This window comes from Triturus cristatus, chromosome 4_2, assembly GCF_964204655.1.
Source record: "Triturus cristatus chromosome 4_2, aTriCri1.1, whole genome shotgun sequence".
Taxonomy (NCBI): domain Eukaryota; kingdom Metazoa; phylum Chordata; class Amphibia; order Caudata; family Salamandridae; genus Triturus; species Triturus cristatus.
In genome coordinates, this window is record NC_140586.1 from 638007792 (window position 1) to 638151970 (window position 144179).

The 144179-nt window shown below is 45.1% G+C and overlaps 1 protein-coding gene across 1 annotated transcript; it reads left to right on the plus strand.

The window, feature by feature from the left end:
• Nucleotides 1-8030: 8030 nt before the first annotated feature.
• SLC35D1 (solute carrier family 35 member D1) lies at nt 8031-120269 on the plus strand. Its single transcript, XM_085602329.1, has 12 exons — nt 8031-8266; nt 27484-27517; nt 27672-27758; nt 30432-30499; nt 32528-32599; nt 33360-33428; nt 53012-53114; nt 55120-55212; nt 64817-64884; nt 67623-67701; nt 116002-116084; nt 117169-120269. Exons 1-12 carry the CDS (start codon nt 8040-8042, stop codon nt 117263-117265), a joined length of 1080 nt encoding a protein of 359 aa, XP_085458455.1. The 5' UTR covers nt 8031-8039; the 3' UTR covers nt 117266-120269.
• Nucleotides 120270-144179: the final 23910 nt, after the last annotated feature.

The following is a 144179-nucleotide window of genomic DNA, read 5'->3' on the forward strand; positions in this document are numbered from 1 at the left end:
CAGCTGTAAATAATCTGTGCTACCATTGTTCTGTGTAAGATTGAAGGACTGGTCATCTTTGCCTTTTTATGTGCTGTCAGTTTATTGGTTTGTAATTGTCTAAATGTCTAAGAGCACAGGAATTAATGTTTTGTTTAATCTGTCTATTTGAGTGTTCTTTCCTGTTTTGACATGATTTAAATGTTGAATGTGTATGTCAAAAAATGAACAAATTGTCAAGGTGTAATAAAAACACCAAACTACTTTTAGTTGTCAAGGTGGTTTTTGCATATATGGCATAAATTTGAGTTACGCACCCAAACACCCTGTTATGGAACCAAAAGTTGGCATCCCCTGGTGGTTTGTGCCGTAGTGCTCGGCCATCGGGTATCTCATGTCCCCATTTATGATAGCCCTTCGGTGCTCTTCAATCCGCAGTTTCAGGCCACAGGCATTTAATGTCATCAATGTACCTCCCCCACGAGACTATGTGTTCAGTCCAGGGGGCGGCACATCTGTTTCAGGCATGCTCCCTCTCATACCACCCCATGAAGACGCAAGCACAAGAGTGAGCAAACCTGGAGCCCATGGCAGTACCCCTCTTCTGGCGGTACCAGGTACCATTGTGGAGGAAGTAGTTCCTGGTGAAGACCAGCTCCATCATTTCCATGATCAAATTGTTATGCTCATAACAATCGCCCCTTCTTTGTCTAAGTAGAATCTAGAAGCCAGAAGTCCAAATGTATGCTGTATGCAGGTGTACAGGCTTGTTACGTCCAGTGTCACAAACATTAGTTCCTCAGACAAAGTCAGGTCTTTGAACTTGGAATGTATGTCTTTGCTATCTTTAATGTATGATGGTAAGGCATGTACATGTTTTTGCAGTTTAATGTCAATGAACTCAGAACGTTTCACTGTTGGTGAGCCCACCCCAGACATGATAGGTCTACTCGGTGGAAAATCCCCTTTCTTGTGCACCTCGGGGAGGATGTAGATGCACGGAAATCTGGGATTGTCCACCGTAAGGTACCTATACTCCTGGTCATTCAGCAAACACACATCCTTCTACTCTGTTAGTTTAAGATTGATGACAGACGCCAATTCCCCAATGGGATTGGCACCGATCCTCTCATAGCAGTGGTCATCACTAAGTTGTCGCTCTATTTCCCCAACATAGTCTGATGTATTCATTACCATGACGTTGCCGCCCTTGTCCGCCTCCCTTATCACAATTTCCTTACCGCATCGCAACCTTGTTACTGCCCTCTTTTCCCCTGGTGTGACGTTGTGCTGTGGTTTGTGTTTGAATCTGCTAGATGTTTCCATTTTGTACAGTTCCTCACTGACTCAGTGAAAAGGTCGATGTTGCGGTGGTATGTGGAGGGGGTGAATTTACACTTGGGTCGCAGACCACTGCTCACTGTCAGATTTTCACTTTTATTCATTTCGTCCATGAGTGATTGCATATCCACTTCCTCCCCATCCACATCGAGAGCAGACATTGTAAGTTTCTAACATCGGCTATGGTGTGCTCAATAGGCCTGACATTATTACTAGACATAGTTGTAGGCGGTAATTTATCACTGAAAAAATCCTTTAATTTCAATGATCTGGCAAATTTAAAGAGATCCACATGTATATTGACCAATTCACCATCCTGGGTATGGCAAAAGCTCAGACCCTTACACAGTAAACTCTTCTCATCAGGGTCAAGTATTCTACTCGAAAGAGTTATGATTTTCAAATCAGTGCTACCTGCCATTCCTGCCTGCAGTGCATGGTCATCTAAATTGGACATTATCTCTGCTTGTTCTTGGACCTTACTGACCTCCTCAGGGTGTCCTCGGCACTTTCCTCTGTACCTCGCTTTTGTCCTACGACCCCCTTCCTTGTTTTTTTGGCGCTTTCTTTCCTTGTTTTCCACTGATCCTTAATTTCGCCAATTCTCTCTGGAAAGCTGTTGTTCCTTCCCCTAAAAGGTACTCACCAGTGGCGTTGCTAGAAGTCACGCTGCTTTTAGAGGATATTGAGATACTGCTGGCTGATCTGGTTTCCTCACTCTCCTCCCTCACCCTCTTTCTGTCCTCATTGCCTGTAATGTTATCAAATCGTTTTGAGAATGTGTATATCCGCTCCTCTCTATAGTCCCTATCGTCGCATTTCATTTTACGCATCTTTTTTTCTTTCAGATAGTTCTGATGCCCCTCAATGACTTTCTTAAGTATATCATAGTTTTTGTCAATTAAGGCTTTATTATCAATGGCCTCGATCTCCTTCTCTACTATCTCAATTTCTGATAGGAGTTTCGCCCCTTTCTTAATGGCATGTCTGATTAATATCTGCATCATCGCTAGAGATGCCCCCTCGAGATTCTTCTCCCATTCTTTAAGGAGGTCGTCACTAAGATCCTCAAAGGTCGGAAATATATGAATGCGTAACCCCATTGGTGTTTTCTTGTTGTCACACCATCCCACCAGCGGGCTAACTCCTGTTTTTTCAGACGCTCCAGTCTCAGGAACAGTGCGGGTAAGCCCGTTGTGCCCTGAGCACTATGTCCTGGCGATGGTATGGCTGCATTTTTACCAAAAAGTATCTGTGCCATCTCTTCCCTGCCGAGGTATGGCTGCTGGTAAATCCCCAGGCGCAGACGGATTGACGGTGGCTTTCTACTTAGAATTTCAGAAGCTGCTGATTCCACACCTCAAAATGTTGTACGAGGAAATGTCGGAGGCAGGAGTAATGCCCGCCTCCCTACGGGAGGCAGTGATCGTGATGTTGCTAAAGGCAGGCATGCTGCCCACTCACTGCTCCTCGCATAGGCCATTGTCCTTACTGAATGATGATGCTAAAATCTACGCCAAACTCCTGGCAAACAGGCTGGAAGTATTGTTGCTAGGCATTATTCGGCCAGAACAGGAGGGATTCGTAAATGGCCGGAATCTAACACAAAACCTGAGAATGCTATTTGGCGTAGTACAGACACTAAACCCGGAGGTCAGAGTGGCCACAGTGTTGCTTGATGCGGAAAAGGCCTTCGACTCCGTGGAGTGGTGATTTATGTTTGCAGTCCTGCGCAGGATAGGGTTGGGAGAGGTATTCCTATGTTTGGTCTCAGTTTTATACACATCGCCCACTGCCAGAGTAAGAATCACGAAGGCAGTCTCCAATACATTTAACATCACACAAGGCACAAGACAGGAAAGCCCTCTGTCCCCGCTCCTGTACGCGATTGTGGCTGAACCGTTAGCGTACGCAATTCGTGAATATCATGCTCACAGGGGGCTGGGGTTCCCAGGGTACACTCTGAAAATGTCCTCATACACTGACGATACCCTGCTGTATATTCGCAATCCAGATGTGAACCTCTCCCCTATATTGCGAGAGGTGGTCCAATGTAGGGGGCACTCAGGGCTGCGTTTTAATTGGGACAGATCCATCATATTCCCCCTCATCCCATCACCAAACCGGCGGTACTGGAGCTCCCTTTGCGCTGGACCACGGGCTCAGTGAGATATCTGGGCATAAGGGTGCGCACGGACCCAGAGGTGTTTATGCATGAAAACTGCGGAACAGCAGTAGAGAAGTTGTCAGATGATGTGGACAGGTGGATTAGGCTCCCACTGTCGCTGATGGGGCGGATGGCCCTGATGAAAATGGTCGTCCTGCCAAGATTTATATTTTTATTCCAAAACATTCTGATCTCATTGCCATGCACATTCTTCAAGCAGTTATACACACAGCTCATTAGATGAGCATGGGCGGGGAAGCAGCCCCGAATACGATGGGACTCACTCACCTTACCGTACGAATTAGGCGGGTTGGGAGCCCCAGACCTACAAAAATATTATAGGGCAGTGCAAAGCAATTTTGCACATAATTGGATACACGGCCCACACGAAACTCCCCACCTGTACCTAGAGAGAAATGCCGGCGACCTGCTCACTCTACCCCAGACACTATTTCAATCACCATCTAGACAACAAGTGTTTGACTTGTTAGCCACTACGACAAAGGCATGGCAAGCATTACATATGGAGGCAGGGGCCTTTATGTATGCACCAGAGATCCCCTTGCACTGGTGTTGGTGGTTTCCGTTGGGATAGGATGGAGGAGCGAGGCAGGCCGTACACATGATGGGAATCTGGAAGATGTGGGATTTTTTTCAAAGACGGAGTGGTTTGCAGCTGGGAGGCACTTCATAGACAGGAGTCACAGCTGTCAGGAATAGCCAGGTTCCACTTCCTCAGAGCCCGACATACCTGGTAAGCCCTCTTGGGGGACGACATGATAGAGCCGCAGGCTATGGGTGCCCTAACCACACTCATTAAAGTGAGCACACCCTCCAAGTTGATCACTAGGTTTTTATTCCAGTGTGCAAGAAACCTGTTAGGTGGGAGTACTGAAAGTCAGATTGGACTTGCAAAGGGATTTAGGTACTCCACTGAGCGACAAAGAATGGCAATACTGTTGTGCTTGCACCAAAACTCTCTCACTAAACGGGAGGCATTGACTTATCCATTACAAATTTCTACACAGAGCCTACTACACACCGGAAAGGCAGTACAGATATGGGTTGAAAGTGAATTCCAAGTGCAAGGAAGCAGGCTTTTGGCATCTGGCTTGGCAGTGCCCCGGGATACAGTCATTCTGGTGCACAATATTTCAAGAGCTAGTAATCATCATAAGTGTGGGTTTGGAGCCAGACCCTAAGATGGCATTGTCGGGATAGAATCTAAGTGTGGAAAAAGCTGTACGCCCCTAGATAGCCATAGGTCTTCTTTTGGCCAAATGACGTGGGGCAATGAGATGGGCCGGAGGCCCTCTGCTGACAATAAAGCAGTGGCACACAGACATGCTTTACTGCAACACACAAACAGATGCATATAATGAGCTACTCCCACCAGTAGTCCAAGAGCTGTTGGGGTCCCTATCAAACATATCGCCTCAGGAAAGACACGAACACAGGATCCAACGAACCTGCAGGAAACCACATTGATGTGGAATAGGGTGGAATGGGCTGACTGAGAGCATGAGAGTTGTGGTAGTACCGCTGGAATAGGTATGCGGCATGCTCATGCAAAATGTAAAAGGCCAAAATGGGACTGTTGTTATCCAGTTCACGAGTAATAGTGTCAGTTCTTGACATCATGATGGAAATGTATATGTTCCAGGAGGGAATTATTTTTCTATGTTACCGTGACAAATAATAGATTGAAAGACGTATCATGTATTGTTGTGCCCGGTCACGATGTATCTGTCTTTAGCTCATTTGATCAATAAAACCTTTAAAAAAACTTTTTTAAAGTGAGCGAAAGAACGATGTTGGATTCAACCCAAATCTGTGAATGGAGGTGAGGGTCTGAAAAGTGTCTGTGCTCCATCCATCATCTCCTTGTGTTTGCTTGGTTCACCCTAAGTTGGCAGATAAATTCCCAGACGTGGGTTTGCTCACTTTGCCACTGGATTAAAGCTAGCCTTGCTGATATGGGGTGTTACCCCGAAACCGGTCCCAGGATGCTTGTTTCCGGTTCAGAGAAGACCAGGCTTGGCAGTGCGGGCGGGACTGTTACCATGAGGTACAGGGTCGAGACTGATTTGCATATAGCTGGTTCTAAACTGAGGTGGCAAAGTGAGCCAAAGAACGATGATGGATTCAACCCAGATCTGTGACTGGGGGCGAGGGTCTGAAAAGTGTCAGTGCTCTGTCCATCATCTCCTTGTGTTTGCTTTGTTCGCCCTGAGTGGGCAGAGTATTCCCAGACTTGGGTCCCTTGCTCACTTTGCCCCTGGATTCAAGCCAGCCTGACTGATATGGGGTGTTACCCCCGAAACGTTCCCAGGATGCTTGTATCCGGTTCAGGGAAGACCTGGCTTGGCAGTTCAGGCTGGACTGTTCCCATGAGGCACAGGGTCAAGACTGATATGCATATAGCTGGGTCTGAACTGAAGTGGCAAAGTGAGTTAAAGAACGATGATGGATTCAACCCAGATCTGTGACTGGGGGTGAGGGTCTGAAAAGTGTCAGCGCTCCGTACATCATCTCCTTGTGTTTGCTTTGTTCGCCCCAAGTTAGCAGGGTATGCTTCGTCCATCATCTCCTTGTGTTTGCTTTGTTCGCCTTAAGTTGGCAGGGTATTCCCAGACATGGGTCCCTTGCTCACTTTGCCACTGGATTCAAGCTAGCCTGGCTGATGAGGGGTGTTACCCCGAAACGGGTCGCAGGATGCTTGTTTCCGGTTCAGGGAAGAACTGGGTTAGCAGTTCGGTCTGGACTGTTCCCATGAGGCACAGGGTCAAGACTGATTTGCATATAACTGGGTCTGAACTAAGGTGGCAAAGTGAGCTAAAGAACGATGATGGATTCAACCCAGATCTGTGACTGGGGGTGAGGATCTGAAGAGTGTCAGCGCTTCTTCCATCATCTCCTTGTGTTTCCTTTGTTTGCCCTAAGTTGGCAGGGTATTCCTAGGCGTGTGTTCCTTGCTTACTCTGCCACTGGATTCAAGCTAGCCTGGCTGATGAGGGGTGTTGCCCCAAAACCGGTCTGTAAAAAATTACGGTCTCAGGATGCTTGTTTCCGGTCCAGGGAAGACCTGGCTTGGCATTCGGGCTGGACTGTTCCCAAGAGGCACAGGGTCAAGACTGAATTTCATATGTCTGCGTCTGACCCGAGGTGGCAAAGTGAGCTAAAGAATAATAATAGATTCAACCCATATCTGTGACTGGGGGTGATTGTCTGAAAAGTGTCAGCGCTCCACCCATCATCTCCTTGTGTTTCCTATTTAAAATCAATGCCAGTAAAAACCATGAAAATCAACAAAGTGAGTTGTTTTGACTTTTTAAAATAAACTTAAAACAAGAATATATCACTTCCAAAGTATTTTCATGCTATCGAAAATATTCCTAAAGTATTATTATAGTAAACTGTGGCAGAATACACAAATTCATATTCAAATAATAGCTCCTGCACGCTCCAGAATGTCAAAACATAAACAATGTTCGGTATTTTTTTCTTTCAAAAAAAGGTGGCCACACATGCAATCAACACCATAAACATGCAAGCGATGGTACTAACCTCTGAACGGAAAGGCAGCCTGAGAAATTCCTACAGTGCAGTAATAATATAAAGTACTATAGCAATGTTAATGACATACGTCAACAAAACGTTAAATATAGTAGTTTGCCGAGAACGTTCAAAATAAGCTCTTCTAAACGCAGTTCAAAACAATCCACCTCAAAACATAACAAACGGGTGGACGGACAAGCACACAAGGACCACCGTTCTGTCTGTGCAGCCTTAGCACATCCCATTTAGGGTAGAACCTAGGAGGTGCTTTTTTCTAAGTTTACAATTAATTCATAGACGAAATCACGTTTACTGGCAGGAGATAACCAACCTAAACCCATATGACATCCAAGACAGAAGGTGCACAATGGCTAACTACTGTAAACCCAGACACACCTGGTCAATAAACTGATAACAACAACAATGGAAGTTAGAAAGTTGCAAATTACATGAAGCGATCCTCTTAGACAGCCGTCCTTGTCTGCGGCACAAACTCACTAATAATTAACTCTTTCTTGCCTCAATATCAGCAGATGAAACCGGTCGTACGTACATGCCTTTTTAAAAAAACAAATGAACATTTAGATATTTCAAAATTACAAAGCAAAATACACATTTTAAAAGTAGCTCATATGCGTTAAACACTACAATATATCCCACTTCTTACGTGGCCTTTAATTATTCTTGTATAAAGGCAAGACATATCATGATATATTGTTAACAATTGGTAATTGAAAACAAATAAACTGCATATTTTCTAAAGCACGAAAATAGCTGAATCCTTCTCAAGCGACTGGGAAATGCGACTTTGGCTTAGTTATTGTATTGCATCCCAATGTAGCCGACTTAAAGTATCCAGCTGAAAATGTTTCCTTCGAGAGATGGCCGATACATACATACATCGTAAAGTGAACGCGGATTGGGGTGGACTGCAGCCTGCTGAGCTTGAACTGCGTGGCACCCTCCCTCTCTCCTCCCACAGCAGTCCTTGCGCATGCGCGACTCTCAGTGCATTCCTGAGGCCATGGCGGAAGTTCGCAGACGTCAGCATGAGCTGGTTAAAGGCGAAGACGCCGCCAAATCCTCTGCATACAGGGATGAGGGTTTGGGGATGGCGGCCGAAACGGTAACCTTATTTCTGAAGCTCTTCGCAGCCGCGTTCTACGGCATTAGTTCTTTCCTGATCGTTGTGGTGAACAAGAGCGTGCTGACCAGCTACAGGTGAGGCTCGCGCCAGGGATGTTGCACAACAGTAGGAGTGCAGCCAGGCAGTACTGCACTTTGAGCTCCTATTGGGAAAGTTGAGCGCCTGCACCAATAGAGCATCATGTGTTGCTTGTCTGGAAGCATGCCATTCTGCAACCCGAGCATCACTGCCTACAGCACAGTGCCATTCCTTGTTCTAGGGCTACGATGACTGACCAGCTCTGGGAGCTCCTATACCTCAGCTGATGAAGTAGAGTGACGCCCAGGGCATAACTCCGGGGAATAGAATTCTTTTAGCTCACTGATTCCGATCCAGCCTGTCTGCTCGCGTTAGAATTATGTGCATGGCTCTTGCAGTAACTAAACACAATGTCATTTTTATTGTTGACAAAAGTAGGTTTTTGCATTTCAATTACAACTGTACTCCGGCCAGTGAGAGATTACAACGTGATGTTTATTAGTGTTTTAGGCACTTTTACAAAAGTTTTCTTTATGTATGCCTCTTTTCTTTGCAGACGTTTCCATAAATAGCCCTTTTCAGCTGAACGTATAATGCAGTCGTACATTTTTCTCCGTTTTCAGCTGACTTAATGAAGCATTTTTAGATGCACTGTATGTATTTTCTGAGAATAATTAATGGTTTCTGTGAGCATTCTGAGTCTTTTGGGGCTAAACTTCTACCTTCCTTTGCCGTCTACTGTATCCCGTAACCCACAAATTTAAATACGCTATTATTTTGAAACTCATCTTTAACTCTCAATTAATTTGTAAATTCACCCGTAGTCTTTGGCACAGATTAAACAAAAGTTATCTTGTAACAATGAATGCTCCCACTTGTTGCACGGAATGTTGGATTTCTCGTTTCTCTTGTACCGTATCTGTGTTTTGGAAGTTAACCACCTCGTTTAGCATAGAAACAGATGGTTAGTTTACTTGACGAGGAGCATGGAATGCTTTCAAGCCTAGTAAGCAGAGACTCTTCATTTCTATGTAATTTTTAAGTGTGTGCGCCACGGAAAATTTCAGCTGGTTTTGGCCACCGTCAGTGGCATCTCTAGATGTGATTCTTATTTATGGGGCAAAGAAGGGGGAACAGCCAAGTGGTGAGGTCAGCAACAACTGGCAATCGTGAATTTTGTTTGCACGTGTGTAATAAATATATTTCTTCTCACACCAACAAAAGCACGTGTTGTAATTTAAACTTTTTAAGCAGACTATGAATTAAAACTTACTGAGCTATGTGGAAGGGGTAGTGGTCTTCAGAATGGCTTGGTCACCACACCATTTTTTTCTGCAGTCTCTCGATCAGACACCTGGCTCTTTTTCTTCAGACATCTTTCTCAATCCCTCCATCTTCATATCTCACAATTGACCTCTCTCCCCTTTAGCACTCTTTACTCTTTTCACTCTCTCCTGCACATATGTCCTTGCAGCTCCTTCCCCATGCACAACTTACCCACTCAACTGTATGTACTGCTATTTCACGTTTACTGTCAGTATTTCGACAAATGCATACATTATTCACACACTTTCGTATAGAATCACATTTACAATTGGCACAAATGATTATTGTGCTCTGCAGAGGTGCCAAGAATGGATGAGAAGTTACGTTGAACCCCTTTATGACCCTCTGACGTCACTGTGAGAAATTCACACTGAGAACTCGCACAAACTTCTAGAAACAACTCTTTTTACAGTGTACAACTCTTTTTACAGTGTACTATACTCGAAAAACATGTTACATGAAAATCCTACAGAAAGGAATCCTGGAAAAATCAAATACTCTTAAGACAATTCAAGAGAAAGTAAAATGCAAACGGGAAGAACATCGCTTTACCCAGGTTGAGAGGACAGTGTGCGATTTTGTGTACCAAAGCTGTCGCTCAGTGGTGTGGCACAAGGGCATTGAGGGCAGGGTATTTACAGAAGGGGCACTGTCCCCAGATCCACCCACCCCTCCCAGTGTGTAGCCAATAGACACAGTCATTATTTATAAAGATGGGTGTTACTCACAGAAAACTATTTAGTATTTGCTGGAAAGTAGTGAAGATGCTTCACACCTATTTGTGGCAGACTTTTTTTTTTCCATCCAATTTGTCATCCCAAGTGAGACGGGTATGCCCAAACGTGGGTCCCGTGCTCTCCATGCGACTGGAGTCAAGCTATCCTGGCTGATGAGGAGTGAAACCCCCAAACCAGTCCTAAGATGCTTGTTTCCACTTCAGGGAGGACCTGGCCTGGCCGTTCGGGCTGGACTGTTCCCATTGGGCGCAGGGTCAACACTGATTTGCATATGGCTGGGTTCAAACTGGTATGGCATGGGGAGTAAAAAATAAACTGGATTTAAGCCCAGATCACTGTTCTGAGGTGAATGCATGACATTGTTCTGCATTCTATCCATCAATTGTTCTTTTTGTATTTGTCACCCCGAGTGGGACGGAAATGCCCAGGCGTGGGTCCCGTGCTTTCCTTGTAAGCTATACCGGCTGATGAGGGGTGAAACCCAGAAACCCTTCCTAGGATGCTTGTTTCCAGTCCATGGAGGACCTGGCCTGGCAGTTCGGGCTGGACTGTTCTCATTGGGTGCAGGGTCAAGACTTATTTGCATATGGCTGGGTTCAAACTGGAATGGCACGGGGAGCAAAAAAACGATGGATTTAGGCCCAAATCTCTGTACTGGGGTGAATTTATAACATTGTTCTGCATTCTGCCCATCAACTGTTCTTTTTGCATCATACTTCTTTTTCAGAGCAGAGATGCAGAACATTGGGCTGAGAAGATACCAAAACTGCCCCTCTCTGCTTTCAGTAGCAAATTAAATATTTGGGACTGGGGTCCACACCTAGAAATCGACACAACTGCAGGTGTATGAAGGGAAGAAGCTTATGAGCAACACTAGGTAGCGGGTGTGTGTATGTATGTGTGTGTGTGTATATATATATATATATGTGTGTGTGTGTGTGTGTGTGTGTGTGTGTGTGTGTGTATATATATATATATATATATATATATATATATATATATGTATATATCTACTGGCGGTCGCCAGTAGATAGTTATAGTTACAACCTAGTTCCCATAGGAAATCTCAAAATTCTATTTTGAATAACTTTGGCGCCGGTTGACGAATCCTCGCGAAATTTTCAAAACTAATGGGGCGCTCCGTTCAGCTCCTACCCTGAAAGTCTCGGGGTACTTCGTCAAGCGGGGACCGAGAAAAAAGGGGGGGGTCCCAAAACGCGTTTTCCCCATGCATTTTTCCATAGGACCTTTAAACACAGCTACAGCCAGAACGGCTGAACAGAATTACTTTACATTTGGCAAAGAGGTAGTCCTCAGGTCAGGCATGTGCCTTTTGCATATATGGTGTAAATCCGTTCAGTAGTTCCTGAGAAGATCAAAAGTAAAATCATATACATATCTGGGCGGAGCCTAACCACACATCTCATTGTGAGATCTGATTGGCTGTCAGCACTTCATCCAAGAAGTGTTGGCAGCCATCTTGGGACCAATATACATGATAGCACCTCATTAAAAAGCATTGCAGTTAATAGAAGGTTTTAAGACTTTAGTTACATTATAAATCATTTGTTGATGGTACCATACTCATTTTAGGAATTGTAGTATGTTCTAAGGTGATTTTACCATGTGAAAAAGCCTTCTGCTGGGATATCATGAATCATGTTTGAGAGAACTATTTTCACATGCTTTTCCCACAGAGGTTTGGAAGGTGATCTATAAGCTAAACTGAGAGCATATTTTCTGTAAATTCACATTATCTTTCTCAGTCATGTGAGAATGAAGTCTGACATTCTCAGTAAAACATGTACATCCAACAAGGGCAGAGACTGTCAGTTGATTCCTTTGTGTTCTACTGCAGCTTCCCAGAGTGTTCCAAAGAACAACTAGAGCGCTAACAGTCTTACTTATGACATAGGTATGGCACACCTGCAGCCATCTTGATTGGAATAAAGTGGTAACATTTAAAACATTTAATTTGCAAAGGAACAAAATGAGGGGGTTCATTTTGCCATAGAAATTATGACTAGTGCTGCAGAAAGAAAACTTAGGGCACATTTTGACTTCTCAAATCCTCTTCTATTTCATTAAAAAGTTCTGACATGCAGACTGAAACATGCACTTTGAATACCAGCAGCAGACTTCCCTGGTGAGCAGTAGCTTTACTACAGTGATCTAATGAGGAACTAGAGTGCTACCATTCAGAATTTATGGCAAATGTGTCACATCTGAATGCCTTCTTGATGGAACCAAAGTAAACAAGCATTGAAAATGCAATAGGTCTCGCCCTCGTTTAAGTTAAAGCAATTCTGTTTGTAATTAGGTGGCTTTTTAGCTTTGCTTTTATTAGTGTTTTTCAAAATTTCATGTAAATAACATGCATATCTGTATATGTATGCATGCATTTATATTTGTATTTATATAGATATGCAGATTATATATATATATATATATATGTATTTATATACATATATACATACATATATATAAAATGCATATATGTGCATATGTGTGCGTGTAGAGAGAGGGAGAGGTAGAGGTAGAGAGTAGAGGATGAGTAATAGAGAGTAGAGAGAGAGAGTAGTAGAAAGAGTAGTAGAGAGTAGCAGAGAGTGAGTAGCAGAGAGTGAGTAGCAGAGAGTGAGTAGTAGAGAGTGAGTAGTAGAGAGAGTAGTAGAGAGTGAGTAGTAGGGAGTGAGTAGTAGGGAGTGAGTAGTAGGGAGTGAGTAGTAGGGAGTGAGTAGTAGGGAGTGAGTAGTAGGGAGTGAAGTAGAGTGAGTAGTAGTAGAGGAGTAGTAGAGAGTGATTAGTAGAGAGTGATTAGTAGAGAGTGATTAGTAGAGAGTGATTAGTAGAGAGTGATTAGTAGAGAGTGATTAGTAGAGAGTGATTAGTAGAGAGTGATTAGTAGAGAGTGATTAGTAGAGAGTAGTGGAGAGTGTGTAGTAGAGTGTGTAGTAGAGAGTGTGTAGTAGAGAGTGTGTAGTAGAGAGTGTGTAGTAGAGAGTGTGTAGTAGAGAGTGTGTAGTAGAGAGTGTGTAGTAGGAGAGTGTGTAGTAGTAGAGTGTGTAGTAGTAGAGTGTGTAGTAGTAGAGTGTGTAGTAGAGAGTGAAGTAGTAGAGAGTGAAGTAGAGTGAGTAGTAGAGTGAGTAGTAGAGTGAAGTAGAGTGAGTAGTAGAAAGTGAGTAGTTTAATTTAAAAGGAACACAATGAGGAGGTTCATTTTGCCATAGAAATTATGATTAGTGAGGAAAAAAGAAAAATGAGGGCACATTTTGAGTGACTTATCAAATCCTCTTCTATTTCATTAAAAAATTCTGACATGCAGACTGAAACATGCACTTTCAATACCACCAGCAGACTTCCCTGGTGAGCAGTAGCTTTACTACAGTGATCTAATGAGCAACTAGAGTGCTACCATTCAGAATTTATGGAAAATGTGGGACACATCTGAATGCCTTCTTGATGGAATCAAAGTAAACAAGCATTGAAAATGCAATAGGTCTCGCCCTCGTTTGTTAAAGCAATTCTGTTTGTAATTAGGTGGCTTTTTAGCTTTGCCTGTATTAGAGTTTTTCAAACTTTCATGTACATACCATGCATGCATATATGTATATGTTTGCATGAATTTATATTTATATAGATATGCAGATTATATTTATATGTTTATATATTCACTGAAAAAACCATAGGTTTCACACACGTTATAGTTACAAATTAGCATTTAAAAAACCTTGCAAATTCACTTAAAAAACCATAGGTTTCACACATGTTATAGTTAGCTGGACATTTCACTCGTGAAAAACCATTGAAATTCCCCCGTTATAGTTAGTGCAGGCAACTATAACTCACGCGACCGCAATCCTCTGCTGATGACGTCAGATATTACATCACTGTATTTAGACACTTATTTACCCATGTCTTCTTCCATTAATCTTTAGCTATACATATATTACAAATATTTATTTCTCATAAAGACACATATGTCATCAGTGATGTAATATCTGACGTCATCAGCAGAGGATTGCGGTCGCGTGAGTTATAGTTGCCTGCACTAACTATAACGGGGGAATTTCATTGGTTTTTTACGAGTGAAATGTCCAGCTAACTATAACATGTGTGAAACCTATGGTTTTTTAAGTGAATATATATATATATATATATATTATTTATTGCTTAATTTGTGCCGCTGGTTTCCGGTGCTTAGCGCTTAATTGTCAATACCAGCACTTGTGACAGTCTGCCACAAAGTGGTGCTGTCTTGCTAGTTTAGAGATGACCGCAGTAGCAGTTAATTATTGATTAAATATACTTTAAAATGACTGTTATCTGCTTCCCCAGTCATTCTTCTAATTACAGGGGCATGCAATAGTCTGACTCACACTTGTAAGAGCATGATGGTTAGTATTGTTACTGTCATTGGCAGGGGCAATATGTGGTACAAGCTGCAGTGGCCTCCTGACAAGAGCCTTGGTACTTATTGATTTTACAAACTATATTTTAAACTTTATATTACTCCTTTTGGGAAAAACACTTCTAAATAAACATTTAATGTGAAGTAGAACCAATCTGAAAATTCATGGCATTCTTGATATCAATTGGAGAGAAAAGCAAACAAATTATCTCAGAAAATTCATCACTAATTTGTCAGGAAGGAAGAGGAATGGAAATAAGTAAACCGAACTGGCTTCAACGGTATTGATAGACCCCTTCTTCTCAAATTGGGCCGAACGGCAGGAAGCAGTGTTTTGGACGTTGCCTGAAACTTGACGTACTCCCGGGAAAGGAGCAGCCGTAGTAGCCCCCGGACAGCTGGATTGTTTTTCCTGAAGGAGCAGTGAACGGAGCCCGTGTCGGAGGACTCGTGCGAAGGAAATACTTCTCCTGAGGTAAGAGCCAGCTTAAAAGTCCGGCGAAGGAGTGTGAGCGAGCGAAGTGAGGGCATTGTCCTGCTCACCAGCACGCAAATTTTAATTTACTGCCCACACGTGCATACCATGTCTGCCGATACGCTAAGGAGTCGGGAGGCGGCAGCCGATTAAATTTTTGATAACTCTCCGAGTGGAGAGACCTGCCATTCATACGCAAGAACATACAGCGTTACTTACAAACCCCAGTGCCAAAGAGCTTCTTAGAAAATTAGATAAACTAATGAAAACGGAACAAGCCAAGTGATGGGAAGGCAAATCCTTGAGTCGATATTTGGATGTAGGACTGATTCCGAGGGGGCTACGCATTTTTACTTGCTCCTAGCTACAAGAATCCGGATCCCTGCATGTTGGCCGAATGGGCGAACTGTAATTTAGAATCTTCGCGCAAACTGGTGGTATTACTGGTGAAATATGCAGACAGCGATAGATCAGCGCTACAGGTGAAAATTGATGAAATCAATGTTGAAATAACTAGATTGGGGGACACGCCTATAACCCAAAAACTCAGGGAAGATATGTTGGTGCGTGTGCGAAGGGAAGAAGAAATAATCAAAAAACGCAAAGCATATAAATTCCAAAGAGATAAGGTGGACTATGAACAAGGCCGTGTGTTTACATTTGCCAAAAAATACGATGTGGTTAAAACCGCTAAAACACCTAGGGCCTCATGTAGGTAGCCGAATACCGGTCGGTAACGGCCGATTTTCGGTAAATATGCCGTTACCGACCGGTATTCAGACAAGTGAGATGTAGGAGTCCAAAAACCAATTTTCGGTAAATGAGGCGGTAAATACCGATTCATATTTACCGAATTCCAAAATACCGATTCAGAGTTACCGAATACATAATTAACGAATCGGTAAATATGAAGTGGTAAATATGAAGTGGTAAAAATGAAAATGACATGTAGGAGCACTCGGTAATTAAGAAATCCAAGAAAATCGGTAAATTAGAGTCGGTAATTAACACGGATTGAAAGCAGGTGGTAACCATCAACCATGCATATAAGCAATCCCAAAATGCTACAGCGTGGACAACATGGCCGCTATGTACGTCATTGCAAGGCGCCTACGTCTACAGGCAGCAGGACTGAGGGTGTGGCGACGGGAGGAACAAATCTACAGACAGCGCATCACACTATTCCAGCTGACTGATGCAGAGATACATGAGAGGTACAGGCTAGACCCCGAAACCATCATGGACTTAATCAGGGACCTACAGCCACTCCTGGACCATCCAATAAGAAGGGCGCACGCCATACCCCCACATGTGCAGGTGCTCTGCAGCCTACATCTGCTGGCATCCGGCAGTTATCAGGTGGTGATAGCTGCGGTGGGTGGGGTATCCCAGAGTTGCCTGTCACGTTTCTTCAGGAAGTTCCTGGATGCCATGATGCAGAGAATGCACCACTACATAAGCTTCCCAAACACACAGGCTGCACTGCAGAAAACAAAAACAGACTTTTATCACATGGCACAGTTCCCCCCCATGTCATCGGCTGTATTGATGGTACACACATCCCAATCTGTCCACCAGCTGATACAGAGCACATCTACAGGAACAGGAAGTCCACCCACTCCATCAATGTGCAGGTGATCTGTGATGCAGGGAACATCATCACAGATATTGTTGCAAAGTTTCCTGGGAGCACCCACGACTCTTACATCTTCCAGAATAGTGGGATCTACACACGACTGAGTGCCGGAGAATTCGGAGAGGGATACCTGCTAGGTAAGTAACAGTGACGCCCCTTGAAACCTGCAAATCATAGAGGCATGTTACTGATGGTTCCCTTTTACTCATCCAGGCGACCGTGCATATGCATGCCGGTCATTCATCCTCACTCCCTACCTACACCCAGCAACCCAGAGTGAGAGACGATACAACGTGGCACACAAAACAACACGCAATGTGGTGGAGCGCACGTTTGGACTACTGAAGAGCAGGTTCCGCTGCCTGCACAAGAGCGGAGGCGCACGCCAGTACAAACCCATCACCTGCTGCAAGATTATTGCCACTTGTGCAATGCTGCACAACCTTGCCACGAAAAAAGGTACAGATGTGGAACTGACATATTTTGAGGACAACGAGGATGAGTCAGGCCAGCCAGAGGGCAACGCAGCTAGAGTGCCAACTGCAATCGATGGGAGAGAGAGACGGGCAGATATCACATGCAACTATTTCTGAGTAAGTAAGGGGACACAGCGAGTTGTGAGAAGTCCTGACGTAGTTTTAATGTGGCACCACGCCATGAACACATGAACAGGCCAATCTGGCAATATACCATCTATACAAGGAGTATGTCCAGGGTTACGTCACCCAATGGGAAGTGGCTAAGCAGGGCTACATCAATGTTTGCGCATACGCGCTGCAGTGGTGGATTGCACGGCCTGTGCATCCTCACTAGAGCCAACCCCAAGCCGCCTGCTGCTCCTGCGTGCTTCTGGGACGGGGGGTGTGATGCTGCTGCTGGTGTCGATGCTCTCCGCAGCATCCCCTGCAGCAGTTGTCGACGCCTGACTATTTGGGAAAAAGGGGGTGGTGATGGACAGAGTTTCTGAGTGATGCAGAATACTCTTACCAAGTCAAGAGATCATGGTTTTAGTCCATCTCCGTTTTTTAGCTCACTGCACCATCCCAGCTCAGAACCTGGCTACATGCAAATTAGTCTGTACCTGTCCTAGTGCATGATGGGAACAGGGCAAACCAAACTACCAAACCAATTCTTATACTGGGAAGGAAACAAGCTTCCGGGGACCGGTTTCTGGCATCACAGCCTTCGTCGGCCCGGCTTGCCTGAATCCTGATGGTGCAATGAGCAAGGGACTCACGTCTGAGCATACCCTCCCACACTGAGTGTGGATAAAAACGATTTGGGAAAAAGGGGGTGGTGATGGACAGAGTTTCTGAGTGATGCAGAATACTCTTACCAAGTCAAGAGATCATGGTTTTAGTCCATCTCCGTTTTTTAGCTCACTGCACCATCCCAGCTCAGAACCTGGCTACATGCAAATTAGTCTGTACCTGTCCTAGTGCATGATGGGAACAGGGCAAACCAAACTACCAAACCAATTCTTATACTGGGAAGGAAACAAGCTTCCGGGGACCGGTTTCTGGCATCACAGCCTTCGTCGGCCCGGCTTGCCTGAATCCTGATGGTGCAATGAGCAAGGGACTCACGTCTGAGCATACCCTCCCACACTGAGTGTGGATAAAAACGATTTGGGAAAAAGGGGGTGGTGATGGACAGAGTTTCTGAGTGATGCAGAATACTCTTACCAAGTCAAGAGATCATGGTTTTAGTCCATCTCCGTTTTTTAGCTCACTGCACCATCCCAGCTCAGAACCTGGCTACGCCTGACTAGTCAATAGCACCCCTAGTGCACTTGTCACCTGCACCATCCCCCGAGACAGGTCGCTGCAGCACTGTGTTAGGCCCTCCTGCATCGTCACAGAGCGCCGGCACAGTAGAGAAGTCGCAGTTGCCAGACGGTTGAGTGCCCTGCTGGTAGTGTCCCTTCTCTGGCGTTCCCGGCGCCGTGCTTCGATGTCAGCATCTAATTTGCTGCACAACTGCTGGATTGACTGGGACATGTCCCGAATGCCCGCAGCCATGCCGCTAATGTTGGTGTCCATGTTGACTAATGTTGTCTTCATCACCCGCATGTGCCTCTGGACTGACATGACTGCCTTTGATTGCAGGCGCTGTTGCTTCAACATTTGGCCCTCGAGCCCCAAGAAGACACCATGGCCGTCAGTGGGTGCTGGTGGACTCTGGACACGCGACCTGCGGCGCCCTCTTGCTTCCGTCTGTGCTGCCTGTGAGGTGTGGGGCACAGTGGCATGGCTCCCTTCCTGGGGCCCGGTGCGGTCTTCTGGGCCCATGCTGTCGTCTGACGAGGTGTCTAAGGCTCGTAGCCTGGCTGCTGGACGCCTCCTCATTCTCACACCTGCAAGCGGAGATGTGGCCAGTGATTCGAACATGAGTGGCGATGCTGGCTCTGGTGGTGGTGATGCTGGCTCTCGGTGAGGTGATGCTGGCTCTCGGTGAGGTGATGCTGGCTCTGTGTGCGGCGAGGCTGGCTGTGTTGGTGGTGCGGCTGCCAGTGGGCCTGCTCCCTGGTCTGAACTGGTGCTGGCTAGAGGTGATTTATGTGGCCGGTGTGCCGTCTCTCCTGCAGCATGCCCTGTCCTGCATGATGTCACATCTGTGGACAGAAATACAACATTGGCTCAGTGTCCCCGAAGGGCTGCATTGCAAGCGTCACAATGATTCATTTCACATTCCAATATGTCCCCTGTCTCCTTGTGCCTCGAGTGCGTGACATGCCTTGTTGCCCTGTAACATTTACGTCATGGTTAGTGTTGCCCTGACTACATCTCCCGGAATGCATTGCCTGTCTGCACTGACACGTGTGGACTGCAGTGTGATTCTCGTTTCACAATGGGGGATGTGGGATAGGGGTAGGGGGGGCTACATTGCTGTGCTTTCGTCTTACCTTGGTGTGTTGCGGCTCTGGCAGAGCTGTCGGCGTCCCCAAGACCCACGACGCTCTCTTGCTCGATTGTGGCCGCCACCAGCTCCTCCAGTTCGGTGAGGGCAGGTGCCCTGTTGGTTCCACCTCCGGTCTGGCTGGCCTCCTTCTGGATGTCGCCCATCTTCCTCTTGGTTACAATCCGGAGGTCATACCAGCGCTTTTTGAGGACCTCAATGTCCCTGTGGGTCACTCCCACAGCATTGACCTGCGCCTGGATGGCCAGCCATATGTTGCGCTTTTCAGCCTCAGGCACTTGCAGGGATTGCCTTCCAAACAGCTTCTGGTGCTGCTTCACCACCTCCTCCACCAGCACCTGGAGTTCCTTGGGGCTAAATTTCAGCTTCCTCCTCCTTTCCCCTCCGTCTTTCTGTGTTCTCTGGCTGGACATGCTGTTCGTTTACCCGCTCGCACATGCAACGGCTCCCTGCCTCTCCTCTGCACTCCAAGCTTCTCCAGGGTCGGCTAATTATGTACACCTGCCTGGGTGTGGCCACTTCGGCTAATTATGTACACCTGCCTGGGTGTGGGCACTTCCTGGTTGGGTGGGCTGTCGTTGCACTGGATTAGCTGTTTCGTCAAGTCATGTGATTTAATTTACCGAATCCGTACATACCGATTCGGTATTTTCCGATTCGGTAAATACCACCTCGGTATTTACCGATTCGGTGAATTCCGATTCGTGATTACCGAATGTTACCGAATCGGTAACTGTTACCGAATTTTTACCTACATATAACTTACCGATTCTAATTTACCGATTCGGTACGGCTCGGTATTTAAGAACCGGTAAAATTTATTTACCTACATGAGGCCCCTAGTGCTTCAAATTTGGTCCAACCTGGGAACAGTGGTATGACACCCTTATCCTCGCCAGTCTCTGACTTGAGCTCCGCGGTGGAAAGCGAATCAGAGAATGATCAACTGGCAACAGCTAGAAGAGAGGGGCTTCCAAAACCCAGTCTCGCACAGGAACTGGATTTTGTCAGGCAAGATAGAATCGGGTCATTACGACCGCGTGCTCAAAATGCAAACACCAGCAGGGACTCAATCTCAAAAGACGGGAACGGCGCAAACAGCAACACCTACGCAAAAAACAACAAAAAATCAAACAACAAAAAATGGAAACGCAAGTAATAAGACAATCCAATGCGCTGTCTATATTTTAAACTTTATATTACTACTTTTGGGAAAAACACTTCTAAATAAACATTTAATGTGAAGTAAAACCAATCTGATAATTCATGGCATTCTTAATATCAATTGGAGAGAAAAGCAAACAAATTATCTCAGAAAATTCATCACTAATTTGTCATATAGAACAAAACATTACAAACTGCTTGTCCTCTTAGATGAAAATCATTCTTTATTTTTTGATTTCACAAGTCCTGCATAGTAAACAACACAGCCAACGCCTTTCGTCCCTAATCAGTGGGACTTCTTCAGTTCAAAATATGTATGGCACCAACGAGTGCCATATCCAGTCAAGCTTGGTTCCACTAAGTTTGTTAGCGTTGTCCAAATAAAAAAAAAGTCTCATTCACATATGATAAGGAGTAAGAGCAATTGTAAGATCTAGTATTTTCCGATGTTGGTAAGTGCTTCAGAGTCCCTCTCTGTGCGAAAAGCAGCTGACACTTGCTTCATCTCTCAGAGCAGACACAGCTCGCAAGCGCTGAGAGGAACTATGTTTGAAGTGCTTACCTGCATCCGAAATTACTAAATCTTACAATTGCTCTTACTCCTTATCATATGTGAATGCAACTTTTTTTTATCTGGACAACGCTAATAAACTTAGTGGAACCAGGCTTGACTGGATGGGGCACTCGTGTTTTGTCCTATATGAATATTTACTGTGATTAATTTTGTTGAGATAATTTAGTTTTTCTCTCCAATTGGTATCAAGAAGGCTATAACGTATCAGATTGGTTTTACTTCACATTAAATTTTGTTTAGGAGTGCTTTTCCAAATAGTAGTATTTTCTCTTGTTTGTTTGGGTCTTTTTGGTTGGGTGTCCCAGGGAATGAGCACCCTATTCATTTTGGGAAGCATACAGAGTGCGGAATTGCATACCACAACCGTTCTTGTTCTGTTAGCACATGTATATTTGTGTGTATAGCCCCACCCATTTTTCCCCCCATCAAATTTTCCATATTGTTCTATATATACATGACACATTTTCAACAGATAGTTTACTGCCAAAGAAACTATCCTTATGCGTTTTCCTCAGAGTTGAATCAGATCTGCACCGTATGCACTATTATATTCTCACTTCTCAGTCTGTAAATCCTAACAAACTTTGACATTCCTCTTGCACCTTTCAGAACATACTTCAGAGATTATTCATTGTGTTCTGGTGGAGGCAGTACTGCAAGTTCACCACACTCCTTTAATAACAAGCATTTGCAATGCAATAGCATTTACACAAGTTTGAGCTGTTGGCATCGTAAATAACAATGCCTTTTATTTTAGTTTTTATAACCTAAATAAAAGGCATTTTCATTTACAATGCCAATAGCTTAAACTTGCGTAAATGCGAGACCTATTGCATTGCAAAAGCTTGTTTTGTCTGGTGTGAAGGTGTGGATTCACATCCAGTATCATAAGGTCTGGTGTTACCGTATTTTTAGACCCAGACATTTAAGGTTACCGTATTTTTAGACCCAGACATTTCAGGTCCAGAAACACCTAACTACTGCTAGTTACCCTAAATGCGGCATCCCCCTCAGAGATATCACTTTGGTCAATTTGTAATGGGGCCAACGAGTGAGAACTGACGAATTGGACAATCCCACATGACACAAAAAACGATGCAAAGACACTAATCATCATGCGCACATGGATACCTAGCTTTCAGAAAACTTCTCATACTGAGATAAAATCGCTGGACAGGAAGCGTTGGATCAATGGAAGGAGAAAATTGACGCTGCGGACATTCTGGCTCATTTAACACAAAGTGCAGGCAACAGAAACAGGAAAGAGGACATACGACTAAGACAGTTATGGGGCAATACAAAGAGTTTGGTGCAGAGAAGCAATCACTTGAGGAAGCCCCAAGGGGCTGCTTCATGCCAATGCCCTGGGGATCTTTATGGCAGGGCCGGACAGGCCGTACCAGGCAATCCCCCGGTGCGCCGCACGGGTGGGAGCCGGTTTTGGGCCCCTTGGGGGCCGTTTTTGTTACAGGGCCGTTTTTGCAGGGCCGGTTTTGGTTCCCAGTCCGGCCCTGGGCAGGACGCCGGGATGGAAACTATGGCGGCCTGCTAGTTGCAGGATTTCAAATTGCTCCAGAGTTGAGGTGAACTGACTCAGAAGGTTTACGCACCCTTGAAGGATACGTCTGGAGTTTAGTGGATAATCGGGCGGGCAGGCAGCTTGGTTCCAACCATCGCTAGCTACCTTTGGATCGCTTGCAAGATAACACATTACTTGTGCCTAAGTTTAAATAAAATTGCAGCAATGTTTCCCCAACAACAAGGTGCTATCTCAGTTTGTGCTCTTGTGTTCTTTTGTATGGGGTTGGGTACACATCTGGCTGGGACTACAAGTGTAGCTATGGGATATCGGCTCTATGGTGGCAGAGCAGAAGACTACACTGGCAGATGTCTGCCTTCGATACATCAACCATTGAGAGGAGAGGGAATCTGTTCTATTATTTACAGATTCTTGCTGTTCTCTCTTAAGTCATGTATAAACATATTCAAATCTCACACAACATAAGTTACTGGGACTGCTCAGCTTCTTTTAAGTTTGCAAAGTGAACATCCTAGCTATAGGGTTCTCCAGCACTCTGGCGCCTACCAGAGTAAACATCTATATATCCTTCCCTGCTCTTATATTTCATGACCCCCGTGAAATATCTCCACATCTGGCCGTCCCCATAGTTGACAGTGAAAGCCCCCCTGACAGCCCTCTTCCCCTCTGACACATACCAGTCTGAGTCACTGTAACACGTGTTTTTGATCACATTTTCCATTAGATATTTGTTTCAAAGGTCTCGCACCGATATCTCATGGTTCATTAGTAGTTTTAAGACAAAACCTCCAATCACAGCCCTGTGCTGCCCACACAGACAGGCGCTGAATTTTTTTTCCGGCCTCTTCCCAAGAGGCCAGCATGACACTTTTCGAAATGTATCCCGAATAACGATATGTGCAGAGTAGAAGGAGGAGGGGAAAGGGACAAAACGAGAACTAGAGGGAATAGAACGAACAAATGAAAAAAAAGAAAGGGCAAAGAAGAAAGAAAAAAAGCAAGGCAGAAAGAGAGCAATAAAGAAACGTTGAACGAATAAAGCTCTGGCTGAGGAGAGCGAGAGAGGCAGAGATGAGAGAGGCAGAAGGGGGAAAGCCGGGCCGAGAGAAGGAGTCGTTTGGAAAAAGTACAGTCAGCGTATGCACTCTTTGGCAGTTGCTTGGTCTCGGCGGACACGTCGTCAGCTCCTGTGCAGGGGACGCCAGTGCAGCGCGGAGGAGGAGGAGGAAGAAGAACGTGGGTTTGTGATCGGCTCAAGCTACGCACTTGTTGAGTTTTCGCTCAGTCTGGGAGAAGGCGTGAGAGGGGGGCGGGGTGTCTAAATGGAACCAAAGAGACCAATATCAGCACCCTCACCCACCCGTGACACTCGCCACAGCTGGCAGTGAGATAACTGAGTGAAACTCTGGAGTGGATTCCAGTCCGTGACGCAGAACACAGCTGGATGTAACGCCAGAACACACAGTTACCTGTTAGACTGCTTGGTGTACAGCACGCCAGGTCCACTGCTGAGCACCGGCAGTTCTAAAAAGCAGGTGCAAAGACGGGTCCCTATCGAGCTCTGCATTTTTGCCCTCATCTTCAAAGTGAAAAAAAAACATTAACTCTGCAGCAGCACTACCTTGGCACTGCCTTTGATGTAACCTCAAAGACACTCCCTATAGTTCTATCACTGTCTCATAATTTCAGAACTGAAGCATTTTTAGTGTTATATATCTATACACAACAAAGCCAACGTTGTTGCTTATTTAGCTTTTGCAACTAACAACCATTGACAAAGCCAACAATCCTTCCTTGTTATAGGTGGAATGTGACTTGTATTGTGTATCTGGATGCAATGGCAGTAGCAGCAAATTTACCAGTCGGGCGGCACACTATGATAAGCACAGTTTGTTTTGCATACATGTTTTAAGCCACGCACTTAATTACATCTGCCACGCACCTCCGAGAGACACCCCCCCTCAGGTTTTCATCCCACTTAAAGCCCTAATGTACACCATACGTAGCTAAGAGACTCCTTGGCAGTTCTAGATGTGAGACTTCAGAGCATACATCAGCTAAACAGTTTACTTGAAAGTCGCGGCCTTAGAACACATACAGCACAGCTGTCAGACTCCTCGACATGCATTCATCTCCCTGAGGCCCCGTGCATATAGCACAGCTGGCTGTCAGACTCTCGGATATTCAGCTGGCTGTGAGGCCCGGGCATACAGCACCGCTGGATGTCAGACTCTCAGATACTCAGCCGGCTGTGAGGCCCCGGCATATAGCACCGCTGGATGCCAGACTCCTGGATACGCACCCGGTTGTCAGGTTCTGAGCATATAGCGCCTACTGTGAGTCCCCAGGCATACAGCACAGCTGCCTGTCAGACTCCTGGACAGAGAGGCGGCTGTGAGTCTTCAGGTACACAGCTGGCTGTCCTACTCCTCCCAGGCTTGCAGCTGGCTGTGAGGCTCTGGGCATACAGCAGGGCTCAGCTGGCTGTCAGACTCCTGGACACGGAGCAGGTTGTGAGGCCCCGGACATACACCACAGCTAGCTGCGAGACTCGTCGTGGGCACACAGCCGGCTGTGAGGTCCCAAGTATACAGCACCGCTGCCTGTCAGACTTCTGGGCACGCAGCTGGCAGCAGCTCTATTGCATATTGCACATCTGGCTCTGATGTCCGGGCACACAGCACAGCTGGCTTCCAAACTACTTGGCACGCAGCTGGCTCTGAAGCCCCCGGGCACAAGAGGTATTCTGTGAAACTCACGGGCACAGGGCACAGCTGGCTGGAGTCTGGCAGCAGGCAGCGCTCGCTGCACTCTGATTCATATCTCTGGATTGATGACTTAGTGTGCCTCATGACGTACATTTGGGAAGCTGCACGTGAGCTGCTTCTTCTAAAACAAGCATCGCAGCACCAACGCTTTACTTTTAAATGTTAAAAGTAAAGCGCGGGTGCCGCGATTATACCAAAAGTGGCACTGAAAGCGATCGTGGCGCAATTGCTATTTTCAACAACGAGTGGTGCGCGCGCACCACGGGGGGAGGGAGCGCGGCAGCGAGGCGAACGCGCGCTGCTGCGCGTGCTGGCCACCGTCGGGAATGGGCGTTTCAATGTCCCGCCTTTGCCCAATCGCGTGCTGTTTAAAAAAAAAAAAAGACGCTAAAGCCAATGCCTGATGGCAAAAGCCTGATCACACGCACGAGCGTGTGGTCAGCTTTCAAAACCACAGACAAAAGTGCTCTCGCTCTGCGCGAGCAGTGCTGTGCACTGCAACGCAGGCGCGAGCCCTAAAAAAAGAAAAAAGTTCTAAACTGCAAAAAAAAGCTAGAAATGGAGGAGCCGAGAATTGAATAAATGGTGATCAAGAATGATTTGATGCATATCTTTTAAGGCCGGTGTTGCTTGCATAGTTTGTTACAGCATTATTACATGAAATTACAGCAAGAATACATAGAATTATTAAGGAGCGAAAACCTGCATTTAAATACACTAGAGAATGTTTTGTGCTAATAGAATAGCACTAAATGCAAAAAGAACATAAACGGAGCCGCCACTCGCTAAATTCATTGTTCCTGCAGTAGGATTTCTGTCCAAAATTACGCATAATTATGCAAACGGTGTAATTGCCCAAAGTTAGGACTTTTGCATCAAGAGTAATGCGAAATTACCAAAATTACTCCAGTGTAGTTAACATTTCTCCCAGGTCTAATGAAGAGCAGATTTTAAACATAAACAGGCCAGGTACCCAGACCATCTAACTATGTGTAGTAAAATTCGATGCTGGTAGATTATTTTATAAAGGAAAAGTAATTGCAAGGTTTGTTTTGATAACGATGGCAGTGCCGCTGCTTGAAGTGTGACTTTAATTACTATTGTATTTGTTTTCTGTTTTGAGTTGTGAAGCTGCACAGCAGTCTAGATAAGTGCTTCCAAATTATACATTGCTTCCACTAATGGTAAAGAATCAAGAGCATTGCCTGGCAGGCTAGTCCAAAGTCAACTACCCAGAAGTGCAAGTTTGTGTTTGCAAAGAGTGGTTTTTGGATTCATCATCCCATGCAATTTATTTTGGGATTTGCAAACTAAGAAAACATTAACTTTCTCATTACCTCAGTTATACATGACTGTTGCTATTCAAATGCTGGGTATTTTCTTTGAAACTGAGTGGGATGCCCAAGGTTGGTCCAGGAGGGCCAGATCCATGCAAGAAGTACAGGTAATCATTGACGGAAGATTGGTCCTTCTGGATGCAGTGGGTAATAGTAAATGTTGATATTCTGAAAATCTTGAACAAATCTGACTTCCTCCTTTTAGAATATATTGGATGTCTACTAAATAAAAACCACTCAAACCCTTTAATTCGAGAACCCTGAACTAAATGACCATTCTGTATAGTGTATGAGATAGTCTAATACATGCTGTCTGTTTAAACTTCTAGATATGTCTAGATTTCACAAAATGCAGCTCATAGCTTGCTTTATTCTTCTTTTTACAGATTTCCTTCCTCACTATGTGTTGGACTAGGCCAGGTACGTTTTTGAAAGAAAGTGTTTTTTTTATTTTTCTTTGTTTTTTAACTGCCCCCCCCCTCCCCCTAATTTCCCCCTCGCTCCATTTGTTTCCCTTGCGACCCAACTCTAGAGCGGTAAATCCGTCACATTTTCTAATCTTCTTTCTCTGTAGATGGTGGCTACTGTGGTTGTGCTCTGGGTGGCAAAGATTTTCCGTTTAATACACTTTCCAGACTTCGATAGGAGTATCCCTAAGAAGGTACATCTATGTTTTATCGTATTTGAAGTCCGCATTTCACAATTACTCTGTTAAGTTCATGCTAATGGCATGATAGATGCATGCTGGATTAGTGCCACTTTTTCTGCATTCGCTCTGTGGGTCTGTTTCAGAGAGTTGTACTGTTTTAAGGCTGGATGATTTGCACACATGTTTCTGTGACTGTACTTTTTAGTTCTTCAAATCAATGTTTTTTTGTTGATTTTTTTTTTTTTAACCATCTCTCTTCCTTTTGTGCTTGTCCATCGCCCCTTTTCATGGCACATTCTCATGCATGCACATGCTTCAGACACTTGGAGAAGCTCATAGAAATCTATCCCGTTTAATAAAAAAAAGCAGTTCGGTTAAAAAAAAAAAATAGTTCCAGTGAAACAGTACTGGCTGATCAGTTGGACCATGTGATGTTAAATTCTATATAATTTCCACTGTTTTTGTACACATGTTCACAATGGAAAGAGCAGAGAACAGGACACGTGATTAAATCGAAACTCTAATTATGCACTTATGAGCAGGTGTTGGGCTCTTGTCCTTAGACCTTGAGGAGGGGGATATGCACAAAGCTATGACATAAGGCTGACTTCACTCATTTTACAATTCCCACTTCGTTGTGGCAGCTTAAGCACAAGGCTATGCTGGTTTGAACAGTTAGCTAAATGTGCTGGTACAACATCGAACAGCCAGATGGCATTGTATTTAAAATACATGTAATGTGCCATGATGCAAAGAATCTGTCGTGCTTTAAGTAGCTATGAAAGTTATGTTACAATGGGGTAACCCGAAATACCGCTGGACTCGGGTAGCATGCAGTACAACAAAGATTGGTCACAGCGAAATTCAAATTTTACAAGAAATGTAGTTTTAGGTTATTCTAACATCACCATTGTATATTCAAATGAATGTCATTTTATTTTCATCACATTATGATTCACGACAGCAATGTTGTCTGTACATTTTATAAACATGGTGCTCAGAAAAGGTGATAGAGTGCTCCGTGAGAAATATGTGCGAGTGAGGGTTGTAGGAAAGGAAAGGCATTTTGTAATATATACATCAGATATAGCTGAAACGTATCCAGCCTAATGATGGCAAAGTAATACAACATAAACATAGCAAATAATAGACTCAGATAATTCATCTCTATTGTCTATGCTTGAAAGTTAGTGCAAGTCTGTTGAAGTTTCGACCCCTAAATGTTATAAATGTAATTTGATCCTTATCCTGGGGTCTTCATCAGGACCAAAGACAGGAGGAATGACGGAGAAAGGGAGCATGAAGAATAAGGCCGCAGACTGTAAGGCGATGAGCCCTTAGGCTCTTAAAAATGTGAAGTTGGATCAAAAACAAGCTTAGAATGTGGGCTTCGAATCCTCACAATGCATTGGTAGGTGGATCTTGACTTCCACACACCCGGAAAAGGGGTTGATCAGTAACCTCCTTAGCCCGCCGTCGGACTCACGAAAATGACTAAATGAAGTGCGAGTCCTATTTGCTTTGCTATTGCTTGTTAAATAGAGGCAGTGCATTCACAGCAACAAAGCTCCACAAACTAGTAGTAATATTATGTTGAATATGTACTATATAGGGGACTATTTAAAGTTTGTTAATGGGAGAGGCACTGCCCTTTTAAAACCCTTTGTCATCCTGGTGTCGGTGACAATCTGTTGACATTGCAGGCAGCACTTTTGTGAAGGGGACCGGTGTAGTGATCTTCCTTTCCCATGGATGGCCTTCAGTTAAGGAGGGATCAGCAGCTATAACTCCTAACCAAAATATGAAGATACGACTGCTGGATGATCTGAAGTTGTATGTTGAGGAAAAGCCTTGAGAGAAGTTTTGGGGGGACCCGAATCAAAAGAATTGAGACAATTGGCAGGGAAACCCAGTTTATACATTTCATTGTAACTTCAAACTGGACTTAAAGAGTCTTGACGTATGAGCGAGCTCGTTGCAGCTTAAGTTGCATGTTTTAATGAGGTAATGAACTCATCGGCATCGAGTGAAGCACCGCCCAGGGAACAGGAAGAGTCTGCTCCTTGAATGCATACATTAGTGACCGTCTTTGTATGATGAACTCCTCAAATAATTCATTTAATGTGTATTTTCCATGTTTTAACAATAATGTTGCTTCCTAGAGATTCCAGACCACACTAAGCACGTTTCCGATCTCATGACATGGAACTGCTTTATAGAAAGCGACCTATAAATAAATTAGTGTTTGATAAGGCGGCGTGTGAGCAGCCTGACTCCACGCCATTTAAAAAATGCTGGAAAGTAATTAGTGTAAATCTAAGAAGCGGGCCGCTCTTGAGGACCACCTCAGGCTGTCTAAGGAGACATAAGTGCAAACGTTGAGTAATTGTGCCCCATCATTTGAAAATAGAAACTTTGACGTGTATTGATAAAGCAGTTTTGAAGCGAATTGTCTTTTGTGATATTTCTGCTGAATAGAAAAAAAACTGCGGTTTACTGAATTTTATCCTACAAGCAATAATGGTTGCTCGTGAAATGTTTTGTTGGCTGGTGCATTGCCTGCTGTATTTGGCCTAAGCAAGTAAAGAATATCTTTTTTTTTTTTGTCCTAATGTGACGTTTCGGCTAGTTAGTTTGTGGCATCTATCGCTCTCTCTCTATATTGCTCTCCGTTTATGATTGCAGGTTTTTCCACTACCTCTGCTGTATTTTGGGAACCAAATCACAGGACTGTTTAGCACAAAAAAACTCAAGTATGTTCACTTCAATTTTTATTTTCATCTGAATGGGTTCGTTGTTTGTAAAGCTGTTTAAGCGGGAGCCAGTGGCCAAAGTAGCCTGTGGTGAATGTTGTTTTTGGCTCGGTAAGGAACTGAGAAATATGATCACATTTCAGTGTGTAATGGAAACTTTCTATTAGTCTACAAGGGCATTTAAAGGATTTTAGAACTTGTGCCACCTATCCCTGTTAATTTGAGCAATCCCAAAAACATTTTTTCAGAGGCCTTGAAAAGAGATATTGGTATATTATCATTTCTGAGATATAGGTACTTTTATGGCGATCTACCCCCCCTATAACGGTTAAGCCTAGATTTTCAGCATATTTCAGTTGCCAACACTGGAAAGTTGCCTGCAATTCGATACTTGAAAAATGCACTCTCTAAAACGTTACCTTAATGATACCTTAAATAAAATCAGTAGCATTGTTCATTTTATCACATAGCCCTGAAGATTTAGAAAAGTTTGACCCGTAAACTACACACTCCAATTTTTGCATGCGCCTGCTAACCTATTTTCAAGGTATTTAGTGTTAATGTACGCATGTTGTGATTAACGGGTATGTCTATGTGAATCAAGCATTGTATTGACGTTATTCAGCAAGCACTTGGGCGACTTGCATCTACTTTAGGTTAATGTTTGTGAATACCCAAAATATTAGTGCCATATTTGTTTTTTTATTTCACTGCTCACTCCATTAACACTAACCTAAATGGGATCAATTCTGTATTCTAACTCCAAATTAATATATATGGTGGCCACGTGCATTGTTTCAAAAGTGATAACCAGCTCGTCGCCTGCATATACTAGAGGCAGGCACACATTAGGATCTTTTCCAGGCATAAGTGTGTATGTGGATGCAGTCCTCTGCTTTTGGCGAGTTCTAGCACTCCTCTGGAAGACGTTCATTGTGGTTCACTTGCTCAAGATTAATTTTCCACTCTTATGCTGATTTATTTTCTAACATCATGGCATGACTTTCCATAGAGCTGTACTTTTAATTCTCTTAGCTCCTTATGCATCAACATGTTTTCCCATAGACTCCGAATTGATACAACATTTGACTCGTCAGGCCCTATGATCTCTGTGATCAGAGCATTTGTCATGCATTTTCTCCATATCCTGGGGCAGTCTACAGCTACTGGCATATTTTTAGTGGGGAAACTCTTGTTCACAGGTGGGTGTCCTAGGATCTTTGGTGCATTGTGCAGATATTTGGATGATAGTTGCAGGTTATTCTTTTTGGGTTTTGAAGCTTTAAAAGGGTTTTGTGGACGAAGAGTCCAGGCTTCCTCTACGATGGGATGAAGATGTAGAACTATAATGCTATTTGACACAAGAAACCACACTCTATGGCTCAGCCTGAACTAGATCTTTAATGGAGACCTTTACATGCAAAATTGAAGTGTAGAACATTAAAATGCAGATTCATACTTATAACTAGAAACTATTTATTAAGCGACTATATGACGTGGCTCTACAACATAAACAACATTGTAATTTATGGGCAAGGGGTTTTGTAAATCCAGGTCTAAAGCCTCTATTGTGAGAATGTTTCAGTATCCGTTCAAGTGGCAGACAGAATATCAGAAATGTTCCTGTGTGTTTTGCTATGTCTGGTGTTCGCTGCAACCAGGACGGAGGGAAGACCTCCAGGAGTCTGAGTTCAGTGGCTGAGTGTTTGAAGTGGGCAGGTCAGAATATATAGCCGAGGATGATAATGGTTGTTGACTACCCATGAGGGACTTGCGTGCCAATGGTTTATTTAGCGCATGTTGGCAAAGTGGGTGTACACGTTTTTGCTTTATAAATCATCCTTGTAAAATAGGTTAAGTATGCCTACTTCATTGTGTCTTTGAGAAGTGAAATGCAACCTTCAACACACTTGTTGACAATGTTAATATTGCTGCTAATGTTAATATATTTACTTTTAAAACTTAATGAACAAGTATATATTTGCAATGCCAGTGGCTATTTTTCTAACTTTGACAATTCTCTTGCAGCCTGCCAATGTTTACAGTCCTCAGGCGGTTTTCTATTCTGTTTACAATGTTTGCAGAATTAATTTTACTCAAGTAAGCAATGCTTTCTTTTTGCTTCTTTACCAAAAGTCAAGTCTAATCTATTGTCCGTGTAGAACTTAATGTGTAGTATAAAAAAATCGCTTCATAAGGGCTGCCTTTTGATCTTACTCTGGCTGAACTGTACACAGTTTGCAGACACAGTGATTTAGACCCCACAAAGATGGGCTATTTAATTCGCCTGCTGGATGTGTCCATATTCCTACCATTCATTCCGTTACAAACAACTTTAGCAATATTTTCAAACATAAAATAGTCCAGCCTTAGAGAGTGAAATGCATGTTTGGTAGAGCCTATCCGGTATAAATGTCCCTTATTAATACAACGCTTAATAAACATGTTTTTGTTTGTTTCTTTGCCATAGAAAGTCTCACAGATCAGGAAACCGGCCCAGTTAGATGAAGTTATTTTGCCAAAAGCAACCTGGGGTTATAATCCTAGCTTTCTGCTTCCGCAGATAACAAGCTAGCAACTAAACCCCTGAGCGCTATAACCAAAGATAAAAATACCTCCTCTAACAATTTCAGATTCAAAGGAAGCCTTACAGCCCTGATCTCTCTCGGTCTCTCTCAAACACGTTTGTAGTTCTTCCTGCTGTCTTGTTGGCTCTCCATAGCACCTTGCAACACTGTCCTCTTGCCCCTAAAAATAGACAACTGATTTAAATGGGTCACTGTGACTTGCTGCTTTGAAACACATTTCAGCCTGAGGTAGGGTTATTTAGATGGTAAAAAGCTATTTCTTCTGATTGCAGAAAGACGTTTTCTCGTGGAATCCAGATGACCGTGTTTGCAATGATACTTGGTGCATTCATAGCTGCCAGGTAAGGGTTGTGATTTATTACACGGTGTTCTTTATGACTGTCCCAATGCCTTAACCTCTCGGACAACGGTTGCAAATTAAACTTTGGTATATGGGTTGTGACGCAACAGCAAACATCAAATGCTAAGTATGTGGTGTGATCCATGGATTGTCTTGACTATGACACTGATTGGGAAGGAATGTTAGTCTGTGGTATCACCTTTGAAACAAACGTCTAAACCAATTTGTTACATCTCCTTTTTGTCAGTGTAAGGTTGATTTTAGTGGTTGGATCATTTGAGCCTGTGCAGTTGAAACTGCTTGGAAGAAGATGCATTACCTAGGTTTTCGGATCACCATTGCTTTCTTAGCTGCTACTTTGCATGGCAGGTTTCATTTTCCTGAGCTTTTGCAGTTAGTCATACAAAGTGCATTTTTGTGACCTTTTTTCTACTACCTTTACTGTGCTCAGTAGTATATGGGACATAAGAGACAGGTAAAAAAACTTCAAGGCCATCTATAACTCTGTTGCAGGAAAAAAAATCAAGCATGTTTAAGGCGAAGTACTCCTGTTAAAAAATGTACAGCCTTTGAACAAAACGTTGGTAAACTTATCTGGGTCAAAATCTGATTATAATGATGGATTCTGGATGTGTACTAGAGTCATAAATGGACTAATTGCACTCCTATAGTGCAAACTAAACCAGGGTGCAGGGGAGCTGAGAGAAGAAGCAAACTGGCTGATGCACATTCACTGAAGTGTAAATCACTGTTTTCTTATTTCTCCCAATGGGATGTAAAATAATCCCTGCCATCATTCATTGCGCCAGTAACTCTTTGGGAATTTGTCTAGCAAGTCCTTATGGGTGGTGTTAAAATTGTAAGTTACTTTGACCCACTTGAGATGTGGCTTAGCATAACTTGGGTCCTCTGTCAACGCAACTTTTCAGCTGTATGGGTGATTAGTCAGGTTTATTAAATTCTCGATTTAAAGATGTATGCTTGGATCGTTTTGGATTGCCGTAATCAGAGATGTGTTGAAAGCAATCCAGGTGGTCCACTTCTTATAATAAGTTTGTCTATCCCTTATGGCTGAGTGAATAACCTACAAGTGTATAGTAGAATGTAAATCTCCTGAGATGTCAAAAATACATTCTTCGCATGCTTTGTATTGAACTCTAGTGAGGGATTTGCAAGGCTTTTGCAGTCCAGCAGTACTTTTTCTTCTGTGGGTTTTTTTTTTGGGAGGCGCTTCAAGTCTGAGTTACTAAGTATGAGAAACAAAAAGAGAATGTAATTAAAGAAAGAGGCAAGTGATTTAAGGTAGGAAGCTCTTTTCAGTGCCACTCCACGAAAAACGTCCTCTTTTTGATACTTGTCCTAAGGAAACAGTCTGTTAAATGCTGTTCACTCTTGATTGGCAATTGTAGAACAGGAATAAGGCAAGCGCTCTGTGGGTTTCTGTAAGGAAATGCTTTATTTTGTATGGTCACCCCCACCTTATTGGACTGATGCTGCTGGTTTTTCGACTGCGAGTGTGCGCTGAGGCCTGCTAATCAGCCCTCCGTGTCCTAACCATAAAACATGTAGTTTTCATTGGCTCATACCCAATTGGCATAAGCTAACTTACCTATAAGTCCTTAGTATATGGTGGCCTGGGTACCCAGGGCAGGTAAGTTAGAGAGTCAAGTCAAGTCAAGTCAAAAGGCTTTATTTCGATAAAAACATATCATAAAAGCTTTACAATTAAAAAAGAGTTTAAATTCATTTAAGTTAAAATCCAAATATCACATTAAGAGAAAGACATATCATAAATAAATGTTAAGAACGTATTAAACAATTTCTTTAAGCCTTTTGCTTCTGATGCGCCATGCCCAAGATAGGAATTTTGATAGGGCGCAAGCATACAGAGGGCGGGAGTCAGACATTAAAATACGTAACGCCTCAATGTAGTGCCTAGTACCTAAGGAACGGCACAATTGCTTAAGCCATCTTCTTCTTGGGTATGCATACTGTGGGCATTCGAATAAAAAATGGGCCACAGACTCTTGTCTAGATAGACAAAAAGGACAAAATTCAGTGGTCTGGGCAGGGGGATTCCACCGGGAAGTAAAAACATAAAGTGGGAGAGTCCCGGTCCTAAATTTGAAATAAAGAGATCTATCAAAAGGTCTCTCAATAATGTCGAGATACAATTCCCGGATCGGCTGATCCTTGAATTCCAAAAAGTCCTCCGTGAGTCTACCCAATGAACAGTTCAATTTTCTTTGAGTCGCAATCCAATTCCAGTATAGAGACTTAAGCGTAGCTTTCGGTGGGGAAGACCTGTTTTCCCATGCTGCGCTTAGCCCCAGATTGCACAGGAGGATTTTCATGTCGCTCAGCCACTTTATCTTGTGCCATCCCGGGAGTGACATAACTTCGGAGAGGCCTTTGGCATATTTAGCTAGTTCCGGGACACGCCATAGTCGGGCCCATAGCAGTAGAGGGCGAAGCTTCGCCAGGTCATCAATAGGACGACAACCTAGTTCGAGCATCAGTGGGGTCGTTGGAGTACCTTGAGGGAGTGACATGATTGCCCTACAAAACTTTCTCTCAGCTCTTGACAACTCACTAATATTGCATGAATAAGTTAGAGAGTCACTCCCACAGATTGCAGCACTGGTTGTGACACCCGTAAAACCAGTCTCCCAGTTTGCCATTGCGGACTGGAAGAGCAGTATGTAAGTGCTAGCCCAATGTTTCCATTTAAAGCTATGGCAAAGCCAGTCTTCTCCCCCCCCCCCCCCCCCCCCGGCGTATGTGGAAGTAAACCCTATGGTATGCCTACCAAGCCCTATGGCAGGGCGCAGCACATTACCTGAACAAAACATGTATTTTACATGCGCGGACAGTAAAAATCTGAAACTGTCATTCTTACTGCGGAAAGACTTGGTCTCCCAATTGGTAAGTACATCGTCCCACTCTGACCCGTTCAGCTGTGCTAGCTGTGGAAAGGTGCTACCAACGTCGATGCTCCCAAGATATCAAATAAGTTGTTGCATTAAGCCTTACTTAATAATCAAGTCGGAATTAACATACCTTTTTGCGGTGTGCAACGTTTGTAAAGTTGCCACTTTGTTGACTTTATTCTCCTGTACCTCAACCGTTGCACATTGTGGTTTGTTTCTGAGACCGCTTTCTGACCTCCTGCAGAGACATGCTAACCATTCCCAGGAAATTATACAGTAGAGGTTTGCATAGGAGAGAGGTGTTCCCTCCCTCCTGCAGGAGGCCACACGATTTTTTGCCCAGTAGATAAGTTTCAACGGAGAAACCACCTTTGGAGGGCTAATGGGAAACACTTGGGAGAGGGGCTGCTCTATTGTTTAGGCAGAAAGGCTGGCACACTAGGGACAGAGAAGGGGAAGCCAGTGCAACACTGGTTTCCCAAGGACGTTTAGCCCCCTTGGTAGCCACACCTGGGTTGGACTAGGAAGCTCTGGACGCTGAGAGAGGGGTTATTCTGTATTGTCAGTGGACAGGACAGTGCATCCTGGGATAGCCAGATGCCACACTTCCAGGAAGGCATCATTAGGAGAGAGGGAACCTAGTAGCCCGTTGGGTAATGGCAGCGTCTACCCTGAGTTCACTTTCTGAGCATAGAAGGGGCACCCCTGGAACCCAGATCTCGACTGGAGTGGACTGGAAGAAGGACTCCCTTGCTGCACCAAAGAACCGGAAAAGAGAGGCTGCATCAGTGTGGACTGCACCTGCTGAACCTGGTGGCTAGCAAAGGAGAAGAGATAGTGCCTCCTGTGTCCTGTTCATTAAGAAGTCTTTTCCGGAGCCCAGTCAAAGCAAGAGACTCCAAAGATCAGTTGGCTGACCTCCTGTTCGCAGCACAGGGACACAGCAGTTGAAGAAGCCTGCTGGGGCAAGTTGGTAGCCCAGAATCTTCACACCACTGCCAACCGCCACCATGCAGCACCAGAGACCAGGACCTGAAGCTCAAAGTTGCACCCAAGTCCACTGGACCCAGGAGAGTTGTGTCAGGGTGCAGCTTGGTCACTCAGAAAATCACCCAGGGAAGGATTTGGCGGTGTCCGCGATATCCAGTGACCAGACTGGACTTCGAACAGGAGGGCTTTGAGGGACATCGACCGCCATGACTAGAACTGTCTCTGCACGCTGACTGAGGAGAAGCCACAGGAAAGACCCCCGTCGACTTCATTGCATCCACAGCATCCTTGAGTATCTTTAGCTTCCTGTTTCCCATGCATCAGGACCACTTTCCTAGGAACCTGCAGCAAAGACGAAAATTGCCTGGAACTGACTGAAGACTGCTTCACCAACCGAGTTAACTGTTTCTGAGAACCTGGCTCTCTGTTGGAGTTGGTTAAACAAAGTCATTCTAACTGACCGCAATACAATTAGCCAAAGTTTTTGATCAAAAAGTTGTTAAGCATCAAATGATTTGAATATATCAGCGCTGGTTCGAGCATATTTACTGTACCTTTTAAAATCCATATCTCTGGAACTCTCTGATGGTTCTTTTTCGTTGCAGTGTCTAAAAATATATAAAAATGCTGTCTATTTTATAAACTGGTGTTAGATTTCTTTAGTGTATTAGTAATTTACCCATTTTTTTAAAAAAAATTTTATCTTTACTTTTTTGTATTATAATGAGTGGTTAATTTGGAATGTTCACGACGGCCTATTGTCCTTGCAGAAGTTTGGTGTAGTTCTCATGTTTTGCTTTACTTTATCCTTTCACCAAACAAATGCTTCCTTAAAATTACTTCTCTATTCGGGCTTGAAGTTAAATAAAAGAAAACTTTACTTTTTCCTTGTTCTAGGCTAATTTAATATTCCACAGGATGGCATTTTCATCCGTTTGACTTAAGTCTGGTAGTCCTGATGCACGTTCAATGTTTATACTCTACTTTAACCTCACAGCTGATTTTCAATACCCTGTTGATTAGAAAAACTCTTTACAATCACTGGGGGGGAGATGGGTGGAGGAGGGGATTTTCATCCACCTGTTGGAAGGTTGGGATTTGGATATTTGTGTCGGAGTAGGCTGCCACACCTGGTTCATCCTAAAATCTGTGAAAGAATGTAATCGATGAGTTTCTCCCCCCCCCCCCTCCCCCCCCCCCACCACCACCACCTTTTGCATTGTTAGGTCCATCAGATATACCTATTAAACTGGCCATAGTATTTGTTGTTTTATGAACCACTTTGCCTCTTGCTATGAACAGAGTTAACATAACGTGTTTCTTATGGTACAATTAAGTTGCTTGATAACTTAATGGGAGGGATCCAACTAAAGTCGCATGCTCCAGATTATCTCTACTGGGTGTGTCTCCTGGCCTAGTTGTTTAGCCAATTTTTGTGTGAGGACATCAAATCCGTGAGAATGACCCACATTTGCTATTCTGTAGTATTAAGATATAATCCATTATGTAGCACACAAAAGAAAGGTGAAATACCCATAGCAAGTCCAGTCAAAAGGAAATTTATACAGAAATTCAAGCTAATATCGTCAACGTAAACAGGGAAGTTTATGATGCATATAATTAGTGTGGGTAAGACAGAGAGCAAAGTGGTAGTATTTTGATCTGAATTTGATCGTTTCCAACTAAGGAATCCCTGTGGCTGCAGTGGCGTAGCTAGCCCATGTGCCCCCGTGCCGGTTCCTGCGTTTGCCTTCCCCGGCGGCATGTAAGAGCAGGGGGCTGGCGATTCCTGCGACGACCGCAGGTAAGAGCAGAGGGTGTCAGGTGGTGATACCTGTGACAGCAGCCCGCAAAGGGGCTACTGCCCCCAAAACTCATGCTGCCCTAGCAGACCGCCCTCTTACCCCCCTCCTTTGCTACACCACTGTGTGGCTATTGTGGTAGTTTGGGGTAAATGTTTTAAGTAAAACTGCACATAATCATTGGTACATTTGGAGGAACGATGGTTCAGGGGCGAAAAATCTAACTGCAGGAGATTTCTTTATTTTTTCTCTGTATGTTTAAGGTTTGGACAAACTATTGTGGACTTTTTGTATCCCGCTGCTCTCAGTAGCTTAGTAGAGGTAGAATGAGGTTGTAGAGTTAATAGTTTTTTCTTATCTTTATAATTTTACTTGAAAATAGTTTTTATTAACAGGGCACAATTAACCAGTCGATCACTGGTTTCTGATGTAGGATCAGTTAATTCCTTTGCTTTTTAATATTCCCTTTTATTAATCAACAGCCCTATCCAAAATATGAGCCGTATTAAAATATTTCAATTTTTATTGTGGCCTAAATGTGATATCTGGTAGTGTTTTTCTCTGATGTAAATTTGTAATTTTATCATATTTTTTTTCTTCCAGTTTTCTTATTAACCATTTGTTGTTATGTATGTCCTTTCTTTTGGGAGTTTATAGAAGAATGTTTAACACAGCACGCTATACCATAGTTACTATGAGCCAGATGTACGACCCTGTTTTGCATGCGCAAACGGGTTTGCGACCAGTTTACGCATGCAAAATACATATGGGCCATGTTGCCACTCGCTATTAGGAATGGGCGTTTCAAGGGAGTCCCTTCCTGAAAGCGAGTCTGAGCCTATGTAAGACTGTTTTGTGACCGCAATTACAGTCTACCATCCTTCTCATTAGGGTGTTCAAGCACTCGCAAACGGAAAGGGGTCCCCACGGGACTCCTTCCTCTTTGTGAATGCAGGGGAAATTTTTTTTTTTTAGGGGAAGGCAGTGGTCCCAGGGCCCACTACCTGCCCTTAAAAACATGAAACTAACTTTTTTTTTTTTTTTTTTTTTTTTAAATGCATCCTGTTTTCCTTTAAGGAAAACGGGCTGCATTTAAGAAAAAAAACGGCTTTATTTAAAAGCAGTCCCAGACATGGAGGTCTGCTGAGCCCAGCAGGCCACCATAACTAGGAGGCAAAACCATCGCAAACAGTGTCTGAGACACTGTTGTATATTGTAATTTGCGACTCGCAATTTGTCGCAATTTGCGACTCGCAAATCACAATGGTCGTACATCTGGCCCTATATGTTGAAAAACCTTTTTTTAGTTTTAAGAGCATTTAGGTCTAGGAATTAACAAATAGTTATTTTCCCACATGAATCTCTTTTTGTTGGTGGAGAGAGCGTATCTGCAGTTGCTACCCAACCCAGTGGTCTCTACGTTAATAATATGATAAAGTTTGTGTTAGATTGGGTCTGTAAAGAAAGATGTTAACCTAAATCTTACAACTATTCAAAATACATTCCAGGTTAGAGCCCTGCATTTTCTCAAAAGGATATGATTGGCAAATATTGAATCTGGACATCTGAATTTGAAGAAATCGTTATGTTGGCTGACTTGCCAGGTGTAGCTGTGATTAAAGCACAAGTTTCCATACTAGACTATAATCTTTTGTAAGGGCTTTGCCTGATCATGGTAAGCATAATCAAAGACGGGAAGCAGAATGAGAAGTGTGTGGCAGACCGGGCTAGCACTTTCTTTTCCCCATCCACCTCCTCGCTATGCTGTAATTCCTAAACCATGTCTAGCCTCTCCTTTCAAATGTCCTTCTTTCTCCAGCGTTATACCTGTCACCATTTGCCTAATGGTATAGCAAAGGCAAGTTCCTTAGGGTTTTTAAACAAGTTTTTCTTCTTTTTAATTTTCTTATATTACATATGAAACTGGGGACCTGTTTGTGTGCATAGTATGTCTCTCAATCACCGTCCTTGAATGACAATTTGACTCTTTGTGCCTTCATCTTTGTAATTAATGGTGATTAGGTACCACGCTGACCCAAATTATATACCAGTGTCTACTCCAGATGTTCACTTTGCCAAAGCTTAATTAGTTAGGTCTAAGACGAGGGATATCTGTGTACTCTGAAGCGTTGAAAAATATTCCCATCTTTGGTCCTGTATGTACATGAGGTTTCTGATCCTAAGGCATTCTAATTTTTCCACTGAGAAATGCTTCCCCTAAAATTAATTTTTGGGCCATTCCTTGTCCCATTTTGTGTTAACCCCTAACCATGCCACAGATCTACCAGGCAAGCCCCATAGCTTAAATTTTCAGGTGATTAGTCTGCGGCTTGCTAACCCTCCTTCGCATAAGGGTGCAATGCGCTGCACCCCACTAATGTGGTTACATTTCCAGTCCCTTCAAAACTCCTGGAGGTGGCATGAGTCCAGATAAACCATAGTTTCTGCTGAGTGATTCATGCAGAAGGCATTGCCTGAACCCAATTCATATTCTAGTCTACACTAAGCCAGGTGAATCCCTAATTTGATGAGGAAACAACTTTTCACCTCTCTTAAAATTAGAGCATCACCCTCTTGAGTTGTCTTATGGCTCGGCACATCATCCCACTGTTCATAAGGAATGGAGTGGATCGAGCACTGCATCCCTCTGAAAGGTCACACTTCATATTGAAGAGCATGTGTTCCAATTCACTGATTCCTTAGCTCTTCAGTGTTCTCATTTGGACACCATGATCCAAGTATGTCTCCGTCACCAGTGGCGTAAAGGGAAATGAAGTAGGTCTGTGCCCAGCTCCTGGAGAAATGTCCCTCAGGGTGGTGCCATTGGGGCCACATGATGCTGAAATATGTTTCTTATCCCGTGCAGACTAACTTTGCAGCTCAGCTCTGACTAATCAGAGTCTTGTAAAACTACTTGCATAGTCTCCTTGAGACTGATCAATTATTATGAATGATCACACTTCTGTTCTTCAGCAGATCTGTGACACCACATTTCCAGTGTTCGGTGAGTGTGAAGGGTCCTAGATTATGCTCATTTTGATAAGTTCCGCACATCTGTGCCTTATTGTTGTTTTTTTTAGAGGCCTACACAGGTCATATGGGGGGGGGGGGGGGGACACTAGTGCTCACCAAATGAAACTGGGCTTCGTTTATCAGGTCTTATTATTCATATGTTGATGATCACTCGTTACCCTTCACAAGATAAGCCCACATTATAGGGTTGATCCAGTGCCTGGCTCCTATGTAGAATAAAGCATACCTAGTTCGGATAAATAAGTACGCTGCCTACTTTCATTCCACCATAGACTACAGAGGGAGGGCTCTAGAGATGGTCAACCATACCGCTGATCAGTCATAAGGAGTTGTCTGCTTCACTCATACAAATTTAAGGATTGGTCAGACTTTACTCTTACAGTTGAAGGCTGCTGTGCATTAGCAGTGCTAGGACCGTGCCCTTTCTTCGCTCTGTAATCGCTTCGCGTAGTCTTGCTGTTTGGCAGGTGCATTGCTGTATTGCAACAAGTTGGATTGTACACAGCTGACAATTTGCTGGAGTCTCGGACAGCTTGAATACTGTAGTCTGCTCCAACCCCTCATGATGGCTGGATTGAGCCCTAGGAAGAGGGGGAGTTTCCTTGAGGTTTGCAGTGAGTAGGATGGAAATATGATGGCTGCACAACAGGCTTAAGTACTTCCTCTTGATTGACCGACCGAATGCAGTGAGGGAGATGCCTTTTTCCAGCCAGGGAGAACTATCACTAGACAAACATCTGGCTTCCACGTCAGGAGCTGGAGCTACTAGTCATTCGGACATAAGTGAGTGGGAGAGGGCTTGATGGAAGGGGGTAAATATTTGTAGTGTATCCAGTGGGTTAATGCTCATGGTAGTTTCTAGTTTGGTGTGCTGCTGGAGCAGCCCTTCCTCCAGGTGAAGAGGTTTCAGCAGGCTTTGTGATTATCTTGCTGCTTTGCTTCTGGAGAAATGGAGAGGGGCCATGTGTCAGTCATGCGAATGTTTTCATAAATAGGTGATCTTTGGTGCACAGGGGGCATGCAATTGTTCGACGAGTGTGTGTTGGAAAAAAAAAATGTATCCAGTCATGTATGCACTAGAAATGCATTAAGCTGTACACTGAGAGCTGTGAAGAGCTCCTGGAATACGAAGGCCTACTGAGCTCAGTTCCACAGCCAGGATAATAGCGTAGTTCATTAGACTCCAGGTGTTTGCACATCTGGAGAACTGTCTCATTGCCCCTACTCATATCATTTCTAGTAAGTTTTAATAATTTAGCGTTCAGTCTTGGGTGCTATATGCTTTGCAACTTGGCTGACCACTTTAAGGGAACATTAAAGCCAGCTTTTTTCATTTTTCATGCTGTTTGCAGAACTAGAGATATAATAAGAAAAACCTGTGAAGTTGAGGGGTAATTCTATGTAGCAAGTTTGGTAGTGGTATACTAACACCCCTGGAGCGACACCAGTGGCCATGAATGTGAGGGTCTGTCTGTACCCCTAGTATGACTATCTTTTACTACCCAGATATCGCTAAATACTTCGGGCATAGAACCTAGGCCCATATTCAAGTACTTTCTTCATTGGAGGGGAGATCATTTCTACCTTTCTCAGTATGTTACTTGAAAAGGACGCGAACCCTTCATCCACCAACCTAGGTGGTATACTCCATCATGGAGCTGCTCCTCATCTGGACCCAACTGCTGGTAGTGCGGATGAGCACCATGGTACTGGAGCTGTTTTGTTGCAATCTTTTTTTATTTATTGTTCTCAGATTGGTAAGGGGACGCACACACAACTGGTTAATTGTACCTACTGGTAACAGAAGCTAACTTAATTACAGTTAACTATGATAGTAATAAAACAACCACATGGGGGCTCGTAAAGGATGATCCGTGATCCTCCGCCCCTGTGGTCAACATATTTCAGCACTTTTAAAGTGAGCCTCTTGCGACATCTCTGGCTTTCTTTAGGGCTCGGATCCCAGTCTGTTATTTTGTGTCCATGTGGCACTGGTTTTCATACTAACCGTCAACAATTTACGAGTAACCCAGCCACATGCGCACTCACACATCATATAGTCCTGGTATACAACGTTTACCCCGAAACTTTTTCAGCGCAGGGAATTGCAACGTTGTGATTCCGCATACCATTACTCCGCAAGTTGGAACAATGACTTGCGGAGGGGGGGGGAGGTGTTGGATTTAAAATCCAATACCTTCCCTAGTGTCCGCACAGACTGGAGTTGGAATAGTAAATGATACTATTCCAACATCCATGCCCCCCCCTCCGCAGGTCGTTGTTCCGACTTGCGGAGTAATGGTATGCGGAATCACAATGCGGTCGTTGTAACGACCGCGTTGTGATTCCCTGCGGGGGGGAAAAAGGCTGCGGAATAATGTCATAGATTCTATACTCCTATTTACTCCTGTTTGATTGTGTGTTCGCAATTAATTTATGACCCCATTAGTTTGGAAAGGGCCCCATGGAGGGGATGCCTTGGGCTCCCTCGGTAGCCCCACAGTTGTCAAGCGGCCTGTTGGCCTACATGTCCAGTACCCCAATAGTACTACATGGGAGAACACACTATCATACAGCCCTCTCCTCTACTGCCACCCCCCCACCCCTTTTTTCATGCGCTATGTCTTTTAATACCCAGCAGAGGTGCTGGGGGCAGTTGTAATTTCGTGGTTTGCATTGTGGCCTATGGCACTCTAAGGAGCCCTCTGAAGTTTCGTCTCTGATGCATATAACCCTGCCATTTCGTTGTTTACATGAGTAGCTCCATGGCAACCAGGGTCACCACCGACCTCATTCTGTTCTGGCTACATTCTTTTCTTGAAATTTGGACAAAAAGCCCATTGCCAGCTACAGACCTAAAGCAAGAGTGCTCCATTGTGAACCTTTCCAAGGCGATCCCAGCCTCAGTTTGTAGGTGCTTCCCTCGAGCAGGATGGCAGGTGCTGTATGTTGAATGCAGCGTTAAGTGAGAATGTTTCAATAAACCAGAAAAAGGAGAGCTTTTCCAGGCGTCCCCTAGCTTGGTTCTCGTTTTTCCTTTATTTTTATCTTCACAGCGGTTCCTTTACATTATAATTTTTATTTACTTCTTTTAATTTTTTGCTACCTGCCGTTGATGAAGGTGGGAATGGGGTGATAGTGGAGATTTAACACTCCCAAAATTAGTAACCACAAAGCCCGTTGTGCATGTCCTGAGGCCTTACACGGTGGGGTACTAGGCACAAGTTGTGGCTTCCGCCACACACCGTGCCACACCGTAAACCCCCTCCACTTTCCTTTCTCCGGAGCGTCTGTGTGCAGCTTCTACAGTCTTTAGTTATGTGCAGCTGTCCACTTTCTTTTCTTTTCAGTAACCCCTTAAATGCTGAGTTCACATAACCCAAGTGCCCACTACACACTGCCTGTGTGGACTGGGTGCAGTGTGTGTACGGCTTTTAGTCTTGTATTTGGGACTCCTTCATTTTTCCTTTTATTTATTTTTTTATTTATTTTTTGCGGTGTGGAGGTAGGAGGGGGTAACTATAGTGTATGTGACTGACTGACTTTTGGCCACGGCCTGGACCACCCAAACCTTTCTCATTGCTGATGTCATATGTGATGCCTTTAGTGATCTGCTCAAAGATGTAATTTGAGCTGTAATCCGTAATAACCAGGTAGCGGGGAGCACATGATGAGGCTGTGATTATGGTTGGTGCAGTTTACTATAAGTGGTAAGTTTTGCTTTTTCACCGCAACATTATTTTAACTAGTTATTTTAAGTGGGAATTTCAAAGCTTTGTTTCCCATGAAATGTTTTGATGATCTATGGCACCTAGGCCCTCTCCCGCCCAAGCCATCGACCTTGCACTAGAGGCTGTGTGTAGAAGGTCAGTTTGTATGCAGCATCCAAATAAAACGACAAAACTGACCTTTTTTATTGTTGCTCGTGATATAGAAATGGATCCATTTGTTAAAATAATGGTCGCCCAGTCACAAACTGTGTTTTGTTGTACTATAGTAGTATTACTGATGTACTACAACATGTTATTCACACAGCTACAGGCGTAGATCGCCCCTCTTTTTAGGTCTTGCCTGTGACCGCGCATGCTCTGCTTGTGCATGCGCGATCGCTTGCGAGAGTATCGTGTCCAATAAGGGGCTTGCAGATCGCCCATTGCTTACATTAGTTGACTTCTTTGGAGCTCTTCTTTGGTGCACGGGCCAGGTAGTGCTTCCTTTCCTTTTTGTGGAGCACGGACCAAGCAGAGATTAATGTAACTTAATAGATGTCCTTATGTTGCTCTTGCTGTGATTCGGGCATTGTTACCCCACCCCTTATCTTCCAATTCCTCTGTTGGTGTATGTGAATTTATATTTAATAATGTTATACACTTAATTAACAAATCAACTTTTGTTTAAGAGGTACATTTAAATGGGAATCAAAAACCATTTTTAACAAGATGTAGTATATATTAAATAATATTTGGGTGGATTTTTTCATTTTTTTTTAAAAATAACTTTTACAATTATATAATGCACATATAATTTCAGTTGCAGTATTTTATTTTATTAATGATCAACTAAAACAAACTAATTTGAATTTTCCATTCAAATATTTGTTTTTAAAAGTTCACTATACTATCCCATTGAGAGATCTCTGGCATGGTGGTAAAGTTATTACTAACCTAACACTCGTAAATCCTGTTGTATGAGGCTCCATCTCTCCATGTGAAGGGGTGGAACAGTGCTTAACTTGAGCCAGTGTCTACAGGTCCTCTGCACCGGTATGCAAATCTCAACACCATCACTTGTAAAATTCGACTACATTGTGGCGCTGCTTGTCTAATTTCAAGTTTGAGGACAACAACAAACTCTTTAACAATGAAATACAGTTAAAATACCTGCTGTAGCTTTAGATGGGCTGGGAAAGTCCAAGCTGTCACACTTTTAGAAACTTGATGGTAAATAGTTGTGTTGTTACTGGCATTGGCAGAGCTGGCCGGGGCAATGGGTGGTGCACACTGTAGTGGCTCTTGAGAAGGGCCCTGGCACTTAATTTTTCATAAATTAAGCACTGGGGTTGAGACATGCAAGTCCACACCTATGTGAACGTACTCCAGAAAAATTGCGTAAGGCTCGAAATAGATCACTGACTAACGTAGAACTGCGACTGACAATGGAATGTGGATATATTATGCAGCACCCATATTGTCTCAATCTAAATCATGTGAGCATTGTAAATAAATTGCATTTCAACTTGTCTTCATGCGTTAAAACGTTCCACTTATTCTTAACATGGTGGTGTGGGGGGGGGGGGGGGGTGTCTTACCGAGCAAGATCCCAAAACTCTGATTCCCAGCAGGCACCCCACCTCTGTAATAGGACCTCAGGCTTTCGGTAGGCGTGGAGGTGGTATTTATCATTTTTTTTGCTGCTGGATATTTTGCACTCTTGCTGAAGGAAGCGGCCTCCTCCAAACCCAGTGCCATAGATGGCTCCATCGCTTAACCTCATTCAGACAGCACACCAGTTCTGTTGTAAAAACTCTGGACCAGGATCAAATTCGTCCAGGAAAAGGGGACACAAAACTAAACCACCAAGAAAGGGGCCTAGTCTATACAGTGAGATTCCATTCCCTTCTTCTCGGAAGCTGCACATCTGAAGCCACTCGGTATCACTCCCTAGCCGTGTTTTAGAACTCTGCATTCACTCTATTAAGACACTCTAACCAGCCCCCAACGTTCTACCTCTCCATGCTAAATCGTCCTGACCAGTCCATCAGAAAAGCCCAAACATATTTTACATGTGTCACTCACAACCTCTTGTAATGTAAAATGCTCATTTGTGTGGTATTCTTGTATGTTCAACCTCCCCTCTCTTTTCTCATTTACCCTTTTTTTTGGGGGGGGGGGGGGGTTAAATACTTTTTATTGGCATTTGTAATATCGTCGGTACAGTCTATACATTTTCATTTTAGTACAGCAGTTACATTATTTTGTTAGCAAAGCATCCAACAGCGTGGTACAAAATATATCAGTATTAACGTACATATTTATCAAACCTTTTGCTCCTTCCCCATTTTAGTAAGTACCTTTGGGCTATTATGACCCATTCCACCGCCAAATGTTACTGCTCTGTTCCTGCCGTGTCCAAGTAAATTATGGGAGTTATCTTGTTCACCTTCTATGTTTATTTCCTCTCGTATGAATGCCCTATGTGTCTGCCATTACTTATCGTATACAACTAATAAGACTTACTTAGGTATCTGTGTAACATCAGATTACAAACTGAAACCTATAAAACTACTATGGTTACCGGGGGTTCTTCGTCTACCTGATGTATCACTTTAATGGCGAATCATAACACTTATGAGGTGTCTTGTCTCGTGGGCCGGGGGGGGGGCTCCAAGTAGGAGAGGAAAAACGGTGAAGATGCGGGTGCAGGTAAATCTGCCCAGACCCCTAGTGTGTCCAGTCGGGAGAAAGTCCTAGGAAATCCTCTACTGTATCCCAACATCTTTATGTGCCGTGTCCTCCCTTGACGCGCACCATTTTCTCATTTACTCTTTACTGAAATCACCTGCCCTCTTCCCTCAAATCTGCGGTGTTGCGCATTTCTGAAAGCGTGCATTTGAGATGCTTAGCAAGCTTAGAGAACGGTGCAAGAATTGTTGCATTTTAGATTTGGTCATTCATATCTTGTTTCTCTTCCTATATCCTGGATTGTAAATGAAGTTTAAATGTGCCTTCAGCAAAAGGCTGGTACCACTAATGGCCCAAAACACCCTGCCAGCACAATGTGGCAACATTTTAGGACAGTGTCTATGCAACCAAGGTAGGTTATTAGCCTCTGATCTGGTGAATTTTGCCAGTTCTCGTGGTTTGCTTGCGTTGTGATTCCTGGAGCCACATTTAGCCAAATGTATTTTCCGTTGCTGGAAATGCACGTCAGATAACAGTCTGTGGTTTAGAATTTGCTTTGGAATGCGGCATGTGCTAAGGCATGTTGGTGCATTCTAGCTGGCCACTCTCCACATGGAGCTTGTTCGCACTTCACACTCTGAAAAGTCATGCTAATCAAATACTGCAGGTATGAACCGTTTGGAACTTCCTTGCCCTTCAATCCCACCTTATAACACAATCTACCTATCTCCTTCCAACTCCACTGCAATGTAATTTTTGCCCCTGATCCATTTGGCCTATTTAGCGTTGCATTGACCAGATTATTATTTTTTTTTAAAAACTTTTATTTCTTTTTTTACGAAACCTTCCTCCACTCGAGACAGTAGCATAGGGCAACTTTGATACCTTAGTAACATGCACCAATGAAACCCATCTCACATATACAAATAATGGCATGACATGCAACTAAACAACGGAAACACAATACCCTGAAACTGCATTATTGTATAGCCAGTAGAACTGTTCCTTGATCGCGTATTATTAATTCTCCATCATAGTAAGTGTCCCAGGACTTCTTAGAAGTGTCTTGAGCAGTAAAAGCATGTGGAAACGAGGAACACGAGGTAGGGTGAGAGTGGGGGTAACCTAAAGAGGTGGCAAATGTGGGTGTGCTATATGGGAAAATGTAAGCGGTCTGTGCATAACTGGGACGGAGCAAGGGAAACGTGTGTGACAATTCTGTATAGAGCAGCCAAAGAAGCTGTATACTTCCACGTAGTTCCCTCTTGAGCGCTACAACTCCAGTCTCCGCTCCTGGGCCATCCAACATTCTACCAAGAATCGCAGTCAAAGCTTGCTCCGTATTGTGCCTTCAATGGAGTAACGTAAGGCAAATACCAAGAGGGCACTACCCTCCGAATCCTTCTGCTGTAGGACCTCCAACGTAATCATGAGCTCACAGCGATTTTCTGTTATTGCTCCACCAGCTGCATGAGTTGGTCACGGTATCCCAAGTCTTCAAGACATGCTTGTCACCATCACAGTGTACCCCTGAACTACCTGCATGTGGTTACTTTTTCCTCCAGGCATTTCTAACTTCAAGTGGTTTCTTTTCTTTTGTTGTCCTGACTCCTCCATCTGGCTAGTGCTCCATCAGGTTTGGGGATGCTAGGATAGGATTATTTGAAGGATCTTTCTCCGAGTTACCACTCTATGTGGTGATTGGCTTGGACCTGTCCTCTCAACTTCTGTGCGTCTTTGTGTAGAAAAACTCCCCTCCCCTCCCACTGTTTTAAATTAAAAAATCTATTTGTGTGTGTGTTTATGACCGTTTGGTGGCCCTCTTAGCAAAGTCCACAGGACACATCTCTCCGGGTTAGTTTCATCTCCCGGCTCTGCTCCATCTCTAGTCGTGGTGCCTTTCCCTGCCATCACAAAGGCAAACCCAATATTGAATTTCACCACGACACGAAGGGTGTCTTTAAGTATTAACTTTCCAACCTTGGCAGATTCACAGCGCCAGTGCCACCAATGGTGCCTTAGAGAAATCTCGTCACCTACCAAACAAGTGCTCGGCCCACAGCCTATATTAACTTTGTGCTTCTTCTGCCCGCCCAGCATCTCGCTGTCATACCTGTTGAAGAAACTGTGTGAAGTCTATAACCCCTCCACATTAGTCCACCTATGCTTTGGCAACATCGACAAAGTTCCCTGCGTCTCTCCTGTCCTCAGCCCTCATTTCGTGTGGCACTTTACTCAAAGGTGATCACCCGAGTTAACTGGAAAAGGCAGTTGAACGGGAACTGAACAAGAAAGCATTTTAGAGAAGCAAAGAGGATTGCTTTTTATTATGAGCTTTGTGCCCTGTCATGCAAAGAATATGGATGCATGATCATTCTTTGATTTTAATAAATACTGCTGAACTAATTCTTCTCCTTCATTCCCTCCACCAGTTGAAATTTGATGTTGTAAAGAAGCATAGTTAGGAAACGCTTCTTCACAAACGACCACAACCTAAGGTCAGCAGAGGCAGGTCATTTTAAGAAGATGAATGGTCCATTTGACACAGAGCAAAACTTGCTATTTTATTTACTCCAACTATGGTCTTGGTCGTCTTGTGTAAAGGATGGAATGGTGTGATGTCTCCTAAAAGTACCCAGCATATGTGAAAGGCAGTAATATGCCACTCCCCACCCCACCATTCCAATTCTTTTGAAACCTCTTATATTTTTGCACAGGTAAATATCTACATACCTTTGGGTGAGGTTTTTGGATTGTTGCAGGTTCCTATAGCCTGTGCCAAAAGGTGTGATGAGTAAGGAATTCTCTGTGCTGCTGGCCTTGGGTTGAGCCTGTTCCAGGTGTTTTCTCTGGTATTACCATTTGCTCTTTTGGATTGAGGTCCTGGCGATTGATTTCCCCCCAGTTGACATCGAGAGAACATGGCCTACGCTTGTATTTGACTTCTGTAATGAAATGCAAAAGTTATGCCGTTGTAGTTATGCAGCGCGCAACAAAAACAGCAAGCCTAATTTTGGAATTTCTCTGCACAAATTTGATTAGAATAAAACTTAATTTGAAGCAAAGGGTTTTTCATGTAATCGATGGGCTGCTAGACTCGACCATAAGTGGGCATTTCTCGTGGCTCATCTTTGCCAGGATCTGAACTTGCTTTGTTTTAGGTTTCTGGTCTTTTTAGAGCTATGACTAATGCATAGGCATTCCATACACACAGTGTTTAATTTGAACTGGTGTGTTTTAAGGTGGAACCCACCGGAACTCATTTTTTGGGTACCAGTGCTGATTTTTCCATTATTAGACTTTGACCCAGATCTGGAAGAAGAAAAGCGAGAAAGAAGGGGAAAGAGAAGGAGGAAAGTGACAAATGGCGAAAGTAAGCGTTACAAAGAACAAGCAAGAAGTGATAAAGGGGCAGAGAGTGTCTGGGGTTGTATGAAAGAGGCATGGGGAGGGAGGGGCAGGTCGGATCGTTACTAAACAGCCTTGATATTCGATAGTGCCGGTGGAGGGCGTCTGGAAAAACTTACTTTTACCAATCAAATAGCGATTCTACCCTATGTTATTTGTTCAAAATCGAAACTCCGAAACAAAACTGGAAGCTAAGTGATTATTTCCGTTGTAATCCACTGGCCTCGTGCTTTCTTTCGGTTGTTCGCAGCTCGTGCAGCCACCGTCCAGGAATGCCGCCATGTTGTATTTATAAAGCGCAGGCACGGCACGCGTGCATTTCTGGGCGCTGCCCGAAGGCCTGCAGTCTATTACCGGAGCACAGCTGCAGGGGGGCCCTTTGCCAACCACACAGGAAGTTTGCCCGAGGAGAGGCCCAGCTCGAGCTGATTTTCCATCCCTTGACCCCCTTCATGCCTCTTGGCCACCCCCACCCATATTATGGGTATACTTGGAGTCCTCTGCAATGGCAAATAATTTAAAACCTCTTAAGTTAAGCGGAACATAAAATGCGTTGTGTACTGACTTGTGAACGTGACCACACACACAATAAACCCTCTTTTAAGATGTTAAGACTTTATTGTTGATTTACTAAATCCTGTGTACATCATTCTGCCTTCGATTTCTATATAGAGAAGTGAGCCATTCCTTGAGTGACAGCCAATAGATCTCAAAACCACAGCTGACCTCCCAAAAACGTCCGTCTTGAATGCCTGTTGTTGGAGGTGCAGAATTGTGTTTGAGTTATTTTTTCTCTACACTAGATGGCGCTGTATGAATTCTGGCATGATTGTCACTGACCAGAAACCTACAAGTACTTTACAAATGTCCTTAAGTTGAAATGACTGAGACAGCGTAGCACGTACAATCTGATTTATATATTTTCCTGCTATGTTTGGTATGATTACAGATGAGACGTGTGTAGATCACAAATGCTATTTGCTAAATGGTTTTAAATCACTTTTATAACTTCGTTTTCAGTACTGACTTGGCATTTGACCTAGAGGGATATGTTTTTATCCTGCTTAATGATGTCTTGACAGCAGCAAATGGTGCTTATGTGAAACAGAAGCTTGATTCCAAGGTAGGTGATTCTCTTTAAACCTTGGCTCTTATTCAGTCTGGAGCAGTTGTCGCGTCTTACTGTGCAATTTTTGGTGGTCCTATTTTACTCTGTCATTTTCTTTATTCACGTTTGCTTTTGTCCATGTGTGTTGGAGATTGGGAGCACTGTTAAGACTTACAAAAATGCTCTGGGTTTTAAGTATGTAGCAAATGTAATTTTGGGAGAAGGCTAGCTTAATCCACAGCACTAAGGGGGCCATTATGATGTTGTGCGGATCGTCACCGCCCGGCCGCATGCCATAACATCACAATTTGCCCCCTGCCATATTACTATGGCGGGGGGTGCCCCGGCGATGGAAAGTCCGTTCGCCGGTCAAATTGCCGGGCGGATGGTGGCGGTGATGTTGTATGCGGTATGTATGCCTTCCCATGGTGGGGAAACTGCCATGGAAAGGCATATGTTAAATGGCTTTCGGGGGCTGTTGCGGGCCCCCGCGGTGATGGGGGGGGGGGGGGGGGGGAAGGGTGGCTGCACTTGGGGGGTAACCATGGTACCGCCCTTCATTGGCATGTACAAGGTGGCAGGCACCGCGCGCTGCCTGTCACGTTGTGCAAGGCAGCGCTCAACATGCAACTTTTACATTGCGGGGGGTGCTGTGCACAGCACTGCACGCCGCAATGTAAAAGATGCGGGATGCAACCGCCAGGGTGGCGGTTGCATCCTAATTGGCCCTGCGGGACCGCTGCACCTCTGGTGGTCGGTCCCGTTTTCCGTTACGGTGGTGTGCGGACGCAGTCCTCCCGCCATCGTAATGGGGCCCTTAGTCCTTTTGGAAATTCTGTTCATAAAAGTTTTTTAATTATACCAAGGAATTAAAATATGCAAGTCCGTAACTGCAAGGTGTTTTTTCAAGTTATGGATATCGTACATGTTGTGCTCGGTGTATGACAACAGGACAGAATTTAAACAGGACCAACGCCTATATTATTACCCTGCAGTTGCTGGAGTACGACTTTAGAAGAAGTATCCACTCCATCTTAGTATCACTCACACCTGATATTCTTGGCAGGATTCAAGCTTTACATTCATGAGTATTTGGAAACAAATCGTGTGGAGTTAGTACTCTTCCATTGGCTAGCATTGGGGGGGGTGAGTTTTTTGGGGGCGGGAGTAGAGGTGTTTTGATAATTTGTAGAAAGAAAGCAACTGAGTAGGAGCCCTTCATTAATGTATGGAGAATGCAGGAATAATATAGCTGCAGTACAAAGCAGCTACAAAATCCTCTGCATCAGGAATGTTGGAAGTCTCTGAATGGCAGTGAATGCAGGGACAGCAGCCTGCAAAGAAAATTAGGCTTCCTTCACTGCTTCCCAGATTCAGAAAGACTTTTCTAACTCGTTAAAAGGGCTTTGTACGTTGTGAAAAGGTGTCTTGTGGTCGTAAAGCCTGACTCACTGGCTTTGTAAAGGCACACCACTTTAGTACTTGAGGGCTTTGGTGCTTTATCTAATTGAGTGTTCTCACAATAAATTATTCAACAGTCAAAGCTAATCTACCAATAGGGACAGTATTGAATAATGCAAGAAAGACCCAGTAGTAGGCCAACCTCGAATTGTCAGACAAACTTGATAGCACTATTGATAGAGGTCTCTACTCCAGATGTTTCTTTAAAGCTTGTATAATGTTATTTTCTTCCTTGGACTCTACTTGCTCCCCTCTCCAACAAACAGGTTGGATTTTGAGAGTTAGTTGGTTAGTTGACTTGAGGTTGTTTGGCTTTTAGTTTGCCTCCTTCTCCTTTACCACATGGGTGTTCTGTGTAGATGATAAGTAATCTGTGGTGCTATTGGTCCTGCACCTTCTGTCAACATTGGAATGTACTGTAAGTTATATCAAATCTGCTTTTCAATTTATTGGAATTTATCATTGCTGTTTTTGCATTTGGTATTCTAGGGTTACTTTTTAAGTGAAGAAAGTGTTCTTTATTGAGATGGTGTTGATGATCAAACTTTTTGTATTGTAGGAACTGGGAAAATATGGTCTACTGTATTACAATGCACTTTTTATGATTCTTCCGACGATGTTCATAACCTATTACACTGGAGATGTGGAAAAGGTAGGAAGGTACATGATGTAGAGGCTGTGACCTGTCTTTGAAAAACTTTTTACATTCTGTTTCATGTCAAACAATGCATATTTGTATTCATGAAAGGAGCACTGCATATGTGGGTTGTGCTTACAGGTGTTCTTCAAAAACCCAGATTGGTAATTTTCGCCCAAATTGTTCTTTGTTTTTCTCCATGTTTTAAAACACCTGATTGGTACTTTTTCACACCAATTGTTCTTTGTTGCGTCCCATGATTTAAACTTTGTCTGCTGTGAACAATCTCTGTTATAGTTGTTTTTGTCTTCCTTTCCATAATTGAAGATGTCATTTCTCCATATCCCTTGCATGCATCCCTAGCGTAGTGTGAAACAATTGAAACCAGGGTTTGCGTCTAAAAACTCATTTGATAGGATAGTTTAGGCTCCATAACTGAGTTAGTTGAATATGTTTTGACATCTCTTTTCCCATGTCTCATAAGCTTGAGACGGGCGCATGTTCTGCTTTCACAAACCATAAAGCGCAATAAACTTGTACATCTGAAAACATGGATCAGCTAAGTTACAAAGCTCCAGAAATTGTACCATTTGCGGCATGTGCAAGGAATTCTTGCGTGTACTTGCTAAATGCTCATGACTGAGTAGCTTTTATGTTTAATTTGAATCAAATGTCTGTTGCGGAGGGCAAACTCGAAAATGTATGTATCTCATTCAGTGAGTTTTTGTGCCAATACTTGTTGGAGGCGTTAAAAGTTTGAAAATTAAACAAAATTTCCTGGTCAGTTAAGTGCTTTTTTTAATCCATACATTTCCTTTACGACATGAATTCTGATCTCAAATCCTAACAGCTAGGCTGATAGTAGGGGCACTTTTCTTTGAATTATTTTTAGTTATCGGTGATTCTGAAAACCCTTCACTTGGATGTACTCTTTTGGGGGTGATATCCTCATTTGGTCCAATAGATATCAAAACCACGGCTGACGCATCCAAAAACGTGCACTATAGAATGCCTGTTGTTGGAGATCCAGTATTTGGTTGAGAGTTGTTTTTTCTCTACAACGGATGCCACTGTATGAATCCTGCGATGACTGTCACTGACCAGAAGCCTGCAATTACTTTACAAATGCCCTTAAGCTGAAACTTATTACCGAACCCCATTTTATCTATATAAATCTAGACTTGAGAATCCCTGCCCCTTTCAACACCCAACTAATTAAACCTATCTACATCGTGCACGTTTTCAGGCTGTGCACACGCAGATTAAATTTCTCCTCCTTGCGAAGACTTCGACAGGCTATCTTTCTCCAGTTTTTTTGTAAGTTGTTCAGCATTTTGTGCCTGCATCAGTCTTGAGCTCCTCTTACTGCAAGTCCACATACTCACAAGCTTTTACTGAGCCAAAGAAAGGAATTGGAATTCTGAGAACCTGCTGTGTAAACCTGCCTTTCACATGGTCCCAAAGCTCCCTGGCTGGGTTATGTTGACTGACTTTTTTTTAATGCTCCGCCTTCAGTAGAAGTGGAGTAAAATGTGCCCTTTGTGCTGTTTATCTGTGCCTGCAGTGTATTCACTGAGAGGATCGGAATATCTTGCTCCTAGTCCTTAAGCAAACCTCTGTGCACCAGAGCAGGCCTTTTACCACTTAGATGAGTACTGAAAGTTTGAACCTGTATTGTGACCATTTCAGTCTGTACACTATTGGGACTTGCTTTTGAACAGTAGGTTACTGGAGTACTGTTTCCCATTCGCTTCGTCATGTAACATGGATGTCTAAATGTGGTTTCTGATACAAGGGTTGCTTTGTTCAATGAAAGTTCTCGCAGCCTTTTGATATTTGTGCATGAATTGTGCAAAATTATATGTCTGTGCACTATGAAACCAGGTCAAAAACACAAAGAGCGGAACGTTTGAAGTATTTTGCAGGAAATCTACTTATCTATGCAAGAGATTAACCGTCTTCAATTCTTCCTTTCAAATTATTTCTTTTTCTTTGCTCTCGTAGCATAGCTTTTTAATTTTTATAATATAACTTTGAGAGGTGGGGATACTGCCTTTTTCTCTGCATATCTGCTATGGGAATTCACTTAGCCCTGTATTTTATTACTTGTACATATTGGGGGGCTTGGCAGTGTGGCATGCTGTACAAATTACACACTGTGAATCTTCGCCCTTTAAGTTGTACTGATCTCTTTTGCTCCTTTTAGTTTTCAGACCTTTGCAATAATATTCTAGCTGCCACCTTGTACTGGCTTTGGATACTTGTGGAGTGTAATCACTGGTTACTCAAAGTAAGACTAAAGCTCTCACATTACTACATCTTCAGGATCCCAGGTCATTGATCTAAATTTAAGAATTCTACACATTCATCTCTTTGGCATTAATCTCATTGAAATGAATGGGGCTGGTGAATTAAGCCGATCTCCCTGCAATTCTATTGAAATATACAGCGAAGCTAAATCAATAGCTATCTGGGGACTGTTTCCCAGAATGCTGAAGTGGTGCTCCCTGGAGTACAGTTGTACCTCTTCTGTGGAAAAATATAATCACGTGAAGGCCTACAAGAGGCTCAAAGATGTCCTCCTTCTCTAATAGTAAAATATATATGGTTCTAGGAGATTTAGGAAGATGGGCGGGTGTACACTTCCACAATCCAAAAGTGTTGAGAAAGTAATTCATTCAAGCCTGCGCATGTCCAGGTGAAGCATGGAGTCCAAGTGTTATAGTGCCGAATATGTGGATGTTTTATTAGGTCTGCCAAGGCAGTGTGTGTGTGTCAGCGTACAGGGCCTCTAAGGGTGGCACAAGAAGTACTGCAGCCCTTAGAGGCCTTCTCTGGTCACAGTGCCCTGGGTACCTGTGGTACCATTTACCAGGGGCTGACATGTGGCCAGAGATGCCAATTGGGTGTAGGCTTCAATGCAGTTTTAGAGAAGGAACTTATGCCCTGGGTACCTGATTAGCAGGAGCCCAGGGCACACTCAGTCAAAGCACATCAGCAATTCAGCAAAAAGTGGGGGCATACCATGCAAGTAAGAGGGCACTTTCTCACAACAGGCTCCTTAACACTGCATGTAGTATTTATAAGTCACCCCTTGCAGCCCTATGGCAGGGTGCTTGGTATTGCTTGTGGGGGCATACATGCATGAGCAGATATGCCCCTTTGCTGGTCAGTTCCATTACTACCAGTGCAAGTGGACAGGGAAGCCATTTTATAACATGTGCTGGACACTGGTAAAAACGAGTTCTCCAACTACATGATGGCTTCACTGCAAATAGGGATGTTTGGTATCAAACATCTCGTATTGACAGACCCACACTGATTCCAGTGTTGGATTTACCAATACATGTACACAGGGCACATTAGAGGGGCCCCCTGAAAACCCACCAGCCTCTGGTGTGCTTGCTGACTGGTTTCTACCAGCCTGCCACCACAGAGACTGTTCTAACCTCTTAGGGTGAGCATATTGCTCTTAGGAGTCCCAGAACATTAGCCTGTCACCACCCCCACAGGATGGCCCCTTCCTAGGCCAGCAAGCTTCAAAGAGCTGCCGCCTTCAAAATGCGAATCGGTCTTCCCTCACAGGACAGAAAGCCAACCCTTTGTCTAGAGCCCCTTTGGAACCTTAACAGGTGGGGAAATTATCTAGTCAGGTAGGCGTTACTCCCACCTGGCCAGAACCACCCTCAAGGAGGGCTAAACTGAGGTGGACCCATCTTTTCAGAAGTAGCCATCTTTGTGATGGCATACTTAGGAATTCTGGGAGAGGGTTATGCCCATTTCCCACAGGGAGCGGCCATCTAGGGGGCGTAGTGACCCCAAGGGTCAGTAGCCCATTGGCTACTATCCTACACTCCCCTAATGCTCCTAAATGTAGTATTTAGGGGATCCTCTGGCACCAGAGCAACAGATCCTGCTGACCATTCTCCATAGACTAATATTGGGCACCCAATGCTGTTTTGCACCTCCGCACCCGGCTGCCCTTGTGCCGCTGGTGGTGTTCTGCTCGTGCTACCTTGGACCTTGCCCACCACCCTCCTTAACTCATGGAAAAGGGTCCCGTAAGTTGCTGTACTATACCAGAATGCCGCATTGATACTTCCTCCCATAGGATAACATTGCAGCCTCCCAAAAAATGCACTGTCGACTTTTTGAACTAAAAAGAATTCATATTTAAAAACATACTTATCTGAACGATTTTCTTCTGATGCCTAAACATATAAAGATACTTGCTATATTTATAATTTGGTGTGCATCTCCTTCTTGAGTTGTGTGTCTAATTTATTGACCATTGTATGTATTTTCGGATGTCTTGCACTCCTCTGTGATCAGCCTAAGGCTGCTCAACTACACAACCCCTCCCCCCGCAGAGCACTTTGGGATTGCCATAGCTTGCTATATTTATAATTTGGTGTGCATCTCCTTCTTGAGTTGTGTGTCTAATTTATTGACCATTGTATGTATTTTCGGATGTCTTGCACTCCTCTGTGATCAGCCTAAGGCTGCTCAACTACACAACCCCTCCCCCCGCAGAGCACTTTGGGATTGCCATAGCAAGCACCTGTCCACTCGTAAGGAAACCCCTGGACTATTTATATGATGTATCAAAATGAGATATATTGTGTAAAGAGTTAGCTTCCTACAGCGTGCTTGCATTAACCCCGCCTGTCTTTTATATTATATATGCGTACAGTGTTTAGGATTTCTGATGAGTTACTGTCCAGTTTAGGATGTGAACCACGAAAATAAGTGAGTAATCGTGCCTTTTCCACGTAGTTGAGGAGACCTTTGCTTGCTGAGGTCACTGTAATTTGGTGACGCTCAAAATGCAGCAATCAAGGTAAGTGGATTTCTTGGACTAAGCAAGATGTTTTGTTCTCTAATAATTATATAGATTAAGCTCCAAAGACCCGGGACAGAATGCACAACTATTCATTAGATTAGTCTAGGACAAGCAAACACCAGGATTAAATAAGCCTGTACGTGTTTACTTCTCTTGCCAGTTTAAAAAAATAGTTTTGGCCCCAAGTTCAGTCATTTAGCTATGGAATACTGTGCTTCAAACCAATAGGAATGCTCTTCATTGCACTGATTTTCCACCCTGAGGGCTCTACAGAGACCCACCCTTTGAAGTCTGCAGTGCTAAGGAAACCATCGTTGCCATATGGTGACATTTAGTGCACATGTGCAACGTGACACATGACCCAGACTTTAAAAGGCTTATTGCTCTGATCTATAGGATTTCCTGTGCATGTGCCCCTCCACCATGAACAGGGCACCTTGAATTTTTTAAGACTGTTGTTTTAATTACTTCAATAAAAATACACTTTACTCTTGCTTTGTCTGCTCGGACTCCTTGGGTGCAACATGTCCTCTGGAGTTTAAATGCCTTCCGCTTTCCCAGTATTTTAATAGACCATTCGGTTGTTCATCTTTTTATTCATTATTTGGAGGGGTTTGTAAACCACTACTCTTCGCTTTACTTGTACATGTAAGAGGATGTGTTAAATAACATCATAGTCCCAATGCTGAAACTGGGATGGCAACCACTTAATCTCACTGTAGCTATAAAGGGTGCAGGAGAAAGTAAGTGACCCTAAGTAAGTGGTGTAATGGATCTCGAGTCATGATGCCTGGGCGGAAATCTGGCCGTCCTTAAGCATCTGGCTCGGTAGGACCTGAAATGCAATTGATCTAGGCAATCAGGGGACAGGACGATTATTTAGCTGCTTAGTAGGAGGTGGAATTTTGAAAGATTTTCTGAATTTGAGGGAGTAGTTTCCGATTCTCATGAATGACCAGGGAATTCCAAAGTGAGGAATCTGGAAAAGGAAGGAATTGACCACCTTATCTCCTATGCCTGAACGGGTGATTCGGCAGTAAGCTTTTATTGGAAGACCTGTGGCTTCTAGTTCTTTGGTTAGGAGTTAACTGTTTACAAGGTAGTTCAGTGCATGGCCATTTAGTGCCTTGTGTAAGAGGCAAAAACTTTTGAAGGCACACTTTTTCACTGGAAGCCAGTAGATTCATTTGAAGGCAGGGGCGTTGTGGTTCTGCTGTCCAAGCAAACATCAGCTTTGTACTGATCATGTGTGTGTGCACATACATATTTGTTGTGATGTTTTGGAATCGAATTGTGTTACTAAATAGCCTACCCAAATTAATGCAGTTATAGAGGAGATTAAGTCCTGTTTTATCCAACACCTGTAGCCTTTATCATGGGACTATATAATCACAAATCGTATTGATGTCCCTGCTAGTGTAGAAACTTTTCAGATGTTTGAGGCACTTACACAAATGGAATGTTAAACTATGACTCTCTTCCAATGCATGGAATGTACTCAATAATGCACTGATCTTACATTATAGCCCCATAGAAAATAGTTTAATTTCAACCTATGGGATAGCACTAGTGTGATTGATAAGGACAGTCCTCATAGTCTCAAGAGGATGGATTATTACAGCCAGAGTTATCACAAATGTTATGTCCTTTGGTAGGAAATCGGTCGTGATGAGTCAATTCCCAATGCAAGTTTGCCTGAAAGTGGGACCAAGTATTTTCTGCTGATGTGCTGTCAAGAGAAGCATCATTGGCTCTTTAGGCCATCCAAATATTGAAATGGTTTATTTGTGGGTCTAAGACCTATTGTTGTAATTTCTACCATGCCCATTCTTGTGGGCCATCTTGAATGTCATCACATGGTTCAGTGCAGCACTCTGAAGCAGGATGTCAGTCGAGTAATGAAACCGTGCTGTAGGCCTGGAGCATAACTGCCCCCCTCATGCATATTTTCGTCGCAGTGGTCACAGGAAGAAGCTTCCAGTTCAAGAGCGTTTGGCATGTCGATTTGTTTTGTTAGAGTAAACACCATGCAATTCCTGCCAGGCCAGAATCCCTTTTGGGCCAAGTACCTATGTTACACTGTGAGGAGCAGCTCATCGGAGGCTTCTTTAGGCCTGTAGATTGAGCCGCCAAAAGAGACTGTTCAAGATGTATTGGGTTGATTAATTGAAGCTACAGACCACCTGCTATTAATAATAATCTCCTAGTTAATAAGAAATTATTAATGTTGCCCTAAAACCTTATAATGACACAACCAATAGAAGGTCAGTTAATGGGGAACAGCCCAACTTTTGATTCTCCAAACCACTTTGAGTAAATCTTTGTAGATGCAAGTAAAACAAATGTTACTCCTAGATTGTTTGTATTGGCAACCAGTACACTCTTCATATAATGGTCATGTGTAAATTCCCTGTGGAAAGTTCTTGCTATTACTTGGAATGCTGAAGCAAAGTTGATGTTAAATAATTTGGAGAAATATGGATACAACATAGTGATGGAGACTGTTGCCAGCGTCCATATATTAAATAAGAATATCTTTTAAAAGTTCAAAGGGAAATGAATGACCAGGGTTATGCCTTGCCGACTTTTTAAAGAATTGTCATGTGCTTTGGAAATTGATAATTAGGGCAACAACTCTGAAGTTCTAGGGGATAGGGAGCAATATTTGGAGATGGGTATGTGTTTCATGAGGAAAGTAAATCAAAGGGTTTTACTCCGAACATGGAGTGGATACAAGCCATGCTACTTTGGTAAGGTGCAAGAGGCAGTATTGCTACAATAATAGTGAAAATGCTTCAGTCCTTGGTAAGGCTCCAGTGAACATGTTTCATGAAAATCCAGAGTGTGTTCTCGACCGCAAGCCCCTACTCATTAGCTATCCAGTATCTCTGTAGTGTTCCTCCGTTTTCCACAGTTCAAAAGGATGCAGAGAAGGGCTGTGTCTGTTGTTCCCCCTTTTTTCGGGATTCCTCCATTTTTGGTGCTTTCTCTTCCTGCAAGGTGTATTGTCTGTTAGACTTTTACATGGTGAAAAAAAAACTTTCCATGGATCCTCCCTGTAAAGCTTGCATGATTCCTGCCAAACCTGAAGACCAGATGTAGTTGGACAAAATTATTAGGCTCCACCTGTATCTGAAGATAAAAGTGATGTTTCTGGGTCTAAATTTCCTTTTTTTCTCTTCAGTAAATATTTTCTGCATTTTCACAAGCAAATGAGCAGCCATGTTCTATTCAAAGTTCTAGGGTGTCACACGGTCGTATCCCCTGTGTCTATATTGGTTGTTTAGTTTTAGGGTTCTTTTCAAAGCAACATCTTTTACTTTATTCATATGGATGCTGAAAAAGAATATTCAGAGAGTGACGCAGTGGGTAGACCTTAGCTTGGTTATCGTGCCCGGCAGATGAACTGATTGATCCTCCTTTCCTACTTCAAAGTCTACTTTCATCTGACTTATTTGCAACAAAGGACAATTAACAGGGTCCTCCATTCGCTTGACGTCTGAAATCAGCAGCAGTTGCCCATGGGAATGTCTTTGTTTGTTTGGTTAGGGAAATTCCTGTATATATTTCTACCAGCTCCTCTGTTTCACAGGACTCACCAGAAATGTGTCCCAACAGCCTAGAGATGATCCACATTGCCCAGTTTTGGCACACCTGAATTTGGTATTGCTGCTGCACCGCACGCCCTTTTTGCCAAACTCCTGGAGCTTCCTATGTTACTAATGTTTAGGTAGAGCTGGAATTGCTCATTGTGCACCCCTGCTTACCTTTGCTGAACTTGGGAATCGGCTTCCTGTGAAAACGAATGCATCCATTTCTATGATTAGCAACAATCTTTGCTGTTATCGGTATAAGAACTCATGGCTTTGCTGCTGGGCTAATGTAAATATCCCAAATGTCTTGCTTGTCTAACTAGTTAGTGTCCTAATATTTATGATTAATCTGGTGAGTTTGGAAAGCTTAATAGAAAATCTTTTGTTTTGGTTTTACTGCCTCTCCTAATGGGTGTGAAGACATTTTCTTGGTGGCAAAAGAGTCACTTTGATATTTTTCTCCATTTGCATATTGGTATTAGATAACCGCCGCGCTTCACGGGGCAGAGAGAGCTCTGGCCATAATTACAATACTATTTTCAGGAATGTATTTTATGCTCCTAAAGAATATTTTTGTCTGTACTTTGAAAAACAGTTACACTTCTGTAAGGCTTCCAGTTTTAAGGGGGTGGGGGGGAGCTTTTATAAAACACCATTTGTATCCATCCACAAGAGATACAGTTTAAAGTACCCGTTGACTGGAATGGTAAATGCTCAAGTCCTGTTCTTATTATGTGTGCGATAAATTTCACCAATCTGCTGTGTTAAGTATTTTAATTGGAAGCTGCCGCATAAGGGGTTGAAAGGGTATTGGAAGTGATCAAATTTAAATGGAATTGTCCTTGCATTACCTATTGTGGTTAGGATTCATGTTGCCCTATAACCTTTAGTTTGGTTTCACTTTTATAATTTTGTTGATTCGTCATCAGACAGGCCCAGCTCTCCTCTGCTGCTGCATCGCCCTGCTTCCGCCCTGTTTTCCTGTGTGCTTACTCCTGCTTTCCCCCCAGTTTTTAGTGCTTTCTCTTGTTTTTGCCTCATTTTTACTGATTTCTCCTTGAAGCAGCGAGCAACTCCAACGCAGTGAGATCCTCACGGGTGATTTGACGCTCTTTAAAAATCCTTTTTATTTGAGACAGAAAACCTTTTCATCAGTTAGTAACCCAGTTTGTTTCTTTTTTAGGCTATGGAATACAAAGGTTGGACAGATATGGTTTTTGTAGTGCAGTTCACATTGTCCTGTATCATGGGGTAAGTATGAACCCTTTTTCCTATATTCATGCACTGAGTTTTCCTCTCCCAGAACATTTTCTTCCTAAAGGTTGAACCACTATTATTCAAATCTTTCTTGCAACTTTGCAATTCTTACATATGTATACATTGTTTTCATTTGTTAAGGACAACGGTTGCAAACAATAAATCAATATAGGTGGGAGATTAGCAACTATAGATCTAAACTATTATTTTATTTGAGAAGGTAGACCTGGAATGCTTGGTGAAAAGTTACTGCTTTGCACAGAAGTGATGAGCTAATAGTCTAGGAAGTTGACAATCCTGCAATAATATCTGTTTGGGGCATAGAGTACATACCTTGAGATTGCCCAAGTTGAAATGGGTGTTGCATTTAACATTTTGAAAGGCTTAGAGGTCAGAAGTGTAAGTCTTTCTCAGGTTGTGCATAACATGGCAATACAGTAAACGCCAGGATATAAAAAATAGTTGCTGTAGATTTCATAGAGGGATATAAAGTCAATTGATGATGAGCACCGGCATTATTAGTGAAGAACAGTATATCAATAAAGTGTACTCTTGTTCCCAAGGTTGTGTGATTTTCATTTTTTTGCAATCATATTGCAGGTTTTTCTGGATAGCTCGTAAAAGTCTAATTAATTAAAATGTGGTTGGCAAGCCAAGAGAACATCTTACGAATTGTAGGGAAAAATATGAAAATGGCAAACACAAGGAGCTGATGGACGGAGCGCTGAAACTTTTCAGACACTCAACCCCAGTCACAGATCTGGGTTGAATCCATCATCGTTCTTTAGCTCACTTCCCCATCTCAGTTCAGACTTTTCTATATGCAAATCAGTCTTGACCCTGTGCCTCATGGGAACAGTCCAGCCCGAAATGCCAAGCCAGGTCTTCCCTGAACCGGATACAAGAATCCTGGAACTGCTTTCGGGTCATCAGCCAGGCTAGCTTGAATCCATTGGCAAAGTGAGCAAGTGACCCACCCACGTCTGGGCATACCCTGCCAACGTATGACAAACAAAGCCCCTGGATTCAAGCTAGCCTGGCTGATGACCCTGAAACTGGTCCCAGGATGCTTGTTTCCGGTTCAGGGAAGACCTGGCTTGGCAATTCGGGATGGACTGTTCCCATGAGGCACAGGTTCAAGACTGATTTGCATATAGCTGGGTCTGAACTGAGGTGGCGAAGTGAGCTAAAGAACAATGATGGATTCAACCCAGATCTGTGACTGGGAGTGAGTGTCTGAAAAGTTTCATTGCTCCGTCCATCAGCTCTTTGTGTTTGCCATTTTCATATTTTTCCCTACTATTCGTAAGATGTTCTCTTGGCTTGCCAAACCCATTTCAATTAATTAGACTTTTACGAGCTGTCCAGAAAAACCTGCAATATCTTCCTAGGGATTCGCCCTTGAAAAGAATTCAACAGAGTTTGACCGACACTCTAATAAAGGGTAAGGTTTTCTGTTCTAAGATTGAAACCTATAAATACTTTGAAATGAATGTAGGCAGCCTTTATAATCTTGGTGTTATCCGAAACGTGCTAAATACATTCTTCAGAGGTAAGGCCATCTCATTTTCTTCCAGACTCAGTCTTTCACAGTGACAAATCCTTTTACATTTTTAGACATCATTAATCCAACAAGGGTCAACAATGACACAAGCAATGGAAACAGTTAAACAAAGCTGTTGGGAATTTGGTGAAAGGGAGCATTAAGTCCAAGTAAGAGCAATCTCTATACTTTGTCTCTTCACAAGCGTCCCTAAACTTGTGTTATAGCTAGTAGGTTTAAACTGGGGTTCTTTGATTTGACTAGTATGAAGACCTGTTTGCTTCTTTTCACCATTGTTTGATTTTACTTGAAACCTCGGCAAATCCGTTAGCGAAGATCAATGTATAAAGGTATTGACTTCAGAAAAAAAGAATAAAATGTGAAAATACTTTGCTTTTTCTCTCTCTTGGAAAATACTTTCCTGAGGTTGTTTAATCTTAATGAATGTTTTGGAATTCTACTGGGTTACAGAGTGTACTTCTAAAAGAGTTAGACTGTGCCATTGCCAGAAACGTCCTAAGGCCTAATTTAAGTAGTGAGTAATGGGCGTGTTTTAGTAATCTTTCGAATAGATATGTGTATGTTAAACAAGGCCTTGTCTTTAAGAGAGAAATAAAACTGTAAATATCAACTTTGAATGCAGCACTGCATACAGTGTATGAAATCTGTCAAGTATGTGGATTGAACAAGGATTAAAATGGCACCGCAGTTTTTCTAGTAAACAAGCACATGCTCTTGTGGGGAAAAATTGATCTTTCCGTCGAGAAAAACGTTCTTAATTTAAGCAACTTTAGAATGCATCATTCAGCCAATATCTTATCCCAGCAAGGAAAATGAGCATGGAGAAATCCCTCCTATGGTGCACATACTCAAGAAATTATTTTAGATTTGAAATTTCAACAAAGTAGGGAAACGTTTCACAAGTAATACCCAGACTGTAAAGGGATGTTCTAATTTTTGTTAAAGAATGTTATCTGCTGTTCGGTTACATTCCTCTAATAGATGCATTTCCTAACTGGAAAAGAACCTACCTTGTTAAAATAATCTTTGTAATGTACTAAATTATGTGGTCTCTGTGTCCAGAAATAAAAGATTATTAATATACAATGATATCATCCTTGCAACTTTCTTTCTGTTGAGTTTATTGATCCCTGATTAAATGAACTCAAACATTCTTATTTATTTACAGGTTTATTTTAATGTATGCAACAGTTCTTTGCACTCAGTATAATTCAGCTCTCACAACCACAATAGTTGGATGCATTAAAGTAAGTGGCTTTATTTTCAGCTTCAAAATCATGTTAATACTTGTTTAATTGTGAACAAACCTGTGTTGATTTGTTTTGTTGGTATCAAACAATGCAAGAGTTCTACCACCGATGTCTGTATTAATAGAGTGCATCCCATCCAGCATACCTATACAATGTGGAGCACATTTGTATGAAAACAATTATATGCCACCAGTAACCTGGAGCGCCCACTCATTGAGAGCTGGGAGGGGAGTTCGCTCACACAGCTCCTGTGCTGCACATGAGCCAGCTTTTGCTTTGTGCGCCTTATGGACAGAAGTAGCTTCTCCTCTGGGCTCCAGCTCTCAGCAGGAGCAAAACAGTGCCTCTTGCCTGTGTGGGCAGGGTGTTAAAAGACCATCAGCGTCCCCTGCAGACACTAGCACAGGGTTTAGGTGACACACCTGGCCAGGTGGCTACCACTTCTTTTGTTGTCTCGAGGGATGGGGTCCCCTGGACATTCTTGTCCTGTGGATGAGGTTCCTGGGGCCAAAAGATGGCCTGAGGCGGGGCACCTACACACACGCCTCCTCCCCATTTAAATAAAGAAGATGAGTTTGTGTGAACCCCTGTACCATGGTCCATCCAGGGGGTAGTTCCCATGGCCCATCCAGGGGGTAGATTTTGAAGCTTGTGGAGGATTGCTATGCGTCTATTTTTCTCTTTTTATTTTCAACAAAGGGCCAATCTTCGAAGCTACAAATGTCGGGCCCGTTGGGCCATTCATGTCAATCTTGGGCTCATTTTGCTTCTGGTTGCCAAGCCTAGCCACCAGGAACAATTTCATCAGGCCCACGCCTCTAAAGAGGCTCATTTTGTGGGAGTTTGATTTGTCTGGCTCCTTGCAGCAGCCTTTCTCTCTGCCTGACCTCTGGTGTTCCTCTCCTGGTGGAGGACATCATACGCAGTCCCTCTGCAAGCATCCATCAGAACACCCCCCTGCCCCCTCCTCCTGGTCCACAGGTAGCACAAGGGGGCCAGCACCACTGACCCTGGAGAGACTAATCCTAGTCCTGGTGGTGAGCTGGACTCAAAGTCCGTAGTCCATCCTTGCAGGGCATCAGGTGGCAACTCCGTATAACAGGCCATCTCGTCTGTCGTCATCGCTTCCCAGGTTCAGGGTCTTCTCCACTATCTCTCCCTTGTGCAGGGGCATTTAAGTGAGGGATGCAATGTTTTAGGTGTCAGGCACTCCTGGCCAATCATACAATACCACCTTATTCCTCCACTCCTGTCCCAACCATCCGGCATAGTATTCTGGGACAATAAAAAAAATGGCGACTTTTCTCTGGAAAGAGCTCTTCGGAGGGCCTTTGCTCGACAGATGGGCTGCCATCACTGTCTAATCCTTTCCCACCAAAACGTTGAAGGCACAGTCCTGCTTTGTTGACTCCAGATGTCTGGGCTCCCTTCTTTGTTCTAGTGGTGTGACAAGCTAATTATCATCCTACAATCTAACTGGACTGATCATATAATTCTTTTCAATCTCGATACCATCCAACCAATGGCCCATCCCCAATCTAGCCGTCCGAAGCACTGGGCGAGGGACATACACCAAGTCCCCAGGCAGAGTTAGAAGCATTAGTAAGTTCCCCAAAACTACCCCCACCCAATCTCTCCTCAGTGGATGACCTGACCACCCACTACAACACAAAAATGGCAGAATTCGTTGAAGCAGTTGCCCCCTCTGAAACTCAAGAAGCATCACCTCCCTCTGAAACTCAAGAAGCATCCCCTCCAGATCCTGGTTCAATAAACACCTTAACAAAGAAAGGTGACCACTCCGATTGGCTGAAAATAAAATGGAGGCAACAACTCTCGTTCACCAATCTTTTGATCCTCCGGACTGAACGCCTAGAATACAAAAAATACATCTTCAGGAAAAAATCTTCTTTTTCCGAGACCAACTGAGCGGAGTAGGAACAGACCCAAAGACCTCTTCATCATCAAACACACCTCCTCCTTCCCTCTACACTCAATTAATGACTACGGAACGCTACAAGAAATTCGCAACATTTTCTCTAAAAAACAAATCCAATATCGAACACTCTCTTGAGACCCCAACCTCCCAACCCTACACCAGAGATGCCCCCCTTGCGGAGAGGGTCCACCCAAAGCCCTACCTCCAACTGACGGCTGTCTTACCCCTCTCAGCAACACAGTTCACCAACTTTAACCCCTTGCAATTGAAAAATTATGCAACTTGGACTGAATTCAACCCTATCACTGAAGGAGAATTCCTCAAATTACTCACCAGCATGAAGCCAACATCGCACATCTCCAACCCACCCAACCCCTGCTGCACTTGTTAAACTCTGTCACATCATCTCATTAACTCCTCCCTGTCAAGTGGCCTCATGCCGCCCCCCCCCCTCAAACTCTGCCAAGTCACCCCCTCATCAAGAAGCCAGACACTGATCAGAACAACTTTAATAATTACAGACCTAGAACTAACTTCCCTTTCCTGGCTGAAACTATTGAAAAATGTGTGCTTGCACAACTCAACAACCACATTGAAAAATACAACTTGCAAGATACTTTCCAGTCTGGGTTCAGGAGAGGCTGCAGTACAGCGACTGTAATACTGAACATCATAGACAACCTGCACAGATCACTGTATGATGGTCAGGCCTGCCTGCTAGTCCTCCTAGACTTTGATACTGTCAACTATGACCTCTTCCTGAACACCCTATTGCAGCGTACAGGCATCAGTGGTACTGTCCTTTGGTGGTTTGCTTTTTCCTGAACCAATGCTCACAGCTAATCAAGGTAAACAACTCCATCTCAAAAGCAACACCAGCCTCTCTCACAAGGACTCCCCCAAGGGTCAATCGTGTCTCCTGCCCTATTCAACCTCTATATGGAAGCCCTTGTAATTCTTCTGAAACAAGCCAGAATTTCCTATCTTCTTTAGCTGATGACTCCCAAATCTACATGGAAATCGCTTCAGTCAAATACATCCAGAGCCAAAAAAAGCACTCTCTCCACGGTTCGATCCTGGCTGACCAACAACTATCTTAAGCTGAACCCCAACAAAACCAAACTTCTTTTCATCCAACTGAGAGAAAAATCATTCCCAGTAGATATCTGGCTCCACAACCTCACTGCATTAAACTGCAATCTGTCCATCTCCAACTTTGTCAAATCTCGGGTTACTTGGCAGACACCTGAACATGAAAGAATATATCGATGAATCTGCAAAAAATGGTGTCTTATGTACACTGAAACACCTTACAATCAAACCGTTCATCTACATCAAAGACGTAAAGAGTGTAGTGCAATCCTTGCTCCTGCCCAAGCTGGACTACAGTAATTCATCGATTTCGGATGCCCCAAAAACACTCCTAGACCCCTTGAAAGCTACACTGCACACAGCAGCCAGACAATTGTCAGGGTAGTCTCTTCAACTCAACTGACTGCCAGTCATAGCCCGAGCTTTACTCAAGACTGGTTGCGTAACCCACAAAGCTCTCTATACGTAAACAGTCTATGTCACATATAAATTATTAAAAGCCGGGAAAAAGACAAGTTAGAAGCTCTAACAGGCTACGCCTGATTCCGACAAAATGTAAGAGAAAAATCTTGCACCTACTTCTCCAGTAACACTCCCAAAATCTGGAACTCGGTGCCTCAGGATTTACATGACAATATATCATTCCCTCACTTCAAGAAATTGAAACTTCTTGTCAACAGATATCTAAGCCCTCCCCCTGGAACCATCTGACTGGTCTGTTTGCTTCCACCCAACACGATCTAAATAAATCAGAACATCTCTACCGGGGGGAAGGGGGTGGTTGAGAAGCAGTGCCTCTACTCTCCCTACAATCTCAACAGCCTACTTTGCTATCTCAGAAATATACCGTCCAACTATACTACTGTCCACCGTAATTTTCTTCATATATTGTTTACCATGTGTTTTTATCTACTTCACACGTAACCCATGCAATTGCTACTCTACTAACTATGTAAGGCAATATATTTTATGCTGTATCTACCTCAAGACTATATCATCAACATATCCCAATTCTTTTGGCACACTTCATATACATACTGTCACAATGTATCTAAATGTACCCGATATGCAACTCACGTAATTGCAACTATACTAACTCAGCGAAGTGCCCTGATACCCTTGGGTTTAGTTTGCGCTGTACAAAACTCGATAAATAAATCAAATGCAGATTTCCCTGCACACCCCTTCCTTTACCCAGAACGGAGTCAATTAGTGTTGATTTACTGTTTCTGTGTGGTGAGGCATTTGTTTCCTCTGCTTGCGAGCAGAGTAATTAACTTGTTCCTATATGGGGTCACAGGCCTGGAATCTGATAATGACCTGAGCCAGAGAAATATGACAAATCTTAAAGTCCCATGCAAATTCAAAATCTGTGTGCATGTGTTATCCCAGTTTGATACCTTGTGGACTTTGTAGGCCCAAGTAGAGCAAAACAGCCCTTAAGGACAGATTTCGCCTTTATGTACAATACTGTGAAAACACCACAGGTTTTCCAGTAAGCACTACAGACAAACACTAAATTCCCACTCATAACATAAGGCCTACATCAGGTCAGTACCAATCCTTGCAGAGTCCCTTTAGCGACAAACTATCTGTGCACAGATACTGAGCTGTGCCCAATGGTAGTCTCACAAGTGCAGCCCACATACGTGTGTGCATGCTTGTGTTAATTTTTAAGCAGCCCAGTGATTCTTTTACCGTAAGTTCGTAGCAGTGACCTTATCTTAAAAGTGGAACACTGACCGTTACCACGCTCAGTCCAATTACAATGAATTTACCGTAAGATGGTCAGTTAGTGAGTCACTTACAGTAAACGTACAAAAAAAATAAGACCATCAAAGGTGAAAAATCCTGGTGGACTACAAGTGCTTCCACAGGCTTCCTTCATATTCGTTGGTTTGCTCCTCCCCTGATTAATTTAGAGAAAACAATGGTTCATGTTAGGCCAGAAAGGTCCTAAGACAGCAATGGAAGCTGCTCAATTATGATAGTTTTTAAACTTATGATACTAGGCATATGGAGTCAGTTGATGCCCAGAGAAGCAAAACATACAGGTAAACACTTATTTTCGAAAGACCTAAACGTCAAGCCAAACAAGGGCTTTCGCAATGCAAAAAGATTTTATTACAAATCACACAGCAAGGCTGTATTTAAGAATTATAGTTTAAGTCCTCACATTAAGATGAAAACATGCGTGAAGTGACGACTGAGGGTGACATTTTAAAATATATGCATCGCATTGGCAACATGGACAAAACTACTAGTGATGATTTTAAACTGTAAAGGAGTTTTTTGTTGTATAGTGGTCGACGACGTTTCGATCTCAATGATTTGAGATCATCATCGGGACAGAAATGTGAGCATGAAGAATCTATAAGCGAGATAAGGTACACTTTTAAGCGAAAGCCCTGGATCATTAATAGCGATACATAGTTAAATATTAATGCAGTTTCTCAACATTTGGGTAGCGACCGATCTCGTAGAAGTAGAGCAACAATTAGTCACCTTAGGCTACACACTAGTAAAAAGAGCAATAACAATGAAGTGGGGGGTACCGGAGCGACCATCGACGAATGCCTGGGTGGCCGAACTGGATAAGTGTATGATTGCAGAAAAAAGTTTAAATCTAGGGGATGTCCCAAGAAATGGGACAAAAAATGGAGTGGGTGGAATATATATCGAGGGGACTTCTGTTTATCTCCGACGGTGGAAATGGAAATGTCTAGGAATAATCATTATACATCTGATTTGATTGTATGAGTATATATCTGTATAAAATGCCATGCATATGATGTTCTATGGTCACCTGGTTTGTAACTTAATACATGCAATGATTGGAAGTTTCATTTAAAAAAGAAATTATTTAAAAAAAATATATATATATGTATGTATGTATGTATGTGTATATATATATATATATATATATATGTATATATATATGCAGTGCTTCCTGTAGATCACAGCTCAACAATTAAAGTTATCGATTATTGTAGATGAGACAATTACAAGTGACTAGCTGGTAATGTATTTAGTCAAGGAAAGATCAGAGGTTAAGAGTGAAAGGCAGAACTACGTTTAGCGGAGTGAGTTGCTGCTACTGTATTCTAGGAGAGTGAGATGAGCACTGCTCTGCAATTGTCAAAAAGCAGAGGCTCGATGTGTTGCGGTAATGCAGCTATACAGAGTTTGGACTTAAACCAAGTAACCTGTGCAGCTAAGGTCGGTCATAGGATGAAGGGTGCGTGGTCCAGGCGTGTAAGTGGCGCAATTATGGTACCATCGCAGGGTCGGTGTTCCCCGAGATAGGTACTGAGTTAATCAGGGGCCCGTCTCCGGGTTAGTGGAGTAGGCGCGTACTTACTGGAAGGACGACCGTGGTGGTCTGATAGGTATGATAGGCAGCCTCTCCGTCTGAACAGAGTATGTGACTACACCTAACCACCGCTTCGTCAGTGTCCGGTAACACCTATCAAGAAGGAAGGTGGAATCAAAAATGGGCCTACATTTTGGCATGATGTGCAAGGTGCTTCGGTTTGAAGGCAAGTAGCTGAAAATACCTTGGGACCGCATTAGTCGGTCGAAGTTCCTCGGAACGAGCCGCCGCTCTATCTCGGGAGTGCACGGATGGTGCAGCGTAGTTATCTCTAAGTGGGTATCTGCACCTAAGAACCGGGTGGTCAGTGTCAGGTTCCATCTGTGAGGAGGGGAGGTGATGTAATTCACGGGCGTGCATGGTTGGCGTGAAGCACATGGTGCTAGGGGTGTAATTGCAATCAACTGAATTACCTTTGGGCCGCATGAGGCGGTCGGAGTTCTTCGGGACGAGCAGCCGCTCTGTCTCGAGCATGCAATGAAGATGCAGCGTGAGTGTTTGTACCTAAACACCGAGCTGTCGGTGTTAGGTTCCGCCTGTCAAGAGGGGAGGTGACCTCAATTAGCGGCGGTCGTGAGTACCGCGGGGAGCAGGGTGCAATGGTAAAGGAGCCAAGCATACCTTAAGACTGCTTGAGTCAGTCGGAGTTCCGCGGGACGAGCGACCGCTTCGTCTCGGGCATTCAATGAAGGAAGTGGATGGAATCAGGCAGAAGTGAATAAATACTTCCGGTTAGTCTACTTCAAAAGGGGCCAAAATATCAAGGACCCTCTGGTAAGAGCACATAAACCGACACGCATTGATAGGTCCATTCAGGCATACCTAGGACTCCTGCCCGTTCATGGGCATTACAAGTACAGTAATTAATCTGTATGTGGCTCCACCGAAAGTACCAAGGTTTTTGAATATGACAATGTGAAACGCACACTTAATTTCTTTTCCAATTGTAACTTAAGTAATGTCATATATTGCATCCGGTGTGCTTGCAACTTGTACATAGGCCAAACAACCCAAAAGATAAAATCAAGAATATCTCCGCATAAGAGCAGTATCCTGTAAGAAAGTGGCTTTGTATATACTGTTCCCAAATAGGTACATTGTGCACAGAGTCCACAGTCACCAAAGGTTTGGCAGAGGCTAAAGTTAGATATAACCTTACTCTCTAAAGTGGTAGCTTGGTCGAGCAGTAAGACAGTATCAGAGGACAGTGGAAAGCATTTGTTGTACACACTCAGTCAGCAAATGGTCTCACAAACTCAAGAACTGAACTCTAGGCCAATGGTTTTTGTATAAAAATATATCGTTGTTTTATTTTAGAACCAACAATAGGTATCAAAATATACTTTCTCAGAATGAGATGCTTTATATAAATACTTTTCAATAGGCAATAGACTTTTGAATGCAATGTTACAGTTGTTGCAATAGGCAACACAATTTCAAACACAATTATACATTGAGCTCAATGGGAATTTCTAGTTAAATGCAATAGATTACTTTTTGGGTTACTTTTCTTACCACTGGACTGGATCCGAGATTCAGTCCTGTGACAGTTCCTGTAAACAGTTGAGTAAAAACGTTTTGGTTACAGTAGTGATTTTTAAGGAATATTATTGTATTTTAAAAGTTGTTAAACTTGTTCACATAGAATCACCAATGTTGTTCTATGGGAGGAAATTCACTTAGCAGGTAAGTGGGGTTATGGTTATTTTTTCTAACTCGGTGTTGATCCTGGATCCAGCACTAGGGCATCTCATGTAAACAGTTGAAGGAATGTGTTTTGGTTATACAGGCGATTTTTAACGAATATTTGTAAGTTTGTAAAATCGACACTTAGAAACATTTTTAGCAAAAACCAGGCAATGTTATCCTATGGAAGGAAATTCAAATTACAGGTAAAGTATGTTCTTGTTACTTTTGTAATCCAATGCTGGGCTCCTAGGTTCAGCACTGGGACATCTATATAAAACAGGTAAGCAATTATGTTTTCACAGTTGGTGCGATTTTTGAAGAATATTTGTAGTTTGCAAAAATCAACACTACGAAGAAATTTCACAGCAAAATAGCCAATGGTTTCCTATGGAAGAAAATTGGGTTAACGGTAAGTATGGTTGTAATTACTTTTCAGGGTCAGTGCTGGGCACCAAGATCCAGCACTGGGATCTCTCTGGATAGCAGGTGAGTAAATTAGTTTTCGTAATTCAGCTGATTTTAGAGGAATATTTTTAAGTTTCAAAACTCGACAATTTCTAAGTGAAACCAGTCAATGTTACCCTAAGGAAGAAAAGAGAGTAATCGGCTTTTGGGTACTCGACTGGCAGAGTTAAGGTTCTGGGCATGGACTCGGGGGTCTCCCAGGGTCCGGTAAGTACAGTTGTTACACCCTCAGCGGCACAGAGGCAGCCGGGGGCAGGGAGCCTTTGGTTGGTGGATGCTGGCTAGCTGGGCTCCTGATCACTTGCTCAGGGCAAATGGGCAAGTAGATTAGAGTAGAGGTTGCACTGCCAGGGGCACTCGGGCGGCTGGGTGCAGGGTGCTTTTGAGCCATCGGGCGCTCAATGGATTGCAATGGAGAAGCTCAAGAACGAACAAAGGCTGCAAGCTTGGGGACGAAGAATCTTCAGGTGCGACCACCACTTCGAGAGGTAAGTTGGGTAGCTGGAGGATAGGTAGGCATCCAGGAGTTGGGCACAGGGGGCCGCAGGGCACCGGGTGCAGGGGGGCCTTTTGGTGTCGGGAAATCTTACCCTCTGCTGGTCGCGGTTGGGGGCGGGGGGGTCCCTGGTTCTGAGGCTGCAGGCGTCGTCAGGAGCATCGAGATGGGTCCTTGGGTGCTGGATTCAGGATCACAGTCGCCGGGGGGACGTCCTCGTGGTCTTTGTTCACTCCGGCACAGGCCAGGCTTGGCGGGTGCAGAGTGTGCAGGGTTTGCGGTTCCTGGCTGATGCTGATGCAGTGCGGAATGCAAAATCCCTCTCTTCGTCACAGACCATAGATCACACTCAATTACTACATTCGCTGGTGAGGCCCATAACACCAACATTCATCCGCTATTAACCTGTTTCCAAGGAGGTGATTGTTCCATTCGCTGTAATGGAAAGAAGTACTCCCTTATCCCTAATGAACAATAGATTTCCCTACCTTTCTCTATTTATTAAGGCCTAAACTTCACCTTTTAGTACTTCTCCCATGAATAGGCCATGAATCAGCTAGCTGCTGGTTGAAGTGATAACTAAATCTATAATTTATTTACATAAATACACTTTTCCTAATAACGACCCAACACAGTTCTTGAAATCTTTATCTAAATAATTGAAAATCGAATTTTTTGTTTAATCAAGCAGTAGACCATCATATTTACCTATTCTGGCTAAAAGTCGTCTAAGTCAAAATCTTGATCATCAGTTCATACTGTCAGAGCCTTAGGAAACAGCTGTCCTGCAGTGTCACCGTCCTCTCCGTCAGCATAACGTCAGGAAATCGAAAATCTTCTGAAGGGTCTCGCTCCAACCTCTCTATTCTATGGTATTTTATAGTAAAATTACATTCCAAAAGTAACAAGTAATATTTTTAAATGTCTCTGATTGGTTGGTGAGATCTGTTCCACCAGTTTCCCATGCGGAAAATGTGTCTTTAGATATAGTTCATAATTTCTTCGGAAAAGTATCTTCCATTGTTTCTTTCAGGGCATCTGGCTGGTAGCCCAGAGCGTCCTTGAGTGGCACAGTTTAGTTAGGGTCGCGTAGAGGCCACTGCTGCTGCTGGTGACGCATGCGCACTTCACCCAGAGACCTTCACAATAGAGTTGTGTTCGTCAAATAGGGATGTCGGCCATTTTGTGGCCACCAAATGGTCAACTTAAGCAAAGAAACACAAAAACGTAATTAATACATGGAAATTACTAATAAATGTTATCCCCTTACTAATACCCATATGTGTGTGTATTTATCTAGCAGAAGCAACACTTAATGCGGGTTATATTCACATTAATAAAGCACAAATCACGAATACATCACGAGAGCAACATATATTCATGCAAAGTTCTAATTATCTATGATCAATATGCATATCCAATTTAGTTTACGTATTAGTTAGGCCATACAAATGCAATTCCCACGTGTATTCTTATTAGTAAAGTTGATTAAATTCCACAGCAATCCAATTAATACAATTTATGATTAGTTAATTATTCTTATTAATAAAAACATGCAAAATGGAGAGGGTATACAATTTTTTTTTTTAAAATAAAACACGCTCCAGCAATCTCCACTTTGGTGATTTTATCACCACAACAACACTAAATTTATTCACCCTTTTACGGAAACTCAAAATGTGTTCTTGCCCTTATTCATAATTCAGTTTCTTCTTGCCTTTTTATACATACTTTCTTTCCATTCTTCTAAAGTTATCTCTTCTAAATCTCTAGCTGGATCCTTTTCTTTTCTTTTTAGTTTTTCTCTTTTTATTTTATTCTTTGTTTTCTTGTTTTTACACCACATGCAACCTAACCTTAATATTAATAACACGAAAATCACACATGTTAATGGAAATAATATTTTACCTATAAATGTACTACCTATTTTTACTAAGAAGTTTTTAATAGCAGTTATTTTCTTCCCAATCTTTTCCCAAACACCTTCAACCTCCAGTGGTACAATGTCGTCATGCAATTCAGTAATATTTTTAATGTAAACTTTCAGATCTTTGCTTTCATCTGGAATGTAAGTGCAACAATGTTGAACTTTCAGCATTCCACAGACTCCACCCTCTTTTGCCAATAAAATATCAAGGGCAAGTCGATTTTGCATTACCATAGCACGCATGGCAACCATTTCAGTATTCACCAATAAGAATCCTCCAGCGGTGCTTGTTGACAAGCGATCCACTACTGTTGATAATCTTCTAATATTGTTCGCATTCAGAGATTTTCCCACTGCTGGTATCAATGCTCCAAAAATGTCACCTACAATTTCTGCCCAAGATTCTCTTTTACTACGTACTAAATGATTACCTAAACTATGTACACCATCTTTACCTCTGTCCATGTGAAAGATTTTTGGAAAAACCAGGCCTACGTAACATGTGCCATACCAATGGTCTGGCAAACGATAATATGCCCTGTTCCCTCAAATAAAATAAAGTCCAGGGAAAACTGGATCTCTTCCACCTTTAAATCCCCATCCACCCATGATTCGGTATGTATCATGACACTCACTATTCCCTAGAAAATGATTATCATACGCCGTTTGATTCCTTCTTATACACAGTTTCCCTTTCTGAGGCCAATCTAAAGCCAAAGTTGGATTAGGCTCTCCCTTCATATGTTTTTCCATTTCTACATCCCAGACTGTTTTCTCCCCTTTTCCTTCAGATGCCTTTCTTTGCATTTTCAATCTCCTTTCCTCTACCATGTCTAGGAATGTCTTTTCTTCTTTCTTCAAACTGCAAGTCAAATTATTTTTAAATGTATACTCTAATGTTAGCTCCTTGGTTTCTAAGAAAAATTCACCTAATACCTTAGCAGGTCTTACTTTGTTTAGTTTGTTATTAGCAGGCACTTGTGCAAAAATGTTATCTACATCTGAAAAATACTGTTCTAATTTACCTGTCTCATAAAATAAGCTAGCTATCACACTACATTCTATTCCATACGTTGCTGGAAGGTGATAAGTCACTCCCTCTGACACAGATGCAGGTAACTGCATGCATACGTAGCAGTCCCTTACGTCCATAGCCTTTACATATTCATACAATAACTTTGAAAACACATTATTTGAAAAATCATTAATAGACCTATCTTTATGTAAATAATTATTATCTATTCTAGTCGAAACTACCTTTTGAATCTTCTTTATGTTAGTAATGTTTTCAGTGTGTCCTTCTAGTGTATCTATAGTAACCTTAAAAGAAATCAAAAGAGCAAGTATTCTCCATAGAAGCATTAATAATCCTGTACAACAACAACACATTTTACACCATCTCTTCATGAATGTACATCTACTTTTGCTACTATCTATGTTAGCCATCTTTGTTAATTTGGACTGTGTCTTTTGACTTCGCCTCTTTTACTTCACAACTAGTTTTCTTACCTTGGGCTCGAAGGCCCTACTTGGTTCTACCAGTATCTATCGTTTGACTCAATTGTTATTCCTTCATCAATAGTTTTCTAGATTTTCTCAGTTTGGCATTTCATCGTTTTTCACTTCTTTCTGTTCATCCAAGTACAGAATTTCCTGATCTTCCGTTTCTTCTTCTCCGATGTCGGATAAGATAACTCTCAGGATTCCTGCTTCTTCTTCCTCTTCAACCACTTTCAGTACAGCCTCCTCTGGATTTCCTTGACTGTCTGCCTCTTCTTCTTTTTCAGGCAGAGCCACGTACGTCCATTCCGGTGACTTATACTTCTGGTTTGGTTTCCTTGTTCTTTTTCCTCTTCCTTATTTTGATTAGTCTCTCTTCTTCTTTCGATTTTTCTTGGCTTGTCACTTCATTCACCTGATTTGCGCTTGGTGATTTCACTCGTGTCAGCCGATATCTCAATCTCTTTATTTTGTTTGGCCACACTTTGTCCTTTTTAACTCTTTTCTGTTTATCTTATTTATTATTCTTTTCTTCTCTCCAAGCCCTTTTTCTTAGAACTCGACCTTCTGGTATTTCATTTTCACTCTCTTCAGATTCTGTTTCAACTTGCTTTTTCTTTTCAACAACTTCTTTTTCCACCACTTGTTTTTGTTTTCCCTACTTCTCTCCCTCCTCGGGTCTCCGACACGCAATCTTCTTGCTGGCTACTTGTCCCTTCACCTAGCTGGATGTTGCAGTTCCCTACACCTCCTCGGGGGTCTTCCGCAACCTGTCCCTCTCTCTCTGTACCTGTCCCTTTTTCACTTTGATCTATTATTTCAGGTGGAATTTCTCTTTCATCTGAAACTTCCTTCTCTCGAATTTCTTTTACTGCTTCTTCGTTGTCTTTTCCTTTTTTCTTTCTGTGTTCTTTTCTGGGACCTTGTCTCCTTTGTTCGTCTTCAGAATCTGAACTGGTATCAGAAATCTGCAATCGTCTTCGCAGAGAGATACTTCTGCGGACTAATATTTGATCAGATTCTTTTTCCCCCCTTTCAGGATTTTCTTGTGTTTTTGGCTCTTCGTTATCTGATTCAGTACTTGACTCTGATTCGTCAAAGTACTCTTTTCCTTTGCTGTCAACTGGATTTGGTATCCTCAAAGTATGGCTGGCATGGATCCAGTTTTTCACTCCAGCACACTTCACAGCTGTTGTTGTGGTCAGAATGACTTGTCTTGGTTTTCCCCACCTTGGAACCAAACAATTTCTTCTTCTGTGGACTTTTATCCTTACCCAGTCTCCTGGGCTCAGATCATGGGCTGGCTTCCTTTCAAGAGTGGTGGCATCCGCTCCAACCTGATGAAACACAGAATGAACTGCGTCAGCCAGGCCTTTACAGTATTCCAACACCATGTCATCAGTTATTGTCATCAGCTTGTTGACTGGAATGTACACATGCCTCATCGCTCGTCCCATGACTATTTCATGAGGACTTAACCCTGTGGTTCTGTCTGGTATTGCTCGAATTGTCATTAAAACTAGAGGCAAGACATCAGGCCATTTCATACCAGTGGCTAAACACATTTTCCCAATCCTTCTTTTGATTGTACCATTCATTTGTTCAACCACACCAGAAGCCTCTGGTCGGTAGGCACAATGTAGTTTCTGTTGTACATTCAATGCTTCACTAATCAATTTTACAATCTCGTTATGAAAATGTCCTCCTCTGTTTGATTCAAGAGTCACTGGAAACCCAAACCTGGGGATGAATTCTCTCAAAAGTAGCTTAGCCACTGTCATCCCATCATTTCTTCTTGTTGGGAATGCTTTCACCCACCTGGAAAATAGGCAGACTATAACCAGAACATACCTCAGTCTGTTACATGGAGGCATTTCAATGAAGTCAACCTGCATTCTGGTAAAAGGCCCTCCTTCTCGGCCTATGGTTCCTAGACTCACCACTGTCTTTCTCCCGGGATTGTATTGCTGACATATTAGGCATCTCTGACATAGACTTTCTGCTACAAGTCTGAATTTTGGATTGTACCAGGTCTGCTTAAAGGACCTAATCATGGCGTCTCTCCGTATGTGTCCCTGACCATGATACATCCGTGCCATGGTAGACCTCATGCTATCGGGCATCACTGGTCTTCCATCTCGATAAACCCACACACGGTCCTTTTCTCTTGGTGCACACCCTGCTTTTATCCACTGTTTCATTTCCTCATCTCCTGACTCTTCCTGCAATTGTCTCACTTCTTCCCAAGTTCCCACAACGTTAGTAAACATTACTGAGCAAGAAGACATTTCTCTTTCCTTGGCCCGATTGACCGAATTCTGATTTCGTGCACAATACTGTCCAATATCGTTCGCCTACCTGTTTCCGGTAGTGATGTAATCACTACCTTGACTATGGGCAGCACATTTCACCACAGCCAATTGTCTAGGCAGCTGTATCGCCTCTATCAATTTTCCAACCACTTCAGCATTCTTAATAGGGGTTCCACTTGAGGTCAGGAAACCTCTTTGTAGCCAAAGCTGGCCAAAATCATGGACAACCCCGAAGCCATACTGGCTGTCAGTTATCACAGTCACTCTCACACTTTTCCCGATTTTGCATGCTCTGGTCAAAGCAACAAGTTCAGCTACTTGGGCTGACCTCACTCCTTTCAAATAAGATGCTTCCATCACTGCTGCAACCGTGCATACTGCATATGCTGCACTTAGCACTCCTTCATCTGTTCTCAAACATGACCCATCAACGAACAACACAAAATCACTTTCTGGCAAAGGTACATCTTTTATATCTGGTCGTGGCTTTGTGCAATACTCAAGCACATCCAAACAATCTAGATCTACTTCATCTCTCACTTCCACATTTTCAGCATCTGGTAACAAGGTTGCAGGATTCATATTCAAACATCTTGCAAGGCTCACATTTGTTGCACCTAATATGACCTTTTCATACTTAGTCAGCCGATTATGTGTCATATACTGAGTACGACTCCTTGTCAAGAGAATCGCCACGTCATGAGGTACAAACACTTTCAACGGATATCCCATCACAATACCTACACTCTACTCCAAACTTCGACATGTTGCAGCCACTGCCTTCAAACACCCAGGTAAAGCTGCAGCCACTGGGTCAAGCATTGATGAAAAATATGAAATTGGTCTCCTCAACCTTCCATGTTTCTGGATCAACACAGAGAGTGCATATCCATTTCTCTCACTGCAATACAACTCAAACTCTTTCTCATAATCAGGCATGCCGAGTGCTGTGCTTCACACAAACCCTCTTTCAATTGTTTGAATGCTGCCAATTCTTCCTTGTTCAATTCAAGGGGATCTTTTACATCATTTCTGGTCAAACCCACCAAAGGTTTTGCGATCAGGGAAAAATTACTTATCCAATGACGGCAGTACCCCACCATTCCCAGAAACATTCTCACCTCTCTTTGGGTCATAGGGGCTCTCATTCTTTTTATAATTCTGATTCTGTCTATTGTTGTTTTTCTCAGTCCTTTCTCGATTTTATGTCCCAGATACTGTACTTCCTTCTTACAATACTGCAGTTTTGCTGGTGACACTTTCAATCCTCCGTCTGCCAAATGATTCAGTAGTGCTATTGTGTCTACCTCGCAAGCTTCACGTGTTTTCGACGCCACCAAAAGGTCGTCGATATATTGCACTAGTACTGAACTTTTAGGCATTTGCAGACTTTCCAAAGATTTCTTCAACAATTGATTGAATATTGAGGGGCTTTCTGTATACCCCTGTGGGATTCGGCACCATGCCAAAATCCGCTCTCCAAAACGAAATGCAAAAATTTGCTGACTGTCATGATGCAATGGGATAGAAAAGAAATCATGGCATAGATCAATTACTGTATACCACTCTGCATCATGGGGAATCTGATACAAAATCACTGATGGATTTGGTACAATGGGACAACATGATACCACAATTTTGTTTACCTTTCTCAAATCTTGCACTATCCTGAATTTCCCATTAGGCTTTTTCAGTCCCATTATCGGTGAATTACATGGACTACTCATTATTTCTCTTAGAATTCCTTGCTTGATCATTTTCTCAATTATTGGAGTTACTCCTTCAATTATCTCAGGGGTCAATTTATATTGAGGGACATTTGGATAGCTTATTCCTTCCTTCACAGTTATTTTTACTGGATCTATATTTCTCATTAGTCCTACATCTTCTCCGGTAAAATCCCACACTTCTGCTTTCACAGACTGCTTCAGTTCTTTAGGTAATTAATCAGGGTTGAATATGCTATTCCATCTGGAGTACAGAATATAGTGCAATTCATTTTGCACAACAGGTCCCTACCTAATAAATTCACTGGACTGGTGTCACACACAACAAAGCGGTGAATTTCTGTGAATTTCCCTATACTAACTTTCACTGGTTCTGTCAAAAATGTTTTTAACTGTCTGTTGGACACACCAACCACTTGGATTGTTTCATCCGAAAGAGGAAGATTCTTAAAATCAGCTGTTCTAACAGTTGATCGAGTAGCACCAGTGTCCACTAGGAAAGTAATATTTTCATCATTAACCTTCCCATCTACAAATGGTCCTGTCTGGTCTACTTCTAGAGTTGCGCCAAGTACGCACTCTTCTTCCTCCTTTCGGCACCGTCAATAGCTTTCTTCTGAGTCACTCATCGCGTTGCAGCCAATACTGTGAAACAGCGCGAGCGCGTGGCGGTTTATTTACCTGTTCTTCATTGTAGAATCCCGATTCATTACTATACTTCTGAGTGTTTCTGCTCTGCGAGAAAGGTGGTTTTGGCACCTGATTCTGTGAGGTAACCACCTGCTGCTGTTGCTTCAGTTGACCACTCACCTCATTCTGCACCTGCGGATTCAATGATGCATTTTCATTATTAGTACTTGGAGGAAATTTACACTCGGATTTCCATTGCCCTAACCTACCGCAATTATGGCATGGAAACTTATTTTTTGCTTCTTCTATATTACCTTTCCCTTTTCCTGGGCCAAATCTTGGTCTAGTTCCTGGGTTATTTGCTTGTTCGACCAACTGAGCTTCCTGCCTTTCAGCTACCTTTACTTGTGCCCACATTGCCTTTTCTTTTAATTTTCGCTGTTTGGCCTCAATTTCGTCACTGAAATATTTAGCATGTCTCAATACTTCATCTATTTTCTTATTCTGCCAATCAACCGTATGCTGTTTTATCATGTCACCAATTTCTGGGCGTAAACCATATACAAATCTGTATACGAAATGACTCAAATCCTTATCACTCAGGTTCTCATCTCCACTGAACTGCTTAAAAGCTTGAATTAGCCTCTCATAGTATGCATGTACTGATTCTTTTCCTTCCTGATGTGTTTGATCAATTTTTACCCAATCTGTCTCTTTAGGGGGCACTTTGTTTTTCAAAAATACAATAACCTGTTCATACTTCATTACCTCAGGGTCCGGAGCTCCTGTCTTAGGATCCCTAAGGTACTCTTGAGTTGGCCAGTTGATCATCAACTTGTACTCTGTCCACAAATCTGCCGGTACTATTATATCAAATAGACTATTCAAATCTATCCATAGTACTCTCGACAATTTTACAAATCTGTCTACCTGCCGGTACCACTCGACGGGCTTTTCGCGTAGTCTAGGGAAATCATTCGTAAATGACAAAGTCCTGTCTTGTCCATGGGACGTGTACATATCCTCCTCCTGGAATCTCCCTCATAGGGTATTCAGTTACTGCCTTTTCTTTCTCTCTAACAGGGAATGCCAAAATTGTCTTTTCTGAGGCATCCTTACGTTTTCTATACCATTTACTTCTCCATTTATCCACGTCTCCCCATTTTCTCAATAAAATGATTATGTCCTTAATCTGACCTATCTGTCCTGTGGTGTTCAGATTTTCAATGTCTTTTTCAGTAAAATCAACTCGATAGGGTTTCTGTAAGGCTTTTACCTTATCAATATCTATACCCATTTCATTCGCAACTTCTCCTAGTCTTTCATGCACATTTTTCGCTCTCCATGTCACGCTTTTGCATAGGAGTAACAACTCCTCATCCTGCTAAATTTTCAATTTTTTTTACGGGAGTAGTCCCTACAATTAATTCTTCCAATACCATCCGTAATTTAGCCACATCTATTGACTGGGATTCTTTATCTTGTTTCTGTAACCCTCTTAACCATTCACTTAGTTCTTCCACAGAAGGTCCTACCGGGTTTTCTATGCTACTCTGTTCTGGATTTCTCTGGGGTTCCAACAAAGTTTCTACTGTCATTCTACTCTTTTCAGCATAATTCTGATTTATAAATGGATTATTTGAAACATTTGGTTCAAACATATTTATTGTCGGTCCCCATGGATTCTCAATTTGACTCCGTTCTGAACTCTCAACCAAATTATGGTTCCGGTATGGTACCGTCAAGCAATGTTCGCTATCCTTTTGCTTCTCAAAAATGGGCATTACTGGACCTATGGTCACTGGAACTGTTACAGCTTCTAGATTCTTAGTTAATTCTCTTATTTTCTCTGTTAATTCTAGAGTTGTTTTGGCCAACTCTGCTGAATTTTCACTATTTATTCTATTCTCCGACTTCTTTTCTACTTCTCTAGTGGAGTTTCTCTTTTCTAAATCTGGTGACATAGTCTCAGCCTTGATAATTTGTAATGTTTCTCTCATTGGGGCATTTGGTGTCAACATTTCTGGTTCTGGTCGGTACGGTGGTGGATTTTTATAAAACGCATCATCCAGCACATCATCATCTGATTAATTTGCTCCGTAGCCTCTTGATTCCACATTATTCCTTTTTTCCACACATTTTCTTCCTTCATTCTCTCCTACCGCTCTTACAGGAAACATACCCTCAGTCATACTCGCATTCCGCCATCTTTTCATTCGATCATCCTGTGTTTCATGTCCATATGACCTGCCAAACAGATATCTGTAACTTCTACCATTTCTTTGCTTTTCTCGCTCATGCATTTCGTCTTCCCACTCCGTCAATGCTTCAAACTGCGTCGGTCTAGGTCTTGGTTCTAAATACATCATCTTCTCCCTTAGATTCCTTAAAACGGCCAAATTAAAGGAACCATGTTCTGGAAATGCCAGGACTCCATCGTCCTTGGTATATTTTACCCAATTATCTAACCAAATACAGGTATGATATCCATATTTCGCAATCATTAAAGATGCGGGAGTTTTCGGTGGAGGAAGTAACTGTCCTTCCCTAGTTTTGACCTGTTTATCTTTCTTAAACCACTTCTTAACTTTGCCAAACCAGGACTTCTTTTCCCTATCTGGTGGCTGGTAATACATTTTCTTGATTTCTGTGTATCGCTAGTCTTTTACAACTGTACCGCTATTCTGTCCACTCACAGCGCGACTTCACGCTAACGCACCAATCAAGAGCGTCTACGTCACTGTCACTGTCCTCTAATCCCAGTGCGACTTACACTAACGCACCAATGGGAAGCGTTTACGTCACCCTGTACTTCTCCAATCCTAGCGCGGCTTTACACTAACGCACCAATCCGGGCGTTTTACACTTCTGACCGACTGTCCAATCCCAGCGCGGTCGTTTTGATGTCAGCAGCCGCTGCGGCAGCTCTGCTCCTGTCTACCCCTCCTTTACAAGTCCGCTCCGTGAACTTTTATTGCAACTTTTACAATTCTATTAGTAACAACACTAAAACATCTCCATTGTCCGCTTCGCTAACCAAAGAATAGCAATAGACCTTTCTCTCGAGAATTCCGTCTTTCCCGAGAGCAGCGCTTACCTCTGCCCTACTACGGAATCGTTACTTCCGTTGATAAAGTAGTACATCCCTCTACCTTACCCTTCTAACAAGCATCAACTAATCGCTTCTCTAGAATTAAGACACCTAATTAAAGACCCAATGCTCCTGAGAAATAACACTAGAGTTTCGCCATTAATCGGAATGCCTTTTTCATACACATACTGTCATACAGGGAAAAATGTAGACCATTTTCACAGACTTCTGTCTTTTCCGAGAGCAGCGCTTACCTCTGCCCTACTACAGAATTATAACATTCGTTAACAAAGCAGCGCTTCCCTCTACTTTGTCCTTCTAACAAGCTCAGAGAACACCTGCTACCTTTTCAGTGATAAGCGTTATCGGTATGCCATTTGGTTTCCTGGTACTTAAAGACCAAAATTTCACAGGTAACCTTCGCTATCATACACACTTCTCTCACACAGAGAATATTTCTAATGACAACACACGACGATGCCGCCGAATCAAACTCAGACAATGCGTTGTGCAACTTCAATTGTCACACGTTTCCCCTGTGTACCTACAGGGCAACAACAATTCCGTCTTTCCCGAGAGCAGCGCTTACCTCTGCTACGGAACTGTTACAAACTTCCGACTTCCTACATCCCAGGAGCCGTGCTAACAACATATAACTCAACGTAACTCAACATATAGTGTTAGTACATAAATCAATACCAATCAATAATCAATAAGCTATTTACATGCAATAATCACTAAACCAAAACAGTAGCTAACCATATCTCTGCTACCAAGAAAACTGATGCAGCGTGGAATGCAAAATCCCTCTCTTCGTCACAGATCATAGATCACACTCCATTACTACATTCGCTGGTGGGGCCCATAACACCAACATTCATCCTCTATTAACGTGTTTCCAAGGAGGTGATTGTTCCATTCGCTGTAATGGAAAGAAGTACTCCCTTATCCCTAATGAACAATAGATTTCCCTACCTTTCTCTATTTATTAAGGCCTAAACTTCACCTTTTAGCACTTCTCCCATGAATAGGCCATGAATCAGCTAGCTGCTGGTTGAAGTGATAACTAAATCTATAATTTATTTACATAAATACACTTTTCATAATAACAACCCAACACAGTTCTTGTAATAAATCTTAAATCTTTATCTAAATAATTGAAAATCAAATCTTTTGTTTAATCAAGAAGTAGACCCTCATATTTACCTATTCTGGCTAAAAGTCGTCCTCTAAGTCAAAATCTTGGTCATCAGTTCATACTGTCAGAGCCTTAGGAAACAGCTGTCCTGCAGTGTCACCGTCCTCTCCGTCAGCATAACGTCAGGAAATCGAATATCTTCTGAAGGGTCTCGCTCCAACCTCTCTATTCTATGGTATTTTATAGTAAAATTACATTCCAAAAGTAACAAGTAATATTTTTGAATGTCTCTGATTGGTTGGTGAGATCTGTTCCACCAGTTTCCCATGCGGAAAATGTGTCTTTAGATATAGTTCATACTTTCTTCGGAAAAGTATCTTCTATTCTTTCTTTCAGGGCATCTGGCTGGTAGCCCAGAGCGTCCTTGAGTGGCACAGTTGAGTTAGGGTCGCGTAGAGGCCACTGCTGCTGCTGGTGACGCATGCGCACTTCACACCCAGAGACCTTCACAACAGAGTTGTGTTAGTCAAATAGGGATGTCGGCCATTTTGTGGCCTTGAAAACAATAGGTTAGGGGGTCAAAGGGAATTTTAAAGACCTGCGCGGATAAATCCCCAAATCACTCGGACTATAACACCACATTTTGTGGCCACCAAATGGTCAACTTAAGCAAAGAAACACAAAAAAGTAATTAATACATGGAAATGACTAATAAATGTTATCCCCTTACTAAAACCCATATGTGTGTGTATTTATCTAGCAGAAGCAACACTTAATGCGGGTTATATTCACATTAATAAAGCACAAATCACGAACCCATCACAAGAGCAACATATATTCATGCAAAATTCTAATTATCTATGATCAATATGCATATCCAATTTAGTTTACGTATTAGTTAGGCCATACAAATGCAATTCCCACGTGTATTCTTATTAGTAAAGTTGATTAAATTCCACAGCAATCCAATTAATATAATTATGATTAGTTAATTATTCTTATTAATAAAAACATGCAAAATGGAGAGGGTATATAAAACCCGCTCCAGCAATGCCAGGGGTCAGTTACTTGCTTTGAGCAGTACCACTGCTCGTGGGAGTCCCAGGTAGTTAGTCACAAGGCAGTCAGGTCCTCCGGGGTTTCTGAGGTTGCTGACCACTGGAGATGCCAGGGTTTAGCAGGAGCAGGTTTGAGGGTCGACAGGCCAGTAGGCATGGGGCCAAATCAGTTGGTGTCTTCCTCATGTTAGCAGCTGCACGGCAGGTCTTCTTGTTTCTTGATCTTCTTGCTTGTTTTGGAATCTGGATCTGAGGAAGGAAGGTTCAGGGTGCCCCTAAATACTGAATTTAGGGGCATTACAGGTAGGGAAAGGGCAGGGACCAATAAGTTCCCTCCCCGGGGTGGGTACACCCCCTATCATGCCACTCTCCTGTGGGAGGGGGGCAGTAGCCTAGTCCTGATTGGGCAGGGTTTCCCATCTTCAAGATGGCGAGAGCCCGGAGATGTGCTTCACCTCGCCTCCCCCACCTGAGGGGTGGGATTGGCAGAGGCTGGCAAACCCCCTTTCCTTCCTTGGGGTTTCCGGCCAGTCTTCCTGTCAGAGTGGGGGTCAGAACCGGTAGGGGCCAGTTGCTGAGTACATCAAGTGACCTGGAGAAGCTCACAAAGGCGGCATGCCTTTGAAGCTTCCCCTGCCCATCCTGGGGGAGGAGACCTAGCACCTCGTACCAGGATGTGCATTGTTGCAGGCCCAGGAGAGCGGATGGCTCTCTACCCAGGGGTCCAGCAACATGTCTGCAGTGTGGCAGCCTAGGCAGCCCCTCAGACAAGACTTGGATTGTAGATTAGGTTCAGGGGGCATCTCCAAGATGCCCTCTGTCGTGCATTGTACCTACAGTACCCAGGAATGGACCTGGGTACTGTAGGGGCTCAGGGCTCATGCACCTGTACCCACACCACTGGCATAGGGTACCCAGCTAGGGGGGTTGCTGAAGTATGCCAGGGCAGTGTGTGTTGTGGGCATGGCACACAGGGATATGTGCCATGTCGACTCTCTGTTTTGTTCTGCACCCAGACACTCAGCCTGCAAGGGCAGTGTGTGTGTGTGTGTGTGTCAGGGTCAGGGCCTCTAAGAGTGGCACAATAAGTGCTGCAGCCCTTAGGGGCCTTCTGTGGTCACAAGGCCCTGGGTACCTAGTGTACTATTTACCAGGGGCTGACATGTGGCTAGAGATGTCAATTGGGTTTAGGCTTCAAAACCGTTTTAGGAAAGGAACATAGGCCCTGGGTACCTGATTGGCAGGAGCCCAGGGCACACTCAGTCACAGTACATCAGCAATTCAGCAAAACGTGGGGGCATACCATGCAAGAAAGATGGCACTTCCTCACAGATCCTCTGCAAAGCGACAACAGCACCGCTTGAATAGGTTTCATGTGGCCGGTTGTCGACGTGTTACGCCCTCATTCCAGAGGAGGAGACCTGCAACAGACACTCAATAGACTGGAATGTAAATGGATTTTTAACTACCGTTCAATTGACACAGGTCTAAACTCACTAGAGGAATGGAATACAATTCTATGACTGCCTCCATCACCAGCAATAATGGATCCACTGCCAACTGTATACTTAGCCTCCCTCATTTTACATCTACTGTCATAATTGTTTTTCTCATCACACAGTAAATTTTCTGTTGTCACTAGATTCAGGTATTGCTCGCCTGTCTCATGCATCTATCCTTTCCTTTGTGCCTTCTAATTGGCCCTTTTTACTCGCCCTGACCTGGCCAGTTCTATCACATTGTTAAAATTGAGGGCCCTGTCCATTGCATGAATGCCACCACTCTTGCCAGCTGTGGCTCACCCCTCCGACTCGCTCTCCAAATATTTGTCCTTGACTCGTTAAGAATTCTGTATCACCACGCATTCGCAGTCTAGTCCTTTTTCAACACCGCCACTCACCAGAAGTATTTATTCCTTTCCGCCTGAATCCATCCACTTCCTTTATTGACCGCCCGAGATGGAGCGGCTGCTCGTCCCGCGGAACTCCGACCGACTCAATCGGTCTCAAGGTATGTTAGCGGCTTGGCTCCTCTACTATTGCACCCAGCTCCCCGCGATACTCACGACCGCTGCTAATTGATCTCACCTCCCCTCTTGACAGGCGGAACCGAACACAGACTACGCAGTGTTTAGGTACAGACACCCACCCTGCATCTTCATTGCATGCTCGAGACAGAGCGGCTGCGTGTTCTGAAGAACTCTTGACCGCCTCATGCAGCCCTAAGGTAATTAAGTTGCTTGCAATTACACCCCTAGCACCATGTGCTTCACACCAACCATGCCCACCCCTCAATTACACCACCTCCCCTTCTGACAGGTGGAAGCTGACGCCAACCACGCAGTACTTGGGTGCAGATTCCCACTTAGAAATACCTATGCTGCACTTTCCTTGCACGCCCGAGATAGAGCGGCGGCTCGTCCCGAGGAACTCCGACCGACTAATGCGGTCCCAAGGTATTGTCAGCTACTTGCCTTCAAACCGAAGCACCTTGGACATCCTGCCAATATATACGCCTGTTTTTGATTCCACCTTTCTTCTTGATAGAGGTGGTACCGGACACCGATCATGCGGTGGTTAGGTGTAGTCGCCTAGTCTATTCAGACGGAGCGGCTGCCCGTCATACCTATCAGCCCATCCAAGGTCATCCTTCCAGTAAGTTTGCGCCTGGTCCACTAACCCGGAAACGGGCCCCTGATTAACTCAGTACCTATCTCGTGAAACACCGAACTTGCGGTGGTTCTGTAATTGCTCCACATACATGCCTGGACCACGCACCCTTTCTCCTATGACCGACCTTAGCTGTACAGGTTACTTGGTTCAAATCCACGCTCCGTATAGCTGCGTTACTGCGACACAACGCGCCTCTGCTTTTTGACAATCGATGAGCTGTGCTCACCTCACTCTCCTAGAATACCGTAGCAGCAACTCACTCGGCTAGCGTGCCCTCTTAGGCACGTAGTTCTGCCTTTCACTCTTCACTTCTGATCTTTCCTTGACTAAATAGATTACCAGCTGATCACTTGTAATTGTCTCATCTACAATTAATCAATAACTTAAATTGTTGAGCTGTGATCTACAGGGAGCATGGCATTAATATTTAACTATGTATCACTATTAATGATCCAGGGCTTTTGCCAAAAAGTGTACCTTACCTCTCTTATAGACTCTTAATGCTCACATTTCTGTCCTGATGATGATCTGAAATCATTGAGATTGAAACATCGTCAACCACTATACAACAAAAAACTCCGTTACTGTTTAAAATTATCACTAGGAGTTTTGTCCATGTTGCCAATGCGATTTATATATTTTAAAGGTCACCCTCACTCGTCACTTCACGTTTGTTTTCAATCTTAATGTGAGCACTTGAACTAGAATGCTTAAGTACAGCCTCGCTGTATAATTTGTAATAAAATCTTTTTGCATTGCGAAAGCCCTTGTGTGCCCTGACATTTGTCTTTCAAAAATTAGTGTTTAACTGTATGTTTTGCTTCTCTGGGCAGCAACTGACTCCATATGCCTAAAACCATATGTTTAGAAACTTATCATAACTGAGCAGCTTCATTTGCTGTTTTTAGGACCTTTCTGGCCTAACATGATCCATTGTTTTCTCTAAATACTTAGACTACCCCAGGTTCGACTGTTGGGGGTCCCCTTGTTTTTTCATATGCTAGCCCCTCCCCTGAAGCATGGATGCATTTTTTGTGTCCTTTCACTACTCACTTTTTTAGGCTCTAAGTTTTTTAAAAGATTTTTTTTTTTATATAAAAACTCTACCAGAGTGTGTCTTTTGAGCTGGCTCTCTCTGGTGGTACTTCTCCCTTCGTCCATGTTGCTTGCCCCTACCTGCCATATCTCCTCCTTCCATTGTAATCCGGGTTGATCCTTGCCCCCACCCACCTACAAATGTTGTCTATGTTGTTCCTTACCCCCGCCCTCCTCCACTCCTCTTGTTTAATTCTGTCGGTGTTGTTATTTGGTCCAGCCCCTCCTTTCCAACCTATGTTGTTCATGTTGCCGCTGACTTGACATCCCACTGTGTTGCCATTCCGGCACCTCCCATGTTGCCTCCAGTCCCTCCCAGAAGTATTTTTTTTTTTAAAAGCACGAAAATGCATCATAGCGTCTGGGTTTTTGTGGCTAAAAAAATGGTGGCAAAGTGAATAGCTCGCTCGTAGGCAAGACCTACTGACTTTGCTAATGCCTCCTATTTTTCTTTTCTTTACAATTCATTTTCACTTTCCTTTCTACAGTAGATGTCTTCAACAAAATAATTTAAGTTAAAGTGTTTGCACTAGAAAATGGCTTCAGTTTGCATTAAACCTGAATTTTAAATTACAATTCCTCTATTGAAACCTGCTTTAAAATCCGTGCATAATCTTTGACTTGGTTATCTAACCTGTAGCAGTCTTATTGGAAAGCTTTACTGTGTTTTTAGAGTTTAATTTTCTGTAGAGATCTTTATTGAAAGGAAGAGCACAAAGTGTAAAACTATATCTAGTCGTCGTCCAATTAAAAGATTTTATTTGGTCTTGCCTACATGACGGCTAAAGTCGTAAGGTTGCAAGGTTGCAAAAGATCTATTGCAGGCTTCGAGCCCACTTATTGCTTACCATTGGTTGACTTTGTCTCTCTCATTTGCTTGCTTGCTTGTTTGATTATTTGCCCTCCTTCTTGTGTTTGCCCTCCTCTTTTTGTGTTTGCCCCTCCCTTGGAGCAAAGCCTCTTTACTTTTGACTGGCTTCCTTTTTTCTTCCCAATGCTCACAGTTAGAAAACTTTTTGTCATTTGCCATTAGCACTCCTTGAGAGTGCATGTGTTTTTTTGCTCACTTCTGCATGTGTACTTATTTTGCCAGCTCTTTTCCTCTGACCGCATTCATTAGGTACTGTACAACTTCTAGTTTGGTTTCTCACCTGACTGCAGTCCCGTGCTCTCCATGCCACTGGAGTCAAGCTATCCTGGCTGATGAGGGCTGAAAGCCGGAAACTGATCCTAGGATGCTTGTTTCCAGTCCAGGGAGGACCTGGCCTGGCAGTTCGGGCTGGACTGTTCCCATTGGGCGCAGGGTCAAGACTGATTTGCATATGGCTGGGTCCAAACTGGAATGGCATGGTGGCCTAGATCTCTGTACTGGGGTCAATGTATGACATTGTTCTGTTTTCTGTCCATCAATTGTTCTTTTTGCAGTTTCATGGCAGGTCCTGTACTTACATGTAAATAGCCCTTGAAGTAGGTTGTAAATGTTTTTCTTTACTTGCTTAATTTGACACTGCAATTCTTATTTCGATATCGGCAGTTAACAGACCAATGTTTCGCAACTAAACTCTCCAAATTCTGTTTATTTCACACTTTATAACCCCTCCATTTCTTTACCATCACTTTTAACCTTTTTCTTTTATCCCCTGAAACTTTTGTTGCTCTTCTCCTCCTTCCTTGAGTGTTTCTAACCTCACTTTAACAGCATTTTGCTCTTTCTTTTAAAGCTGTTTTAAATTCCTTTTGGAGTGGCCTTTGTTGATCTGACTGCTGCTATTGCACAGTATACCAAATTGTACCCATTTGTGACTGTTCTTTATAAAGTGATCCTCTTTTTTTTAGTATGCATGCAATGAAGTGCATTTACAACTGAACGCCTCTGTCATGGTGATGTGTGTTTTAATTGAGACTACAGTTATACCTGTAAACCAATGTAGTCACTATGTCCTGCTTGCATGGCTTTCTAGTATGCTCTGTGCTCTTGTATGCGGTACTTATACAGACTTTTAACTATTATATTACTAGTTGAAACAGTACCATTTTATTCCCATTTCCTGACCTATCCACCTGTCTGTATATCTTTGCAAATCTATCTTCACAACTGGATCTATCGGTCTTTCTTTCTTTGTCTGTCTTTGCTACTTTAGCTATCTTTGTAACTTGTTCTGCAGAGGAAGTAATTAGAGCATTGAGGTGCCTAAAAACCAACATTGATGGCAGTTCATAAGTGAGTCAGATTGTCCTAACTATTCTCTATATAACCGTTATCTATGTAGTGATTCCCTTCTTTATGCAACGGAGCTTGTCCATACCTTTTTTTGTTTTTGAAACTTTTTAAATTGACTATTCACTTTGCAGCTAACTTGAAAAACATAGTAGTTGCTTTACAGTCCCCACAACAGCCATGATATTATTAGATCCACATTCAGTACGCAAGCTGTACCAAGATAGAGTAACGTGCGTGGCTGACGTCTGTGAAGGGCGTACTTCTCGCTGGGCCCAGTCTGCAGAGCTGCGGCTGACTTCCATGTCCCACTGGTGAGTAAAATGGGCCCAAGAGTAATACCATTCGGAGGCGGTGCGTACCCCTCAGTTGGTGACAGGTGCAGTGGAGAGTGGGGAGATAGACGGCACGCGGGCTGCAGTCCTCTGCGGGCAGGGGCCTGGCCAGCTGTGGTCCCCTTAGGCTGGAGACAGAAGCATAGCAGAGGGATGGGCAGAGGTTGCCGTACACCGCCACACAAGCCATGGCCCTCTGGTGCTCCAGAGACACGAACAGGGTGTGAGGGGCCCATGGGGTACCTTGGACTCCTGAGGGGGCCCATATCTGGTTGAGAGGGCCTGGCTTGAATTTTTATACACCGTACATTCCTACCACGGGGGAAAGGACTCTGGCAGAGTCCCGGGGGTGTGGGGTGGCCAAAAGGCTTCTGGGGACGTGGCTCATGGGGCTCTGTCATGTGCTGCCGGATGCGAGGGCCAGAATACCACGAGATAGAAAAAAACACCCTCTGCTTCCCCCCCCCCCCACTACAATAGGGAGGTTGCCTTCACGTAACCCTTCTCCCCCTTGTATTTGGTGGTTTTCTGGAGGGGGCAGAGGGTCCCCAGCACCCACAATTAGTCACTCAGTGGCTGCTGTCATGGGTGCCGGCAGAGGATCTGTCGCTGTGTTTCCTGGGTGAGAGGGCCCACAGATACCTGGCTGCCTCCAGGCGTACCTCCCTCCTTCCCCCCCCCCTCCACCCCCGATCCATTAGCGCCCACATATTCAGTTTTGCAGACAGAGATTGCACTCGCCAAGTGCTTCAAATTTACTTACGATGGTGGTTTAGCTACACCCGATATACTCCTACTATAGAGCAGCACAATTGGTAGTACTCCATGGTTCGGTGGTACTCACTTCCCCGCATATGCCTTAGAAAGCTGGGCACTGCGAAATTCCCCAGTCGCACAGAGCCTGTATGGAGCAAACTCCCCTTAGGACTTCCTCCTGCGACAATGGTAGTGTTTCAGATGTGGAAGGACAATCTTCGTGCACTGGGTTTGCGTAATCGCTTGACATTGGAGACCCTGTCATGGCTTGGGGGTATGCTCCCACAATTGTCTACATTAGTGGGCTTCGACAAATGCATTTTCTCACTGTGAAATATGAACAGGACTACCATTAAATCCTTTGCTGATCTACAAAGGGGGTATGGGCTTCTCAAAACTCAATTTGTTAACTTTCTTTGGATTCGACATGTACTCAAGCCTTGCGTCTCTGGTTTATTGGATCTGGCAAAGTTCTACCCACTGGAGTCCCAGGTACTGTTAAGCCCATCTATCCACCATAAACTGCCCTTCATCTATAAATCATTAGTCACAAACAAGCCATACACAATCCACATACAGTAGGAGGCATGGTCATGCGACTTAGGACAAATAGACGATGACTACTGATGGGAAGCCCTGAATTACCCCAGGTGATCAGCGATTGCTGCCCAATACAGACTCGTATAATATAAATATCTCCATAGGTCTTCTCTTACCCGAACTAAGGTGTGGTGAATAACAGCAGTCACCTCCTCACTTTGCCTCTGTTGCTCCAAACAACCTAGGGACTTTTTACACGCGAGTTGGAAATGCCCGGTCTTAGTCCAATACTGGGAGGATGTGACGGCATGCCTCAATGGAATCTTGGGTTTGTCTTTTTCCCAGGATCACAAATTTCTTGTTCTGCATATCGGACACTGTAGTGGGCATCTGCTACAAAAGAGCCTTGCTATGGACAGGACTGGTGGTAGCTAAAAAAATACATTTGCTAAACACTAAATAGCCACAGAAACCCCATCCCTGGCAAAGTGGAGAACAGGAGTAGATAAATATATGGCCCTAGAACAAACTGTATACGCAGCCCGAAGAAACATGACAAAATATCCGAAGAGTGGGGCCGATACAAAGGGATACTTCTCATCTGGTGTGATGCAATGTCTTAAACTGGCTTAATCATTAAACCTGGAAGAGGGACTTAACATGCGGATTGGAGGGTGGCAGGGAGTCAAAGGGTTCTACGCACTTGAAAGGCAGGAATATGTGTAACGAGCTATTGACTGACTTCAATTTGCACTTTGTAACTAATGTGATGTCTGAGACAGGGAAGGAATGTTACAGTGTTGAATGCTTCAGGCAATAAGTTGTTGTTTATAAAAATTAGTTATAAAAAAAGATACACCTACATAATTGTCATCATTTAGAACCCTTCATGCACATGGAGGTGGTCGATGCAATATACACGGTCGGGTAATACTGTAGTGAGTTAAACTAGGAACAAAATCAATATTTGCAACCATGAACCAGCCCTATGGGAGTATAGAAGATACTATGGAGTGAGTCGCAGTCCTTGTGATTGAGTATGTGTTGTACGGGGGGATTAGGCCTGCCTCGTCATGCATATTTCTCAGGAACAAGATCTCCTCTAGTATGGGGTGAAACCACGTGAGAGGAGCGGGTGTTAATGAAACATTATCCATAGACAGGTGGGCATTGTGGCTAGTCTGTAATGTGCCTAATTAATAGTCTATCTCTTCCCACTTTTGAAAGATCGGCCAGTATTTCTGTCTAAGCCTCCACCCAGCTCCTAGTTCCCTGTTTGCCTCTTTTCAACACTGCACTTTCACAAGAAGCCCATTTGCTAAGCTCTGCCAACCAGGCCTGGATGTTGGGAACCTCTGGTGTTTTCCAGGCCATTCTCACCTGGTGTCTCTCAGACCTGGCTGCAGCGACCCCTGCTTTAGGTCAGGGAAACCAACACAAAAGACAGGTCGTAGGGAATGCAGACAGTAGGCGTTCTGTAGCCATTGACAAAGCTTCCAACACTGTTTTCCAGAATGGAATGGGAATTGGGCACTCCCAGACAATTTGGAGGAATGCGGCATCGGGCTCTCCGTGGTGCAGGCTTACGAAGCTATTCTGTATGTTGATTGCCACTGGGCTTTTGCGGTGGATAGACATTAAAGTTTCTATGAGGGCCATTTTTTCACAGAAATTAGACCTTGTTTCCCTATTTACCGATAGAGTAATCTCTCATTCCAATACATTAGAGTTTAGATGCATCAGAAAACAAGGATGTTTTTCGTCCATTTCCGCCCCCTGCTCTCTCACTTCCGGGGAGGGGGGGGAATCCCTACTAAATTGGCAAGCGGGAATGGACGCTTATTGATTAGCGTTAGCGGGTCAGTTTGGGGAAACGACTTTTAATCCTGCTTAGCACCTCTCTGTCCATAACTCCGCTGCTAGTGTTATAAAATTTGCAATATTTGCACGTACAGTACTTGCTTTTAGACTGCTATCTCTGCCAATTTTAAATTCGAACTTACTTATGCACTCGCACTTTAAAGACTAATTGCACGCCGGTCCCTGGTCTGCCGCGGCTCTCTGGGCCGATTGTAGCAGAGGGACGTGAATCCTCCCCCTGCTCTCTCACTTCCGGGGGTGGGGGGGTAATCCCTACTAAAGCACCAAGCGGGAACGGACGCGCAGCCGGCGCGCCGAAGGCAACCCTGTCTGTGCCCGTCCGCGCCCAGCCGTCTCCAGGAGCCAGAACCCCTGCCCCTTTTACCCTAGAAGCCAGGCAAAGCCTGAATTACACTTACACCAGTTCAAAGCTTATAGCACTTAGAGGGGCCTGCTCCTCCAGCTTTAATAATAAGGCTCCACCTGTATTGGAGGGAGCTTTTTCATGCAGCAGCTGCCAGTTGAGTAGCCTCATTCCACCATTGATTAATGATGGGCTAGACACTGGGAATAAAAAACATCCCGTAGCGGCTAACAAGGCTCAATCCCCTTGCACATTCTAGTCTGATAGGGACTGGCATTGCCTCCTAGTGAATGTCAGATCTCTTTCTAAACATGCCATCGACATCTGGGATTTATTTAATTAGGGTCCACAGAGATCTGTTTCTTAACAGAAACCTGGCTGAAGCCTAGCTCCTCCCCCACCATTATGGTGGCTATCCCTGTAGGTTATCAAATCCACAAATGTGATAGATTAGTTAAGATGAGGGGGAGGGGATAGCAATAGTGCAAAAGGAATCGATCAAGGTCTCCATCATAGAACACTGCAGTGATACCAAACTAGAAATTAAGATATTTAGGATTGATTCCCAAATCAATCACTGCTGGAAAGGTGCTCTAGTTTACCGCCCCCCAGGCTCCCTCCTGAATTTCTCACTTCAGCGCATGAAATTGATTGCCCCTCATATTATCTCCTCTAATAATTTTCTCCTACTTGGAGATTTTAATGTCTATAGTGAAGTCTCTTCTAATGCAGATGCTTCTATGCTCCTGACTGATTTAGCATCCCTTGGTTTGAAAGAGATCAACACTGGCCCTACCCATTTAGCGGGGCACACTTTAGATCTTATCCTGACTACCACCTCCAATAAACATTGCGAGGCTCCCTGCCCCCTTACTTGGACCGATCACTTTCTACTCTGCTTCCACATATAAGATGGCAGAGCTTTCTCCACTCCCATGACATCTTCTCGCAGCTGGAGAAGACAATGGCATAAAATCACGCCTGGCCACCTCTCGAATATCCTCCCCAGTAACACATATCCGGCGTCCGAAAGCATTGAAGAGGACCTAGCTAACTATAATGCCTTAGTCACTTCTACACTCTATCAGCTAGTCCCCTTGAAATTCCTTCCCTCCAAATCAAATAGATTACAAGCGACATGGTTCTCTCCCATCCTAAGGGAAGAAAAAAGCCACTGTAGAAAGACGCTGGCGCCTTTCTCATAGCGCAATTGATAAAGAAGCCTATAAGAATTGTCTGACCCTTTACCATAAAAATATAAAGAAGGCCCGCAAGACTCCTATCGAGTCCCAGTTGAACTAGGCAGGAAATTCCTTTAAGGAGCTTTTTCGCATCCTGAACTCGTTCACTAACCCTAAGGCATGTCATAATGAAGTAACGCCTTCACAGGACCTCTGTGATAAACTGTCTGAGCACTTTATTAAGAAGATTGCGAGCATATATGCTAGTATTACTGAAGATAAGGACCCTCATCAAACCAATATTGCCTCTTGCCTACCACATCCTAACTCCCCAAATCCTTTGGATTGCTTTCCCCCTCTTACTATAGACACAATGGAGTCTCTCATGAAAACAGTAAAATCTGGTTCACCTGAGGGTGTTTTCCCCGCCAAGATATCTATGCTGCTTCATAAGCAGTTGGCTCCTTTGATCTGCCCTATGCTTAACTCCTCCCTGACCACGGGCATATTACCTTCCGAATGGAAAGCCGCTCAAATAATTCCAATTCGGAAAAAACCAATGCTCTCCCGGAAGATCTATCCAATTAGCGTCCCATTTCTTTGCAGCCCTACTTGAGTAAACTCCTGGAGAAACATGTGAACAAACATCTTTCAGATTTTATGGAAGCAATAGGAGGCTTTGATTCCTCCCAGTCGGATTTCTTTCCCAGATTCAGTACGGAGACCGCACTTATTGCAGTCAATAACCTCCGACATTTCCTAGATAATGGACAGGCGGTATTGTTAGTGCTGCTGGATCTATCGGCAGCATTTGACACAATATCCCATTCTATTCTTCTATCTAGATTAAGAAATGTTAGTATACCAAATCAAGCATACCAGTGTCTGTCTAACTTTCTAAATAATCGTACTCAAACTGTTAATTTAGGCACTTTCCAATCCTCTACATCAAAGCTGAGGTGTAGCCCAGGGATCTTGCTTGAGCCCTACGTTGTTTAGTTATGTGGCCCCTCTGGCAGATCTTCTTAGGAACCTGGCATTCATCCCTTTTTTCTTATGCGGATGACACCCAGCTCCTAATGGCACTTGACAGAAATTCCCATTAATACTCAGCTGGCCTTCTCTGAATGTATGAATGCAATTTCGGAATGGATTAGAAACAACTTTCCCCAGTTAAATGCCAGTAAAACTGAAATTATGCTCTTCGGAGAGGCGCCCTTACTGTGGTACCCAGATTGGTTGCTTAACAATTTAGGTCCCGCTCCTACTCCAAAAGCAGCGATGAAAAATCTAGGCATGCATTTAGATCAGAAACTTTCTATGAAAGGGCAAGTTACAGCCACCGTGAGCGCTTGTTTTTTTTACATCGTCTTCTGAGGAAGGCTTTTCCTTTCCTCCCTTTGACAGTCAGGAAAACTTTACTACAGGTCCTTGTGGTAAGTTGCCTTGACTACTGCAATGCCCTCCTAATCTCAGCCGCTGAAGCATCACTCAACAGACTTCAGGTGGTCCAAAATACCACCGCCCGGTTGGTTTCTAACTCCCCAGCCAAAACCGCTTCCTTGCCCCTACTCCAGGACTCCACTGGTTGCCTGTTCGGAAGCGGATCCGTTTTAAAATTTGCTGTATAGTGCATAAGGCACTTCATGGCAACGCTCCCAGTTATCTTAGTGATAGACTTATACGCTATCAGCCCTCTAGAATACTCTGTTACAGATCGAAATCGCTCCTTGTGGTTCCTCGGATAAAGAAATCATGCACAGGGGGGAAGGCCTTCTACCATCTGGTCCCCTCATACTGGAATCAACTTCCTCTTCGTGAATGCACCAACTATTTGCAATTCCGTAGATTTCTCAAAACTGTACTTTTCAAGACCCCATCGATGACTTTGTAACTTCACTTCAGTCCCCCTATGCTGACCTAATAGCATTTTCATAGCACGGAGATACCCCTTCGGGGGTGATTCGGGCGCTTTATAAGACACATATAAATAATTTTATTCAAGGATTGAAGATTGCTTCTGTTTTTACTGATGATCCTTCAAAAAGTTGTTCAGTTGAATATAGTATTGCAAAATTGTATTGTTACTGGAATTTCTAAAGCGCAACTATCACTCCGAAAGGAGTATCTTGGTGCTGTGCAGAAATAGATGGAGAAGGTACGGTGTAGTCCGAGTTGCCTTGGGAAGACTGAAGGTGTTCAATGAGAGAGAAAAATAGTCAGGGGCTCCAAAAATCCAACTTTTTAGGGATTTCCTGAAACATGCTTCAGATTGAATGAGACAAAACTGGCTGGGGAGTGAATTCCATGCTTTTGCCCTTAGGACGGTTACTGATCTCCCTCCTCTAGTTTTAAGTTTGAAACAGGCAGGTTTCAAAAGATTAGCTGAGGTAGATCTAAGGGTGCGTGTGGCAATATAGGACGAGAATCTGGATCTTAAATACACGGGTCCAGTGGCCCTGAAAGCTCTAAAGGTGATGACGAGTATCTTAAATAGCACTCTTCTCTGTATGGGTAACCAATGCAACACTTTTAAAGCTGCGAAGCAACGTGGCCGCTTGAGCACCAGGCGGGCTGCTGAATGTTGAAGGGTTTGAAGTTTTTTTTAGGATAGTTTTGTTGGTACCTGGATAGAGGCTATTGCTGTAGTCAAGGCTAGACGTTATTAGGGCTGCTGTAACAGTTTTTCTTGTGGTAAAAAAAAAAAGTCAAGGATTTAATTAGTTGAAAACACTTCCCTGTCACTGTTAGTACTTGCGGACGGAAGGATAAGGTAGAATCACATTTTACCCCAAGATTGTTTACTACCTCCACCGTATTAGGTGGAAGAGGGTGTAGGAAAGTGGGTTTCTGTTGCAGTAACCCCCCACTTTTTGCCAGACTACTAATGCACTTTTTTTTGGTGTGCCCTTGGTCCCTGCCAATCAGGTTCCCAGGGCCTGTGTTCTTTCCCCAATAACAAACCCAATTGGCATCTCTGGCCACATGTAAGCCCCTGGTAAATGGTACCACAGGTACCCACAGCACTGTGACCAGAAAAAGGCCTCCAAGGGCTGCAGCACTTATCGTGCCACCCTCCGAGGCCCTGTACCCTGACACTCACACACTGCCTTGGCAGCCTGAGTGCCTTGGTGCAGAACAAAGTGAAGTCGACATGGCACACATCCCTGTGTGCCATGCCCACAAACCACTGCCCTGGCATACATCAGTCACCCCTCTAGCTGGGTGCCCTATGCCGGTGGTGAGGGTACAGATGCATGAGCCCTGTACCCCTACACTGCCCAAGTCCATTCCTGGGCACTGTAAGTACAGTGCTGCCATTAAGAGTATATGGTGCTGGGAGTTTGTCATTACGAACTCCACAACACCATAATGGCTACACTGAAGACTGGGAAGTTTGGTATCAAACTTCACAGCACAATAAAACCACACTGATGCCAGTGTGGGAATTAATGTAAAATGCACAACAGAGGGCATCTTAGAGATGCCCCCTGAAATTCGACCAACTACTATTGACCTGATTGAGTGGCTGCTTAGGCCGCCACCACCAGACATGTTTCTGGACCCATGTGTCGAGAGCTCGCTGCTCTCGTGGGGGGGGGGGGGGGCGGCCTGAAACAATGCACATCCTGGGATGAGGTGCCAAGCCTCCTCCCCCAGGATTGGCAGGATTCACGAAGGAGAGACTTCAAAGGCCTGCTGCCTTTGTGAGCCTCTCCAGACCATTTGCTGCTTTCAGCAACTGGTCCCCACTGGTTCTACCCCCCACTTTAGGCGGGAAAAACAAGTGAGAAAAAGAGGTGTGCCCACCTCTGCCAACTCCACCCCTCAGGTGGGGGAGGCGAGGTGAAGCACAACTTCAAATCCCCGCCATCTTGAGGATGGGGGGGACTCAGCCAACCAGGGACAGGCTCCTGCCCCCCTCCCACTGGAAAGTGGCAGAATAGGGAGTGTACCCACCCCAGGGAAGGGACCCATTGGTCCCTGCCCTATACCTACCTGTAACGCCCCTAAATTTTGTATTTAGGGGGCACCCTGAACCTTCCTTCCTCAGATTAGAAACCACAAGAAAAGAAGATAAGAAGAAGGACCGAAGAGCCGTGCAGAGCTAACAATAGGACGACGCCCACTGACTTGGCCCCAGCCCTACAGGCCTGTCTCCCCTCGAACCTGCTTTTGGGAAATCCTGGCGTGTCCTGCAGCTAGCAACTCACAAACCCCGGAGGACCTGCCTGCCTTCACTTCCAGGACTCTATCTCCAGAGAACACCGGACGTGTTTAAATTGCAGCTTCTGGTGCCAGCCAGAGACCGCGAATCCAGCACACTCTGCACCCACCGACCCCAGCTCGTGTGAACCAACACCACGAGGAGGTCCCCTCCCCCCCCGGCGATCCTGACCCGAGATCCAGCGACCCCTGACCTGCCACAAGCCTCCTGATGACGCCTGCTGCCTCAATCCAGAGGACCCACCGCGACCAGAGCGGGTAAGAAAATCTGAAGTCAGAAGGCACCCCTGCACCTGACGCCCCACTGCCTTGTGTGCCCAAACCAACAGTGCCTAACCAACCCTCAACATCACAACTTACCCCGCTCCTGGAAGATCCTCGTCCCCGAACCTGCAGGGTTTTTGTCCCGGAGACTCTCCATTGAAATCAACAGGGCACCTGACCTCAAAACAGCACCCTGCACCCGGCCGCCCTAGTGCCGCTGAGGGTGCACCTTTGGTGCTACTTTGGTCCCCAACTTCCCCTGAGCTAAACCCTAGGGGCTTTTGCTCCCACAGCCCCGTGGCCCGCTTGCCAGCAGCCACCAACCGGAGTCCCCCTATCCTCCATAGGATAACATTGGGCCTCTACACTCTGCACCTGGCCGCCCTAGTGCCGCTGAGGGTACAACAACAATGCATCACTGACCCTGGGAGACCCCAGAGTCTAACCCCAGAACCCCAACTCCAAAGACAGAGTACTTACCTCGAAACCAATAACCTGCTTTTCCTCCTAGGATAACATTGACACTTTTTCTCCCATAAAGTTTCTAAGTGTCGACTTTCGAAAACTAAGAATATGCTTTAAAAATCGCACAAATAACCAAAACGCATTTTCTCAACTGTTTTCAGGAAATGTCCCAGTGCTGAATCTAGGTACCAGCACTGAGTAGGAAAAGTAATGTAAGAGTAACTTACCTGTGAATTGAATTTCCTTCCATAGGATAACATTGGTGGTTCTCTGTGAAAAAGTTCAACTTTTGAAATGCAAGAATATTCTTCAAAAATCGTACATCTAATTAAAACGCATTTTCTCAACTATTTTCAGGAAATGTCCCAGTGCTGAATCTAGGATCCAGCACTGTTAGAAAAAGTAATCCGAAAAGTAACTTGCCTGCAATTTATTGAAAAAGCCCATTCATTTGAATGTACTATACCTGCTAAGTGTTGCAAACTGCTTCCTTAACTGTAAACCAAAACCAGTACAATTCCTACAGCAATTTTGAACTGTGTTCACACAAGTAATATATTACTGCAAAGTATTTTTATGCTTACCTGTACCAGGCTTGCTTGGTTCTAGAAATAAAACCACAGAATATTTTTTTATACAAAAATAATTGGCTTAGAGTTCAGTTCTTGAGTGTGTGAATTAATTTGCTGACTGTGTACATCAAATGCTTAACACTGTCCTCTGATACTGCCTTACTGCTCGACCAAGCTACCACTTTGGAGAGTAAGGTTCTTTCTAACTTTAACCTCTGCCTATCTTTGGGGACTCTTGGACTCTATACACACTACCTCACTTTGGTGCAGTATATATAGAGCCAGTTTCTTACAGAGGGGTATTTATTGGCCACAAGCGACTGGGGATGAAAAAGTTGGCTTTGCCTAGGAGCATGATTTCAGTCTTTTCCGAGTTGCACTTCAAGTGATTCTGCTTCATCCAATGAAAGACCTCTGTGAGACAATGTTGGAAGCTTACTTCAGCATTGGTAGTTAGTTTATCTAATGTTAGAATCGTCTGCATAGGATGTAGTATCGATATTGAATGATGATATCAGTTCTATAAGTGGGGCCATATAGCTGTTAAACAGAACTGGACTCAATATAGATCCTTGCGGGACACCTATATGCAGAGGTTTCATGGCTGACTGGTAGGGCCTGAGCGTGGTTACTTGCTGACGGCCTGTCAGAAATGATTTGAGCCAGGGCAAACCAGATGGGAAATGCAACATGCGTTGAGGCGATGTAGCAGGATCTCATGGGAGATGGTATCGAATGCAGCTGATAGGTCTAATAAAATTAGTACTGCATTTTTCCCTTCATCCAGGACGGATTTAAGGCTCTCCGCGGTATGTAGAAGTGCTGATTCTGTGGAGTGTAATGGCCTAAAGCCTGATTGCGTTGGAGATATGGTGTTTGTGGTTTCTTAAAAGGTCGTGAGTTGACTGTTGACTATTCTTTCAGTAATTTTGCTGAGACAGGGTAGTAAGGAAATAGGCCGGAGAGGGTGGTAGAGTCTGCCAACTGTTTTTTCTGAAGGGGCTGAACTGCCGCAATATTCCAGTCTGAGGGTACCTCTGCTAGTGAAAGTGATGCATTGATTATACTATTTAGGAATGGATTCACAGTGTCCACAATGGCGTGAAGAATTTTTGGGGGCCATGGGTCAAAAGGAGATCCTGATTTGCAGTAGAGGATAGTTTGGCGGGATTGTTCCATATCAATCCTTAGAAATGAATGTAGGTAGTTTGCTTTATTCTGAGTTTTAGATGTTGGATTAGTGATTGGGGGGTATATCCTTAAAATCGGCATGAATGTTTTTGAATTTTCAATTCAAGGAAATCCACTATTTGATTACAGAGAGACTGTGAGGGAGGGATTTCTCGTTCGAGTGCTTTGGACTGCGTGAAAGATTTCACTATCTTAAAAATAGTTTTTTGGTCAAAGTCCGCTGTGGCGAGTACTTTGGAATAGTATACTTTCTTTCTAGTCTAATCAGGAGATGATAGGTTTTAAGGCTAGTTTAAACTGGGAAAGATCTTCTGCTTTATAGTTTCTTCGCCATCGGTGCTCGAGCTGTCTACATTGGAGATGTTGAGCTATCAATTTTTTTGGTTTAAACCAAGGGGAAGAGGTTTTGGTGATGGGGGTCTTTCCTTTTCAGGTCTCGGCTAGCGAAGGCTGCGCTTGCGCAGTCTCGCTCGCGAGATTTAATGTTTTTTAGTACGTGGCTTGAACCCGCCCCTCTTCATTGGCTGGCTTCCTAAACGGAGGCCTGCCATTGGAGGAGAGGGGCGTCTGTCTGTTTAAGCCCCGTCTTTTTCGGATGCGGGGGGGGGTGTGTTTTTTACTTTCTTTCTCTCCTCTGGAATGTAAATATTCCAGCCAATGGGAAGAGGAGAGAAAGAAAAACACGCCCCCCAATCCGAAAATGTGCTGAGTTTCTCTGAGGCATTTTTGCTTGACCTCGGAGAAACATGGTTAGCAAGTCGGCGAGCTCCTGTGGGATCCTGGGGTATGCACAATATCTGAAGTTGTCTCTAAGCATGTGCCGAATATTGTATATATTTTACATGGGGTATTGAATGTACTGGGGATGTGGTTGCCTTTCATTTGTGAAAGCGTAGACGCTTATTTGGAACCTTTTATGCCATTACAGTATGTATTTACGTTCTTGACACTGTATTATTAACAATGTGCATGTTATTTAAATACTATGCTGATGTCTGAGACACGCATGAGACCGTTTTCAGATCTGCAATGTGACTTTCAACAAACTGCTCGATACTGCTCTTCCGTTCAAGCAGGGACGAAGGCGGGTTTTAGCTTGCCACTGGGAAAGTGTACAGAGCAATTTTGTTTTTTATTTACTCTACACGGGAATATCTCGAACGTGTTTTAGGACGTTTCGCAATTCTGCCAGCACTCAGAGGGTGCCCTGCCCAGTTACAGATGGTTCACGTTTGGCAAACTTTCCACCGCGCCCCTTGCGTGCACGCTGATGCAGAGCCAGCGTTGTTTGTTTTAGTCGCGCCGCTCACAGAGCCGTGACCGTAGCCGTTTGTGTAGATTCACCTTCACAGGAGGATGTGAGCGGTCAGGCCTCCTCGCCTGACTGCAACGCTTTTTAGTGGAAGGCTCTCTGTGTGTGTGGGTGGCTCTGTGTGTGTGGGTGGCTCTGTGTGTGTGGGTAACTGTGTGTGTGTGTGTGTAACTGTGTGTGTGTGTGTAGGTGGCTCTGTGGATGGCTCTACTTGTGTGTGGGTTGCTCTATGTAAGTGGCTCTGTATGTGTGGGTGGCTTTGTGTGTGTGGCTCTGTGTGTGGGTACAAATGCAATAGGTCTTACATTGGAGAGTGATTAAGCTATTGACATTGTAAATAACAATGCCATTTCTTTAAATGTTTTAAAAACATAAACAAGAATGTCATGAGCAATGCCAACAGCTCTAACTTTAACAATGCCGAGACCATTGCATTGTAAATGCTTGTTAAGTTGACTGGGGGAGCTAGAGTCTTACAGAGTAGGGACATCAAGAGGTAAAATGTTGTGAGTCCCTAGCTAAGTCACCTGTTCTATTGGGTCCAAGGTCTAGAGCTATAGTGTTGAGTTCAGGCTTGATTAACGTTTTTTTCCATTTCCGGACCATGGTGGGGAGGCCGCTGGCACGGTTCTGTATGATGTTGGTGGACTTGTGATTTATCTCAAATGGAATAAACCAGTGGTCCTTTCAGTCCATTGGTAGTGGGGAGCTGATTTTGAGAGCGTGGTAATTGGAACATATTCCATCCAAGGTACGACCAGCGCTATGAGTGGGGGAACGTACCAGCTGTTCAAGGCCTTGGGTGTTCAGGGAATCTAAAACGTTTGTAACTCCTGGCTCATTTTTACATTCTAGGTGTAGGTAGAGGTTCCCAAGGAGGGTAAAATTGGAGTTCCTGAGGATTAGAGGGCCAAGGGTGTCACCCAGCGAATCTAGGAATTGGGTGCTTGAGCCTGGCGGACGGTAAACTAGGGCTCCAGGAAAGTAGACCCATCGATCTGAAAACAGAAACTTAATATTTCTGCCCCTTTAGGCTCTGTGATCTAAAAGGAGGAGCATTGGAGCATAGTACGGTAGAGAATTCCATGCCCCCCTCTGCGTGAATCCAATCTATCTCATCTGTGTATGGCGTACCCTTGAGAAAGGGCTTGCGCAATGTCTGGGCCACACCACTCCCGGAGCCATATTTCTGTAACAAACAGAATATCACGGTTCTGATCCAGGATCAGATCATGAAGGTTCATGTTCTGGGAGTGCTGGGGGAGAGATCAAGCGTTAAGTAGTCCTCCAAGGAGTAATTTTGGGAGCCTTGCTGCTTTCTTGGGTTCTTCTGTATAGGAGTAAAGTGCATTTCAGACATGAGATGGGTCCATTCCAGTTTCCCGGATGCAAGTAATTGTTGCAGTTCTGTGGGGCTTTATTAAAGCTTAATAAAACATCTCTTGTTAATGACATATCTGGTTTAAAAGGGCAGCGTGGCTGGCGCTGGCTGCAATCCTGATGCGGACGGGCGCAGACGGGCTTGCCTTTGGCGCGATTTCTGCACACCAGCCACGCGCCCGCTGCACGCATTCGCTATTTTTCAGCGGTGGCAGGCACATTTTGTAGAGAGTGCCACCAACCACTAGACCGCAGGTGTACAGGAAGTGGCTTTACTTCCAGTGAGAATACTGGAACTCTACTTCCCCCTCCCCACCCCCCTCTCCCAGAGTATCTGAGCTGAGGGGCCGATTGAAATAAAAAAATTTAAAAAATGCGTGGCTCGCAAATGGAGGGAAAGGAAATTGTTGCAAAACACTGAAGTGAGAGGGTAAGTGTGCATTCAGATTCAAAACCTAGACAATTCCAAAAACAACCAGAAACCTCGAACTGCAACAATCTGATAGAGACTAATAGCCGCAGATTCCTTAACGTAGAATCATCCCCAGGCGTGAGACTGGACCCGGAAAAGTTTCCTGTCCCACCATCTCTGCGGGCCGGGTGGCGGCACCACGCGACTCCGCCCCACCATCTTCCGCGGGCGTGACATCAGCGAGGTCGCATAAACCCCACCCCGGAGTGCTGACGTCAGTTTCCTTCTTTTCCGCGTGCAATCCGGATCGTGTTCCTGGCCTTTTTTCATGCCTTCTTTTTACGCATTGCGTTTCTTTTTGGGAACAGTGTGCGAATGCCTTCGGGCTTCAAGACGTGCTAGTCTTGCGCGCGCCAGATGTCGGCGACTGACCCTTACCCCATTTGTATGTGGTGTTTGGGGGTGCACCATGACTCCACGGACTGCGAGGCTTGTCAGCAGATGAAGCCGAAGTCCCGGCGGGAGCGCCGGATGAAACTCCTCTCGGCCCGCATGTCCAGGTCGGCGTCGTCACCGCATCCGTCAAGAACCGCCGCTTCCGTCTCTGACATCATCCCTCTCCGAGGCCGTAAGGGCGTAGCTCGCCTGTTGGTGTCGCAGCTTGTACCCGAGACCCGGTCCCCGCCCTGTGGGGGGCGCAGGTTCTCTGCGGGTCGTGCGGCCTGGTGCATCACCACCCTACCCGCCATTTCCCGGCATGGGGACGACCAGATCCCAAATGGAGACCTATGCTGCAGCCCTACAGGCCTCCTTGGCTCCTCCTCCTCCTCTTCCTGGAACATCTGCGGATCCCTTGTCATGTGCGGGACCTTTTGCGTAGTCGCCGGCAGCTTCGGCCCCGGCGCTGACTGGTTCGGCTTCAGGTCTTGGAGATGTGGTGTCGTCGGGGTGCGGCCCTACGAGATTCCCTCCTTTGGACCACGGCTCCTCTGCCCCGCTGCAAACCCCCGTGGGGGTCCCTGTGGTGTCGTAGGAGGTTGTCGGGACTCTGGTCTCGTCCTCCAGTTCCCCTCGGTCCTCTGGGCAGATGGTGGCCTTGTCCGAGGTCGAGCTGATGCCGCTCAGGCGGCGGTATCTGCTGGCCCTGGCGGCACCGCAGGGGGGCGAGGGCACGTCCCTGGACCCCCCCTAGCCTCTCCACGCAGGCGGCTGCCTCGGCGGAGTTCGTGTCAGCGCCTTTTCGGCACCGTTTTTTGGCCGCCCCGTTCTCCCGCTGCGCAAGTCGTGGCAGGAGTCGTCTCGGCGTCTCCTTCGACGCCGGTCGAGATTGAGCTCACGCCAGTGGTGGACTCCACGGCACCGTGCCTGCGTCTGGTCGTTGATTCGTCTTCGGAGGCCCCCCTCTTCTCCAGAGGTTCGGCAACTGTTTGTCTCTTCTTCCCCAGAAACGGGACGCCGCATCGTGGCTTTTTCGCCGGCATCTTCCAAGGAGGGCTCTTCACCGTCCCTGCGTCCACAGTCTTTCCCAGAGGCGCCTCAGGTTCCCCACTCATCGGTCAACCTTCCCCCATTCCGAGCTTGGCCTTTTCTTCCTCCGGTTGGGCTGGGGGACAGCCGGCTTAGCTTACAGCCGACGCCCATGGAGGAATTGCTCTCCCCACCACATTGCCCTACGGAGGCGAGTGCTGCCTTCGCCCGGCCTGTCTCCACGGCTGTGGCGATTTTGCGCATGGGCGACCTGGCTGCCCATTTCTCTGCGGATCATTTGCTTGAGGTTCTCCATCAGGGCTCTGGTGGACGGGAGCTGCTTCTTCCCTTCGAAGCTTCGCTCCATAATTCCCGGTGCCCCAGCCGCTCCTTCTCCACGTGACCCTGTCTGCCTTTCATTCCACCCTTCCACCCTTCTACCAGGGGCCTTCTTCTGCAGACTGCCTTTCCCTCCTTGCCATCGGTGTTGTCTCCTCTGTCACGGGAGGCCCGGTGGTTGGATTCTTGGGGGCGCAACATCTTCGCCTCCTCCAGTGCTGCCTTGCGGGCACTCAACACGCTTTGTGTGTTGGCCAGAGCCACTTCCTACTTGTGGGATTCAGCAGAGTCCCTTCTGTCTTGCACTCCTCATGAGGGTGTCTGCGCTGATCTGCGGCACCATGTGTTGGATGGCCAGGAAATGGCGGCGTTTATTCTTCGCTCGACTCTGGATGTCTCTGAGGCACCTGGTCGCACCATGGCTTCTTCGGTGGCCCGCCATCGCCATGCTTGGCTGAGGGATAGTGTTTTCCCTGAGAATGTTATGGAGCATCTGGTTGACCTCCCTTTCGATAGCACTCTTTTCACGCCCCTGCCATTCAGCGGTTCCTTGCGGCTTCTTCTTCTTCTTCTTGGTCTTCTTCTTGTTCTTGTTCTTCCCCCATTGTTTCTGGGGTCTAGTATTCGGTAGTCCCGGTTGTGTGGTTGGTGTGCCTTCAGGGTCCTTTGGTTGGCCCTTCGGTGCTGCTGGTTCAGCCCCACCTCCCCTTTTTTGCCTTGTGGTTTTGGCTGTTGGTAAGGCCGTGTAGGTCCTGGTATTGGGCCTTTTGTGTCTTCTTTATTGGCTGCTTGGCAAGCCGTCTGCAGTTTTACCCGCAGGCCTTTCTGTTTGTCCTCTGCTGCGAAATTTTTTCCTAAGAGGTGTTTCCATGTTTTCTTGGGACGTAGCATACCCTATGTGGGGTACTTGTAGCTATTGTAGCTATTATATAGCCCTGTCATGTGCTGGGGAGTTGTCTCTTTGCACTGGTCTTGGCGCTGCTTGCGTTGCGCCCAGGTCTGTCCTTTGCCAGGTTCACTATGTCACTCAACTAGTCTGGCCTGCGGCGTGGTGTTGTGACGATTCCGCCCTTCTGTCTGGCGATTCGTCCTGGTCCGCTATCTGGTGTTCCAGAGGGACTGGCTTCCTTTGGCTTTCTGTGTTCTGGTTGACGGTCTGGGCCCGTCCTCCGTCTCTTTCTCTCTCTCCTTTTCTTCTGCCTGGTCCCACTTCTTTCATGGGTCAGTGTGTGTTTTGGAACCTGGCCCTCCCTGACCTCTGTCTTCGGCTTGCGCCTGGCTTATTTTGGTGCGCTGCTCTGTGGTGTTGCCTGCTGCTGGCTGCGCAGGCCTGCACCTGCCTGCTTGTTCTGGTCCACCGTCGTGGCCCTTAATGTGTTTCCTTGTGCCCCTGCCTCTGGTTCCGCTGGGGTTTTGGGCATCTGTGCTTTTCTTCTTACGCTTGCGCTATTGGTGGTGGGACCGTTCCCGCCTTGTCCGCTGCTTGCGGCTGAGGTGTGTTCGGCTGTTTCCCATCACTTTGTGTGCTTCTTACGGTGGGCCTTGCCTCCGGTTCTGCCTCTTCTCCCTGGGGTTTGAGGTGAATCTTTTGTTCCTTAAGGCCCTTCGGTCGCTGTCTGCCCCTGCGGGGTGTTGGGCAGTCCTCCCTTAATTGGGCGTGGGATCTTCTGGCCTTCCCTTCTTGTTCCTGTGACATGTCCTCTGCTGGGGCCCTGTGTCTCTCCTGCTGGGGAGGCTCTCTCGCAGGCCCTCCTCCCTTCTGAGTATGGCTAGGGTATCAATTCTACGTTAAGGAATCTGCGTCTAGTAGTCTCTATCAGATGTACAAGTTGCTTACCTCCAGTAACGATGTATCTGGTAGAGACGATTCTAGCCACAGATTCCTTCACGCCCCCGCCCTTCCTCCCCGTTCTGCGAGGATCCTCTGCTTGGGTTTCTACACTCGCCACCCTCTGGGTGGCTTGTCTTCTGTGGGTGTCCTCTTCGCTTTCTTCTGGTCAGTCTGTCCGGTTCTGGTTTTTGGTTCCATCCCCCCCCTTCTTTCTTTTGATACAGGGATGGTTGGTTGCTGCGTGCCTTTGCTTCCCCCGAGCTGGTTTCTCTCCAGTGTAGGGGTCTCCTTTTGCTCTTTTTCCCTCTGTTTGGTTGGAGTTTCTGATCCCATTGCGGTCTTTTGTGTTGGGGATTCTTTACCTGTCCCTTGGCCTCCTGCTCCTTTCAGGGGGCCTGGCTCTCCTTGACTGTGTAGTCTGGGGATGGATTGCTGTTGCTCCTCTGTTCCGGGCTTGTGGCCCTTCACTGTGTGGTTTGTGGTTGCAGTCTCTTTCATATACTGTGCCTCCAGGATGACTATTGCCTTGGCTTGCTCGGTTGTTCCTGGGGGGATGGAGGGAGGGGGGTGCTCTGCTCTTTCCCTGCTATAGCTTTGCTGCTTTGGCCTTCTGGTACTTTGGTGCCGGCTGGTGCTATCTCCTTGGATTGCACAGTTGTTCCTCAAAGTGGTGCTCTGCTCTTTCCCTGCTATGGCTTCGCTGCTATAGCTTTCTGGTGCCTTGGTGCCAACTGGTGCTATTCCTCACCCTTTGTTTCTCTCTGTTTTGTTTCTCTGCTTTTTCTCACACTGTTCCCATGCTCTCCTCAGTTTTGTTGTGATGGCTCCGCGTTGGGGCGCGGAAAAGTTCTCCGAAGCAAACTGACGTCAGCGCTCCGGGGTGGGGCTTATGTGACCTCGCTGACGTCACGCCCACGGAAGAGGGCGGGGCGAAGTCGCGTGGTATCACCCCCTGGCGCGCAGAGATGCTGGGACAAGAAAATTTTCCGGGTCCAGTCTCGCGCCTGGGGATGTTTCTACGTTAAGGACTCTGCGGCTAGAAACGTCTCTACCAGATACTCGGTTACCGGAGGTAAGTAACTTGTACAACGATCCCGTACAGCCCCACTCCCGCCCTCCATCCATCGTGTGGTTTGAGAAATAGTTTAAAGTATTATAAATGGAGGATTGTCCTTGCGTTTGCAGAGAGAGAGAGACCAATGTAAATCAATCCTTGACAAATAATTTGTGGTAATTTGCTATTATATAAGTTTATCTACTGTTTTTCAATTTGCAAGATAAACTCTTGAAACCAAGCTTAAAAACTATTCATGAAGGTCTGTTTACCTGAATTTGTGTCCGCCCCTAACTAAGGATGTTTTTACATCTTTCTCTTTCAGAATATACTAATTACGTATATTGGAATGTTTTTTGGTGGTGACTACATCTTCTCATGGACCAATTTTCTTGGTTTAAATATCAGGTAAAAATTTTGACCAATGTACACATTAGTTAAAAAAGTAAGTCTCTGTAAATTGTTTGACTGAGCAGTCGTTGTGTATACATAACATGACGTGTATTTGTAAAGTGCACGTTCACCCAGAAGGGTATCATGGTGCTGATTAACCAATGTTTATTGTTACCCAACTCAATGACACTCAATTTATTGACCTCAGAAGGATAAAAGACTGAGTAAACTCGCCAGGATTGGAACCTGTGACCATGAGGTCACACACGGGCCCGACAGTGGCCACATTAGTCCACTAAGCCTTCAGACCCGGCATAAACTCGCTATATTGCCCGAGGTTTGTCTACAGTGGCTGCCTGCTTTGATGATTATTTATGTTTTTGGGGTGGGATATCGCAGGCAATGCCATTGTTCTTTGATTAGATTTGGGCTTGTCATCTGAATGTCTTACCTTTTGCAGTTAATACATGTATAGTAAGCAGTCTGGGTGATGATTTTAGCGTGGTTCTAGATACTAGTGTTTCCTGTCCATTTCTCACATCGGGGGCATTTGTTTTTTTTACACATTTCCATTTTCTAATTCTTAGTGCAGCATTAATTAGTCTGAGTGTAGCATTGAGTGTGAAAGCACATATTAGCAATAAACATGCGGTGGTGTGTCAACAAGGAACCCATTTATTGGCATGGTTTGGTTCCTGCAGTTGGTCGCTACTGTTACAACTTTAGTTTTGCAACCAACACATTTCGGTGTTCTTCCCATTGCAAATTTTAATGTTTAGTTCATATGAGAACATGTTTTAGACCTACACTGAAGATTGAAGAAGTGCCGGCTCTAATAAATGAACAGCTGAAATGTTTTTTTCTGCTGACCATTTCCAGTGGTGAAAGAGAGATGAGAAAAATATGGCCTTCCTTCTAGTATGAACATGGTTTCTAATGTGATGTTAACTAATGAGTTGTATGTTTTTTTGTTGGTTTTTCTTTTTAAATACCTGATTCAACAATTCTTTTAAAACGTGAATTTGCTTCACTGTGTTTTGCCTTTTTTTAACTTGTTGAACTCACCCAACTTACATTTATTGTGCAAACTTCTTTCTAGCATTGCTGGAAGCCTTGTGTATTCATACATCACTTTCACAGAGGATCAGTTGAGCAAAACAACCGAGCCTAGTACGAAGGGAAAAATTGCAGTTTGACCAGGTGGTGAAAGAAGATCCAGGATTTCCTTTATTTTTTTTTACCAATGTAAATGAGCTTGTACAGTAAACCGTATCTAGTATTTTTCTCTTTTTTTTTATTTGTAAGGAAATCTCACTTTGCACAATTAAGAAAGATGCCTTTTTAGATAATATTTTTTAAATGAATTTTGTAAGCTGCGCTTAAAAAATTGCATAGTCCTGTGGTTCCAGGCTGCTGCAATTATTTGAAATATATGTAATATATAATTGTGTAATGATGTCAAAAACTTGCATATCTGTGAAAGTTTGGTTGCACAGTGCAACAATGAGAGCGTTTTTCATATTAAACTTGTTTCAAACTAATCTCTCATACTGTGAAAAACAAACGGAAATGTGCTCTCTGCTTGTAATACTCTGCTTCTGTGTTGAGTAACAGGGAAATGTTGATTCCTGGTTTAGGTACTTATTCCTACTGGACCTATGTGCTAATGTAGAATTATCACTGCCTTTGTCTGTTTTCCTGCAGAAATAGGTGTTTAAAAATTATTATGTTTACTGACCATCAAATTATTATATATGTTACCTTTTAAGAAATATAATTTTTGAGGCAAACGTCAATTAAAAATAAATTACCTGCATGCAGGCCTATAATTAATTATCACAGGTGTATCTACTGCAGAGTTCACATTGTCTATCCATGCCATAATCCAAGAACCATAGAAAGTGGACTGCTCGAACTTAAAGGCAAGCAGAGCCATTCAACAAAGAGCAAAATATTTTAAATTAAACCTTCTCTGCGTACATCTACTTTTGAGTACCTTGTAAAGCCGGTCTTAGGCAAAGTAAAGAATACAATTGTAAACGCCACATTTTCACACTATAGCCAAATATTTTATCAAGTGTGGATATTATCACAAATTAATATTAAAAGCAAGATGAATACATTTAAAAGTAGCAGTCCGTGTTGAAGTAATGTCAATAAGACAATTTATGTTGGTTGAATACATTAGTGTAGGTTATTGGTGTGGTTATGAAAACACATTGAAACCCAGCGCAGCCACATACTCAGTCGCAGTTCTCAACAAAAAAGGCTTCTGTTGGTGTCCCTCACAGCAGAATATCTTTTATGAAAAGTAGTACCTATACTAGAACGTGATAAGAAATTCATACCCTTGCCCCAAGAAGTTATTTAGGATCCAGTCACATTATGTAAGATTGGGTTAGGATAAAAATATTTATGGCTGTGGATAGTGTTTTTTAAGCTTCCTGTTTGAGATGTTTGTGTGTGTATATACAGAACAACTTGACGTAATTCATTTTTACATGAATTAGCATACTCTAGTAGACCTGTTTTAAGGGCATTTACAGAAGGGGAAGGATTAATGTTTTGTTACTTGATGTTTAGTATAATTGTCTCTGATCATTGAAACTATGCTGGCAAAAATATATCGGTGATAGTTAATAATCCTAAACTTTTTGTATAGGTCTGTTATTGTTTAACTGTTACAGAAAGCTGTAAACCAAGCAGGGAATCGTGCACTGGTAGTTATTTTTGTGTGGAATTAAATAGAACATCATGACTGCATTTTCTAAGATGCAACAGCTGTTTTACTTTTACACGATGTTACAGAGATTGATATTTTCCTTGTATTTTTAATATTCTCACAATTCATAGAATTGAAATCACTATGTGATATGTAAGAGTCTGACCTTTGCCTTTCTTACATATAAGGCATTTAATTATATCTGTAAATCATGTTTTTTCTTACTGGCACACAAATGTCTGTGATGCTGGGCTCTATGTCAATGACTAAGTACCCAGATGAGCATGGATCTAGAGTGATGAAGCACCAATTCATATATAGGCGGGGCATTTTTGTTACAATCCAACCAATCCCACTTTCCATTGATGCCAGACGGAAAGCAATAAGCACCCCTCCCATGTTCCATCGAATAGGTGTCCTGTAAATTGCAGCACAAACATCTATTTCTTGCCCCCCACAGATTGCGGATAAGAGATGCACGTTTCTTTGTGCAAGCTCAGCAATGTGATCGCAATGAGCATGTGGGAACTTCACCCTGATGTTTTGTATTGTCAGTCTAACCCTATGCTGATCTGTGTCCTTGGTGTGTCGTATTTAGCCTAATTACTGTTTGTTGCTAAATTGACACATTGGTCTTTGATCATAACAAAAAAGTGACATGATCTCTTTTGGTATAAATTTGTCTCATGCATCCAATTTGAGGTGCTATCAATATTAACACTACTGTATCATTGAGTTATCGTATTCTTTGGCAATCGTGCTCACATGTATGTTAAATTTACAGATTGTACTTGCAAATGTATTTTATAAAGCAAGCTTTTTTCAAAAACATTTGCTGCCATGACACAGTAATGTCTGTTCTCCCTTAGATTTAGCCATTCTTCTGTGAAGAATATCAAGTCTCCTCCCCACTTTTTGTGGGTATTTTTAATCCATCACACACTTGTTATCCTCTTATTTCCTCTAAATTTCGATCATGTTGCAAGAGTAGCCCACTTTGACCGATGGATAAACTCAATTGTTCATCCTTGGGCTACAGGTTATGTCTAATAATATTTTGAAAGAATTTCATTTTGGTGTTTAAATGTTGAATCATGCTTTCAGTGATAAGACAAATGATTCTGTAAAATGGCTTAACTGAGCATTATCATGTTGGCATTTTTTACTACAGTATGCTCTGCATTTATGTCTAAAAGTATGATTCTGTGTCTAACAATGAGAAATAAGCTGTACAGCAAATGAGGGGTTCTCCTATATTGTGGCCAGTGTCCACTCAAGACCTAAGTTCAGGCTTACATTTCTGTTGTAATGCATTTGTATTAATGATCAGATAGCCTTATGTAACATTTCTGCAACATTTCAGGTCACAATGTGTTCAGTTTTGTTCTAATGTTTTCCATATAAATTAATATATTTGATTTTATACAATGGTGTGAAAACAAAGAGAAATGGCTAAATAAACTGATATTCTACCACCACATTTGTGATTTTTCTTTTCAAGCTGTAGGTGAACATTCAACTTTGTACACAATGGTTTACTGTCCTTTGGATACCTTTTTGTTCACTTTAAATATGAATGTGGGTATTTATGGTAGAAGCACCTGATTCAAACCCGGCTTAGCACTACTACACTGATGTACATAGTGTACAGCTTGTTACTCGAAATGTACGTGACTTCCGGAGTATGTTGCACAGATTTATTCTGCTTCAGCGCCGCTCTCTGGGCCCACTTTCTTACCTATGGTCCTCAGATGGATCTTTTTCCCCGACTGAGAGGTGATGGGAGTTAACATTACTGCAATCAATTTCAGTTAACAGTGTAACCCATTTGGCTACACAATAAGGACTAGGAATCAGTACCTATGATTAAGAAGATGTATTACAAATTAATAATCAAGTTAAGATGCACAACTCCTAGTACCATACTATAAAAATACAGAATAACAACTGGGAAGCCCAAACTCCTGAAGAAGTTTAAGCAAACCAATAGTAAGCAAACAAGAAGTTCAGTCACAGCAATACAAAAGAGTAGCAAAAGTATTTGATGCTCAAAGAAGACTCTCAGGTTTTCTCGTCTAAGCATGAATGAGTCTAATTTACCCAAAGTAAAATCCAAACTGACAGGATGGCTCCACAGCTCTATAGGATCTCAAAAATCAAGAAATTCCGTAAAGGAACACAAAACAAGGCAGGAAATTAAGCAGGAAGGTGTCGGCATTTCAGAAGCTCGGTCAAGAGTCTTCTTGGGTCAGGAAGGAAGTGTTCGTCTAAGCCACACTGAAGAAAGGATCAAAAGAAGCCTAGAGGTCTAAAACTCTCAAAGTCCAAAGGAAAGCATGGTAGCATTAGACAGTATAGACTCCAATTATTTACTCTAGCATCATTCAGATAACAGCCCCTCTGTTCTCATCATCAGGGGTCCTATTGTCCTCTTCCATTCTCATGTTGCAGACTGCAACTTTCAGAAAGTATCCCACACTGCACATGGGAACAACATAGTCTTCTTACACTAAGGTTAGGTACTAACATTGCTGAATAGGCCTTTCAGTTAATGCTCTGGTTCTCCATGTTCATTCGTCAAGGTCTTCTTCTCAGGCTCTCTATCACTAATACAGTAATGTAACTATTCTCAAACTAACAATATGTGTGAATGCCTGCAAGAATAGTCATGTTAGCAGAAAATGATAAATAATATTTTATGCAACATGAAAATGTAGGCCTAAAATGTCAACTTAGCCGGGTTAAGCAAGGGCTCGAGGCATGTGCGCTTGTAGATGCACATGCTTTGCATACTCCTGCCATCTAGTGTTGGGTCTGGATGTTTGCAGGTTGTTTTTCTTCGAAGAAGTCTTTCCAGTCATGAGGTAAGGTGACTCCTCCTTTCGGTGATATTGCGCATGGGCATCAACTCCATTGTTACATTGTTTTTTTCCGCCATCTGGTTCGGATTTGTATTGCTGCGCTCCGGTTCGAAACCGTTCTTTGGGTTCCCCTCGGTGCGCAATCCTCAATGGTATTGTTCTCGTACCATTTTCCTGTTCTCTGGTTATCGAATTGATCGGGGAAAGACTCTATCTTCAGTCAGAAACATCTGGGGTGGCCCTTGGGCCAAGCCACGTCGGTCCACCCTCCCGCCGGTGGAACACACTCCACTTCAATTCTGTCCTCTGTGCCGCACCAAGTACCCTTGCACATACCTACATCAAGTTTGTAACTTGTGCCTCTCACCGGAGCACAAGGAGGAAGACTGCGACACCTAGAAGTAGTTTTGGTAGAAGAAAACTCTGTGATTGTCTAGCTCAACAAGGAGAAATGCAATGTCAAAGCATTCAGCACACTCATGATATCTTCGGCGAACAATCTGAGCATGAAGGGGTCAAGGTGTCGGCGGGAGAAGAAGATGCCTTCTCCGTCCTATAGTCAGATTCTGAACTTGAGATCGATATGGAGTCGGAAGACATGCCACCGGGACAGGGTGCTGTGAGTACCGAAGACCCCTTTCCCCCTAAAACCTTTTCCAAATAACATAAGGCTACCACAGCACCTCTGCCTTCTGGCCAAGGTCCGCACCGAGACAATGTTTCTAATGCCCTGCCTTCTGGCTCTGCACTAAAACAAATCGTCAAGCCTTCCGGCTCGGGTTCGAAGCCCTCCGGTTTCAAGGACAAATCTTATTCGGAGCTGAAGCCCTCTGCTCCAAAACAAAAACATGCTTCAGAGCCGAAATCTTCTGCTCCCAAGAGCAAATCTATTTTGGAGCCAAAATCAAAGGACAAACGTGTAACCAACAAATGTTGGATGGAATGCTGAATGATTCAAACATTCTCCCCCAGTCAAGAGATCTGGGTTAAATCCATTGTTCTCTTGTCCACTACGCCACCCCAGTTTGGACCCAGCCATATGCAAATCAGTATTGACCCTGCACCTCATGGGAACAGTCCAGACGAAACTGCCAAGCCAGGTCCTCCCTGGACCGGAAACCAGCATCCTCGGTTCAAACTGGAATGGCATGGTGACCAAAATAACAATGGACTTAGGCCTAGATCTCTGTACTGGGGTGAATGTATGACATTGTTCTGCATTCTGTACATCAATTGTTCTTTTTGCATTTGTCACCCCGATTGGGACAGGTATGCCCAGACGTCAGTCCTGTGCTCTCCATGCTACTGGATTCAAGCTATCCTGGCTGATGTGGGGTGAAACCCCGTAATCGGTCATAAGATGCTTGGTTCCAGTCCAGGGAGGAACTGGCCTGGCAGTTGGGGCAGGACTGTTCCCATTGAGCACAGGGTCAAGACTGATTAGCATATGGCTGGGTTCAAACTGGAATGGCATGGTGAGCAAAAAAACGATGAATTTAGGCCCAGATCTCTGTACTGGGGTGAATGTATGACATTGTTCTGCATTCTGTCCATCAATTGTTCTATTTGCAGAAATCAAAGGACAGACTCTCCGAGCCTCCCTAACCAATTTTAGAAGTTCTCAAGGCTAAATTGGATCTTAAACAGAAAAAGATTTATATCCATCCTGATACAGGACATATTTCTGCCAAAATACCAGTCAGACGCTGACTTCCTTCAGAGGACTCTGCAGATAAAATCCCTCTGAAGAAGAAAAAGGACATGGCTACCAGTCCTGCTTATCCTGCCCCGCAATCCACTCCACCTCCACCATCTTCTCCACATTTACCAATATCAGATCCCTTACACATAACACCTCAGGGATCTCCACATACACAGCCTGAAGGGGGTGATCTTGATGAAGAAGATACTCATTTACCTGTAGACCCATGGAATGATTACACCATTGACCCTCCAGGGGATACTGACCCAGACCTTTATCCCGCAAAGCCATCACCACCAGATGATAATGTGGCTTATCAAGACCTTATTGCTAGAGCAGCAGAGCATCATGGGGTAGCCTTACATAAAGAGTCCTCAGAAGATAACTTTCTATTTGAGACACTTGGGTCCACACAGGTTGCGTCAAACACTCCTTATGCTAAAGGGCATGATGATGTATGCAGATGACATCTTCAAAAACCCTGTGCGGCATGTATTTTAACTCCCTGAGTCGATAAAAAGTATAAACCTTCTCCATCTGATCCAGTGTTTATCAAAGGACAATTACCTCTTGACTCCCTAGTAGTATCCAATGCTTGCAAAAGAGCTAATTCACAAACCTTTGGCGCTGCACCTCCCCCAGACAAAGAAGCTAAACTTATAGATGCCTTGGGGAAGCGAGTGGCTGCTCAAGCCGCTAGCCACTGGTGCATTACAAACACATAGGGCCACCTAGCTAGGTACGACAGAGCACATTGGGATGAGATGGAGCAAGTGCTCCAATATCTTCCAGCCGAACACAAAAGCAAAGCAAATGAGTTTGTTCAGGTTGGCAAACTCATTTCAAACTCTTCTATCAGATGTGCTCTAGATGCTGCTGACATTGAGTCTAGGGAGATAAATAACAGCATTCTCCTCCGAAGGCATGCATGGCTTAGGATTTCTGGGTTTAAACATGAGCTTCAGCAGTCCATTTTAAACGCCCCTTTTGATAAGCAACACTTGTTTGGTCCTGAAGGCGATCAGGCTTTGGAAAAAATGAAAAAGGACACAGAAGTGGCAACGTCCAGGGGAGTACTCCAGTCCCCATCAAATAGAGGTTCTTTTTGTCACTCCTTTTACATACGAGGGTCCAAGACCACATCCTCAGCCCCGAATGCTTCCTTTTATAAAAGCAATACCCAATCCCCTAGAGGTTTTTATAGAGGAGGGTATAGAGGGAACAATTCCAAAGGTAGGGGTAGAGGTGCCTCAGTGCGTAACTCCTCTTCTCCCAAAAAACAGTGACTTGCCCACATCTCCCCCCTGATTATTTTACACCTGTTGGGGGAGGACTTAAACAATTTCTCCCCATTTCGCAATCCATAACATCTGACAAATGGGTGATAGATCTTATCCAACATGGTTATTGCCTGGAGCTTACAAATATTCCACCTCTCTCAGACAATTTGTTATTAGACCACTTAGTTACTGGAACAAGAGGTGCAATCTCTCTTGGAAAAGGGAGCCATAGAACCAGTTCCATTACAGTACCAAGGTTCAGGGGATTACTCTCTCTACTAATCCCCAAAAAGGACGGTTCCTTGAGACCAATTTTGGATTGTCAGACAATTAAACCAGTACATACTGTCAGAACATTTCCATACGGTAACGCTCCAACAGGTGCTTACACTTCTGCAGCAAGGCGATTAGGTCAACACTAGACTTAAACGACGCATACTTCCACATTCCAATCCATCCAGCTCATCGGAAATATCTCAGATTTCTGATAGCCGGCAAACCCGATCAGTTCAAAGTACTCCCATTCGGAGTAACTACTTGTTAGAACTGGGGTCTCTAGTTGGCTGAGGTAGGTACCTTAGTCCAAATAGGGACCCTTGCTTCTAGTAAGGGAAAAGAGGGACACTCTCTTATATAACCCCTGCTCACCCCCCAGTAGCTTGACACCAGATACCAGGCTTATCTCCAAGGCAAGGTGTAAAGTATTTGCAACCACACTCCCAGTAACACAATAATAACCCCACCAATGGATAACACATTGTTTTTTTATAAAAATAGCGGTATCTTTATCAAAAGAAATATGAGAAGACCAAACAATGGAAATCCAACGTATGTGTATTCATAATCTTTCACTTTGCCGGTTATTAGGCCAGCAATCACTTATAGGTTCTTGCGGTATTAATGAGCATTTCACAATGATCTAATGCAGTCCTAATGCAATGCCATGCAGTTCGTAATGTAGTGATAACACAGTCCTTAATGCACGTATTAATGCAGTTCGTAACGCAAAAATAATGCATTACGCCAATCTGCACGGTCAACTCGGGCCCCCACTAGACCCCAATACCAGAGACCACGGTCATGAGCTTAAAGGGTCGGCCCCAGTATTGCTGGGCAGGTACGGGCCGCTCGGAGACTCTGCGCGTCTAATGCAGTGCCGTAAGAGAGAGCTCGGAGCACTCCTGTACTCCTCCTGCACGCCTCCCCAGGCCGCACACGCTTGCAACTCCTGACCGCAGTTCAAGCCTTACCAGGGGGGGGTGCGCTGACTCGCTCTCTCCCTGCTCATAAGACCTCCTGCTGGGCAGCCTCGATGACGCTGCTCCGTTGTTAGGCAATGCTGTAGCCGGACGGGTTACGGCACTGCCTTCTCCGTTGATGATCTTGGGCAGATTCCTCTTGGTGAACAACGATCACGATCCCTTTCACCTTGCAGCTTTCTTAGCTTCAAGGAATCCTTTAGCATGTTGCGGCTCGGGCCGGCGGCGGTGATCCTTACTCACAGCCTTAGTTACGATGACGGCTCAGGCCACAAACAGCAATACATAAGTGTGGACGATGTTTCACGCTCCAGGGGCAATGCGATCACGGGGCACCTCGTAAACAGTACCACGGACCACACGGCAGTCTTCCAGAAATCCTGTAGCACGTTGCGGCTCAGGCCGGCGGCGGAGATTCTTACTCACAGCCTCCGTTACGATGACGGCTCGGGCCACAAACAGCAATACAGCAGCATGGACGATGTTTCACGCTGCGGGGGCAATGCGATCACGGGGCACCTCATAAACAGTACCACAGACCACACAGCAGTCTCAGGCATGCAAAAGCACCATGCACCAAGCGTCACTGAGACACTGTTGGAAACGTATATGTTCCTGAGTTTCCACAACAGCGGACCAGCTCTCCTCGGGTCTTTGGAGACATGCTACATCAGGACAAAGCAGACAGCAAAGTCCTCACAAACAGGGGGACAGAGCTCACAGCAAAGTCCCTTGGCCTCTAGTTAGTCAAATCCGCAAACTGCAGGCCAGCCCCAGAACACACAGCAAGGGCAGTCCTTCTCTTCAGCTCGTCTTCTTTGGCAGAGGTTCCTCTTGATCACAAAGTTGGTTCAATCCTTTTTCAGTCTGGATTTCAGTTTTGGTGACCACATTGAGCCCACGGTAATCCACACAGAACCGGAGTTCTGGGGTGGCACCAGGCGCAGCAGCTTTTGGCACAAGGACCACGGGGCTAGCTCAGGGGATGCTGGATGGCTCAATTACCCCCAGCGCCCGCATCTTGGAAACCTCCCCCTTGATTCTGGCCCTGACCATATTGGCTACTCTGTAAAATGTTTGTTTTACAGGCAGGCTGTCCCCAGTGTCCACATCATGGATGCACCAATGGGTGACCCCTGGGGTCAGGGAGAACAGGGAGGTGAACTGACCCAACACCTGGCAACAGTCCCTCTGCTATTCTGAGGTCATGGTGAGCGAGAGGTTCACCCATCCACTGACCCATCCTTCTCTCTGGCTTACAGGAGGTCAAGGAGAGGTTCACTCTCCTCTTCCGCCCTATCATCTGTAGCCAAGAGCATGGTCACATCAGACTTCTCAAAGTGGTGTTTGAGGCGGTTCAAATGGAGAACCCTTAGAGGGTTCCTAGGAGACTGTAAGTCAACCAGGTAGGTCACTTCGCTCCTGCACGCCACCTCATAAGGCCCAGTCCACTTATCCTGGAGTGCGCAGGGCTCCACTGGTGCCATCACCCACACTTTTCGCCCAGGTTGAAACACGACCAGAGTGGCATTCTGGTCATGCCACCGTTTCATTTCTCCCTGACTGGCTTCCAGATTCACCTGAGCGAGTTGCCTAAAATGCCTAGTTTGGTTCCTGAAGGCCAGCATGTAGCTATATACATCCTGGGGGGCTTTACTAGGAGCCTTCTCTCACCCCTCCTTCACCAAACTCAAGGGTCCTCTTACAGGGTGCCCATACAGGAGCTCAAAGGGGCTGAATCCTAGGGACTTCTGTGGCACCTCTCTGTAAGCAAACAGCAGGCATGGTAAGAGGACGTCTCACTTACACCTCATGAGTTCCTCAAGACCCATAATCATGACCTTCAGGGTCCGGTTAAATCTCTCAACCAGACCGTTACCCTGGGGGTGGTAAGGCGCGGTGAACTTAGGTTACACCGCACTCCTTCCACAGAGATTTCATATACCTAGATACGAAATTAGTACCCCGTCGGACACCACCTCTCTGGGGAGGGAACCCCACGTGGGAGAAAATCCCCATCAGTGTACGGCCCACCACGGGGGCTGTCACCGTCCGGAGAGGGATGGCTTCCGGGTACCGGGTGGCATGGTCCACCAAGACCAGGATGAACCTGTTGCCCATGGCTGTCTTGGGATCCAGAGGCCCCACGATGTCAATGCCCACTCTCTCAAAGGGGGTGCTGACTACAGGGAAAGGTTGGAGAGGAGCCTTGCGCTTCCTCCCACTCTTACCACTTGCTTGGCAAGTCTGACAGATCCTATGGGCAAGATGGCCTTGCAACAGTGAAACTAATTTGGCAGTATTTCACTGTCAGGACATGGTACACACCTCAGTACATGTCCTACCTTTCACATACACTGGACCCTGCCCAGGGGGTAGCTTGGACCTACTATAGGGGTGTCTGATGTGCATAAAAAGGGAAGGTAAGGCCTGGCAAGTGGGTGCACTTGCCAGGACAACAAGGCAGTTAACTAACTGCGCGCAGGCACTGCAGTGGCAGGCCTGAGATCTCTTTTTAGGGCTACTTGTGTGGGTGGCACAATTAGTGCTGCAGGCCCACTAGTAGCATTTACATTATCAGCCCTGGCACACATAGTGCACTTTACTAGTAAGACAAACATACCAATTATGTTATGTTATGTTATGTTACGACTATTTATTGTGCGCACAGATACTCCAGCCAAGGAGCGTCCTGGCGCAGAGACAAGGTAGCACGTAACACAACCACAGGCTAAAAACAGAAACTAAGAAACAGCTAAAACAAGAAGGTTTTTATAGCCCTCCGAAAGGTCAGAAGGTCCTCCAGCAAGCGGATTTCAACAGGCAAGGAGTTCCATGCTGACGCAGCCATTACCCTAAACGAGCGGCCTCCCATGCGGCTAAGCCTGAATCTGGGAACCACCGCAAGGGCCAGACCCTGAGAGCGAAGGCTACGGGCAGGGACATACAAAGACAGACAACTCGACAGGATTTCCGGGCCTGTACCTCTCAAGATTTTAAAAGCAAGGCACAAAACCTTGAAGAGGATGCGCTTCCTGACCGGAAGCCAGTGTAGGGAGCGAAGGACACCTGTCACTGAGCAGAATCTGGGCAGGCCAACAATCGCCCTTGCCGCAGCATTCTGAACCCGTTGTAAACGGGTTAGTTCAGCCTGGTTAGCCCCAGCCAGGAGAGAGCTGGCATAATCCAGGCGGGAGATGATAGTAGCCTGGATCACCAGCTGCCTGGTCGGGGCGTCAAAGAACTTGAGAACAGGTCTCAAGCCCCTCAGGAGACCGAAACAACAGGCCGCGGTTCTTTTAGTATGGCCTACAAAGGAGAGGCCCGCATCCAGCCATACCCCCAGATCTTTCACTTCCGATACCGGGATCGGAGTAGGTCCCAACTCTAAGGGCCACCAGTGGTCACCCCACAGCTCCACTCCCTTCCCGACGACCATCACCTCTGTTTTAGTGGCGTTTAGCTGAAGGCAATTGCCTGTCAGCCAGCTAGCCACCGCCTTCAGTCCGGACTGAAACCTGGGGGCCTCAATCTCCGCATCCCCACTGAGAGTAACCGCCAGCTGAGTGTCGTCAGCATATGAGACCAAAGTAAGGCCCCACTGTCTAGCGACATCAGCCAGCGGTCTCACGTAAAGATTGAACAACGTGGGACTCAGCGAGGACCCTTGCGGAACCCCCATGGCCAGTGGTTGGTAGTTGGACTTGAAGGGAGGGATGGCAACTCAGAAGGAGCGGTCATCTAAAAAGGAGCGGAACCATTGCAACACCTGACCGCCAATGCCTGTCTCCTCGAGCCGACGCAGGAGGATGCTGTGGTCTACCGTATCAAAGGCGGCGCTAAGATCTAACAAAATAAGCGCCGCCGTTTGCCCAGCATCCAACCTTGCCCGGAGATGTTCCACCATCACAAGTAGCGCAGTTTCCGTACTGTGCCCAGCACGGAATCCGTTTTGTGTGGGGTCGAGGGCATTGGTCCGAGTCAGATGTTCAGACAGGGCCAGGTTGACGTGGGCCTCCGTGATCTTGGCTGGCCAGGGTAACAACGAAATGGGGCGATAGCTTTCAGGCTTGGAAGGGTCCAGGGTGGGCTTTTTAATGATCGGGGACACCACAGCTTGTTTCCACTTAGATGGAACAGTTCCCGTTTCCAAGGAGAGGTTGACAAGGGAGCATACGGCTGTACGCCCCATAAAAGCTTGGTCTCGGAAGAGAGCAGGCCTTACTGGATCGGATGGGGACCCAGATTTGACTTGCAGCGCAAGTTTGTCAAAATCATCCAAGGTGAGGGGGGGGAAAACAAGCAGTGTAGTCTGATGGTGGACCCCATTTATACTTTCCTCAGTGAACCCTATGCTAGGGAATGTCCTATATATAGCTTGGATCTTCCCCAAGAAGTAAGATGCAAGGGATTCACAATGGGAAAGGGAGCTCACGGTCGTAGAGGTAGTCCGCTTCGCTGTGAGATCTTTTACGGCCTTAAAGATAGCTTTTGACGGATTCGGACTGTTCCGGAATACGGTGGCATAAAAAGCCGCACGGGCCCGGCAGATAGCTCGATGGTAGAGCTTAACGGACTTGGCATATGCAGCTTTTAGATCAGCCCCATAGGTTTTCCTCCAAGCCCTCTCTGCTCGTCTACAGGCACCCTTTAGGGCCCGGAGAGTGCCATCGTACCAGGGACTCGACTCTCTGGGATTGGTTTTAGTTGAAACGATGGGTATCAGAGAGTCCAAGGCCCTAGTTATCCATGAGCAGAAGAGGTCATACCCCCTTTCCACATCCGTCAAAGGGCCAAGCGGCTCCTCTAATAGAAGACGATGAAAGTCCTCTAGCCGAAGCTTTTTCCAAGCCCTCTTCTGAACCCATCTAGCCGTAGAGATGGAAGGAGTGGCCGAAACCGGGCAGAGGATGGACACCAAGAAGTGGTCTGTCCATTCCACCGGAGAGACAGAGGTAATTTGAATCCCCAACAGATTGGTAAACAGGGGATCCAAAATATGCCCCCCCAGATGGGTAGGCTGGGAAACCATCTGGGGAAGTTGAAAGGCCTCCAAGTCAGAAGAGATGGAACGCACTGTCAGGCCAGAGAGGGTGTCGAAATGTAGGTTTAGGTCACCCATGATAGAAAAGTTGGCACAGTCGGCAACCAAAGGGCCAACAGTGTCAGGGAAGGCATTTCTAAACGCCACATCACTGCCGGGTGGGCGATAGACGACCATCCCGGACAGGGTAAACTCGGGGCTGACAGAGACCTTGAACATGCCACTTTCACACCCGGAGATGTTTAGGGCACCCCAGACGCAAGGGTAGATAGATTTTACCACTAACGCGATACCTCCACCCCTGGACAGCCTATTCAAGGTGTACATAGAATAGCCGGGTGGGCAGGCTAGATTGGTAATAGCGGTATCAGCGTCCTGTAGCCATGTTTCCGTCATGGCAAATACGTCTGGAGCTTCCTCCTCAATGAGGTCATAGATATGCTGATAATGTTTCAGCACAGACCTGACGTTTAAATTCAGGATCTTCAGAGTAGTAGGAGTATCTGTAGTACGGCGGCTCTCCGAGGAAATAAACCTTGGGAGAGGATGCGGAGAGTCGAGAGCCCATCCATTACAAGGACAATGATATGGGCCACGCAATGGGTGTACCGGTGGAAGGGTGCAACAGCGGCTTACCTGACCGATGGCAAACAGGCAATCCCGCGAGTACGTCAGCATGGTGGACCCAGGATGGTATGATAGTCCTTACACAGAGTACCGCGACGTCCAGCGCGTCCTTAGCGCGGACGGGCAGGACTCTGGCACGACTCCGGCCACGCGAGGACACGCCCGCTGCGCGATCCCGCTGCGCTAGGGGAGGAGCTTTAAGTAGGTGTTCCCAGGCTGCTCCTGCGCACTGAAGCGCTGGAGGGTAGAGACACCTCTATCCACACACCCCACTCCAAAATGGCGGCCAAAACGGACAGGTCACCCACCCCAGAGCCAAATCCGCCAAAACGGCAGTGCGGGGCCAATTATGATGCAAGTAAGGGGCGCTGTCTAAAAGCAGGTACACACACAAACTAAACAAAAAAGTTGTTAAAAATCAGAAAGGTGAGAGCAAATGCGCGCAGAGCGCTCACGCAGCTACCTTGTCAGGGGCGGTTTCTGGAGGGACTCGCCTTAAGTAGGTGTTCCCAGGCTGCTCCTGCGCACTGAAGCGCTGGAGGGTAGAGACACCTCTATCCACACACCCCACTCCAAAATGGCGGCCAAAACGGACAGGTCACCCACCCCAGAGCCAAATCCGCCAAAACGGCAGTGCGGGGCCAATTATGATGCAAGTAAGGGGCGCTGTCTAAAAGCAGGTACACACACAAACTAAACAAAAAAGTTGTTAAAAATCAGAAAGGTGAGAGCAAATGCGCGCAGAGCGCTCACGCAGCTACCTTGTCAGGGGCGGTTTCTGGAGGGACTCGCCTTAAGTAGGTGTTCCCAGGCTGCTCCTGCGCACTGAAGCGCTGGAGGGTAGAGACACCTCTATCCACACACCCCACTCCAAAATGGCGGCCAAAACGGACAGGTCACCCACCCCAGAGCCAAATCCGCCAAAACGGCAGTGCGGGGCCAATTATGATGCAAGTAAGGGGCGCTGTCTAAAAGCAGGTACACACACAAACTAAACAAAAAAGTTGTTAAAAATCAGAAAGGTGAGAGCAAATGCGCGCAGAGCGCTCACGCAGCTACCTTGTCTGGGACAACCAATTACCATAACACTTTATACAGGGAGCACTTGCACTTTGCCACTGGTGATCAGTGTCTAAGTGCCCAAAGCATCTAAGTCGGCAACATAATGTCAGAAGGTCTAGGAGGAAGGCAAAAAGTTTAAGGAACTTTAGCCAAAAAGGACCAAGTCCAACACTACTGCTCCCAGAGTCTTTACCAAATGTCTAGCAGTAGTGGCAGCTCATCTCAGAAGATAACAAATTCATGCCTTCCCATACTTGGACGACTGGCTCATCAAAGCCAGACACACCAAAAGTGTTTACAACACACTCAAACCACGCTAAACCTACTGCACCAATTGGGCTTCACCGTCAACACGCAAAAGTCTCCTCTACAGCCTTTACAAATACAGTCTTATCTGGGAGCGACTCTCAACACGGCTATAGACTCTCCCGGTACAGCCAGAATTCACAATATTCAAACTCTGTTATTACAGTTTCAAGCCAATCAAACCTTGCCAGCCAAAACCTTTATGCAATTGCCAGGAATAATGGCCCCATGCATTGCAATAGTGCTTCATACAAGAATACATATGCATCCTCTACTAGAATGCTTAGCACATCAGTGGAATCAATCACAGGGTCAATTAACAAATCTGGTGTTGGTAGACCACCGCACCTATCGCTCTCTGCAGTGGTGGAACCCACAATACAAATCAAAAGGGCGGTCTTTCATCGACCCTGTTCAACAGATCATGCTAACAGCAGACGCATCTCTCCCAGGTTGGGGTGCCCATCTCCTCCACAGTTATAATTCAAGGTCTCTGGGACAACAAGCACAAACGTCTCCACATCTACTATCTAGAGCTTCTAGAAGTAATTCTAGCACTCAAAGCTTTTCAGTCTCATCTCGTAGACAAAGTTGTCCTAGTCTGCACGGACAACTTGAAAGCCATGTACTATATACAAAAACAAGGGGGACACACACTCTCCAGCTGTCCCGCCTCTCTCAAACCATCTGGAGATGGGTAATTCATCACAAAATTCATCTTCTGGCAGAACACCTTCCAGGAGTCAACAATCCAATTGCCGATCTCAGCAGAAGGAGACCGCAAATACACAAGTGGGAACTTCATCCCCAAGTTCTCCTTCTATACTTTAAACAATGGGGATTCCCACATATAGATCTGTTTGCCACAGTGTACAATGCAAAATTCCCAAACTTCGCCTCCAGGTTCCCACACCCTCGCTCCAAAGGCAATTCCCTATGGATCAATTGGTCAAAGATATTTACCTACGCTTTTCCGCCTCTCCCACTCCTTCCGATTCTGGTTCGAAAGCTCAGGCAAACATCGCTCACACTGATTTTGATAGCTCCCACATGGGCCCGTCAACCATGGTACACCACACTTCTGGAACTCTCCATAGTTCCACATCAAAAGCTACACCTCACTTCCAGCCTTCTCACTCAGAACCATGGAGAAATCAGACACCCAAACCCCAAGGAGCTCAACTTAGCAACTTGGCTCCTGAAGTCATAGAGCTTGGATACTTTAATTTGCCACCAAACTGTATGACTATTCTAAAAGAAGCGAGAAAGCCCACTACCAGAGCTTGTTAGGCAGCCAAATGGAAACAATTTGTTATTTATTGTAATAACAAGATTATTCCTCTGGATGCTTCTGTTCAAAATATTGTTTGTTACCATATGCACCTACAGCAATCTTATTAAGCTTACACATCTATTCGATTGCACCTTGCAGCAGATGCTGCATATCGGCAAAACAGACCGCATTTATCTTTGTTCAAAATCCCTGTGATTAAAGGCTTTATGGAAGGCTTAAAAAGAGTAATACCACCCAGTATACCTCCGGCACCAGTATGGAATCTCAACATTGTACTTACAAGACTCATGGGTCCACCTTTTGAACCATTACACAATTGTCCTTTACAGTTCCTTTCATGGAAGGTTGCCTTCCTCATTGCAATCACTTCATTAAGGAGAGTTGGTGAGCTTCAGGCATTAACCTTAAAAGAACCCTTCTTTCAGCTTCATAAAGATAGGGTGGTTCTTTGCACCAACCCACAATTCATCCCTAAAGTAGTTTCTGCTTTTCATCTTAACCAATCGGTTGAGTTACCTGTGTTATTCCATCAACCTGATTCTGTAGCAGAACGAGCTCTTCACGCTCTTGATATCAGAAGAGTGTTATTGTATTATATCGAAATGACAAAAGATTTTCGTATTACAAAGCAACTGTTGGGCGCATTTCCACCACATCACAAGGGCAATCCTATCTCTAAATCTGGAAGAATACTGCTATATAGTCTATGCAATGCATGTGTATCTACCGCACACATCCCTCGAACGGATTATGTTACTTACCCAGTAAGCATCTGTTCTTGGCATGTAGAGCTGTAGATTCACATGCTATAGACACTTTTTCAGACAACTGCAACATCTACTGGTTAGCCACCGCTTTGGAACAATACTGCTATATTTTCTATGCAAAGCATGTGTATGTACAGCACACATGCCTCGAACGGATTATGTTACGTACCCAGTAAGCATCTGGTCTTGGCATGTAGAGCTGTAGATTCACAATGCATCCTCAACGTCCGATCTCTCCACAAACACGCCACCTAAATCTGGGACCTCCTCGACAGCACCACCCCGGATGTAGCGTTCCTTACCGAAACCTGGACTAAGACCATCTCAGGACCGGACATCGCCATTCCCAAAGGATACAAGATCTCCAGGAAGGACCACCACACCCGACCGGGAGGAGGAATCGCCATCGTCCACAAATCCACCATCCGCCTGAGCACACTTCCCGACGAGCCCACAGATATGATGGAACACCTACACTTCAAGATACTGACCAGCCCTACCACCACCCTCCGAGGAACCCTCATCTTCCGACCCCCTGAACCCTGCGGACCGTTCACCAACTCCATCATGGACATCATCTCCCCGCATACCATCACATCCACCAACTACACCCTGCTGGGAGACCTCGACTTCCAACTCGACAACCAACTGGACCCCAACACCACATCCCTCCTGGACAACCTCCACAACAACGGACTCTGCCAAATCGTGACCGAACCCATGCACTCAGCAGGACACACCCTCGACCCCCTCTTCACAACAGGAAACTCCATCACCTTCAGCCACACCACCGAACTCCCATGGACCGACCACCGATGCGTCCACTTCACCTTCAGAACACCCACCATCCTCAGACACCAGCACCTGCTCCCACGAAGAAACTGGACCAGAATCACCGGCGACCAAATCACCTCCTCACTCAGCAACTCCACTCCAACCATCACAAAGAACGACCCCAACACCGCAGCCCGAACCCTGCACAGGTGGATCTCTGACAGCGCAACACCATATCCTCCCTCAAGAAAAAAAAAAACACCCACGCCAATAAAGCCAGACGCACTTGCCGCCACCTTGAAACGGCCTGGAGGAACACCACATCCACAGAAGCACACAACAACTTCAGAGCCACTACCAATGCCCTCCACCAACCCATCAGAAAAACAAGGAAAAAAGCGATTGAAGACAGAATCTCCACACGCATAAACAGCAAAGAACTCTTCAACATTATCAAGGAGTTCGCCAAACCCACCAGCAAGTCGACTGACATCCCTCCTTTACAAGACCTCTGCGACACACTCAGCACCTTCTATCACCACAAAATCAAGAGCATCTAAGACAACTTCGACGAAGATAACCAACACACAGAACCCCCACCAACCACCGCCAACACCTTGAAGCCAGCGATTGACAACTGGACAGCCCTCCCCACCGAAGACCCACTGAAGACGATGAAGTCAATCCACTCCAGGGCCCCCACGGACCCCTACCCCCACCACATCTTCAAAAGAGCAGCCGACGCCATTGCACCCATGCTTCGCCACACCATCAACCGCTCCCTGGCGACCGCCTCGTTCCCCGACGACTGGAAACATCCTGAGGTCAACCCCCTCCTGAAGAAACCCTCGGGGGACTCCACTGACCTCAAAAACTACAGACCCGTCTCCCTGCTCCCTTTCCCTGCGAAAGTCATTTGAGAAAGCCATCAACAGCCAACTCGCCACATTAATCGAAGAGCACAACATCTTCGACTCCTCCCAATCCGGCTTCAGAAAAATCCACAGCACGGAAACCGCCCTCCTCACCGCAACAGATGTCATCCGCACCCTACTGGACAAAGGAGAAACAGTAGCCCTCATCCTTCTCGACTTCTCAGCGGTGTTCGACACAGTCTCCCACCGCACCCTTATACGCAGACTCCATGACGCAGGGATCCAGAAAAAGGCCCTCGACTGGATCTGCTCCTTCCTCTCCAGCAGAACGCAGCGGGTCAGACTCCCCCCTTTCCTCTCGGACCCTACACCAACCCTTAGGGGTCCTCCCTCAGCCCTATGCTCTTCAACGTCTACATGGCTCCACTCGCCCCCATCGTCGGCACCTATAGACTCAACATTTTGTCTTACACAGACAATACTCGGCTCATCCTCTCCCTATCCAACGAACCCAACAGCGTCAGACGCAACTTTCGAGAAGGCATGGAAGCCGTCGCCAAATGGATGGAAAACAGCTGCCTACAACTAAACACCAGCAAGAAAGAAGTACTCATGGGCCCAAACCCCGACCCCTGGTGGCCCCCTGCCCTCGGAAAGACACCCACCTCCACGGACCACGCACGCAACCTTGGAATCATCATGGACTTCGAGCTCAAAATGGACCGACCAGATCAACTCTGTATCATCGTCCTGCTTCCACACCCTCCGCCTCCTACGTAAGACCTTCAAATGGATCTCCCTTGAACTCAAAGACCGTCACTCATGCCCGGCAACGCACTCTACGCCGGAATAAACAAAAACCTCACACGCAAGACTGGTCCTCAACCTGCCAAGACACTGCCACATCTCCCAGCACTTGCGCACACTCCACTGGCTCTCTATCGAGGCAAGAGTCACCTTCAAGATGCGCACCCATGCACGCAAGGCCCTCCACGACACCGGACCAGCATACCTGAACAGCCGACTCAACTTCCACGCACCCCAAAGGCCCCTCTTGATCAGCCCAGCTCTCCTACTCCGTGGTCCCTCGCACCAGAAGAACCAGATCGGGAGGCCGCTCATTCTCCTTCCTTGCAGCCAAAGCCTGGATTGCCCTTTCGCTCGACCTCAAGCAGACATCGCTTCCCATCTTCGCAAGAAACCCCAAAACCTGGCTCTTCGACGGACCCCCTCCTTGATGGAATGGAACCTGCATCCCTCCCACCCCCAACGCCTTGAGACCCTGACGGGTGAGTTGTCACGCTTAACAAATACCTGATTGATAATCAATGTCATTCTTCCCTGGTATATTTTTCCCACCTCGTAACTATTAATGCTTTACTTTGCATCCTGTTGGATGAGCTTTTGCTTCCACTGCTGACTTGAGGGGACTTTACATCTCCTTTTTGATCCACTCACAGCTCCACTTTCTTTCTAAGTTCACTTCTCACCACCACCCCTGCTTATCCGCTGCTGCCTCAGCCCCATTTGTTACACTTTTTTAACATTACATTCCCTCCAACATCCAGGGGTCATTTGCCCTCTAGCTTCTTCCCTATGCTCATTTGCGCCTACCCTTCCTGCTCCCCCTACTTTTGTTTCTGAACACACTACAGCTACAATGTGCTACCGGTCTGGAAGCTTTCTTCTGTTTTATTATTTTTTTTTTTTTGGCTCTCTAGTTCTCTTTATTTTTAATTTTTTATTCTAAAATGATTGCCAGCAATCTTTAATTGGTAAAGTCAAAATTTGAAAAATTGCCACAAATGCATCTAGTTGCAGATGCATGCAGCCGCCATCTTTGAATAGTCTTTTGTTAATAAATAAAAAAGAATTAAACAGTATTCGAAGATGGGTGCTATATGTTCTCATATACTAAAGGCAGTGGTTGTCATGTCGCCATTTTAAAATTACTGTTCCAACGTGTCCAATGCATTTTTGAATATTAAATTAAAAATTCAAAAGAAGGTGCATTGGAGCGCCATTGCCAAGCATGCATTAACAAGGCCAATAAGGAGGCACTCAACTTTTAAAGGCAAGATATATTGGCTTCGCCAGTGCCTGTTTATTTGAACTACTATTGGTTCACAAAGCAAGCTGAATTAAACCAATAAGATGTCACTGACATAAGCTATTACTAAAAGTTCACTCCTTTAGATCACATCGAGTGTTGCTGCTGACAAAAATATTCCCTGGCAGTCTGGACTGTACTGTTTCCTTTGGAGCAGGATCATAAGTGGTTTTCAAATGGCTCGTCTCGGTCTGGTGCAGTGAGTGAATACGGTGGACTGGAAGGCAGCCAAAACCACTACCAATGGCTGTGATTAATTCAAGCATTCCTTCCATCACCTTGTTTGTTGCTATTCATGCCCTAAGTGAAATGCATACTCCCAGACCCCAGTCCTGTGATCACTCTGATAGAGGACTCAAGCTGTACCTCACTGATCAGGCCTACCTAGGCTAAAACCGGCCTGAAGATGCTTGTGTTCTTGTCTGGAGGGGGTCGAGCCTGTTCCTCTTGGAGCAGGTAGTTCCTGTAACAATATTTTGGCAAACCGTTTGTTTTCAGTAGCTAAAGGAGCAAAGGGCAAATATGGTTTGTGTTGCCTGAATTATCTTTTTTTTCTCTTCCAATTAATCGTCACAAAATGTTTAATTTCGGTGGCAACGGATTATTCAGGAAAATGGTTATAGACAAATTGTAGCTAAATAATTCTTGCCCCAAAGTTATCATCCAGTTTAAATTTAGAATACGTGCCCTGTTGGAAGGCGTTCCCCGGGGAGGCTGCGGAATGTGTTCCTGACCACCCTGAGGCCCACCTTTCCCTGAGTTAGACCGAGCAAGAGCAGGGAGGCCCTTCCTGGAAGGGTCTCGTACCTAGGATCGCACACGCTACGCTTACTTTCTTCTTCGGATAGAGGGACACCACACAGTAATTCGTTGTAAGAGAATAGGCTTTTATCGATGGTTATCAGGGATCTTTATGATCCGGCAGGCAGGTGCAGAATTAATGCCACAAGCGGCAGCGATCTTGTGATGGGGGGGAAAAGGGGTAGCGGGACAGTCTTTCAATCAGTGTCTCTGCGAGGTATCCGGCGCCCAGCTCTCAATCCTCGAGCTGAGGGGATGTTGCTTCTCTCGGCGATCTCTGCCGATTCTCTTGGAGGGGCGGGCCGCGAGTCACTCAGCAGGCACCGGAGAGTCTTAGTTCGGGGAGCCGCGACGGCGTCAGCAGGGCTCAGATAGTTCAGAGTTCGAGGAGCCGCGACATCGTCAGCAGGGCTCCGATGGTTCAGAGTTCGGGGAGCCGCGACAGCGTCAGCAGGGCTCAGATGGTTCAGAGTTCGGGGAGCCGCGACAGCGTCAGCAGGGCTCAGATGGTTCAGAGTTCGGGGAGCCGCGACAGCGTCAGCAGGGCTCAGATGGTTCAGGGTTCGGGTAGCGTTCTTCTGTTCGGGGAGCGATCGAGCCGCGACCAAGTCCGCAGGCTCTCGTCAGTCCAGGTCTTCTCTACATCCCGTCCCTTCAGCACCCCTTGTTATACTCCCCCCTCCTCTTTGAAGTCCGGAGTCCTCGCGGAGAGGGGTCTGGTGCCTGGGGGCGGTGTCATGGGGTTTCCTGGCGCTCGGCCCCTTGATCTGTTCAGGTGTGTCCGGGAGGGACTCCAGACGCCCAGCAGGCGAGGCGCCCGCTCACCGGGGGCCTGGTGGTCGATCGAAACCTCCCTCGGGGAAGAGACCAGAGGTGTGACAGGGTCGGCGCCTCTCGGTCTGGTCTGGGTCGGGGGGTTTCGCTCTCCCTCGGTCAGGCATGCAGGTTGGGGATCTGGTCGGCCCTCGGGATGTTGGTCCACGGAAGCCGGAAGGCCGTGTCCACGAGGTTCGGCGTGGTTGTAGTGTAACTGGCTGGTCGGGAGGGCCCACGCCACGAGGCCGGTCTCACACATGCCACCCCCAGCTGAAAGGCGGGGAGAACTACCCATCCACTTGGGAGTTCTCCTCGCTGAAGCGGAAGAATCGGGACAGGCCGTCCGCGTTGGCGTGGTCCGTCCCGGGGCGATGTTCCACAGTGAAATCCATCCCCTGGAGAGAGATGGACCAGCGAAGCAACTTGGGGTTTTCCCCTCGCATCTGCATCAACCACCGCAGGGGTCGATGATCCATTTGCACTCGGAAGTGTGTTCCGAACAGGTAGGGCCGTAGCTTTTTGTGGGCCCAGACTACTGCGAAAGTCTCTCGTTCAATTGTGCTCCACCGCTGTTCCCGGGGCAGTAACCTTCGGCTGATGAAGGCTATGGGCCGATCTATGCCCTTGTCGTCGAACTGGGATAGGACTGCCCCGATGCCGTGTTCCGAGGCGTCCGTCTGGACCACAAACTCCTGGGCGTAGTCGGGTGCTTTGAGCACTGGAGCCGCACACATTGCGGCCTTTAGGGTGTCAAACGCCTTCTGGCAGGAGGGAGTCCAGTGTACTTTCTTGGGGTGTTTCTTGGAGGTTAGTTCTGTGAGAGGGCCTGCGATGCTGCCATAGTTCTTAATAACCCTTCGGTAGTAGCCGGTGAGGCCCAGGAAGGCTCGGACTTCCGTTTGGGTTGCAGGGGGTTCCCAGGACAAGATGGCGTCGATCTTCGGCTGGAGGGGGGCGACCTGCCCACTCCCCACCTGGTGCCCCAGATAGGTTACAGAGCCGTGCCCAATTTGACATTTGCTAGCTTTGACGGTGAGGCCAGCTCGGCGCAGAGCCAGCAAGACTTGACGGAGATGCTGGAGGTGCTCGGTCCATTGGGAGCTGAAGACCGCTATGCCGTCGAGGTATGCTGCGCTGAACCCCTCTAGTCCGGACAGGACCCGGTTCACCAGCCGCTGGAAGGTGGCCGGGGCATTCTTCATTCCAAACGGCATCACCCTAAAGCGGTAGTGCCCATCCGGGGTGGAGAAGGCGGAGCGCTCCTTGGCTCCCTCGGTGAGGGCAATCTGCCAGTACCCACTGGTCAGGTCGAAGGTGCTGAGGTAGCGAGCGGCCCCAAGGCGGTCAATGAGTTTGTCGGCACGGGGGATAGGGTGAGCGTCTGCTCGGGTGACCGCATTGAGGCCTCGGTAGTCCACACAAAACCTCAGTTCTGGGGCAACACCCGGGGTAGTCGCTTTCGGAACCAGGACTACCGGGCTGGCCCAGGGGCTGTCAGAGGGTTCAATCACCCCGAGGTCTAACATCTTCGCCACCTCGGTCTGGATGCAGGTTCGGACCCGATCAGGGACCCGGTAGGCCCGGTATCTCACTGGCGGGCTGTCTCCGGTGTTCACGTCGTGGACACACCAGCTGGTGACCCCGGGGGTCAGGGAGAAGAGATCCGCGAACTGCCCTAGTAGTTGGCGGCAGTCGTTGGTCTGTTGGGCTGTAAGGGCGGTTGACAGTCTCACTCCCTCCACGGATCCATCGGTTTCTTTCGCCCCTAGGGGGTCTGGAAGGGGCTCGGTGTCTTCTTCGGCCCCATCGTCGGTGGCCAGGAGTAAACTTAATTCGGTCCGTACAAAGTGAGGTTTGAGGCGGTTCACGTGGAGAACCCGGAGGGGGTTCCGCGGGGACTGCACATCGATGAGATATGTGACTTGGCTCTTCCGCTCGACCACCTTGAAGGGCCCAGTCCATTTATCTTGGAGAGCGCAGGGTCTCACCGGGGCCATGACCCAGACTTGTTGGCCCGGCTGAAACTCGACCAGCGTAGCATTCTGGTCATACCAGCGCTTCATTTCTTCTTGACTGGCCTCGAGGTTCGCTTCTGCGAGTTCCCTGAATTTTCGGGTCTGGTTGCGGAGCGCCAAGATGTACCGGAACACATCCGGAGGGGTCCCCCGGGGGGTTGTTTCCCACCCCTCCTTGACCAGGCTCAGGGGTCCCCGGATGGGGTGTCCATATAGTAGTTCGAATGGGCTGAATCCCAGGGATTTTTGGGGAACCTCCCGGTAGGCGAACAGGAGACATGGGAGGAGGACGTCCCACCTCCGGCGTAGGGGTTCCTCGAGGCCCATGATCATCCCCTTCATCGTTTTGTTAAAGCGCTCGACTAGTCCGTTTCCTTGGGGGTGGTACGGGGTGGTGAATTTGTACGATACTCCGCACTGCTGCCAGAGGGACTTCATATATCGGGAGATAAAGTTCGTACCCCGGTCACTCACGACTTCGCGGGGGAACCCCATGCGGGAGAAGATCCCCATCAAGGCCCGGCCTACCACGGGGGCCGTCACGGTGCGGAGAGGGATGGCTTCGGGGTAACGGGTGGCATGATCCACTAGGACGAGGATGAACCGGTGGCCCTGGGCGGTCTTGGGGTCCAGCGGCCCCACAATGTCGATTCCTACCCGCTCAAAAGGGGTACTGACGACGGGGAAGGGCTGTAGCGGGGCTTTGCGCTTGCCCCCACTCTTTCCGCTGGCCTGGCACGTGGGGCAGGACTTGCAGTGGGCCTCCACATTTGCTCGCATCTTGGGTCAATAGAAGTGGGTGACGAGCCGTTGGTAAGTCTTATCTTGGCCTAAGTGTCCGGCCAGGGGTACATCATGGGCCAGGCCCAGGAGGAGACTTCGGAAGCGTAGGGGTACCACTAGTACCCGGGCCGATCCCAACTCGGCCGACTTCTGTTCGCTGTATAGGAGGCCGTCCTCCCAGTATACCCAGTGGGTGCCAGTCTGGTCGCCTGCTGCTTGGGCCTTGGCCTGTTGCCGGGGTCCGATGAGGGACGGGCAGGTGGATTGTTCTTGGCAGAATTCTTCACGGGAGGGGCCCCCTTCGCAGGGCCACTGGGCCAGTTCTGGCAAGTCCTCGAGGTGGGTCAGGGTTTCGGGGTCGGAAGGCACGGACCCTTCGTCGGGAGCGGTCGGCTCGTCCAGAGGGGGGTCGTTGGCCTCTGGTGGTGTATTCTGGATCTCGGGGGTGGTGGCGGTGTCTAGTGGCATGGGCTCTTCCCCCTCGGAGGGAGGCGCCCGGAGAGTCATTGAGCGCGTGGTGGCGCATACCCACTCGGGTAGGCCCATCATCTCGCGGTGGGCTCTTCGTTCCACTTGCCCCCACGGGGAGTTCTCAAGGTCGTTGCCCAGGAGGCAGTCCACGGGCTGGGAGGTTCGGACCGCCACCTTTAACTTGCCGGTGACTCCCGCCCCCCCCCCCCCCATTCGAAGGGGACTAGGGCCATCCGGCAGAGGCTCTCGGAATTGTCTGAGGATATGACCGGGCAAAAGGCGCCAGGCAGGATCTGATCCTCGGAGATCAGGTGACAATGAACCGCCGTGACACTCGCCCCCGTGTCCCGGAGGCCCTCGATGCGGTGACCGTTGACCATCACCTGCTGTCGGTACTTCTTCGTGTTGGCGGGCAGGGACGTTCCGGGGGACCATCTCCCGGTCCCCTAGGGAGACCAAGGCCATGGCGGCTGGTTCCCATTCTTCGGAGTCTTCTATCTCTTCCCCCAGGGCTACGGAGGCCATCTGTCGAGCCGGCGGG

Excerpts from the sequence above, each read along its gene's own strand:
- SLC35D1 (XM_085602329.1), top strand. The coding sequence starts at position 8,040 with ATGCGCGACTCTCAGTGCATTCCTGAGGCCATGGCGGAAGTTCGCAGA. Across the intron at positions 27,518-27,671 it reads TATGTGTTGGACTAGGCCAG|ATGGTGGCTACTGTGGTTGT; the intron begins GTACGTTTTTGA and ends CTTTCTCTGTAG. Across the intron at positions 116,085-117,168 it reads TTTCTTGGTTTAAATATCAG|CATTGCTGGAAGCCTTGTGT; the intron begins GTAAAAATTTTG and ends ACTTCTTTCTAG.